This window comes from Lissotriton helveticus, chromosome 12, assembly GCF_964261635.1.
Source record: "Lissotriton helveticus chromosome 12, aLisHel1.1, whole genome shotgun sequence".
NCBI classification, from domain to species: domain Eukaryota; kingdom Metazoa; phylum Chordata; class Amphibia; order Caudata; family Salamandridae; genus Lissotriton; species Lissotriton helveticus.
Genome location: NC_136073.1, coordinates 792659879 through 792767986, shown reverse-complemented (window position 1 = coordinate 792767986; position 108108 = coordinate 792659879). Strand labels below are relative to the sequence as shown.

The window sequence follows — 108108 nt, the reverse complement described above, 5'->3', positions numbered from 1 at the left end:
TGTGCAACAAAGTAGGTCACATGTTCAGTGTTCAACTGGAACCTGACTGAAGACGCCCAAATGGGTCCAAAACCGGTTTTGGATTGCTTGTGTTCAGGTTCAGAGAGGACTTGGCTTGGCTAGTTCCCACTTTAGAAGGATCAAGACTGATTTGCATATGGCTGGGTCTAATCTGAGGTGGCAAGATGGGCAAAGAACCAACAGACAGCTCTGCGGCCCTTTAGTAATGATCAGTGACTGGCAATAATTCAAGCAGTCCATACATTCCCTTTTTGTGGTCTTTGTAAAAAAAATAAAAAAAAGCAGCATTGACCCCGTGGCTCCTCTTGCCCATACAACCATCACTAGAACTTTAAGCATAGAGTGAAGGATGGATGAGTCTAAAGGGAAAGGGGGCAGAACCAAACAAAAATTGGAAAAAAAAGAGAAAACTAAAGGAAAAATACAAGTAGCATATCTCTTGGTGGAAAAGAAGAGATTAGCATTACTATATTGGAAACAGGCATTAGCTTCTTTTCCACTTCATTCAATAGGTCTATACTGATCCGTTAACAGGATAAACTTAGTCTGGGATCTAGAAAAGAGTTGATGTTCCAGCTCGGAGTTCTTTCAGGTTCTAAAGATGCCTGGTACAGAAAACAATTAATGTATACCAAATCTACCAAAGAAACCACTGTCACAAAATGTTTTATATAAAGCCTCTCATATATTGTTTACTCAACCCTGGGCGATATCCTTGAGATGAGGGAGTCTCTCCATGTCGTTTGCATTTCCTCTAAAGTTACCTGCAAGCAGAATTCCAATCTTTCAACAATGCAGTGATTACTTCAGAGGTGCATTTCTTTCATGTGTTGTGTCACACCAGCTTTCATCCTTAATATATGATACAAATTCTCAAGCATCCATATAATTTCCCGTGAATTAAATTCTGGTCATGATCGGATATTTGACACATCGTACAGTGATATATAGGTTTTTAAGACCTGCTTGATATTCTGAAGGTGTCTCAGTTCCACTACTTTGGTTGTCCACCTGGATTGTCCTTGCCAGCTGGTTGGTTGGTGGCCTTCTTGACATCATTTTGTTCGAAGTAGAAGAACCTCTGATATTGCATCAGAGAACCACGCTCATTGTAATTGGTGTTGTCTATGGCAGATTTAAAGTTTTCTGATGGCCACACGATAACATTTCAGCACCAGATTATCTACAATCAAAGTAGCGCACTGGTGGTAAAGTACAAATGGATTGAGTAAAACACTGCCCTCAGGTACCGGGAAATAGGCAGGCTTTAATAGCAATAGGTCAGGGCCTCCTGAAATATTAAGAGAGAATGGAAACCAATATTGTGTAGTGTGTATCCAGAATCCTGGGTACAAGTGGTAAAGCACTATTTAAATACTGAGCCTGCAGAATAAAAATTAGATTAAAAGGGGATGGAAGGGAAATATTGTCAACCTTTTACTTGAAGTTACATTCACCTAGAAGATGTAGAAGTAAAAACTGGTAGCACTCCACGCTTATAATAGAAGGAGAAATCCGAGATTGGTTGTGAGAGGAGAATTATACTTTTATTCTTCTATTCATTTATATCAAATACCAAGGAATGAATTATGTGCATTATAGCCAGATTAAATAACAAGTGCTGCTATTACCAAGTGCCATGGTACTCCATATACTAGCGGGCTGTGGATCTCAGAAGATACCAGCATTCAAGTCACTGAACCCAACCGGTCTATGCCACAACACACCTCAACAGAAACAAGCAGGATACTCTAGAATACCACAATATGTACCCATCATCACTTGCACTAATCCCTAATATTACAAATTGCCAGTTTTCCATATCTTCACTTCCTTCATTTTGGCAGTTTCCCTACTACCCAAAAGTGACCCCCAAGCTCGATCACTGCCAATAAAGTTTTTACTTCACGCCTGCTGCAGTGAATAAGCCAAGTCCCAGTGGCTGTGGTTAGGCGGTGAAGCAAGAACTTAGAAGGAGCAAGGCAGCTACCACCAATTGTTTTTAATTTCCTTTTATAGAGGATGGGCCGCAGCCAAGTTTGGCAGAGGGCAATGGCCCAGCTTGAGAATCATCTTTAACTGAGGCACACAGAACAGGTGCTATTCACAGCCCCCCTCAAATCCACCCTTTGCAGCTTCAAGCACCCACTATCCCAGATTCTTGTCATCATCTCAAGGCTATAAAGAACCTTACTGGTGGGTGAACTTATTTGGCCGCTGTGAAATGAGCTTGCTCTTAGTCTAAAGTAAGCACCTTGCCTTCAGAGAGTTTGTCAATACTTTATTCTTCTATATGTAATCAGAAAAAGGAGTATGCCACATATTTGAGTGGCTGTGCACTAGAGAAGTGAATCAATCAATGATCAGCTAAAGTATTGGCACTGACAGGATTCAGGAAGAGGGTCTTAGTTTGGAGGATAATTTGATTAGTAAAAATATACACATCCTTTGTATCTAGAAGAGATAACGTGTGGATGTAGATGGAGTTCTCAAAGGGATAGACTGGCGCAGCAACGCACATGCACACTGACAAAAACAAGCATCCACATTTGTGCAGCACTGAAAGTGAGGTGTTAGCGATAACCCCCAATTCAGTGTTCGCATCCTTCACTTCTATGAATGCTTTGAATAGAATAAGATATGTTTGCAATTATATTATTCAAAGTAGAAAGTCCACCCACAAACAACCAATAAAATCAAACAGTGCAGAAGAATGCACCTGCTAAGTAACCAGCCAAATAAACTTTCACATGGAGCATTTAGGTGAATTGCCAGCAAGCCTATTCTTTAAGACTCCTACGAAACATTGATTCTGATGCACTATTCAATATTTATACAAGAACTCTATAATTTAAGTAGAATTTCTATCAGCCCTTTAAGATGCCTCTTGTTTGCATTGTGGTCTGTAGTTATAAATTTATCGACCCATTTGAGCTTTTTAGGTCGAGCGACCTATCTCAATGCGCATGCGCATTGAGAGCGGGAGCTCGATCTATTGCGGCTTAAACAGAGCTTACCGAGATCAGGCGATTCCCAGGCGATTTCTTCCAGTGCACGTGAAAGCGCGTGCACAATGCCACCAGCCGCTTGCCTCGCATTACCACATCAAAGGCAAGGCGGCCTCGTCTCAGGCCCCTGCTGCTTCACACCCTCATGCCGCTCTCCCCGCTCCGCCCCCTCCCCTGCCCGCCGTGTCCACTTCACTTTGACGGCCGCAGGCCGTCTCTCGTGTTTCTGCTTGTTATTTAATAGTTAGTGTCCGAGGACACCCCCGCAGCCCTAGTAATAGCCTCCGTGTGCGTTGCTGTTGACTGAAAAAGCGAGGCACACTGATGAGACCGAACTTTTTTTGTATTAGGGTGTGTTTTCTTTTTTTTCCGTTTGATTTCTACCTTTCATGTTTTAATTTGCTCCCGCCCCTCCCGTTGTCCTATTCCCTTTCCTCCCACCCCCCTCCACTTTGTCCACGTTCTCTTAGTTACCATCGCAGTCCCTCGGTACTTTTGCTGCTTCTTTCTTCCCTCCCGTCATCACCCGTACCTGCGCAGCCGTAACTGCCTGGTTTGTATTGGGAATAACTCAAGTGTACGCTCGAAGTGGCACACTTGTATGTGCATTCTTGTAGTATGTTTTCAGTCTCTGTGTTTACATCATGTTTGAAATTGTTATTTAAAGGTCTCTCTCTGTTTCCACACTGTCACCTCCAGGTTCATCCCAATAAACCCTTAAGTCAGTGGCATAGCAAAGGTGCCATGGACTCCACACAAAAAAGACAAATGATCATAGCTCCCTCGATTCGTGTTTGTCAAAATCAGCCACCCCCCCCCCCACACGCGCGCGCGCATCCGTGGGCCTTGGTGTCCTCCCCACTGCTGCACTAATGATGGCTGTGCCCCTTCTTAATGGAAACCACAGAAAGTAAGGGAGAATGATGTGTGCTGGGTCAGCACTGATCTTGTGATGGTGAAATTTACCACAGTGCTCACGATTCATTCATTTACATAATGTCACTCACACCACGTGACGCCACACGAGTCCGAAGCTATATGATAATTTGCTTTGAACTGAATATCATTTCTTGTCCTGTGACGTCGTGAAATGCAATTTTTACAAAAAGGCAAAACATTGTTAATTCCGGTGATTTAATCTGATTGTTAATTAGTGGTTTTGAAATGTGAAATATTCTACCTGCTTTTAGCCAGGGAATGTTGGCAAGCATGCCAGCCTGCAGAACAGTCTCCGTGCTGGGACTGTACGTACCCCTTTGTACCACTATATCCCGCTGGCATTGGCCATGCTGATCATGTTCTCAGTTGCAACATAGCACCACTTGCTGTTTTTTCCCGCCCTTTATCGATATTGTATTTGCTGTCACTTTATTTCTCACTAGAGCATTGTACTCGAATTCCATTGTAGATGTTTCTTTTCTTTTAATTTTGTAAAACTATAGAAGCTTTACCCCTGTAAATACTGACCTCGCTATCTACCCCACATTAATACACATGAACGTGCTTTACACTCAGATCTTCTCTCAAACACCCTGCTTCCTGTGTGTGACCTCTAGGGGGCAGTGTGGACTTGTGATGGAACGAATGTCTTTCAAATGTGCCCTGACTTCGCCCTTAAGTTATGCTGCATTTACAAACACCATACGCAGGCTGTCTGTGCAAGGGGGAGGCTGCTCGGGGACCTGGGGATCCCAGAGATAAACTTATTACTACGAAACCACCACAGAGCCTCGGCTGGAGCCTGCGGCAGACTGGCCTGGCTCCCGTCAAAGCTCTGGGGCAAGGGTGTGTCTTGCAGAGCGAACTAGGGCCTGCTGGCCCCCTCTCTGGGACGCCCGTCTCGTCCCTCTTCCCGGGTTTGCTGCGTTTGTTCACCAGCCGCCATTCTGTCCTTCCCCTTCCATATTTTTTTACATTCATTCATTCAGTAAAATAGCTCAGCGAGTTAACCGCTTTGCGAGAGGCCCTTGTACCTCCTGCAGTTACTTCGGGTTCAGATCTGACAAGACAGGCTCTGGCCTTCATCCATCTGAGCACTACACTAATCTGCTTTATTGTCTTCTCTTTCTTCTTTCCTCGTCACTTATTCTTGCTTGTTTAACCTCTCTGCCCACAAACGCAATGCAGGACCTATCTACATTCAATAGAAACAACTATTCTTTTTTTTATATCGTTACCACATATCGTGAAACCTTTCACTTTGTGCATTAATCATGTGGCCCACAAAAGCAGCAGCTAACTACACTCTATAGAAAAAAAAAATTGCTTTTATTACCGCTACTGTACATCGTGAGTACTTTCACCTTGGTTTTTTTGTGTTTGGGTCTTAAAAGTAAATGAAACACAAAGTGTGCTTTGGGGTGCAGGCATGCCGAGAGTGCCACTTCCATGCTGTTCCCTTACAATGGGCCAATTAACAAGTGTTAGAAGTAAACAAACCAGCGGAGCCAGGAGAGCACAAACTAGACATTACTCCTCCTTTAATCCTGCATCCTTTCGGCGGGGCGCGTGCCACGCTCTCTCTCTCTGTTGCCACACGCATGACACTTAGTAGGCAGACCACCCTTTCCTCCCTAGGCTCACTCGAGTTGCAGGCAGCCCACCCCCTCCCTGTCCATATGGTCACTCGACTTTACTTTTAGCTTCGCGCGCGTTCTCACTGGCTCCTCTCTGACCACGTATTCCGCATTTTACATTTACTTACATGCCCCATAATTTACAAATAGCCTTTCTTATGTTTTGATATGCAAGCATTTCTCATGTGCTTTACATTTGTTTACTTACAATACGTTTAAAAAAAAAATTAATTGACGCAACAAGAATAGTTTCTACTTGTTTATGTAAACATGCTGACATTCACAGTCACCTTTTACAAATCTCTTTCACAACAAACATCACTCTGGAGCAACACTCATGGCAAAAAGTACAATAAACAAGCATTGGCATAGCCAATAGGTCTCGCCTTTGGGGCCTTATAAAATTGTTTAGTTATCCAGCACACTATCCTTGGTGCAACAACATCAACTGTTGCATGTTGCATTTTTATTGAGGTCCCAAAGGCGAGACCTATTGGCTATGCCAATGCTTGTTAAGTATATCGGTAATCTCCTGTTTATTCAAATGTGTTTCCTGGATCGCAATGATCTGCGCGGGTCAGTCTCGTAAGTATTGTAAGATTCTATTTCTTCTAGCCCTAACACGCAGACCATTTACGTTCCAGGATAAGAATTTAATGTCTGACATTAATTTTAAAGCTCTTTAACACCGTTTCCCTGCCCTCAACTCTAATATTTTTTTGGGGAGACCACCTATCATTAGCTTTATCTCTTTCTGTTTTAGCCAAGCAGTCACTTTGAGACACAATTGGATCCATATTATTCGTTATTATAGAATTCTGTTTATGAGGACTTTTATATTTTGCCTTTCCCTCCCCCCCTCCCTCCCTCCCCTAGAAACCCCCCCCCCCCCAACTTGCTCTGACCACAGTGCTAGTATTCGTGGCATCGCCATCATTTTTAAAAAATCAGCAAAGGCCCAGATCATGGGTTGGAAAACAGATGCTAGCAGTAGATGGCTGATATTCAATGCTCAATTATACTCAAAGGATGTTACCATCATCAGTTATTATGGGCCTAACCAGGATGGCCCTTCTTATTTAAATATTCTGCAAAATCAGCTGGTTTCTTGCTCTGACCCCATAATATGGGTCGGAGACTTTAATCTTGTCTTAGATCCGTAATTAGACCAATCTGCAACCTCTAGGGCCGTAGTACACAGCAATATGAGGGATACACTGCTTAGATGTATGTCGAATCTTGGTTTAATTGATCTATGGAGACAAAGAGCTGGGAACGCCATGGGAGTCTCATACCACAATTATAAATACAGACATAAATCACGTATTGATTATGCCCTATTTAGTCTTTCAATTAAGGATCAGGTTAAAAGCATAACATATCTGCCTCTACATTTGTCAGATCATTCTGCTATTTTCTTCTCGATAAAAGTAGAGCAGAAATCTACTCACCTATCTTGGTCTTTTGACCGAACAATTCTATTGGAGGACGAGGAGAAAGATTATTTGCTGCAGGAAACTGTCTCCTTTTTAGAGCAAAACTTAGGTTCTGCCTCTCTGGTCATCGTATGGGAGGCTTGGAAGGCCTTCATCAGGGGTTGTATTACAGGTAGGGCCTCATTCAGGAGAAAGAAATATGAAGAAGCAATTCGACATATAGAGCAAGAATTGACCCATCTAGAATCATCAGACCAGCTCTCTTCTGATAATCAAGAGGAGAAATTAGAACTAAAGGCCAAGCTAGACACACTATTGCAGGAAAGGATAAATAAAAGATGGCAGGCAAGCAAACTTGCCCACTTCGAATATGGTGAATCTGCTGGAAAATTGCTGGCTTGGAAAATTAAAGCTGATCAGTCCAGAAACTTTATTAAGGAAGTGAGGGTCGCTGGGGAAGCCAATAGTAGGTCAACAGATACAGCCATTGGGGAAGCCTTTAATGAGTTCTTCCAGAATATCTACACAGAGGAACTTAATGTTAATTTAAATGAAAGGAACGAATGGTTGAATAATATAACTCTCCCAGAGTTACTGTCCCTTATCCCCCCTTCTCTTTAATTTATATGTAGAACCGTTTGCACAGTCTATTAGGGAGGATACTAACATTCCACATTTTACTTTTTCGGGCTGGGAATAGAAGATCGGTCTTAATGCCGACGATATAATCATATACACAAGTGATCCCGCGTTGGCATTCCCAATTATTATAAAGAAAGCGGAGGATTTTGGAAAATTTTCGGGATATGAAATTAACGCAGGGAAAACCGAAATTATGGTTTGGAATATTCATAATCTCCAGCTTCCGGTAAAATCTTCACTGAGGTACCTGGGAATTACAATTACTAAAGATCTAGAACACCTGGCTCAAAACAATTTAGCCCGTATTTCCCGAGAATCCCAAACCTTGATGAAAGCTTGGTCCTTCCTCCCGCTCACCATCTATGGGAGAACTAGCTTGATAAAAATGAGTATCCTCCCAAAATGTACTTTTATTTTTAACTCCATCCCGTTAGTCGTTGATACCAAACAGCTTGTAAAATGTCAGCAAAATATTAATTCATTTGTCTGGGGGTATAAATCCAGCAGATTGGCCTGGAAAAAATTGAGAAGGAGAAGAGAAAAAGGGGGGCTCGCATTGCCAGATTTGGAATACTATGCCTGGGCATTTCATCTGACCCACTCAAGGATGTTACTTAAGATCCCTTGGGAAAATGCAAATGGCCTTATGTACAAGGCAATGCTAATGGGTTCGGACCTTCCAGTGAATGGCTTTCTTTTTAAGTTCGGACACCAGAAGTTCTTTAAAAAAATTAGATTAAAGTCACTATCGGGTACTTTAAAAGAATGGTCTCAAATAAAATCTAAGGCCGGGATAGGATACCTGTCTAAATATGCCCCGTTTGGGACTTACCGGGATTAACATCACAAGAAGCCAACACAGTTAAAAGAGTCTTGCTAGATGCAGGTTTCACACAGTGGAGCGATCTCCTGGTGGAAGGATCAATCATTGATTGGGATATTTTTACGCTCAAGGTAACATCACCACTCTCTTGGTTAGTATACTTGCAATTAAGCAGCTGGCTTCGGGTTCAAACTAAGAAGAAAGCAATGATGGGAGAGGAGAGTTCGTTAGAAAATATCCTAGTTGAAAGACCTGCCGGGAAAAAGGAAGTAGCACTCTTTTACTGGCACATCATAGAGGATGGAGAGAGGGATCTCAACCTCCCAGAAAAACTCTGGGCTGCGGAGGGACAACCACATATGGCGGACATATGGGAGGAATCTTTTACCCTTCTCTATAAAATCATCAAGCCAGCATGGCTGAGGCGCAACCATTTTTTCACACTTCACAGAGCGTATTATTCTCCCAAACGCCTGTCGAAATTCCAACCCGGGAAGTGTTGTTGCAAATGTTCTTTTCCATCAGCCTCAGATCTGCACATGTTCTGTGAGTGCCCGAACATTGTCACCTTCTGGAACGAAGTCAGAACAACACTCGAATCTATTCTCGGTTTATCTATCCCGTGCTCGTGGCTTTTAATCATTTTTGGAATAAACGACAATATCAAGGGATTAGAGAGAGAATTTTTGTTTTACGCCATTTTACTGGCAAGAAGAGAAATCTGCAAAAACTGGGTCAACATAAACCCCCCAACACATGCAGAGTGGCTGTCTTCATTGTGTGCAACATCAATGCAGGATCTATCCAGAACATGTAGTCCTCGATCTCTGAGATTTTGGGACCTCTTGATCAATTGGAGAAGGGATAGTTAGCCGACCCGGGTTTTTTTTTTTCCCGGGTCCGATGATATGGCCTAAAATCTCTCTGTCCAAAGGGAGGCACCGTACAGCCATTGGACAACTGGCCGAACTGGTCCGAAGGGAGAATGTTCGTCCAAGCTCTGCTGGCGACATTGGGACTGACTCTCTGAGTACCTGGAGCCTATTATTGGGCTTCTTGGTGCTATAGGGGGGTCTGGCCTCATGTCTGTGCGGATAGGAGCACAGTTGGATCGACTCAATGGCTAATGAGGACACAAAAAAACAAAAAACTAAATAAAATTAAAAAAAAAAAAAAAAAAATTTAAAAAAAGATGCCTCTTGTTTACAACAATTAAGAGAATGTTAGTATTTGACATGAAGAAATTGGCAATTATGAAAATGTCAAGGGAGCGACAGAATGATGAATGCAAAGACGGGTATGGAACTCGGCACGGTTACACACTTGAGCACCTTGTATCACATGTTTGGATATTAATTTATATGGTGCGAATGTTAACATTTGCTGCTCTTCACATTTTATTTTTCATTTTTTTGGGACAGGAGAGTAGTTGGAATATTGAGGTACACAAAAGAAGGGAATCGGTCAAAGAAATTGTGCAATGCAGGAGGAGTGAAAATCCTGAAAAGAAAAGTACACAAGGAAAGACACACGGGCTCTCAGGCTGGCAAAGATTTGCTAATAAAACATATCAACTTTATATCATGTTGCAGAACTAGCATTGAGCTATTTTAAAGATGTGTGTCCATTTGACACACCAATATTCATTTTAAACTGAGGATTGTGTTTTCAGAGGATGTTAAGAAATTTGGCTATGCAGCTATGAACTGATTCTTTAAGGTTCCATTCAACAGTGTCACAAACCTGGGTTCTGAAATTCATAGGAAAAATATACCAGGCTTCCCCACCAATAAGGTTGTATTTGTTTTTATGGATTTAGCCGCCATATGTTCCGAAAATTCATATCGCTCTAGCGACAGCAAGATCAAATGCCATTTACAAGTATTCTGCATTTCATCTCCATTCTGAGAGTGAAACACAAATATCGAATATGTCATAGATGCTAACCATACTGAAATTCCTCTATCCAATAACCTTAAGTCAGGTAGTAAACTTGTACTTTATTTTTTTTAAATACAGACTCATACACACGTTAATAAGCAAGAGGCGCATTAGAATCAGGATTCCCTTCCTGATGCCCAACACTTATAAATAACATATTACTCCTGCCAAATATGTATATATGGTGCATATCATCATTTTCTTTAATGTGTATTTATTATAAACAAAAGACTTTAACAAGAAATGTCACAACCAGTGATGTGGTAGTAAATCCAAGAACCAATGATGTGCATTTCTATTTGTGCCTAAGTGCCTGAGTGAAGCATACGGAAAGGAAAAGTCAGTCTGGAGAGTTGTGTAAATGGCTGTGCTCGATTCATTACAGCCTCAAACAGCAACTGCACATATGGCCCGATTATGACTTTGGCAGTGTGGGAGCGGGCTGCCACGCCATTGCCCCGCTCCCACACTGCCAAACTCGTCCACACACCGCCCGTCAGATTACGAGTACATTCGTGGTCTGACAGGCGGTGCTTTGGCCGTCCCAGGCGGTGAGGCTTAGAAAGGCACCGCAATGGGAACGCCTAAGAAACTGGGGTGCATGCACACAGGGGGGCACAATATGTGCTCCCCCTGCATGCACCCCATGACCCTGAGGCAACACGGGGCTGTGAAGGGCCACTTAGTTTCTTCACTGCCACAATTTCATGCAGGGCTTGCAGCCATGACAACTGTGGCGGTGAGGAAACTCGTAATATGCTGGCCTCAAACTGCTGCAAGATTGCCAGGGATCGCGGATCACTGGCGATAGCAGCAGTCCCATGGCCGTCTGTTCGCCCAACTCATAGTAGGGCGCTCGGACCGCCAGTGTGGCGGTAGCCGCACAGCCTCCGTGGGTTTGGCGATCCTTCGGACTGCCAAACTCATAATCAGGCCCCAAGTCTTTTTCCAGTAGGATGAGGACAATTAAAATCTATTGAAGCAGTCAGTATTTATAAAGTAGGCGGACACGTGGAGCTTTAGAGAGAAAGAGAGTAAACTAAGAATGTGTGGAGAAACCATGCCTCAGCAGCGAATTATTACAATATTTATATATTTCTGCTTCTTCGCCATATACATTACAATTTACCAAAAGCAACACACGTTTTCCAAGGTGCAGTGTGAGGGAAGTTCCAAGATTGACCCATTTAAGACTGCAGAGAAATAATATTTTCCTTGAATTGAGGGAAGTTCTATGAATCTTAAATTACTAGAACTGGTGAAGAATATTTTTCTCCAATCAAGCCACAATTAAGGAGACGCCACTTCACTAAGGCTGAATAAAAAGAATGGTTTCAGTTTAAGAATAATTTATTGCTTTTACTACAGTTTATACAGAAGAGTTTATCAGAAGTAAAAGTTATGGTTGTTTGACTTCAGATTAATGCAAAATTATTCAATCATTGCATTTACAAAATGTCACTTTGGCAACAAGTGAATGTGCCTGAATAGGCACTTCACCTTTCATATTAACAATGCTGAAACACAGTAATGAAAGGTAGCTACAGAGCGGTCCATATTTCAGGCTCCTCTGTTAAATATTAACAAAGCTTTTTTTATGAAAGGTGCTGTTTTGAGGGAGCATAATGTAGTGCTGAAGGACAAGTTGATTTTACATTACAAAACACAGAATAATTACCTACTGAAATATTAGCAAGTATTTCATTTCCTATTATATTTACCAATCATCATTAATTAGGAAGGTGTCATAGCCCAAAAGTATCATGAAGACATTCTGCGCATCTAAGCCTGTACTTCATTAATAACATTTCGTCTGATATTTGTACTATAGTAATACAAGTGTAAATGTGTGTTAATTAGGATGCAAATAACAGGTTTCATTGGGTCACATTTATTTCCACTGGCAAGGCATGCATACATGAAAATGAAGGTGACCCAATACAAATGCTGCTGGAGGAACTGGTCTAATAAATGTATATTTATCAATGTATTACTACAGGGTAAAGGTCAAATGGGATGCCATTACCACAATACAAAATAACTCGAGAAATGAGTGTTTGCTTCACCACATATTCATATGATACAATCTCTTTGCCGAGGAAACCAAACGACAGATATATGTCTAATTCAATGTAAATTTGACACTGCACAGATTTTACTTCCAATGTGCTTCCACTGTTCCCTGTGCCTCCATGGTTGATACTATATACATTGAAATAACATTACTTTATAAATATGTTTTAAACACAGGAATTACCATCTGCAATACTGTTTGTTGCTGTACCTTTAAGAAATAGAAGAGATGAGGCGAGGGAAAGGAAATGAATCAGGCCTTTTTTAATGTTATAAAATGTATGAAGAAGAAATATTTTTACAACAGCAATCTAGAAAATAGATCCATAAGCAACGTAACAAAAATATCCGTGACTCGCACTGCCTATTAACAACAACTCAATACAGTTTTCAAGAGTTTCCATGACCTACTGCAATGCGGGTAATCAGTTATGCATGGTTCTTATTTATTGAAGAAATAATAGCAAAATTAAATACATTTACAATTGTTCGCAAGTGCCACCATTGGTGTTTGATGAATTTATCCAAACCACGGTCTTACAAGTAAGTCTCCCCCAAAGAATATATCTTTACACTGTGATCAGCCAAATGCATTCATATATTTCAAAACCTTCCATTAAAACAATTCGTGATATTGAAAGTCATTAACAAAAACTCAATTCTGCAAGAATTTCCCAAAAACGTAGAAAATAATATTATATATATATATATATATATATATATATACTCACGAAGGTTTCCCAGTTAGATGTTCTCCAGGACAACAGATGACTCGCACTCCAGGGTCCGTGTTTAACAATGTATGTTTATTGGAGACGCGTTTCGACCAGATGGTCTTTTTCACTAGCCCTAATATATATATATGAATCTGACAAAGTCTTGCTCTAACAGATTTTTTTTAATGCATCCCTAACAAAAATCAAGATATTTTTATATAAAACGCTAGAGAACAAAATGCAGGTCACAGCTAAAAGGTGGTCATTCTTTATAGCCGCTTAACTTAATTTTAAATGCAACAATTTAATATAAAGAGCCAAAGTCGATTAAATTAGTCAAATTTGTCCATTGTTGATAGATTCATTTTACCTTTACCATTAAGTGCTTTAAAACGCTAATAAATTAAAAACTATATATCAAGAAAGCAGTGCATTAAGTGCAAACAACCCACACATATAATCAATAGTAACGAAAACGTAATTTCTGTTGGAAAAAACAACAAAAAAACTAAAGAATGAAAGACCAGTAACACTTTCTGTACCTGGAGGGTGGATCCCAATAAACTATATTAGCACCATGTGTTTCACAAGCAGCCATTAACAGTACAAGTACAAGACATGCCTGTGGAGACCTGAATGAACGCTACCCAAATCTATGACAGAAAATTCAGTCACACTTTTGGTAAAGTAAATTAAGTTATACGTATTTCCTATTTCTGAAGACTTTGTTCCTGGTTGATTAATAAAATACAGCAGAAATGTTCAGGAAGGTGAGTGAAGCATGTCCTGGTACACCTACACCGTATGTCAGAGCTTTATCAACGTATTGTTGTACCAAAGGGCACCTGCAAAACATGGAGCCACCACCTCGTGTCCGAAACTTCAGAGCTGTCAGTTAGTCCAAAGTATACCAGTTTCGGAAACGGATAGGGGAGCATAGTAAGTGACCACTGTGTTAAAAATATTTTACTTAACAGGTTAAATATGGGCGGGGAAAGTCTGCTTAGGTGCTTTTGCCAATTCTGAAGTTTGTTTTTAAAAACTTTGCCGATTTTTTTATTTTATTTCTGCCAACATATTTTTATGAATGAAAGAAAACTTTTATCCCATGAATAATATCTTTGCAGAAACTTTTTCTAAAAATGTTATACTGGAAATTCAAGTGGCAGTTGATGTTTGATGTTGATAACGTTTGTAGCATTGGAAAATCGGAAAGCTTGTCAGCTGGAAAAATTGTAATACATGTATTTCTAACTGTTAGGAGAGTGCTTCAGTTACAGTCACTCCGATCCATTGGTGTACTATTACTCAGAAAATTGTATCAGCAAACTTACTTTTAAACACCCCCAGTTTGAGAACTTGGGCTGTATAACCAAATTGAATCTGGATTTTAGGAACTGCAGGAAGTGCAGAATTTTATAGTAGTGTCACAAAATGATTGGCTGGACCTGCAAAGCAGCGACGGTTACAGCGTGTAGGAGGGTGAGCTATGTGACTCTCCAGGCCGCAGCTGCGTCTACGGAAAAGTTAGCAAAGTTGGATTAAATGTATTAGATGACTTTAGGGCCATGAGCTTGAACATGAGGCACAACTCTGACACAGACAAAGGACCTTTTTTAGTGTTACATGGAGAGGGACCTAAAACACCAATGAAGACACTAGCTGGAGCAGCTCTATGGAAGAGTCCAAGGAAAAACAGATCTGTCTTCACAACTGAAGATTTTAATGTGAAATACCGAAATTTGGGGTTGATTGATTCTCTGATATACCAATCTATTCAGTTATAATGTTCTGCATTTCAGAAGAATGCAATATAAGCAGCTGAACAAGGACAGAGCTTGTCTCCTAACCATGAAGAAAAGAAACACCTTAGAAGTTCATCTGGTCTTGTATATGGATGAAAACATTTATTTTCACCAGATGCTTTTATAAATTGAAATTTGTGAAAAGTTGTTCTCTGCATGTGACCTAAATGTCAGGGTTTCTGATGACTAAAGGAAAGTACACCATGGTCGTGAAAGCAGATAAGAGAGTGCTCAACTAGTAACTCTAGCCGTTCTTGTATTGACAAACCTTTATGAATCATTGGGATTGGCTACAAACATGTAAGCCATACCAATTCATTGGGACCACTTTGATTCATTATTTTGGAAGGAGGCCAGCTCAATCATTCTGAAAAGTTTAGCCACAAAAACCACAGAAATGGCAGTCCAGATGTTATTCTAGAGGTTCTCAAAATCTGACAGAGGCCGTTGAATGAGCATGGAAATGGCATAAGATGTGATAGGTCATTTAAACTCATGGTGTTACTCAATGCTAAACTACTCGGGTGTGTTGCTTGTATCGTGTAAGCAAAGCTGCTGCATGTGGAGGAGTGTCTAATGGCGAGACTGTTCGCTGAGCCCTTGGATCGCTAGTCACGATAATGCAACTAGTGTCTCTCTGGTCTAAAGGCCTAAACTGTCCTTACGTTTGAAGACTAAAGGCTCGAAGGCACTTGGTCTTCGTTTATAGAGTAGAGGCTGATTTTATTTTCGTTTTGCATAATCGACAGTCTCCTGCCAGGACTACATGGAGAGCTGCAATAGCCCTTTGGAACGAACATCTTTCATAAAGAAGAACCAATAAATAGAAATCAGTGCATTTGTCTATTGTAGAAGTAACCAATAGCTTGTAGGAGAGACATGTGGATTTGTTGCCCGCTGTATGCTGGAGCTGTGGGATGCCTGACTCAACTTTACGCTTTACCCATGACCAGCAAGGTGGCAACCGATGTACACCATTGCCATTGACCTCATATAGGACTTTGGCCACAGATTCATCTTTGGGGTGTCTGGGAGTGAAAACTGATTAAAAACTAACACTAAATTGGCCACTTTCCAGTGACGCACACCAACATATTGTTCTGGATCTGCTAACGACACCAAGCAGGACCTAAAGAAGAGGAATAGCGGCAAAGATAATCTGCTACACTCCGACGAGAAGTCAAAAGACCACAGAATGGTCAGAATAAGGCCAGGGTGCACAAGACCTGGAAATGGATGAATCATGCCGAGGGTAAAGGCAATTTATAATAAAAAATACTCTTTGTTACATACATATTTACAACAGCCCCAGGGACTTGGAGGTACTGTTAATCTGAAACAAAAGCTTCAGTCTGTATTAAAGGAGAAGTGCTTTTTTATGTCGCGTGAGCACCATTATTCATAGGAAATCAATTTTTAAGGGAAATAAATATTCTTGTATAGCAATGTTGAAAGAAAACATTTGCATTTAAAATGCTAATTCTTGTCATTTACAGCTAGAACAGCTGAATCGCTATGTGAGCGTTCAATTTACCACCACCAAATGATTAGACAATGTGCTTTAGTAAAACAAAATGTAACCACAAGTCATCAATTCCCTTCAAGTACTTCCAGGTAAAGCATTGTCTTTAGTGCGGGCACCTTCACTGTATTTTTGTCTCTCAATGCCTCATTGATAAGTGCATTACTTCAGACAACATCGTCCACACTGGTTAGGTCTGTCAGCTGCAGAAGAAGAAAAAAAAACACAGGAGAAGCATATATTAGAAATAATCCTAAAATAAAAATTGTTAATAGTCATCCATCAAAAATTCCAAATGATCAGGAGGATTCGCTGACGTCTTATTTCATGTGAATTACTTCAAGAAAACGATGACAAAAGCCAAACTCCTATAAAGCAAAGGAAGCATCTACAACATAGTTTCCAACTCGAGATGCTAAAGGCACCCATGTTTAATACCACCGCTGTACTCGATCACGGGCAATTCATTCCACAGGAATGATGTCCCAGAAAGAGAATATTTGAAACTCCACTTGCAAATACGGAAGAAAATGTATGTGTCTAACAATTATAATAGACTACAAACATTTATATAAACGTTTAATATAAAAGCAAATTATTAAATATATTTTCCTTTAAATATTTCGATAGAAACAAAAGTGGCCCAAAACCTTGGAAAACAAAATCTTTTGTTCCTCCAGTTATAGTTATAAAGGAAATATGAAATCATCTACATTAGTTTTACAAATCGTAAATCAGAAATCACAACTTCAAACTTGTGAGATCGGTGTATCATTTTTAAAATGAACACTGAATGGAAATCCTTGAAGATACAGTTGACCTTGGTAGCAAGTTGTTCTTAGCTTTATACAAGTCGCAAATTGAAGAGTAGAAAACAATTGTGCATATTGGTGTGGGTCAAATAATGACTATATATGTGATCCAATGTCCATTTTTATTACTCAGTTGTATGAAGTATGGTGAGTGGCCCATTTTTAATATACAGGGCTATTATAGAGGGACAGTGGCCCAAGTATATTTTTGTGTTTAAAATGTTAATTCTTCAAACACATATTGTAGCCAAATACCATGGTTTTTTGTTCATCTTTGTGAAGGAAACCTGTGAATTTAATTGAACGTAGGTGCTAATATAGCAGCAAGGAGCATTTTTTATCTTCTTTAGATGGTAATAGAGATGGTCGCAACGTTGGAGGTCAGGGCTGATGAAGAAGCAGCTAAGGAGTTCAACGCCACCTTATTTACGGCAATTCAGACACGAGTCAAACAAGTCACAAGGCTTAGATGACATAGCCAAGTGCTGGTATACTGCAATGCATGAGAGGAGGTTTATAGTGTGATGTATTCCTATAGGTTCTGTATCGATCCCCCTATTCCTGACCCTATTCTGGTTAACAAGTTAACTAGCAGCCATCCCATGAGGCAGAAAACCCCCATGAAAACCCCCATGAAGTTGGAGGCGCGCAGAGCGGAACGAGCTTGGCGACGCACCTACTGCCCCCTTCTCAAAGCCAAGTATTGCCTTGTACTCAAGGAATATAAACAAGACATATTAACGGCTAAGGCTGAGTACTTCTCCGGTAAGATCTTGACAGCTGCAAATCAATCGAAGGAAATATTCGCCACGGTGCACGAGCTCGCTGCCTCAGACAGGGTGATCTCCAAAATTCCCCCGTCCCAATCCCTATGCAATTCCCTCAATTCCTTTTTTATAGAGAAGGTGGCTCTCATCAAGGCGAATATCCCTCCCTCACTTCCTATCCTGTCCACTGTGGACCCGCATGCCGCCGCCTCACTTCTTACCCAATTCCCCCTTCTGACACGGGACACCCTTCTCCCCTTACTGGCTCGGGTCAAATCGGGCTCACCGCATGACATCGGACCGGCATTCGCCCTTAAAGAGATCTTTTCCAGTTGTTACTCCCCCCCCCTCACTTTAATCAATAACTCCCTCACTTCTGGCATTGTCCCAACTGCCCATAAATCTGCAGTTATTATCCCTATTTTAAAAAAGCTAGGCGCTGATCCTTCCCTACCTGCCAATTATCGCCCCATCTCCTTGCTCCCTTATCTGGCGAAGGTCTCAGAGGCTCATGTCACCTGCACTCTGAGTTCCTTTGTGGAGTCTACAGGCCGCCTCTCCTCCCGTCAGGCAGGCTTCCGCCCACTTCACTCAACCGAGAAGGTGGTAGTGTCAGTGATGGACAAACTGAGGGAGGGCACTGACATCTGCACCCCCCAGGCCTTGGTCCTCTTAGATCTGTCCGCCGCGTTCGACACGGTGGATCACGACATTCTTCTGAACCGTGTCGAGGCGGCGGGCATCAGGGGCACGGCCCATGCCTGGCTCCGTTCCTTTCTAACGGACAGGGAGCAGGCAGTCCACCTGGCAGATTTTGCCGCCCCCCCTCGCAGAGTGACATGCGGCGTTCCCCAGGGTTCCTCTTTGTCCCCCTTGTTATTTAATTTATACATCTCACCCCTCATTTTTGCTTTACAGCAGATGGAGGTCTCGGTGTTCAATTACGCCGATGACCTCCAACTTATTTTTAACCTTTCTCACTCCCCTTCTTCGGCCTGGAACTTTCAGAGGGTGATGCTCTTCATCCAAAACTGGATGAACTGCAACCACCTCAAGTTAAACCCCGACAAAACAGAGTTGGTTTTGACTGGGGGTGGTTGCAGCCCATGGTCCCCTTCTTTCTGGCCCGACTCTCTTGGTTCCCCTCCCTCCCCGGTCTCCAAGGTCAAAACCCTCGGCATCTTTATCAACTCCCAGCTTTCGCTTCACACCCAGGTTCACTCGGTGGTGTCCTCCTGCTTCTTCTCCCTTCGCACTATCCGTAAGGTTTCCCGTTTTTTTTCCGTTCCTGCCCTTAAGCTCATCCTCATGGCCATGGTGCTATCGCGCCTTGACTATGGGAATGTGGTCTACAATGGCGCCCCAGACTATCTGATCCACCGACTTCAGCAGATTCAGAATCAGGCTGCTCGCCTGATTTATGGACTCCCTAAATTTCACCACACCACTCCCCTGTTGCAATCATTGCATTGGTTACCGGTGAAGGAGAGGGCCCTCTTCAAGCTGGGCTGCATGACTTACCAGGCCAGATCTGGGACAGCCCCTGCCTTCCTCTGTGAGATTATATCTACTTACCTCCCGGCCAGAGAGCTCCGTTCCTCCAACCAAGCTCTACTGACAGTTCCTCGCTTTAGGAAGCGGAGGTCTGGGGGGACGAGATTTGCGGTCCTAGCCCCCTCTTTTTGGAATTCCCTACCTTTTGCCCTCAGAGTTTCCACTTCCTACGTGGAATTCCGTAAACTCCTCAAAACTTTCCTGTTTCCCAGACCCCCAGCAGTCTAGCACCCGCATTCGTCCCCTCCAGCTTACCGCTACTTAGCGCCAGGAAACCGCCCCGGTAACAGAGCGCTTTAGAAAACCATTAAAATTCAAAATTCAAATGCAGGAACCGTTATCTGATAAAGCCACACTACGGCAGAGGAACGTGTTATCTGATTAGGTCATAACGCTTGCCATCTAATTAGACAAGCGATATTCCTCCAGCCCCTGATAAGGCATACGGAGTTCTCAAAACAAATCAAACCTATGACAGACCTGGGAAAAACCCTGCGGCCATTGTTTTGATTTCACCGAGAACTTCAGCAAAAGAATGTGCTAACGAACTGGTCGTATGACATCCTTATTGACGTATCTATGTCCATCCTTACGTCAATCTCGGCACCTTAAAGGTATAAATATTACCGATATTGCCCTATGCAAACACACGCGGTGGTGACGAGATCGGAGCAGCCAGACTTGCCGAAGCCCAGAGCAGAGCAGACCCCGCTGGCGCAGCCCCGCCTTCCTGACGCGCTGAGAACGAGAAGCTGCCCATTTCTCCTGCCGAGAAATCCAGCTCCGGCGCTTCCGGGTAGCCCTCGCAGGCAGCCTGGAATATCGAGACCAGAGACGAGAGATACCATCCCTCATCCATCCTAGATTCCAGGTACAGAACTGAATAACCCCTTGCAGAGAATTCTTTAGTCAGTCACTTGGCAAAAACAAACTTAACTTAAACTGTAACTTTCTATTCCCGCCCACGTATTAGGCTTAGGTCAGGTACACGGGGAAGGCGTAGTTAGAAACACCAGTTGAGTACGATTAGTCAAATGTATACGTGTATGCAATATATCTTATTCATTTTAAACCTTCATATGGCTTAGAAGCCATATCAATGTTTTTACAGTATTATTTTATACTTCTGCTTTTAATGTATGCACTTTACTTAACCATAAGTATTGCAATAATATCGATCCATTTCTCTTGTACGAGAAAAGAGACTGATCAATAAATAACATCTTTTATTGAACACGCCCGTCTCTTCCTTTTCTCTACAAACTGGTGAGACCAAGAATGCACGTACTGACGGAGTAAAATAAATTGCCTTTTGTTCACACGACTCTCGAGATACACTCTTGATTAGGGGAGAGCAAAGTTGTCATGTTCTATGGTTGTCAGAAACTAAATCCCTTCTTGTCTATCCAGGGAGGTTCAACTCCTCCTTGCCTATTCGAGAAAGTTTCTAGTGAACTCTGAGCTAGCTGGCAAACCCAAAACTTTAAGTCTAATATCGCCAGTAGTAGACCTAGTTAACGTCTGGTCTAGGCCTATACTATTGAAGGTATTATTCCAATGCGCAGAGCCTATTGGGATAATAGGAACTACACTACATGGCGCCCAACGTGTTTGGAAGGGCGATAAAACTAACGTAAGACATTTAGAGTAACTCAGTCGTGCTTTTTCACTCAGACCCCTTTCTCCCATAATACTCCAAAGACGTCTGGAGTGGGTAAAAGGTAATATCCGCCACACCTGGCAGGAGGAAACTCCTATGTATGGTACTTGGTTTAGTCAACGTTGAAGGATACACCGTTCCAAAATATTGTGCATCTAATCGTTGTTTCCATAAGAAACCTGATCTGCAAACAAACAAAATAAGCTTCCTGTCGGTAAAATGGTAGACAGTGATGATGAAAGAGAGGCAGTTAGATTAGCAGCTGAAATAGTAGCAGCTGATACTGCTATACAAGAAGCAGACCAGGATATAATACTCATCCCGGTCATCAAAAGGAAATCTATAACCTTAAAACTTATAGAAAATGGACTGACACCTAGAGGTGGTACAGTCATATTCGTAATTGAGGCACACGAATATCGGCAGACAGAGGTATACTATTCATGGATACATTTTCCAGCAGCAAATGCTGTAACAAAGTACTTCCACTATTACAAAATAGAGGAACCTCCTAAAATGTACACTCCTTTCGAGGAGGTGGAAGTACCACTTAAATTTCAAGAGCATTTGCTCTTATTTAATGGCGCCCTAAAACATAATAATCACATCACCAGGCTCGGTCCTTTAGGTAGACCAGGAGCAACGTGGCCGGTCCTAGCCGGATACACACCACATCCAGAGTTCGAAAGAATGCCTGCAGCAGATCTTTTAGTACAACTAAAACAACTAATAAAAAATACACACTTGCTAGAAAGTGGGCAGTAGCTCTAGCTCCTGCTTTATATAAAAATCACGTAGGATGGGATGAGGACTCTCCTCACAAAATCCAGTTAAAATCACAACCTACTGCACAGAGGCAGTACCCAATTAAGCAAGAAGCTAAAAAACAGGTAAAAGAAATCCTAGATCAGCTAGAATACCAGGGGGTGATTGAAACTTGCACCTCACAAATGAACAACCCTTTGTTTCCGGTCTCCAAACCAGACAATTCATATCGTCTAGTTTTGGATTACAGACACCTTAACTCATGTTGCAAAACTTTTGCAGTGCAAAACTCGCATAGTGCTGCACTAATGAATAACATAGTGCGCAAAAAATACAAAACAACATTAGACATCTCTAATGGATTCTTTTGTCAAAATATAGCACCAGAGAGCAGATATTTGTCTGCGTTCTCAATAAATGGCACTCAAAAACAATTCTGTCGGTTAGCCCAGGGGTACAAGAACAGCCCAGGGGTATTCTCAGCGAGAGTAACAGAATTACTACAAACATATGATGACGAAGCATTATCGTATGTCGACGACATATACTTAACAGATGATGACTTGGAGACTCACTTGAAGAGAGTGAACACCATAATACTTGGGTTCGCAGCAGAGGGTTACAAATTCAACTTTAAAAAATCCAGAATTGCCCATCTGACAGTCCTGTTCCTAGGATATGAATTATCAAGTGAAGGCAAAAGCCTGGCTGACAATTTTCTAGAAAAATGTGCCGTACTCCAAGCACCTAGAACACAAAAAAACCTACAGTCAATTCTAGGCTTCCTAAATTTTGGAAGAACATACATTGCAAATTACACAGAAAGGGTCAAACCCCTTTATGATCTAATAAAACCTGATTTTAAAAGAACCAATTGGACTCAAATACACACAGAAATTTTGAGATCCTTACAAACAGACATGTTAATTAAAACAAAATTAGAAACACGTGATAACACACGCAATCTTGTGATTCGAGTCATCCCAGGAAGATGCGGATCCACATACCTGACCTCTAATGAGGGAGAAAAGGTACCAATTGCATTCAAATCACACTTGTACACAGAAGCTGAAAAGAAATTCAGCATTAAAGAAAACATTGTTCATGCAGTTCAAACAGCAATAGCTAGAGAAAAAGATCAAGCAGACGGTAGACGTATCACAGTCAGAACAGCAGAATCAGCCTTTGAGGCATTAACAACACCATGTAATTTACCAACAACAACATTGAATCCGGAATGGATACAATGGGTGAATTCCATTACAATGGACAAAGTAAACTACTACTATGATCCAGAACTAGAGGAACTAAAAAATCTAGACTATGAAAGAACATTCTCTCTGCCAATCGACATTCTGCCCTTACGACAATACGCTTGTGTAATCTATACAGACGGACATGCTCAACCCTCCGTTTGGGGAGAACAAGCATACAAGCCCACATGTGAGATTACAAAAGAAGTGTGGCGCGGAGGTAAACTAAGACCTCTATTTACAAAAACACACTCAGTAGAAACTAATTCAGAACAACAGACTGAAATAATAGCATTGAAAATGGCGCTAGATAATGCGGATCGCGAATTCCCGACACTTATAGTGTCCGATTCATATTACTGCGTCAAATCATATAACAACGATTTGCAGACATGGATTCAAAACGGTTACAAAGATGACACAGGTGCAACAATAAAGCAAAAACTGCTTTGGGAACAAATAGCTCTTTTACAAAAAGAACTACCAAAGACTCACGTGACACACTCACTGAGTCATCAGCGTGATGGCGTTCACGTTGCAGGGAATTCATTGGCTGAGACAGCCACAGCGGTAGCAACTAAATCGGCTTCCGTAGCTAGGAAAAAGCGTACAGCGAAGTATATTGACGGTGAAACAGTGCTGGCAGTGAAAACGTCATCAAAAGGCGACTGCTCAGCGCTACCGATCAACTATCCACTCAATTATACATACATAATCGATGCAAACTCCGTCCCTTTTGCTCGAATCCCTGGAGTGGGGGATAGAGTGATTCCAAACATGGACAGGAGAAACTTGTTAATTGCAGACGTGCATATGGGTGAGGGTCTTAGACACCTCAAACTAAAAGATTCTCTGGAAGAATTACAATCAAGGTACTGGTGGCCAGGCATGAGCCTGCATCACACCATGTTTGTAAAAAACTGCCCAAACTGCAACAGAAATCGCAGTGGGGAGAGAAACGGTGTAATACCGTGTCGTTTCACCCCAGAAAAAAATCAACAGTAAAAAGCAAGGCTTGCGATTAACATATACAGGCTAGTTCCCACTTATAATGTAGATCACCAGCACTCGGCTGACGTCTGGACTGTTATACAAAGATTTGCGAGTCTAAATGGCATATACGCTAAGAGCATGCTACGTTTGATCATTGTTTTCACTCTAGCCCTCCAGCCTGATGGGAAACATGGCCAAATGAGCATAGCACAGCGGGAATCTTCTCACTTCCTTCCTGAGGGATACGGGATGGTGTAAAGAAAAAACCAAGGCATAAAGCTATCTATAACAGAAAGGATATTAGGTTCGGGAGCTGGGTGGGTCAAACATCTAATAAGTGTCCAACGTAGTCTAAATAACTTGCCAAGAAATTCTCTGAAGGGATTCAGTCCGTACGAATTATTATTTGGAACTAGGATGTTAATCTCTGACCTTGACAGTCAGACTTCAGTGGTAAAGGAAAAAAGCTTTGATATCAAAGACCGTTTGGCTATTTTGCAGGACTTGAATGAAACAAGAAAAGACCTGAGCAACATAAAGTTGAAACAACAGCCAACAACCACTGAAGAACCACCACCTGTCCCAGCAAGACCTGTCTGGATTCCAAAAGTCGGGGATCTAGTCAGAGAAAAGATCGCGGTAAAGAAGGAATTTGGGCCTTCTTACAGAAGAGCTGTTCCTGTCTTGTCTGTCAACGGGACAAGATCAGTTGTACTACCGCCGCTTGCTGGTAAAAAGGAGAACCGAGTTGTATCCATCGACCTGGTAAAACCACAATCATGTGGCCGATAACAAATAGTAGGCCAAGTGGACTCCCAATAAGTAGCAGAACACCAAGGTTTGCTACCAGTACAGAGGTCCTAACAAAGAGGCTAATCACATTCGAAACGCCTAGAGAAGAACAACAAGGACTATGCAACAATGCAATGGAACTTAGACCTCTGAAAACCCAAATAAAAACATTTAGCAGAGACACACCAATCTACAATGAAGTACCAAATGATAATGCAAGGAACATTAATCCTGAAGCAATTGGAACAATTGACAGAACTGCATCCGGCTACTTCATAAACTTCGATGATTCCTCTGAAGGCTTCAGTGAATCAAAGACACAGCCATCATCAAAAACCTTTAAAGATAAAGCTAAAGAACTTTTGAAACAACTGAAAGAAACATATCTAATTTCTCCATGGATCGAATTTTGGGTGGGTTTTGGTGCATTTATCCTCATACTTTGGCTCATCATGGTACTTACTTTGGGACGCTTCATTGAGGGAAAATATGCTAAAATGGACACAGCAAGTCAGAAAATCAACTTGATCCTCAAACCACACACATCTTCACACGTCGAGAAAAGAGAACTTTCTTCAGTCAACTTCACAGCGAATCCTATACCGGGTGGGGTAGCATGGGACAACACAGACTACGAAATCTATGGTCCGGTTGAAATCCTGAAATATCCACACCAAATTAAGATCTCATTGAGTGACTTTGTAAAACCAAGCTCATTTGCTGATGATTGGGACTTTGAAAGTATAAACAATATGATGTCTGACTTAGTGATGTCTGCTAAATTTACCAAACATGATTATTTGCAGGGTTCTACAAATTATGATAGTATGTATTGCTACAACCACTATGGTAACCATTTTTTACATAAATCTGCACAACCTAGAAATGTTTTAAATTATAATCAATGGGAACATTGTGCAACCCCTCCAAAAGGAAGCTCAAGAACCGTTTACGACAAATATTCATACTTTTCAGGTTTTAACATAAGTAATGCTGAAACATTTTATTTCAAATTGTCAAATAAGACCGGGACAAAGACCATGATAACATACATGAAATTGATATATTCAGACTCATTCTTTGAACAAATGAATACTTTTGGTTTTGATTATTGGGACAAAAATGTTGAATTGAAAAGTGTTTGGGGCACAAAAGAATGGCAAGTACAGGGTATAGAATCTTTGTTTAGAGCCTGCATGATCCCAGAACAAATTATATTTTTAAATGACACTGTTCAACAAACTACCTGTCTTGGCTTAGCCAAAATCAAAGACTTAAATAAACCGTCTATTCCAAAACCAACAATGAACAGCAATAGCTCTACAGATGAAGAGATAGACGTAAATTATGTATTAAACCAAAACAGAACACATCCAGATTGGAAACAGTGGTTGATCTGGCCCACAGATACTAATAACTGTCAAGACAGATTCCTGAACAAAACACAGGGGTTCAAAATGACCAGGCCAGACCCTAGATATTCCCAAAGACAACACCCAGGAATAATAACCACCTACAGTGTGGGCAAATTATGCCTTCAATGGCTACAAACTTCCACACTGGCAGAAATTAAGCAACACCTAACTTTACTTACTGATGGTGCTGACTTGCGTGATTTCACTATGGGACCACGCAAACAGCGTCAAAAGCGTTTCATAGCAGCCTCTGTATATGCAGCATACAACGAGGCCTGGAAGGTTACTCAAATTGAGACAGCAGAAAGGATACAGGAAATTGACCGTATTAATTTGGAAAAATCACTTTCTGTAGTGGACAATGGGTTACTGACTCTGTCCTCCAGAATTTTTTCTTTGGACAGCATTGTGTCTTCAGCAATCGACATAATATCGCAAGACTTACTGTTGTTACAACACGGTCAGTCCCAACTGCGTTCTATTGTACAGCTTGGCTGGACGTTACAAAATCTGCGTTCAGGCTATGTGCCTTGGCGTTTAATCAACACAACGTCACTATTCAATATCTTTAACCTTACTGATAAACAAATCAGTATGGCACAAAAGGGTGCTGATTATACAATCCTGAGCATTGAGAAACTCGAAAGATTACCAGTGACAATGTCAGAACGACCTGTCAGTGAATGGATAATACATGGGATAATTAATATTCCAATATCAACCTTCAGGTTTCAATACTGCCAAAAATATATACAGGCTGGCATGTACGAAAAATTGGGAAAAGGGTACATTAAAACAACATGGAACTTGCCCTATTCGCATGCATTTGTCAGTAATAAAGGACAGAAAGTGTTTCTTAGTGGCAATAATTGTGCAATTATTATTGAATCAGAGGAGAGAGTGAGGACTAGGTAAGCTAGTCCGGATCCCCCACTTTTATATGTCAAAATCAAAGAGGACTAGCTAAGTTACAAAGGAATGGACTCAATGGAGTACGTGTGTCAAGGAAACCAGTAGGTTTTTCAGAAAGCCCTCACCCACCAACCTAGTTGTTGGCCTGCTTCATCATCGGGCCCACCACAGTGGCACCTAGCGTGCCCCGGGTGTGCTTCGACGCCAGATTACTGCGGAGCTGGTATACTTGCTGAGTGTGCAGTGTAGTGAGTGTGAAGGTGAAAATTAAAAAACCATACAGATGGTCCCAGTACCCGAGGGTAAAACAATATTTTAATTTACTGGGCCTCTGTTGGTGTATTAAAAGGCAGACGGACGCGTTGGAGTATGGATTATGACCTCCAGTGTCCTGTGTGGTCTACATCAGTGGTTCCCAAACTTTTGACTCCTGAGGACCCCCATTGAGTCACCACTGGAAGCCGGGGACCCCCAAGCAATTTGCATGAGTTAAATTTCAAATATTAAATCAGTAATTCGAAAAAAAGTACTTAGGGGCAGATTTACAATAAGTGACGCATCCATGCATATCAACAGGGATGCGCCACTTATTGTGCGCCATGCCTCTGCCACCATTGATGTGCCGCATTTACAATGCTGAACCTCATGGGGCAAAAAAGCACAGATGGATGACGCATCTGTGCCGAAAATGTGGCGCATTGCTGGAGTTGCGACGCAAACGCGACACAGCTCCAGCAATGCTCTGGGGGGACGAATCTTGTTAATGCTGCGTCAATCCTTACGCCTGCTTCAAGCAGGCGCAGGGTATTGACGCAGCATGGGCCCCAAAGTGACTGAGTGAAATCTTGTAGATTTCACACAGCCACTTTTAGGAGGCGTTCCTGCGCCGGAACGCCTCCTTCTGGCGCAGGGCTTTACAACGTGGCGCATCTCCCAGATGCGTCACGTTGTAAATACCCTGCACCATGGCGCATTTTTTGCGCGCCGCTGCATCACGAAAGTAGCATCAGGATAATGAATAACTGGGGAAAAAACAAAAGTTACTAACTGGTACCATGCAGTTTGCAAGCCGCTCTTTGATGACAGTTTATAGGTCCCTCTGCTACATTACGATTGTCACTTATGAAGTGCACAGTAACAAAAGAATCTGTGACAAAAACAGTCACCACAAACCTATGCACATAAAATGCTGCTTTTTAAAATGCATGTTACACGTTCAGTGCAGTAGGCACATTAACCCTCTGTGCTACTAAGTCAAAGCTGCCACTAAACAAAACTCTCCTCGCTCCAGCAGGTACATTAATCACTGGCTTTAGCTCGACACTTTTATTGCTGCTGGAAAGCTTCTAATTATACAAGAAACGTTTCTGTGCTTTTAAAACTGTTGCTTGCGGACCCCCTGGGAATGTGTCACGGACCCCTGGGGGTCCGCGGACCACAGTTTGGGAAACACTGGTCTACATGTTTCAGCCTGGCCTTTCTTAATTTAAAACAGGCTTTCCTCAGGACCAAGTGAGTATGTGTAAAAAGTGAATTAAATAAATAAACTAAATTATAGTGAGTGTGTTTATTTACTATGTGTAGCACTCCCTAAGGTGCTATATGGGTGAGAGGGGGATCCCTCTCGCTTTGCTACATATAACATAAAGGGGGACACAGACAGACGTACAAGGTAGAGTCACATTAGCATTATATTGCAAGTTTAGCCGTCATTCAACCGTCTTATAAGGTGAGTGAACGAACTATGTATGGCTAAAGTGTGGTCTTGTCTGTGACAAGACTCATGTGGTTTTTATCTAGAAGCCGGTTGTTGTGGTGAGCTAGAAAACGGAAAATACCAATGTGAGGTTCAGGTAAGTAAAAGAGCATTATCCTCACACAGTATTTTTCTGTACAAAGCCTCCTTGGGTCGCCTGGCAGAGAAAAAGACCCTAAAAGAAGGTTGTAACAGCTTTTAAAATCATCCGACCTGTAAGGGAAGACCTCAACACCTTACCCCAGTAGTAGCTGTAGTGCGCTGTCTCGTTACTCACGAAATTGTCGGCCTGGTTCCTCCTTGGACCTGTCGTCCTTCTGCGGCGCCCGGTTGTGAAAGGAGGGCCTGGCCAGTCATGTTTATAAAGCCTCCGTTATTGCTTGCACCTGTGTAAGTGTAGAAACAAAGGGAGGGGTGCAATTGCGCGAAGCGCCATGTCATTGTAGCTGTGCGCATGCGCGAAGGAGTAGTGGCCCTCGCCGGGCGCATGCGCATTAGTATATTGCTCTCCGCGCATGCGCGAGGGAGCAATGAGAGCGCCCGTCTACCGCGCATGCGCGGGGGAGCAAAGGGAGCGCCCGCTGGTCCGGCCAATGCGCTAGGGGGCTTGAAATTGCACGTTTTTATTGCACGTGTAGAGTGAACAAGCTTAAGGATGCTTGTGGGTTATGAAAAGTTAAAAGATTACAGTTTGAAGGGGCACTACTGATAGGTAATGGTTAAGTATTAGATTACAATGGTAGCACACTCAGATGCACAGTGGTATACGTTTGTTGAGAAGGGAGAAGACAAAGGGACATATTGTTTAGGCTAATTCTTAGTTCAGTTTGTTAATGAATTCCAGGGTATGGAATCATTCAGCCCCCCAGTATGTGTGGACAATCTGTATATCCAACGTTGTTCCTTTTGGAGGAGGTGCCTGTCGTTGTTTTCTGTTATGTCAAACTGTTCAATGACAGTCCAAGTAAAATCATTGGGGTGTGGTGTTGGGACAAGAAATGATCTGTCAATTTACTTATGTTTTTGCCACATCGGATGGTGCTCCGGTGTTCCGTCATTCTGGTTCGTACCTTGCGGGTAGTCATCCCAACATATCGTAGGCCACATCTGCATGTTATTAGATACACCAGGTTGTCCAACAGACACCATCATACATAAAAGACACAAAACATCTCCTCAACGTGATCAAAGAAACTAATTTCAACCCAGAAACTCAACTCCTTGTCGGATTAGACATTGAGAGTTTATACACCAGCTTGCCACAGGACGCCACATTGGAAGTACTGCACGAAGTCCTTATGGGTACCACTTGGAACCATCACACTCCCCGTAGTTTCATCATGGAATGCGCAACTCTTGCGCTAAAGGACAACTACTTTGAATATGAGGGCAAACTGTACCTACAGACTAATGGGACAAGCATGGGGAGCGTTTTCGCTCCCAGCATAGCCGGTCTTTATGTAGCCCACTTTGAAAAAACCTACATACAAACCATCACCAACCCCTACACAGCAAACATCAAAATATGGCGTCGCTACATCGACGATATCCTGATCATCTGGGAAGGGAGTCAAGAAACCTTGGATAATTTCCTCTTGTGGATCAACAGCTGTGACGACTACCTGAGATTTACAAGCACCAGCAGTGCCTCGGAATTAGCCTTCCTAGATCTCAATATAAAAGCAGACCAGAATGGCTTAACGACCACAACTTTTTTCAAACCAACATCAAGAAACTCCCTCCTGAGGTTTGATAGCTTCCACCCCAGACCTCTAAGGGAAAACCTCCCTTATGGTCAATTCTTGCGACTCAGACGCAATTGCAGCCGGATCCAGGATTTCAAACAACAATCAACCACCCTAATCCACAAACTGGAAGACAGGGGATATCCCACCAGGATTTTGAATACCACCTGCAAAAGGGCACGGAATCAAAATAGGGAGGCCCTACTCGAGGCAACAACAAGACCACCTGAGGAACCCACCCTGACCGTGTTACCACGTACAACACTGTATCAAACCAGGTCTCCAACATAATCAACAGGAATTGGAGGATCATAAACTCAGGCAGCAGAAATTGGGAAAAACCGAGGTTTGCCTACAAAAGAGCAAAAAATCTAAAAGACTCCCTAGTCCACACTAGGCCCCGACCCAACAATGCCCCGAGAGACAACACCGTTCTCAACGCATGGGGCTTACCAAAACTTACAGGACACCAGCCGTGCAATAACTGCAGTGTATGCCACTTAACATCTCCATCCAAAACCCTGGACCTGGAACCAGGAAAAACATGGACACAACGTCAATTCACCAATTGCAATTCTTCCAACCTGGTGTATCTAATAACATGCAGATGTGGCCTACGATATGTTGGGATGACTACCCGCAAGGTACGAACCAGAATGACGGAACACCGGAGCACCATCCGATGTGGCAAAAACATAAGTAAATTGACAGATCATTTCTTGTCCCAACACCACACCCCCAATGATTTTACTTGGACTGTCATTGAACAGTTTGACATAACAGAAAACAACGACAGGCACCTCCTCCAAAAGGAACAACGTTGGATATACAGATTGTCCACACATACTGGGGGGCTGAATGATTCCATACCCTGGAATTCATTAACAAACTGAACTAAGAATTAGCCTAAACAATATGTCCCTTTGTCTTCTCCCTTCTCAACAAACGTATACCACTGTGCATCTGAGTGTGCTACCATTGTAATCTAATACTTAACCATTACCTATCAGTAGTGCCCCTTCAAACTGTAATCTTTTAACTTTTCATAACCCACAAGCATCCTTAAGCTTGTTCACTCTACACGTGCAATAAAAACGTGCAATTTCAAGCCCCCTAGCGCATTGGCCGGACCAGCGGGCGCTCCCTTTGCTCCCCCGCGCATGCGCGGTAGACGGGCGCTCTCATTGCTCCCTCGCGCATGCGCGGAGAGCAATATACTAATGCGCATGCGCCCGGCGAGGGCCACTACTCCTTCGCGCATGCGCACAGCTACAATGACATGGCGCTTCGCGCAATTGCACCCCTCCCTTTGTTTCTACACTTACACAGGTGCAAGCAATAACGGAGGCTTTATAAACATGACCGGCCAGGCCCTCCTTTCACAACCGGGCGCCGCAGAAGGACGACAGGTCCAAGGAGGAACCAGGCCGACAATTTCGTGAGTAACGAGACAGCGCACTACAGCTACTACTGGGGTAAGGTGTTGAGGTCTTCCCTTACAGGTCGGATGATTTTAAAAGCTGTTACAACCTTCTTTTAGGGTCTTTTTCTCTGCCAGGCGACCCAAGGAGGCTTTGTACAGAAAAATACTGTGTGAGGATAATGCTCTTTTACTTACCTGAACCTCACATTGGTATTTTCCGTTTTCTAGCTCACCACAACAACCGGCTTCTAGATAAAAACCACATGAGTCTTGTCACAGACAAGACCACACTTTAGCCATACATAGTTCGTTCACTCACCTTATAAGACGGTTGAATGACGGCTAAACTTGCAATATAATGCTAATGTGACTCTACCTTGTACGTCTGTCTGTGTCCCCCTTTATGTTATATGTAGCAAAGCGAGAGGGATCCCCCTCTCACCCATATAGCACCTTAGGGAGTGCTACACATAGTAAATAAACACACTCACTATAATTTAGTTTATTTATTTAATTCACTTTTTACACATACTCACTTGGTCCTGAGGAAAGCCTGTTTTAAATTAAGAAAGGCCAGGCTGAAACATGTAGACCACACAGGACACTGGAGGTCATAATCCATACTCCAACGCGTCCGTCTGCCTTTTAATACACCAACAGAGGCCCAGTAAATTAAAATATTGTTTTACCCTCGGGTACTGGGACCATCTGTATGGTTTTTTAATTTTCACCTTCACACTCACTACACTGCACACTCAGCAAGTATACCAGCTCCGCAGTAATCTGGCGTCGAAGCACACCCGGGGCACGATAGGTGCCACTGTGGTGGGCCCGATGATGAAGCAGGCCAACAACTAGGTTGGTGGGTGAGGGCTTTCTGAAAAACCTACTGGTTTCCTTGACACACGTACTCCATTGAGTCCTTTCCAATAATTGTGCAATGTCACTAAGCGGTACACTTCTGTGTAACGGAATTAGTTTGCATGGAGCCTGTGAAGGGAACTCAAATAACCTTTCATGTCACCAGCTAGGCACACCTGCTACAGAGATAGAACCATTCTTTCAAAGACTCTATAATGGGAGTTGCATTCTAATTGTGGACCGCAGATGCTGTAGTCTTATGCCCGGGACTCCTTATCTCGTAACTACGACTGCGAAGGTCAAGTGCTGTGGACGCTTATTGTTCCCCAGCTCCTTTCCAGACAGGGAGGCAAGGGCATGGCCCAACTTGAAAATTACTTCTATTCGAATAGATACTTTAAGCAGAATGAAAACAGTGCTTCTTCAGACGCCGACAAGGCTCACGTCATCAAAAGAAACGTATGATCTCCAAGTCCCAAGGACGACTGCAGAGATACATTCATTGTTATCAACTAATTCCCCCATACATTTCGCAGAAATCCTGAATGAAATCTTAAATATTTCTGATACCAGTGGAGTCTCAAAGGTATTTAAGACAGTATTTTCGATGGCATTAACACCATTCAAAGCCATACTGGGTATTTTTCCAGATTTCGTCCATTCGATTTTTGGCGGACTTCCCCTCATTTTAGGACTGATTGCAGGAATCCTATTCCTAGTCCTTATATTTCGTTATGGCAAACCATGTCACAGACAGAACACCTGCGACAAGGGAAGAAACAATCCTAGCCATTGGATACCGGGACCGGATATCAAAAATCCTGGGACTATCCCGGCTTAGAGACCTGAACATGACTTGGTTTCTATCATTTCGACCAATGTGGCAACGATGTGTTTTACCTGTATTAAGGTGCCTGCTATGCGGAGAAGAATGCGTGTTAGACACCTGTCTATCGCTACAATCGGATGCGCCAATGGATGCAGAAACATTGTTGAGTCCAACAAAGGCTCATGCTTTGTGCTGCCCTCAAAGGCTACCAATCCTGATGACGGCATTCGTGGAAGCTTCACCACTACGATTAAGGGGTAGTGAAGTTCAAGATGAAAGCAGCAACGATCAGGTACGACCTTCTGTCAGCAATCCAAATCAATATGTCAATGGAGACAATCATGCGCACGAATGCATGGTTACATCTATTTCCGAGTTAGTGGAACTCTCCCAGGAAGCTGTTGACAACTTTTTCGAGAGTCTAAATGATATGATGTTCTCACCAGAGCAGAAATAGAGACTTTTGAGCAAGCTCGTACACGGCGTTCCCTGAATTTGGCCTTCAACTAGAAAAGCAAAATACCATGAACAATTTTCCCTCCAGTTCACGGACAGCAATTTTTTTCAGCAGCCCCAAAATATTTTTGCATATTTTTCGGGACACTATCTTCTGCTTAAAGTAAGAACTATTCTTAGAGAACTAAAATTTCTAATTTTAGATAGCTTATAGACATTAGCTGCCCGCTGGTATGTTCATAAATATTTTATTCTGTGATGAAATGGTCTCGAACCTTTTTTTCTGTATTAAGAGCCATTTCATGTGTAAATTCTCATATACATATTAGTTATAATGTATAGATATGCGTGATTACTTTAGCATTATTCTACAGCTTGAGTGCATACAATACATGTGACTGTTTTTTTCCGTATATTTGATAGTTTCAAAATGCATTTATGTATTTTGGGGTGGTAAGGTATACACAATACTCTATAGTATGTTTTACTATGCATAGATTAGTAAATATGTCCATAGTTAGCGTGGAGTGGGTGTGATGTATTCCTATAGGTTCTGTATCGATCCCCCTATTCCTGACCCTATTCTGGTTAACAAGTTATCTAGCAGCCATCCCATGAGGCAGAAAACCCCCATGATGCAGGAACCGTTATCTGATAAAGCCACACTACGGCACAGGAACGTGTTATCTGATTAGGTCATAAGGCTTGCCATCTAATTAGACAAGCGATATTCCTCCAGCCCCTGATAAGGCATACGGAGTTCTCAAAACAAATCAAACCTATGACAGACCTGGGAAAAACCCTGCGGCCATTGTTTTGATTTCACCGAGAACTTCAGCAAAAGAATGTGCTAACGACCTGGTCGTATGACATCCTTATTGACGTATCTATGTCCATCCTTACGTCAATCTCGGCACCTTAAAGGTATAAATATTACCGATATTGCCCTATGCAAACACACGCGGTGGTGACGAGATCGGAGCAGCCAGACTTGCCGAAGCCCAGAGCAGAGCAGACCCCGCTGGCGCAGCCCCGCCTTCCTGACGCGCTGAGAACGAGAAGCTGCCCATTTCTCCTGCCGAGAAATCCAGCTCCGGCGCTTCCGGGTAGCCCTCGCAGGCAGCCTGGAATATCGAGACCAGAGACGAGAGATACCATCCCTCATCCATCCTAGATTCCAGGTACAGAACTGAATAACCCCTTGCAGAGAATTCTTTAGTCAGTCACTTGGCAAAAACAAACTTAACTTAAACTGTAACTTTCTATTCCCGCCCACGTATTAGGCTTAGGCCAGGTACACGGGGTAGGCGTAGTTAGAAACACCAGTTGAGTACGATTAGTCAATTGTATACGTGTATGTAATATATCTTATTCATTTTAAACCTTCATATGGCTTAGAAACCATATCAATGTTTTTACAGTATTATTTTATACTTCTGCTTTTAATGTATGCACTTTACTTAACCATAAGTATTGCAATAATATCAATCCATTTCTCTTGTACGAGAAAAGAGACTGATCAATAAATAACATCTTTTATTGAACACGCCCGTCTCTTCCTTTTCTCTACAAACTGGTGAGACTAAGAATGCACGTACTGACTGAGTAAAATAAATTGCCTTTTGTTCACACGACTCTCGAGATACACTCTTGATTAGGGGAGAGCAAAGTTGTCATGTTCTATGGTTGTCAGAAACTAAATCCCTTCTTGTCTATCCAGGGAGGTTCAACTCCTCCTTGCCTATTCGAGAAAGTTTCTAGTGAACTCTGAGCTAGCTGGCAAACCCAAAACTTTAAGTCTAATAACGACAGTAGTAGACCTAGTTAACGTCTGGTCTAGGCCTATACTATTGAAGGTATTATTCCAATGCGCAGAGCCTATTGGGATAATAGGAACTACACTACAATAGAAGTATTATATATTCAAATATATGTTTGGAGAATGCTGAAAAGCTAGGAATGTTACAGGTTTAGTGGGAAGGGTGTTCCAAAACTGAACATTCCCTGAACACCCCACGTTTATGACAAGAGGTACAGAAACAATAACCAGTGCTAAAGGAATCTGTGATTTTTGCAAATGCCCACTTAACCTTCAACCTCAGTTGAACTTTGCATTCTTAATTTAGCAGGCAGATCATAGAAGTCATGAGCACAACAGCATGTTCAGTCTATGTTCCCAACATATGTTAATACTGGTGCATTCATTTCTTTTACATACCTGGAAATCTGCATTAACAAATTAGGCAAGTAAAATTGGTAACACCAATAAACAAATGTGACTATCTGCTGTAACCTGCCTGGGGGTGCCGAGCTATTAGCCCACGGAGTTTTCCCGCTTACCTGCTTTGGCTTTGGCGCATTTTGGTTTCCTCCCCGCCGCCGCTCGAGTTTCCCTCGCGGCCGCTGGGTGAAGGGAACTACACTTCCCAGCCTGCATTCTGACCCGGAACACCTTCCCTGGGGTCACCGCGCCCGGAGGCGCTTGAAATTCCCGCCGTCCTCCGCGTCGCGGGACGCGAGCGGGACGCCCGGACGAAGCCCGGGCAAAGGGCGGGCCCTCTACGGCCCTCATCGGCCAGAAGAGGCTGGGCTGGGCCATAGACCCTGGCACATGGTTTATGTAAGTAACAGTCTCTGTTGTGTGCCCACCTTGTGAACACTTCTTATCATTGAATGGCCGCTGCGGCTATAAGTCCCGCATTAGTGGGGTTGGACAAAAATACTAACAACCGAACACTGGATGATTACTTCTTTAAACCAGCTACAGATGGCAATAAGGAGCTTTTGTTAGCGGAGAGGAGGGCAGACCGCCGTCGTTCCATCGATCGAATAAAAAACAGAACATTTTCTGAGCCTATAATGTCTGTTTCTCTAGACGACGACCTGATTAGCTTCCCAGTAGATAACACCTTACTGGCTTGTAGCGTACCCTTGCTCCTTCAAGAATGTTTAGCTCCGGAATTGTCACCTTCCCATTCTCAAGAAATTACCCCTACAGTGTCCACTGATCATATTAACATTACTAAGATCCTAATATCCCCCACAATAAGGCCTGGTAAAGTTGTACGAGGTAAAAGTCCGAGGCCAGTGACTGTTAAAACGCATGGGCCACCTCCACCTAAAAGAAGAAGAAAAACTCTATCAATCAACAAGCCCAAAATAAGTCACACTGAGTTTGGTAAAAAGAAGAACATTGTTATACTACCTTCAATGGGATCTCTTGATGCAAACCAAACTATAACAGTCAGCCCCACTTCACCGTTACCTCTACCCCAAGCTCCTACAGATCCTGATACCATCCCTATCCAGATGGAGGAGGACTTGCAACCCGCTACTCCAAAGTCGCTTCTGGATAATATTGAGTTGATCATACGTAGTTACATGCTTGCTCTGTCAGACAGATTTAGGGGGATGGAGGCACGTCTAGGTAAAATTGAGGGGGATTTGACTGTGTTAGGAAATTTTGTTCGTTTACAAGGTCAGTCCAAAGTACAGCTCCAACAAGTCACTACATTAACCAAACCCCTCTTAAATAACGCTGTGGGTCCAACACCGTCTAAACCCAGTTCAAGTATTAGTCAGGTTGCTGCAGCAACTTTAGCCACTCCTAATCCTATAAATGTGGCACCGAAAGCACCTGGCGGTAATAGCTGTAAAACCCGTTTAACAACAGCTTCAACTGACATACAGGGTAAACCTATTATCTCTTTACCAACTAGTCCTGCAAATATTCCATCTAGGGAACCCAATACTTTCCTGGGAAGATCCCCTAGACTAGAAGGGAGGGAGAATAACTGGGGAAGAGGGGGCCTGTCTAGGGCACCACCGACAGAACTCCCCCCAGAAGCATTACCGTTTGTGGTTATACTCACCGGGGTTCCAGAACTGCCCACTGGGAAAAGAGAGGGATACTCACAGTTAAACAACAAGATAATGCATTGGCTCTCTCTTTATAGACCCAAACCCATTGCGATTAACGGTGAGATAGTGCATGTCCGGCGCCTGTCCTGGTTGGGGGGAAGAGCGAAGGACATTGGTGGTGATGTTGTGGTAATAAACTTTAGAGACAGGAGAGCCGTACAACACATCCTGAATTGGCCTTACGGAAATGAAAAGAACTGTATAGTACCACGCCCCCTGACATATTTTTATCCCAGATCCGTTGTTTTCCCTCCACAACACCATAACAACAATACCTTTTTCTCTTCTCAGTTCCCTAACATCGAGGCTCTAAATCCCGTATATATGTACCAACCGGCTTTACCATCAGCCACACACGGGTGGAATACCATACCTTTTAATCATAAAACTGGTCTCAATGGGAACATGTCAAACCTGTTACCATTTACGCCCCTAGAGCTTTCCAATAGGTTTATGGCTTTTAGCAGCCTAGAGGACTGCGACTGATGGTTAAAGAATGCAGAAGCAACGGGGGGTGGGGCAAGTGCTTCATGTAACTTAAGGTCATCTGAGAAGCAAGGGGGTTGCTGCCATGGAAAAAATTCATACAGTATGGCTGTTAAAAACAGTAGTCCCAATAAAGCACTACCCACAGTGCTCTCAAGGGAAAATGAGGTGCCTCTTACACCCCCATCAGTTACAAGGCTAGCTACTAGTGATACATCTGAGCTTTGGGAGACACAAGTAGAGCGTACTGTGGGCCTGGCGGCGGCTGGTGTAATGTCGCCTACTTTAATTACCTCACAATCAATTAGAGAGACTGTTATTAGTCCTGCCCTTAATGACAGTACAAAATTAATTTCCTGGAACATTGCGGGATTGGCAAATAAGTTACGAGACCCAGTTTGGCTATCATTTATAAGAAAATTTAGTATCGTGTGTCTCCAAGAGACCTGGATAGAGGAAACTAATGTGCATATGGAGGGCTTCTTAAGCTTTATTACCCCAGCGGTTGCCTCGACTAGGGGTAGAGCCAAAGGTGGCTTGGCCATCTTTATTAGCCAAGATCTGAATTGTAACACAAGCAACTACCATAGTGTAAATCTGAATTTACAGAAGATTGATCTAAAAAATGGGAAGATTGTGGTAACACTGGTTAATTTTTATAATGCCAATAGTAATAATGAAACCTGCAATATTGCCTGTTTAAATGATATTTTGAGCAAAAATGTTTACAATGTTTCACGTCACTTGTTGATAGCAGGTGATTTTAACGTTCAACCATGTGGTAACCCAGCTAGCACGCCAATGGGGTCTTTAGGGTGTCATAATGAGGGAGGCTTTCACTTCTCCCATGGCAGGGGTGGTGAGTACCTAAATGATCTAACGAACGAGCACAACTTGATTGTAGCAATGTCGTTGGCTCCTGATACTAAAATCTTTGACACCCCAACCTTTAAAGGGCATGGGCAGGGTTCCTTTATTGATCATATATTAATTTCTTCGGATGTTGTTCAATGGGTCTTGTATTTTTCTATTCTCGCTAGCATATACAGTGATCATAATCCCCTTGTTATAGACTTGGGCGGTCCATTTTTTGCTAAATGTCAGTCACGCGTCGATCCTGGCACGTTAAGGTGTGTAAATGGCAGGCGTCGCATTAAATGGTCAATGGTAAATCAAGACACCTTGTACACTAATATAACCAGCGCATGTGAAGCGGAGCTGTCTGTTTGTCTTTCATCTGACTCAAGCCCCTCGAACATTGTGTGTAGATTCGAGGGGTTGGTCGCTAAAATTGGCTCCATGCTCACAGCGCCAACAAAGGGACATAGTGTGAATAACTCTAAATGGTTTGATCATAATTGCTCAAAGGCAAGCAGGGATCTGAAACTTGCATTAAAAACCAAACCAAGAGATCTTGAACTGATCAAAAATCTTCGTATGGCTTATAGGAAAGCAATAGCCACTAGAAAAAAGGAAATCAAGGCAAATGTTATTGAATCCCTCCTAGATCCATCCGTGTTGGGGAATAGCAGTAAGTTTTGGCAAATAATTAACAAACCTTTGTTTGAAAACCCTAATGACACAGCTATTGGAACAAACATCCCAGAGGGGGAATGGGTGTCCCATTACAGTACAATTTTTAAGAGCAATGAGCAACGAGAAGTCTTTGACTTTTTAACTCCAGCTGTGATTCCTTTGTGTTTCACAGTACAAGAGACTGTTAGGGGAATACAGGGTCTTACCTCCAACAAGGCCCCGGGTCCGGATGGACTGCCGCCGGACCTGTTTAAGTCTAATATCCCGCTTTGGGCCCCGGTTCTCACGGCTGTAATCAATGCAGCGGTGACAACTGGTTGCCCAAGAACTTGGGGTCTTTCGACTATAGTTCCCATTTTTAAGTAGGGCGATCACAGTAGCCCGTTATGTTACAGGCCAATTTCTTTATTGAATTCAGTAGTTAAAGTGGTAGGGGGTGTAATTCTCAACAGGTTATCTTTTTGGGCTAAAGAAAACAAAATCCTCTCACCCATACAATATGGGTTTAGACCAGATCACTCGACTATTACGCAGTGTCTGAACCTATACCTTATTCTAAGCAAGTATACATTGGCGAGACAAGGTACCGTTTATATGGCCTTTATGGACCTGTCGTCCGCTTTTGATTGCGTAGACAGAAGCCTATTATGGGCCACTCTGCTGAGAATGGGCGTAGAGAGGAACCTCGTTAATTTTCTCGCCGATCTGCATACAGACACAAGGGCGAATGTCCGTTACTCTCAAGACCTTAATGTAACGGATGAATTTAAAATAAAACGGGGTGTCCGACAAGGTTGTATCTTGGCCCCTTTTTTATTTAACCTGTATATTAATGAATTGGAGGAATTTCTTTTACTTGTAGAAGCAGACTACCCCTTAGTTGAGCGCAGAGGGGTACCTGTACTACTCTACGCTGACGATGCTGTTCTTATTTCCAGAACAGCAATTGGTCTTCAGAAATTACTAAACTCCTTCCACAAATTTATGGAGTCACGGGGTTTAAGTATAAACAACTCCAAGTCCTTCGTTATGAAGGCAGGCAAGGGCATTCTGAAACCTGGCAATTTCAGTATAAATGGGGCAAAAATTCCATCAACCAACTCATTCTCTTACCTCGGGGTTTTGATAGACCATAAGTTATCATGGGGCCCAGCAGTCTCCAAAAAGAAGGGAGAAACTACAAGGGTAAACGCGGCCATCCTTGGCTTCGTAAAAAAAATCGGCAATTGCCCGTTGGCCGCATCGCTTAAACTGTACCAGGCAAAAAGCGTTGCTGTTGCCTGTTATGGGAGCGAGCTTTGGGGCTATCGCAAGGCTAAAGATCTAGAGGTTACAGAAAATAATTTCCTAAAAAAGATCTTAAGACTACCTAGGGGTATTGGGAATTACTCAGTACATGAGGAGTTGGGGGTCCCTTATCTAGGTGACAGATTAGCAGTAAGCCCAATCTTATGTTGGCTGAAATGTTGGTTAAACAATGAAATCCCATTAACACATGCCCTACTGAAAGAAGCTTTACAGTTAGATGGGAGATTTAAGGTACCGTGGATTAAGTATATAAAGGACAGTTTAACGGCAATTGGCCGACATGATCTGTTTTATGCCCCAAACACAATTAGAAAATCTGATGTGAACCTGGTCAAGAATGCCTTAGTTTTGTTAAGATGTACTGACAGAGAAGAGGTTGAGATACAGAAGGTCAGTATTAGGAAACATCTATTGTTAAAAACATGCTTGCAAATAGAACCTTACCTGACATGGCCTATGTCTAGCTATGATCGGTTTCTGTTAATAAGGTTCCGTTTTGACCTCTATCACCTCCTTTTGGCATTCCCAAGTGGCGCCCAGCGGGGCGAAGTGTTGCCAGCTTGTGGCTGCGACGGAAAGTCTCCTCAAGATCTGGCACACTTCCTTTTTATTTGCCCTTATTACTCCACTCCACGGAAATTATACCTTAAACCGTGCCTTAAAAAAATGAGTTTTACACAAATTAAACCCGCACTTTATTACTTACAACTACTGAATATTGACTGTACCTTGTTTATTTGTAATTTTTAAAAAAAAGCCATCTGCTTTAGGAAAAGCATGGATGGCTAACCATGCTGAAAAATTTGTGCTGGTGCTTTTTAAGTCTACAGATATTTATATTTTTAACCATATATTGCCCATGCTTTTATTGCCTGATATTGTACTGTTCACTGTGTCTTTTTTTGCCTCTGAAAATGAATTGTATGTAATCGTTTTTAACTGTGTATTTTTGATGTTTTAAAATGAACTTTTATGATTGTAAAATCTACAATCGAATAAAGATTTTGATGATGATGACTAGTAAATCAATTATAACTCAGAGTAATATCCAAGCGTAAATAAATTAAGACGAAATCTTTGTTCTGTGAAACTGCTAGCATTAACCTATTATTTAAATCCCCTGCTCTGTCATATGCAACTTGCATTCAAAACATCAAAAACATTTCCTGAAACTCTATTCATTAACTCAAGGCCAAAAGCGACAGGTACCGCTCATCTTGTTCCCTTAGATTTGGGCAGCATTTATAAACTATCGACTTTCAGACAATCCACAACTTCTTCTCAAATTCAAAAGCCTCAATGATAACTTCATCTAAATTTTTACCTGTCGGGTTATCATTGAAGATTGGTTTCGAGTGGAGCAGGCGGACATTATGGAGGAAAAGCAAATGATCTGTTCTTTGCAACCATCACCTGCTACAGTCCCCTCAACAACTGCCTCCAGCCATGCCTTTCTTCAACTCAGACTTAAACATCAATTTAGATATCAAAACATGAAGTCATTTGAACTGACATTTTGTCGTGTCTTCACAAGTGGATGCAGCGTCTAGCAGGGTTTTAGAACAGCAGATGCTGCTTAGAAAAAAAGGTTTTCCTACATGGACAATGTAATCTAGGATGCAGACTTGACACACACGTGAACTCCACTGGGCTACACCAATGGCCTTTAAGTCAAACTACCGCGGTATAAATGATCAATGTTAAAATGTGCAGATGCTTGTCCCAAACAAGTACCAATGAGAACAAAAGATCACAATTCCCCATCTACGACTAAATTTCACTTGATGCCGGTGCAAGCCAGAGTTAAACTGGAAACAACTTTTCAGTGTTAAATCACAAGTATACTCCTGCTTTCCCACCAAAGCCTGCAAATAGTTATTACTAATTCACCCTTTCTTTCAAAGAGTTCACTATGCTCAACAACCTTGACACACTTATTACCTGCTCCTCTAAATTGAAGCCACGATTAACAGTTGCCAAATAAATTTCAATTGCAAAGCAAATAGTTTTTTTCCCTCCTGCAGCAACATCAATTCTTAGTACTGAGATAATTAGTGAATCCTCACAAATTTCCCTTAGTGAACTTCAGCATTTAAAACCTGTGAACACGGACTGGTGGAAAAACATGCAGTATATTTGGATACACCTATAAATTTAGTGTGGAAAGCACCGAATTACCCGTGTACTTCCTTACAACACGAGATAAATATTGCACCATGCGATGGAATACTTACCCGCAGTACCGGGTGCAATATTTACCTGATGTGGCAAATAACTGGTGATTGGACTGTGAGTAAACTGTGAGTAAATGCTGGATGGGTGATTCTGCATGCTTTAAAGGAACCCAAAGGAATCTTGTTTTTGACAGAAGAACAAAGAATTAAGACATCCTCTGGTGGAGTTATTAATCTCTGCTAATACAGCTCAGTTTGATAGTCATCTGCGGCCAAATCGTGTGTTTGATCAACTCCTCTTGCTGTACCGGACTGTTGCATTAGTTGAGCTCTGGTGCCCGACGGGATCAAGTACAGATTACCCACTTAAAGTGTCTAGACAAGGCCATCCCTCACTTACAACAGGATTGGCAATGGCCTCACCTTCTCATTTCCTTTGGTCTTAAATCACCTTTTATAAGAGGGTTTCATCCGAATCAGCCCAGATTTTATCCCATTCAATAAGAATAACCATGTAGTGTTTATCCAATCGGTGTTGTTAAAGACAATGCTACTCATATCTTAAGTGGAAATGTACCTTCTATGCAGTTTGTAAATGGATATATTTGGCTTTGTATCAAGAAACCACCAGGTACACTTGGAAGGGTTCACCTTGATAAGTATTATGGTAAAGACCCTTCTTAAAGAGTCTTTTCAGGGGGTAAAACTGAATCTCAGAAAAAAACAGGTTTATTGCATATTTTAAAATCAAGTGAAATTGAACATAGGTACAGTTTCTAAAGCATCTCACCATGTAGGTAGAGTTATTTTGTTTTCGTTTCCATTCTGGCATGAAGCATTTCTTGGATGTTTCCAGTAAATCAGAGTTTAGAAAACTCCACTTTGTGTTTGTTTTACAGCACATTACGACCCAAAAGGCTATGGCGAGACTTGAGAGAACTGCAAAGGAAATCAGATAAAATGCATTTTGATCAATAAATAATTGTTTAGCCATGAACTAATCATTAAAAATAACAATTCAGTTTCAAGAAACCAAGTACCATGTGCATAAATATAGGTTACATAAAAGTAAATACATTGTAAACCTACAGTAAACTACAATAAAAGCAATTAACATTACATTTCAGTCAGGATTCACGTAAGGTAATCCAACGTAATGGGATGCAAGTTGAATAGCAACTCTAGGGCTGCAAGTACAAATATTAAGCTTGTAACCAAAAAAAAGTCAGGACCGTCAGGAGGTTAACTAATCTCCAAATTTTACCGAAACTGTAGTCTATGTCTGAAGCTTTCTGGTCCAGCCCCTACACATCCTATATTGCTCTTCCTTGTATTTGCGGAACAGTAAATACCATTAAGTGCAAATGAACACCATGAAATATCAATACAATGCAATCACAATAAAATCACTCTTGCAAGATGTTCAATAGCAAAGTTGACGTATGCAAGGGGTGTTGCAGATCTAACCATACATGTTCTACACTGCAATAGCCCTCAATACTCTTGACTTCCTTCGCAAATACTTAGAGTAAAGGCACTTGGGTTGGAAGTAAAAATACTAATGCATCTCTGCAATATCCGATTCCATCCACTGCGACAACAGATTACATCAAACTTTGCCTTCATTCTCCGCCCCATCTGCTGAAAAGAACTGACTGAAGCATTTCCTCTTGACTCATCACATTTTACTGTGGGACTGTTTGTTCTGCTGGTCTAGTAACCATGTAGTGATTTCAGTTACTCTGCAATGGTTACAACTGGCATGGATGGCATCTAAACACAATTTAAATGCATCATGAAAGACATTTCAGATCGCTACAAGTACTGAGCCCATTCGCTAGCCAATAGAATGGATCAAGCTGTGGGTTAGTTAAGAAATAGAGATAAAAATGTTTTTATAGCTGGTAGACAATATTAAGATAATAAGAATAACAACTGTAGGATTAGATTTTTTTTTTGTAGTTCACAAATTGCAGATAAGTTTTTTTTTATTGGATGCTGAAAAGACATTTTATAAATTAGGAAAGACTGTTCTTATTTTAAAAGCTTTTCGTTTTCCTTGCGAGATTATTAGGTTATTCTGCAAACTCTATGAAGGTCCGAGGACTGGACTAATTGCTAACTGTATAGATGTGAGCTCTTGCAAAGTCAATCAGGGAAGTAGGCGAGTTTAAAAAAATGGCCAAACGTTTTATACAGCAATGCTCATCGAACAGTCTTTAATACTGTAACTTTGGAGTATATCAATACCTTTGTTGGAACAGTGAAAAGATAAAATGACCAGAGTGAAATAATGTGAACAGATATATGCATTAGGAACTTGATAATTGAATCAATGAAATAATTAGTTTGCAACATATTAACACAAATGGTGTTTATATTCACCATATGGGTTCACTTAAAATAAGTCTATTCACTTAACACGTTGCATTTGTTTATCAGGAGTATATTAACCGAACCCACTTTTGCTCTGGCAGTGGAGAATATTACGGAATAACATGCTTTATTTTCCATCATATCGCCACATGCATTCGACTCCTGCACTGCTCATTATCAACTGCAGCTTGAAAGTAAACCTTTCCAACTAAAGTACCCTTGTTACTCCTCATGCTTCCAGAATCTGGTCTCAACGTAAATTAATAATGCGGATGAAAACTTGGTGCCATGCAAATGCTGCTATTCAGGACTTGCCCATTAAGGGGATCTAAACAAAAGTGCCTGCCGCCACCACACACAGCTCTACAGGATACTGTGGACAAATCATAAGTGATCCCCTAAATTAAGGTGGGAAGGTCAGAAAGATGAGCTGTTGGAGACTGACTGCCTTGAGGTACACTGCACTGGAGACCATCAGCAGAGTATTATACTGCTCAACAACCAGACATCATAACCACCAGATGCCAATGGGCATGCATGGAGATTAGACTAAAGCCTTCGTACCATGATAAATTATGGTTGGGTCTATTAATTCTTGTAATTTCATAGAGTAAAGAGATTTAGGGATTTTGCAGGCTAACTTGAATATGATTTTGCCTTAAACAGAAAGCCATTTAAGCATGCTCAGTACAGAAGTGATGAGTTTATGAAGTATGGTACCAGAGACCAGCCTACCTGCAGAATGAAGAGCAGCCTTCAGCAAGTGTAGTTTTGGAACACACATTTCCATAGTCTAGATTTTCTGATACAACTAAAAACACTTGTAAAATCATGATGAATAAATAATTTGATGTACAGGGTCTAACCAATAACTATCATATTTCAGTGCTGGATAATCTGATTGAAAGCCAGAAATGACCATGAATATGTGCTTCACCTGTAGGTGACCCTGCAAATGTTGGCCTCAGGGTTAGGAGGCACAGCTCTCCATCACAATCTCAAACTCCTTGGAGCTGAATTGTGGGCCATGCTAACACCAGCCTGATTTGATGATGGTGCTTGGTCCTGGCTGCTAAGATGCCACGGTAACATTAGACTACACATATAGGGCCAGATGTACGACTCACCAATTTGCGACTCGAAAATTGAGTTGCATTTGCGACTCACAAATTGAGATGTATAACAGTGTCTCAGACACTGTTAGCGATTTCTAAAGGGGTCACAATTTGCGACCCCATTAGGAATGGCCAGCACTTCCAGGGGTGGTGGCCTGCTGGGGTCAGCAGACCACCATGTCTGTGATTGCTTTTAAATAAAGCAGTCCTTTTTTTTTTATACATCGAAAAATGTAACTTTTCATTTTTTTAAGGGCAGGTAGTGGTCCCCAAGACCACTGCCTGATCTTAAAAATATGCTCATATACTCACAAAGGGTTCCCGTTTGCGAGTGGTTTACCACCTACTTGAAGTAGGTGGTAACCTGAAAGTGTATTGCGGCCGCAAATGCGGTTGCAAAACAATTTTACATGGCATGGTGACTCACTATTAGGAAGGGCTGCCCTTCCTAATAACAGGAGTTGCAAATATTATGCGAGTCAGTGACTCGCAAAATATCATTTGTACAGGACATTGCCCTTTTTTGCGGTCCCAAACTGGGGCATCTCGATCGCAAAAAAGGGTTGTACATCTTGCCCATAGAGCCATTAGCATTAGGAATCTGGTAGCAATCATCATTTTGTCTGGCAACATATAAGATAGTCTGATGATATGATGCCACCTACGTGCAGTTCTACATACATTTGGGAAGCTGTCTGGGTGCACCATTATGACATACAATCATAACATTACAGCACAGAAAGAATAATTACTTTCTTCAAATAATTAACACATCTTACGCCTTAAGGAATAACGATTTCCAAACATTTTTAGAGTTTGGTGCAAATCAATAAGAATACATTTAAGAAGGAGAATGTAAATGTGCTTCTCCAAATGTTCTAGATCTGCTCTAATAAAAGAGTAATAAGATGACCGTTTGGCCTACAATCAATTTTTTATGAAGCTATTCTAATTTACGTCGACAAACAAGTCCTCACTGATTTACAAGTCATGTTTTCAGTGTTTGGAAACCGCAATTAGCTGGTCATGCAAGACAATCTCTTTTGAAGGACGGTTTGGCCTCCCAGAACTTGAGCAGTATCACTAGACTCTCAGATGAAAGCTTGTTGGACATGAATGCTCTATGCTACCTACAGTGGAAAGTATGCGGTAATTAAAGCCACCCATAAGTTGACAAGAATTTGTCACAATATTGCTTCCCGACTAGGCAGTCCATATTCCTCGAGTTGCCCTACAGCCTCCTCCATTTTTCAAAGATAATTATTTCAGACTTGAAAGAATAACTTCTCCCAGATATTTGACATTATAGACCAGTTATACTTGCTGCTCAGCCAGTGTGAGTGTGGTGTGGAATGTTGGTATGAGGTGATGCAGTGGAATGTTAGATGGGTGAGAGAGTCAATTGGTGTATGGGTAGAGCAGCAGGAACTCTGCTCCTGGTGAGGCTCCCTGTACTTCTACTCTTGATCTTACAATCTTAATAAATACTACCTAAGCTACCCTGGAGTTATATCATCTTCTCAGTAGAGCAAGACCCTAATCCCAGCTTTATTTTAAAATTGGTCACCCTAATGGAGGAATCGCTGGCAAAGGCCTGCAGCTACGCCTGTGACCTCCAATGCCTGTATCTGCCAGGCCCATGGGGAGGAAAGCTGGCAACTGATGAAACAACTGCCCTGGGCACTACAGTGACGCTGGTAAGGATGAAGAAGCTGCCACTAGACATGGCACCTTTGGTTTGTGAACGACCCCACTGTCACTATGAAATACTGTCTAAAGTCGAAGGACCTGAACATTCCGACTTGAATTGAAAATGAGTTGTATTGTGGTTCTTTTTGTTAAATACAAATGCTTGATCCTTTTTACTGTAGGAATATATATACAAAATGACTAGTAAACAAAGACATTTAAAAGCAAAATATATCAGCCTACCTGGTACAGCAATTGCCCAGTACAAGGTATTATCACCACCAACAGTAACTAAACTTCCTACAAGAAAAAAAAAGAAATGTGTATCAGAAAAAGATGCATTTTAATTCTGGCCTAGAACCAGCTTTAGTTGTTACACCAGCCTCTTGCAATGAATGAAAAGCAAATTAAAAAAATGCATGTATATATGCATACATCAAAGGGATTTTCGTTAACCCTCTTTATCCACTGGTTTGTCAAGTTCAAGTTCAAGAAAAGCTTTATTCGATTGTTAAAAAGCAATCATAAAAGTACACAAATATAACATACAAAGACAATTTCATAAGAAACACTATATTAAAAACATTACGAGTAATTACATAAAAAAATTACGGAATGACAATCATAAAATCATAAGATTGTAACCATCGTTACTGTGCAAAGTGAGCATTCAAGTGACCATAAGTTTCCTTTGATAAAGCACTTTTTTCAAAAAGGCTAAGATTCTTAGAACACTGTTTTCATTGACTAGCAGCTGTAAAGACAGTAATGCCAGGCGACATTGACATAATCCAGATCTCTTTAAAATGGGAACTAAAAACATCCGCCTTTCAATACAATAAAATGTACAGAATAAAATGACATGGATCGTAGTTTGGGGGGGGGGGGGAGGGAGTGGAATCACAGGGGCAGGGCCGGAGATCGTTTGTCAACCAACACCTACTTGTGGTTTGTGCCCACCTCAACGTGAAGCATAGAGAGATTAGTCAGTCCAATTCGCCACTTTCTCTTTTGCCTGTTATTAGTTCTATTTTTATTGTTCACATGTGCGCTGGAGTGCCACGGTTGGTGGGTCTAATCATTGCCACTGCTTTTTTACTTTACTCATTTATCCTTAGGTTTGCTGTTTTAGTGATAATTTTGTATTTAAACTAGGTCTTCAGTCTACTGTAATTCAAAGCCAAGTATAATACCTATGAGCCAATGAAATGCATATTTTCCTGTGATGTGCATCACAACTAAAAAATACGATGTCTATACCTATTCCAAGTACAGCTGCCTGCTAGGAAGCACCCAAATAGTTATAATAAAGTTATATGCAAGAGTTATTTTTTTTAATGTAAAGTTTTTTAAGTGGTGTTTGGTTTTCTTCGTTTTATTTTGTGGCATACGCTTCCTGTAAAAATATTTGAAAAGTGTAGCCATTACACCAATTTTCGTAGGCCAGACCTTCTGTCTTTGCCACCGCTAATAACAAATACGTTAACCACTAGAATAGTTATTATAACAGTCCCTGGATGCCATATCCCCAAAAAAAAAAAAAGGAAAAAAATGAATTTGTTACTCGTATAAATCTAGTACTCACTGATAGATTACTTCAAATGAAATGTTTTAGTAGAAATCTCCAAGTGACCAACAGTCCTAAGGTTTCTTCTGAAATTAAGAAAATGCCATTTTTAATTATTCTGCACGATTGTTTAAAGTGAGCGTGAAGAGTCGAACATGTGGAAAACCTGCAAATTTTCGTCATTCGAATGCCATGTCTCCAGAAAGCCAACACTACCAATGAACTACTGAATAAGCAGGACTTTCTTCTGAATAAAGCCTACTGTACTTATATGGATCTAATGAGATAACGCATATCTGTTTGGCACTTAATACACTTTTCTCCTTCCACTTGATGTATTCCAGCCACAAAGAAACACAGAGACCTTCTCAAAGCGTTTCCCCTTTCAAGGTAAACTTAAGGAAAGTTTCTTCACCACATATCTTCGGAAACATTTGAAAAGAGCACGCCATGCTAGATCCTCTCATTTACCTAGAAATCCGAGAGAATATAAAGAGGAAACGGTGAGCAAGGAACTAAACTTGTATTTGCATTCTTCAATATCAAGCCGAACCTCTCCCACCCGAATTCTCCAGATTAAGGGTATTATTTGTATGAATTATTATTAAGAAGTACATGTCAATATATAAAAGGTGCGCCATAAAAAATGAGAAATAAAGAAATCAAATTATGGCCCCCCAATAAATTATTATGAAATGTTAACTTCTCAGATTTCTAAACACAAAAATCATAATACAGATATCAAAAGATACAATAACTGAGAGACTAGATTAAGGGTATTAGAAAATGGGTCTCAGGTTAGAAAATTTTAGCAGTATACTTTAGCTTCAAATTTTGGTCGAGTCTAGAAATGTTTTTATTGTACAATAAAAAATTTCTCTAGCATCTGCAAAGAGAAGAGCCTCTCAAGGCGAGATAGGCAGATGCGTGGGTGAGTTTTTGCTCAGCACTATCAAATCTGAAATCAGGATGCAAACCGCTCACTCTTGTAAATGTTACAGGGCGGCATGCCTGGGTTTAAGACCGGTCCAATCATCCATAACCATCAAGCAGTCAATACGATTTCTTGGAATGCATTCCTCGTCTCTGATGTAATCAGTCCTTTGGTTGGAATAAAATCATTGTATGAGCAATGTTTAGATTCAAAGCCGGACAAAGCAGACTAAAATAGTTTAAAATACCGGGAGTTGTAAACTGTATCAGATTTAGCCATTTTGAACTTTGTCTTGAACTGCAGATGGGCTCAATACATACACCGTACATAGTATTTTTTGCCAATAAATGTTATGTTAATGGGCATTTGTTGAGCGCACTGTCACCATGAGTTTCCTGGCGCTGATAGAGAACTGAGACTGTACAAGAGGGGTTTTACTGGGAGTGTGAGAAAAGCAAAGTTTTTAAAGATTTCCTAAATGATAAGAGGGAGTGTGAGGTCTTGAGTGGGAGTGGAAAAGAATTCCATAATTTGGGAGCTAGATGAGAGAAGCTACGGCCGCCTAATTTGATAAGTTTAAACCGGGGAGTGACTAGAAGCTGAAGGTGAGTGGACCTCAGAGTACGGGAAGGGCAGTAGGGGGTAACCAAGGACTTCAAAAAACCAGGAGAGGGGCCAGTCAAGGCTTTGAAGACCAGGCAGCCAACCTTAAAGGCTATTCTTTCACTGACTGGAAGCCAATGTAGTTGATGTAATAAAGGTTTGGCCGACTGCCATCTGGGGATTTTAAATGCCAGTCTGGCAGCCTGGTTTTGAACGATCTGTAGCCTAGACAACAGGGATTTGGAGAGGCCAAGATACAAGGAATTGGAAAAATCCAGGCGGGACATCACCAATGCTATTAGAACTTGTAGCAAAGCTTTAGGTGTCAAGAGGTGGGCCGCTTTCCGTATCCTGTGTAGCTGGAACATGCAGGAAGATGTTACGGCGCTCACCTGGGCCTTGAGAGTGAGCTCAGAGTCGATAATGACACCGAGGCTCTTTACACAGCCAGCAGGAGACGGACCAAGCTCAGATGGCCAATACTGGGGACCCCAGTGGGAAGCGCTTCTCCCAGGGAGGAGGAGCTCAGTTTTCCCAGGATTGAGCTTTAATTGATTTTGGTTCATCCAATGCTGGATGTGTATCATGACCGCCTTAAAGTTGGTGACGGCATCAGGGGAGGAGAGGGGAAAAATAATTTGTACGTCGTCAGCGTAATTGAATACGGTGACGTCCCAGCTACCCAAGGAGTGAATAAGAGGCTGAAGATACAAATTAAAAAGGAGGGGGGGCAGAGAAGAGCCCTGGGGAACCCCACAGGGTGATGGTGCACTGGTGGCACTGAAGGGACCCAAACTAACTGCTTGGGATCTACCCTCTAAGAAGGACTTAACCCAGGACAGGGCGAGCCTGCCGACTCCGGCGGCCTCGACACGGTGGAGTAAGATGTTATGATCCACCGTGTCGAATGCCGCCGACAAATCCAATAGGACCAATGCCTGAGGGCGTCCTCTGTCAGCATTACATCTGAGGTCGTCCAACACGGCGAGGATCACAGAGGTTACAAACAACTTAGCTTGAGTTATTGGAACCTTTCAAGACTTGCATCAAATGAACAGTCCTACCAGTGACTCTCCTATGCATGGCTTACTTTAGATTGTGAGGAAAGCACACATTAAAGCTTCCTCAAGGGGTTGCCTAGACATGTCCTGTCTACACTGCATTTAAATTTTAATAATACAAATTGTAGTGTTTTGCAACAAATTAATAAACAAACTGATACACCGTGCAATCAGAGTAGATAGAGTATTTCATCAGGACAGTCAATATAACACTATAATATCTATCAATGATCCATATGCCAAATTATTTCCACCATCTTCCCCATATTTGACTAGGCTTCTGCGGGCATCCTCTGGCCTTGTAAATGTGTTACCACATTTTAGCGTAATCATTCATAGGCCTCTACCAGGCTGCCACGGAACAACAATGTCCTTTTTTAGAGATCAAGGTTCTCAGATCACCAGTTTGTGATCACCCATCTTTGCCCTTGGTCACTAAGAATCCTCAGATGGCGAGGGAAGGGGCAATGGATCTACAATGTATTAGACGGGGGAAGTCTTGCAGACCAGTATGGTACTATAAAAATTCCAATGGCCTGTGGGGGAAAAAAATACTCCATGTCATCACATCTGAAACATTTGTGGGCAGAAAGTTGCCCAGTTTTCCACAAGGCTCAAGGGATAAAGTAGGAGGCATGTAAGCATTTAATTTGGATAAAGACTCACCGCGAGGAGATAGCCAGCTCTCTGTGGACCATCCTTGTATCAAATTCAAAAAGCTTTATTTCGATATACACTTGTAGTATCATAAAAGCATACATTTGTTGAAAAGCATACATGGCTAAAAACAGATATAAGTCACAAAATGCCGGTGCGTTTCCATTTTAGAAGGAACAAACATTTTAGAGAAAACAGGGGTATTATCAAAAAGTGACAAGTACATTTTTATGAAAACAAGGTTAGATTTACGAATAATATGATCTTTAAAATATTATACATTTAAAAAATTTCTAAAGTTCATATATACATTTGATACTTTACATCGAGTTCCTAAACTTTACCAAAAGTTTCAAAAATTTGGCTAGAGTGTGGGCCACTTCCATTGTTTCCAGCCGTTGTAGTCTAAGAAGAGCATTTCTACAAGACCGGAAGCCCCACTCCTTGAGAATTGGTTTAAGTAGGATCTTTCTTGGAACCTGATAAAACTTACAGAATAAAATACAATGCAAATTGGATTGAGGGGCGAGATCATCACAGGGGCAGGGCGACATTTCTCTCGACCAGTCATTACAGACTGGGAAAGTAATTAAACGATAAAAAGATCCCAATCTAAACCTTGCAAGAAGAATTCTGGTATAACAGTTAGTGTCACTGGCAAGGTACAATTGCAGGCCCTGTTCCGTTGTAATTTGTTGGTAGGCTAACTCTGATTTTTTACGTTTTTCAGTGGACCATCTTTTATTCGCTAGGTGGTCCATAGCCAATTTACGTAGCACTTTCCTTGGCATTATTTCCATACTAGATGGATTCTTAAAAAACTCAGGGTGGCCAATCTCGGTCAACATATTTTCCACAAAAGACAGCCATTTAATTTGCTTTACACCATCACGGTGTAGGCATCCGATATTATATTACGATTAAAGACTGTCTCTGGGGTTAGCCACAACTTATGCCATAACAAGATGGGCTCTGTCATTATTATATCGGAGATATAGGGGAGAACCAGTTCAATGTGTACAAAATAACTAGCTGTCGATTTGGGGACCCCCAGGAGGTATCTGAGAAAGCAATTTTCGGTTTGTTGAATTGAAATTGAGGTATCAATCCCCCAGATACCAGAACCGTAGGTGGCCGTAGCTACACATTTCGCCTTGTATATTACAATCAACTCCTTAACGGGTCTACCCCCAATTTTAGCCGCAAAATTCTGCAAAGCTCCGATCGCCCTAGAGAACGCTAACCTTCTGGCTTTAATTGCTGTATGCCAGGAACACTTCCTGTAAAAAGAGATCCCAAGATAGGGAAATTGATCTATAGTCTCTATCTTTCTACCCTCTATAAAAATGGGACAAGGTATTTTCTTTGTTCCTTGTCGGCCAGACATGGAAAAGGTTTTTGATATATTAACCTTAAGTCCCTTTTCCCTCATAAAAAGTGTAAACTTTGAGACAGCCCTTTGTAGGCCCAGCCTGGTTTGGGACATAATAGCGGCGTCGTCCGCATACAAAAGGATGGGGACAGGGTGGCCCTGGGCTAAGGGGTAATCATTTTGGGAGCTCTTAAGGTGGTCGCCAATCGCGTTTATGTAGAGGGAGAAGAGTAGGGGGGCTAAAATGCACCCCTGTCTCACCCCCCTCTTGATGGAAAATCTTGACGAACACTCCCCTCGTTGTCCAAAGCGCACCCTTGCCCCTGCATCCCTGTAGATTTCCTTGATGAAATTAAGGATTGAAAGGTCCAAACCCAGGTCCTCTAGTGTGGACCATAACTGATTGTGATCAACACAATCAAAAGCTGAGCTCAAATCAATAAAAGTAATAAAAAGGTTCCCTTTCTTAGCTTCGGTGTACTTAGAAATTAAAAAATATAAATTTAGACTCTGCTCAACCGTACCCATGCCAGGGCGAAATCCATACTGCAAAATCGATAGGATATTGGCATCCTCAATCCATTGTTGCACACGCTTTAAGATGATACGGCCAGCTACCTTCATTAGGGCATCGAGGAGGGAAATTGGACGATAGCAAGATGGATCATGTCTGTGCCCCTTTTTAAATATAGGGACTACTATCGCTTCAGACCACGTTGCTATAAGTCCATGGGTGTTAGCACCATTCCGCACGATGGTTAATAAAGGGGCCCAGAGATCGATTTCAGCTTTAAAAACGTCAATTGGTATCGCGTCCGGGCCCGGTGCCTTGCCTGATGGACTTTCTCTAATGGCCAGAGTGACCTCCTCGCAAGTGAAAACAATATCCCACGGGAGGGTTCCCGGACAGGATCCAATGTTATTACAGGATGAAGTAAGAGCCGGGAGAGATAGCTGAGAGGGGACTGAGTTACCATTCAAATTTTGAAAATGGGCCACCCAGGTATCCCCATTTATTGCTATATCGATCATCTCGGGTTTTTTTCCCCCGGACAAAGGGGGCATTTACGGCCTTCCAAAAGGCAGTTGGATCTCTGTTTTCAGAAGAAAAAATTAAAGCTTGCCAAGCCTCGTGTTTCAGGGTTTTCTCCCTAATCTTAATCGCACAGCGGTACTGGTGTCTGACCTGGCGGATCTCACCTGGGGATCTAGGCGTGGCATGTAGGGCCTTTTTTAGGGATTTTAGAGCAGATGTACAGTTCTTATCAAACCACCCTTTGGGTTTATGAGGTCCTGTTTTGAACTGGCGGGAGAGTAGAAGTTTTAACGACTCTTGTATCTTTAGAAAGGAATCCAAGATTTTTAAAGGAGGTTCTGAGGGAGATAAACAAGTGTCAATCTCTTCCTTTCTTGCAGTAAATAAATTGTCGAGGAGCACCGCGGGATCAACCTTATCCCATTTGAGGGTGTAACCGTTGGTACGCCCAAGGGAAATAGGTTGCTGATAGATGATAGAATTTTCCCTAAGTGCCTGCTTAGGTGAGGAATTATTAATATTAAATGCTATTGCATAATGGTCGCCATAAATATCATCCAACGTTTTCCATGATGAGAGTAAATAAGCATGTGTTTTAGAAAAAAGCGTGAAATCTATCACGGTATTAGAACCTCTCCCATGAAAAGTTGGATGAAAAGGTATGGGTGGTGAGCATAAATCGTTTATGTAAGACAAGTTAAAATAAAAGAAAAAATTATTTAAGATATCCCCTGTTTTGGAGTGGGTAAAATGGTTCGGAGTGTCATCCAGAGGGGACCCAAGACCACAAATTCCCTTCGGGCCATACTGGCAAATATTACAATTGAAATCACCCAGCCAAGCGAGGACACACTCCCTGCCTATAGATTCTTTTAGTGTGACAATTGTGTGACTTAGTTCATTTAAAATTCGTTTCAAATTTTCTGAGGCCACATTATTATAAAAATTCACTAGGATCAGATTAAGTGAGTTACCCCATCCAATCACAACAACCTGGTAAAATTCCGTAGGAATGTATTTCAACACAGTAAGTCCACTAGAGATACTAACATAGACGCATAAACCACCCCTGTTTCTTCCCTGATTACTTACTAGAGCTGGTGAATGGAAGGTCTGAAACCCAAGAAGATGGACAGGATTTAATGCCCATGTTTCCTGGAAACATAGGATGGTATAACTATTCACTAAATCCAACCATGATTGGAAACCAATTTTAGTTGCAAGGCCTGCCACATTCCAATTAAGAACCAAGTTGGGGAAAGAAACAGGTATGTGTGTGGGATACTTGGACACAACCCCTTTTTTCCCCCCATAGACAGTAGAACATGATTTAGGAGATAATACAGTGTCATGGTTCCCAGCATCCCCCACTAAGTTAATTTCTAATTGGTTAGCAGACGGGGTAGGAAATTTTCCAGGAAAAAGCTCAACAGATGTGATTGTGCTAGCAGAACTATTATGTGATAAGTTACACCCTGCAGAGCAATCATTTTTCTCTTCATAGTGAGATGAATTTAACACGATATTTCCCATTTTAGTAGAATTCGAGAGCTCAGGGCCAACCCCTAAGCTCACATTCAGATCTAATTGTGAAGGACAGTAATCCCCCGTCGTGACTTGTAGGGGCTCAGGTGGTCTACTAGTGGGAATAGGAGTAACAATAAAGAGTTCCTTTGATGTTTTACAATTGCTCGCGTACTCATGAGTGCTTCCTACTTGGAGAGCGGATGAAACGAGTCATTCATTTTCATCTAAACCAGAGAGGGGATCAAATAGATTGTATAGTGGACTATTCCAATACGCATTTGGATTTATGGGGTGATAACTGTTACCAGGAGGAAGGAAGAACCTATTTGGACGTTGGGGTGGGAAAAAAGGGGGAAAACTGTTTGTTTGCTTTCTTGAGACAGTAGGGTGAGAGTTACGATAGGGAAATTGCGGAGGATCATAACGACCCAGTGTTGGTGGATAATTGAGAGGCGTCATCAGAGCTTCAGGATAAAAATAGCTCAGGTTACGAATGATACACGTCCCTCACTTCTCCCTGGAAACCAATCACTGATGTGCGTTATAACTCTGTGATCCCTAAAGTTAACTATCACCACATCCCCCTCAATATCTTTAGGTCGAGGACCCACCCAGTTACACCGTCTTACAGATATTATATCTCCATTTAAATGTGGTGGGAGAGGTCTGTTATTTCGTAGCCAATAAATAATTTTGTTTTTAAGACTAATATAGGATTCTGAGATTCCTTCTGGCACAGCCGGAACTCCAGTCAGAATAATGACGTAGTTGGATGCTTCTGGAGGTAAATCTACGTAATTTCTGCTACTTGATTTTACTATGTTCGTTTTGGGTACCTTGGTTAAAGGAAAATTTTTAGTGGAAGGGAGTTTCGGGGGACCTAATTTAGCCTTCTCTCTATATAGATCTTGAGGGGCCACCGGTCTAGGAGGATTAGTGTGAGGAGTCGCTGGTTTAGGTATGGGGTTGTCCACTTGGGGCCTAATTGTTCTCTGTAATGGATGTTTAATTATTGGCCCATTTACCTGAGGTTTGGTTTGTTTTGGGGCTTCATTTAAATTAGAAGCTGCCAATATACAATCCATTTTTTCCCCCAGCCTTTTGACTCTCTCTGTAAGCGGCAACAAAAGAGATTTTAGAAGGCATGCCATAGCCTCCATTATCCCTTTTAGAGACAAGGCTTCTGGAAGCGAACTTGTTGTTGCTGTGAGCCCTGTTGGTGCGTCCTTCACTAATTCCTTAGCTGCCTTTTTCGTTAATTCCACAGATGGTAAAGATATATTTAAGCATTTACCCCCTTTTCTATCCCCTCCCTTCTTCCTCCTTTTTTTGGGTGGTGAACGTTGAGCTCCCCGATGCCTCTTGGTTTGTGTCTTTTCTTTTGGTACGCTAACTGCTATCGGCGAATGTATCTCCGAGACTACTACCGCCTCTACTGGTGATTTAGATAAAGGAAATGAGACATTTATATTAGACTGTAAAGCTACGTCTAACTCTATTGGGGAGTTTAAGTCTATTAAGGAGTTAGATATAGAAGGTGGCTCATTCGTAGTAATATCATTATTTATCTCAATGATAGGTATTGGTGGGGATCTATCTTGGAAAATTAAGGGGATACTTTCAGTGCTAAATAGCTCTGCGTCTGCATTTACTAACGTGTTGTTATTTGGTTGTGAAGTGGCTACGTCCTTCTGGGCCAGGGATGAGGACTTGTGTTTGAGAAGTTCGATGGAAAAACGACGCTCAGCACGTCTCTCAGCCAGTGCAATATCTCTATCTATTTCTCGAGTAGCCCTGGCAAAATACTTATCTAGGGGTCCAAGTATAGAAACCCCTACAGTAGAGGGTAAGGAATTCGGTACACATGTTGACATCCCCGAACCTCAGATCAATATCAGTTTGTGAATTAAACAAATGTGGTCAATTAAATTAACAATAAGTAATGAGCCCCGAAACTGTGATAGACAGATGACAGAGTCAAGCAGGGAGCAGCTTACTGTCACGAAGTCCAGAGTTCAGGATAAGGTCCAGTACGAGATGTTAGAGGGCAGGCCCAGCCCAGCCTTCTGCAGCCCCTGACGGCCACAGACGGCCTGCCCTTTGCCCGGGCTTTGCCCGGCACCAGCCCGCGCGCGTCCCGCGTCGCGGGATAAGTAGACTAAATTTAAACTTCCCAAGCAAGGGGGGGGGGGCGTAGCCGCTGCGGGAAGAGGCTGCAGGTGTGTCCAGTCCTTGCCTCGCAGTCCCGCAGCGGTGTGGGTGGGCCGAGATTGCAGGAGTCCGCCAAAAATGCCCCAGCAGGGATTTAAATCAGCCCAAAGGTCCCGGTCCGGTCACGGTCAGCAACAAGCAGGCTATGAGTGGCACCCGTGGAGCGGGTGCAGCGAAAAGTTAAAGGAGAGCCAGGCAAGAGGGCGTAGCCGCTGCGGGAAGACGCTACAGGTGTGTCCAGTACTTGCCTCGCAGTCCCGCAGCGGTGTGAGTGGGATCAGCGGCACACCCGTGGAGCGGGGGCCGCGATTGCAGGAGTCCGCCAAAAATGCCCCAGCAGGGATTTAAATCAGCCCAAAGGTCCCGGTCCGGTCACGGTCAGCAACAAGCAGGCTATGAGTGGCACCCGCAGAGCGGGTGCCGCGAAAAGTTATAGGAGAGCCAGGCAAGAGGGCGTAGCCGCTGTGGGAAGAGGCTGCAGGTGTGTCCAGTCCTTGCCTCGCAGTCCCGCAGCGGTGTGGGTGGGATCAGCGGCACACCCGTGGAGCGGGGGCCGCGATTGCAGGAGTCCGCCAAAAATGCCCCAGCAGGGATTTAAATCAGCCCAAAGGTCCCGGTCCGGTCAGCAACAAGCAGGCTATGAGTGGCCATCCTTTTATCTCTCCAGTCGCTTTTGTCTGGTGGACCCCTGTACTTTTCTGAGCGTTCTTTCAGAGTCTGAAACAGATTGTGGGCATTTATGATTGGGGACCTGTATGTAAAGGAGAGCGCCCCAGATTCTCACTGTTCTACTGCAATCTTAGCTCCCAAAGGACAGCATCAAGAGGTGGCTGATTAAGAAGGGGTGGTACATTTATTTTAAAAGTGTTTAATGCGGAAGGCAAGATCAATTTCCCAAGCCTTATGAAGCTGGCCATAAAAATGATTTCTCCTATCTGGGCACACTACCTCGAGCGTCACTCATGCTCCTCCTTCTTAGAGAGGATGTAGCTTTACGACAACAGGGTCTACCTCGAAGTTGGGGAACCGGGTTCGAGCCTCGGCAAGAACCCTCAACATCCTGTGATTCTGAGCAAATCACTCAATCTCCCCGTGCCTAACAAAAATGAATGTGTCCATAAGTAACACTACTGGTGCTCATGTAAAACGCTCTGATATCAGATGTCTCAGGGCTAGTTCGTGCTATATAAAACTTTTTTTTTTCTTTTTTTAAAGAGACGCCCAAGCCATACAATTACAAAGATTGTACAAACAGTACCCAGGTGAAACATAAGGATCCCATTTTTGCTTAATTGTGGGAAGGATGGCACTCCCTAACTGTACTAATAGAGTACAGACTTTATAAGGAAGTGAATGATCAAAAAGGTGGTGGGTGGAACGGGTGTGTCTGTGTGTATATATGTATGTATGTATATGACAATCTGATGTCTTCAAGTAGTACTGAAGAGATTGAGAGGAAATGAGCTGGTGCTAAAACAAAGGCTACAAACCACAATTACTGTTTGGTGCGATAAGAAAAGGTGATGTAGTGAATAGGTTGGGGACAGAATCAGGCCCTGTGATGGAGCAGGCCACGTAGGTTGAAAGTCATGCAAGGAGGTGGGGATTGGTGCCGAGCTACTGTACTGTGTGTGCTCAAACGTGCCTTGTGCTTTGTTCTCTGCTGCTTGAGGATAATTTTAGATTATCTAGCTCCTCTATATTTCAGCAGCTAAGAGGTAAAACGCTTTCCAGCAGAACAATCTTGGTAGACTTTGGTTGCACATTAACGTGGTTCTAAAATTAGCCGGTACCCAGACTTCTCGATTCTTGATTTGAAAGAGTTGTGTTTGGCTGATGTTGCAACATGGGTTTCCAAATCAGAAGGGCTCCTCCACATAGCCATAGAAATGATATGGACATAAAAAGTTTTCACATAAATAGGGAGGAGCGGCGAAAGGAGCCAGTCACTGCGGGATATGCTGTCTTTCAGGAAAGTTAACGGAGGTATTCATGGATATTACATGACCTTGCAACAGTCTAATTCATACAATTTATGTTACATTTGTTAACACTAATTATTTTTAAAATTACCAAAGTTTGTGTGTGTGTGTTGATTCTGGTGGTTCAGGGCAGTACACTTATCGCCCTGCCAAAGTAAGGGCCTCTATAGAAGAGACCAGAACTGTCCCAAGGAAATCTACCTGGGTGCAATCCATCCAAAAGAAAGAGGTGAATTGCTGACAGGTGGCAAAAGGGTTGAGCAGAGCCTGGCTGCAGACCATGCCCTCTGCCCTGAAACAGGTAAGCTGGACTGAAGGTTTAGTCTGTTCACCGACTATTGAACTCTTGCAGTTCCGACCGCTTTTTCCAAATGCTAGGCCTTGTTTTTGTGGGAGTTTGCGGAGTTTCCAAAGCTTACAATATAAACTACTTGACTTCATATGTATATGGGCTATCTTTATAGATGTCCATCTCATATGTCTGCATTTCATATTCACGTAGGTGGATATGTTGAACGTGCCCACATCCATCAACTTGCCATCAGTTAACCCATTTATATCATTTAATTAGCCTTATGCAGCAAGTCCAAACCTATTGCTTTAATAGGAAGCATGCTCTTGAATCTTCAGCGTTGAAGCAGAGTCTGTGTAAAATGTATTGCATATTCTTTGCCCTCGGAACTTCCTTTTAGTCTTCAGAAGTTCATGTGGGTTCCTAAGTCGCTTGCAATGGTTTCTGTAGATGCTGAGCTGCACCTCATGACTGATACCACTGGATGTCACTGTTGTCACACAAATGGATGTATCCTGCATTTGTTTTCGGGCAAAACACAAAAGACTTTCAGGCAGAGATGTACATAAAAATACAATTTCCCTAAAACAAGAGCTACTTACCACAGTTCCTGCAGAGCTTGCTCTCTAAAAGATTAACTTAACAAGCATTTGCAATGCAATAGGTCTCGCATTAGGAAAGTTTGAGCTATTGGTATTGTAAATGACCAATATTTTATTTATGTGTTGGTTTTGAAAATAGCGAAATTAATAGCTTTGTCATTTACAATGCCAATAGTTTTAACTTTCGCAAACGTGACACCTATAGCATTTGTAATGCAATATGTGTTGTATTTACATGACTTAGATGTATTAATATTACAAATAACAATGGCTTTTTTTTAAAATAATTAATACTTAAATAAAAGTTATTGTAATTTAAAAATGACAATAGCTTAAACTTTTGTAAATAACTTTTGGGAAGATTATGTTCATTGTATTTTATTGTGATGAAAATCCAAGAACAGCAGTGAAATATTAACATCTTTTTGTGACATTTGTAATAAAGCTTGAAACATTGAGAGAACATATTAGTACCAGTTGTTGAATGGTTGCACAGAGTGATGATGTGGCGTTCAGTGGTGCGGAGTGGTGCTGTGGCGTAGAGTGGTGCTGTGGCGTAGAGTGGTGCTGTGGCGTAGAGTGGTGCTGTGGCGTAGAGTGGTGCTGTGGCGTAGAGTGGTGCGTAGAGTGGTGCATAGAGTGGTGCATAGAGTGGTGCATAGAGTGGTGCATAGAGTGGTGCGTGCTGAGGCGCTGAGTGGTGCGTAGAGTGGTGCGTAGAGTGGTGCGTAGAGTGGTGCGTAGAGGGGTGCGTAGAGGGGTGCGTAGAGGGGTGCGTAGAGGGGTGCGTAGAGGGGTGCGTAGAGGGGTGCGTAGAGGGGTGCGTAGAGGGGTGCGTAGAGGGGTGCTGTGGCGTAGAGGGGTGCTGTGGCGTAGAGGGGTGCTGTGGCGTAGAGGGGTGCTGAGTGGTGCTGGTGCGTAGAGTGGTGCGTAGAGTGGTGCTGAGTGGTGCTGAGTGGTGCTGAGTGGTGCTGAGTGGTGCGTAGAGGGGTGCGTAGAGGGGTGCGTAGAGGGGTGCGTAGAGGGGTGCGTAGAGGGGTGCGTAGAGGGGTGCTGTGGCGTAGAGGGGTGCTGTGGCGTAGAGGGGTGCTGTGGCGTAGAGGGGTGCTGTGGCGTAGAGGGGTGCTGTGGCGTAGAGGGGTGCTGTGGCGTAGAGGGGTGCTGTGGCGTAGAGGGGTGCTGTGGCATAGAGGGGTGCTGTGGCATAGAGGGGTGCTGTGGCGTAGAGGGGTGCTGTGGCGTAGATTGCGGCGTTGTTGTCTAGTCGTTTCTTGAATGCAGTTTTCTTGGTGGTGTGGATCAGTTGGTGGTGTTTTCGGGTGGCGTGTTTGAGGGTGGTCAGGTTGTCTGTTGTTGGGTCTCTGCGCCAGGCTTTCTCTAGGGCTCGGCAGTTCTTCTTAGAGCTCTTGAGTTCGTCGGTGAACCAGGATGCTTTCTTGTTGCTGGATCGGACGGGGGGTTTCAGTGGGGCGAGGTCGTCTGCGCAGTTGCTGATCCACCTTGTGATTCTGTTGGCGGCTTGGTTGGGGTTCGTTGAGCTGGCGGGAGGGTTTTGGCTCAGGGATGTGGCGAGCTGGTCGGTGGTGATCTTGTTCCAGTTTCTGCAGGGACCTGATGCGGGTGGTGGTGGAGCGTGGTCCTTCTGAAGCTGAAGTGGACGCAGCAGTGGTCTGTCCAGTGGAGTCCGGTGGCGTGGCTGAAGGAGATGTCTTTGCTGGAGGAGAAGACGGGGTCAAGTGTGTGGCCGGCGTAGTGGGTGGGGGTGGTCACCAGTTGCGTGAGTCCGAGGGTGGCGAGGTTGTCCAGCAGGGTGATGGTGTTGCGGTCGTTGTTGTTCTCCAGGTGAAGGTTGATGTCCCCTAGGAGGATGTAGTCAGAGGAGGGGAGGGCGTGCGGGCTGATGAAGTCGGCGATGTCTTCGCTGAATTGTGTGCGTGGTCCCGGGGGTCTGTAGATGAGGGTGCCTCTGAGGGTGGTCTTGGGGTCGGTGTGTATCTGGAAGTGCAGGTGTTCGGCGGTTGTGAGGGTGTCGGAGTTGGTCGTGATGCGGATGGTGTTCTTGTGGACGATGGCGATGCGTTGAGGGATGCTGTGGCGTTGAGGGATGCTGTGGCGTTGAGGGATGCTGTGGCGTTGAGGGATGCTGTGGCGTTGAGGGGTGCTGTGGTGTTGAGGGATGTTGTGGTGTTGAGTGGTGCTGAGTGGTACTGTGGCATTGAGTGGTGCTGTGGCATTGAGTGGTGCTGAGTGATGCTGTGGCATTGAGTGGTGCTGTGGCGTTGAGTGGTGCTGAGTGATGCTGTGGCATTGAGTGGTGCGGTGGCGTTGAGTGATGCGGTGGCGTTCAGTGGTGCTGAGTAATGCTGTAGTGTTGAGTAATGCTGTGGCGTTAAGTAATGCTGTGGCGTTAAGTAATGCTGTGGCGTTGTAAAATAAAAATGTCACCAGAATACTACGAGGACGCCTGCCAGGCACTGACTTATCAGTGTTGGAGAACAGATTCATTAGGTTCTAATAAAATTAACTCTGAGCCCACGGTATCCGGCGATGCATGACCAATAAAACCAAACATTATGTAGGTTTACACCCTCTGCTTGCTGTACTGCTTCTGTGAACCCCGAGCACACATACAAAATAGCTATGCAGAGTGCTGCTCGGATAACAGTAACTTCTTTAATTGGCAAACTTAATTTTTAGTCAGTGACAACCAAAGTGGCAGACCACGGGAGGGTCACAAAAGAGAATACAAGAAGATGCGCAAACTGCGAATCCTGACTCACCCCTTTCACTAAATGCCTGTTGATGTTATGTAGGTTGTTTTTTAAGAGCATAAAATGCATAGCAACGCTGACAGCTGTGGCTGACTTTGAATCCAGAGTATTTACTTTAATGTATCATAGGAAAAGCATTGACAAAGTCAAATGTTGCCGAAGACTGAAGAAAGGGGACCGATTACATGATTGTCCGGTGCAGCGGGCGTCAGAAGTAAGGGGGCATCACATTTAACGTGTTCAATCAACTGTGCCTTAACACCAGCTAAGCCAGAGCTAGCAGAAGCGGACTGAAGCCCTGGGGGTTGGGCAGAGGATACATTTGCTGCATAAACAGCAGCTGTCGCACCAGCCAGCCCACACCAGCAGGAGCCTGTTCAACAGCGGTGAAAAAAACAAGTCGGATGGGGGTGGGGGGGCAGGGGAGTGAGCGAGTGGGAGGGAACGAGCATATGGGGTGTGAGTGAGCCCAAGCGCGCGCTGGCAAAGCGTCGCGCTTCAAGAGAAGGTGGTGTGCGAGGTTTACTTTCAAGTCGGAATATGTTCGAGCTATATAATAGCTCGACCTAAAAAGACACACACCAAGCCCAAGTAAAATCATTAACAGTCCCCACAAACAGGCTAATGATTCTCCGAACGTGGCAGGGAGTGGATGAGCCTACAGAACGACGAGACACTAGGAGACCTACCCGCCCCCAACAGCTCGGAAAGACAAGTAGACTGTAAAAGACCTCCCTGTCTGCATTGTCCCCATTAGGAGAGAGACAAAGGAACGGCAGCAATTAACATAACAGACACACTAATGTGCGCCCGGCATCCCTGGACGAGATAGGTTCGACTTATCAAAATAACAAAGATGTTTCTTAGGTAAAGTTTTGTTGTTTACCTACCAAAAGTTCCCCACGAGCTGCAAGACTTGCAAGCAAAGAAGCAAGCTCGCACGCACAAAGCCAATGTGTAGTCCTTGTCTGTGGAGTATGTGAATTTCAAATAAGGAGTAATTAATGCAGACGTGCTCCGCAAAAGTAATACAGGTTGTGGCTTATGATGTGACTCGTATTAGAGTTCCTTGTTGTTCACATGGGTTTAATTTCTGATATTTAGGTTTCCCCAATTTTCACTGCTTGAGTTTGCTTACGAGAAAGTGTCACTGATAGTCCTTGAAATGTCACCGATAATTACACTGAAATTAAGATGTCACATATAGGAATCCGACACCTTGGCAGCTATGTAGCTGAACCATAACACATGGCACAGAGCTAGGGAGCGAGCGAGCAGGAAGTGTGATGATGGCATGCGCATGACACGTGTATATATATATCTAAAAGGTATCCCAAAATGGGTACATATTTTTTTGTGTTTTTAGTGGTTAACGCTGCTGTACGTGTGCGAGGAACAAGGGTGTGTGTTAATGAGCCGCGTGCCATACACGCGTGCACATGTCCTGAGTTTTGCTAACGGAGTTATACGAGTGCACAGCTGCTGTTGTTTGTACGTGTGCACGTATTTGGGGCAGGGGCGAGAAGTTGAGCAGCATTGGAGTAGCAGTTTAAACGGTAAGTCCTTGGTAAAACATTATGAGTAAGTGCGTGGCGTGCAGAGGTTTGGGGCTTGCGTTAATGCGCAGTGGAGTTTTTAGTTTTGGCGGTTGGATAAGCGGTGTTGTTGAGTGTTTATAGGGAAGTGGCGTCGGTTAGGGTGGCGGCTTGGAGTGTGTAAGTGAGGTTACAGTTTGTACTTGTGAACGTCGCTACTTTGAACAAAGTCGCTAGCTTTGGCAGTAGATCGCAAATGTGAGCTAAAAATGAGAAGGAACGGCGAGTTTGCTTTATTGTTTTAACACTTACGGCATGAGACAGCTTGATAATGGCTGTGCCGGGGACTGAGAGCAAGGAGAAGATAGGTATTGAAAGTAGAATGGGTTTTAGAGAGTAGGAGGGAGGGAGGGAGGAAGCAAGCAGAAGGTGCGTTATGGTAAAGCGGTATTTTGTGGTAATGCTGGTAAAATGATGCGGCAACAATAAAAACAAGTTTAAAAAGGCATGTGTATGGAGATACAAACCGGCAGAAGGGGCCGCAATATTATAAAACAAGCGAATGGTTGTGCCGTAACTGCTACAGCTGCCGAATAACGGACCTGGGGAATTGGGTTTGATTCTCGGCGCAGGTAGTGCCTTTTTCAATAAAATGTAAAATACATGACTACAGGTGCAGGAACGGAAAAAAAAATATCCAGCACGAGCAGCTGGAAACTGCGCCGTCGGGTCTTTCAGAAGGAACTGTGAACACGGAGGGGGAGTGGCGAGGAGCGACGACAACAACAAAAACAAAATTAAATTACTTAGCGGAAAGCCAGTAAAAGTTTCAATAAACAAAAAATAACCACACAAATAGTGTGCTGATCGAGCATCTTCCAGAAAGCACTGGTTATTATTAGTAATGATTCTGCCAGGAACCTAAAGCTGGAAGTAAAGATAACACACACGAGCAGAGGCAGAGCAGATGGTCCTGTTTATGACCTGCAGATCGCCGCGCTTCAAGAGCCTGGTGGGGGGGCGGGGGATCGAGCGAGTGGGAGGGAACGAGCATATGGGGATGGGGTGTGAGGCCAAGCGCGCGCCTGGCCAAGCGTCACGCTTCAGTAGACAACATGCATTGGGAGGAGTCTAAGTCGAGACCTAAAAAAAGGGTAGCCTCCTGAACTTTAGAGGGCTGTGGGATTTTGTCAGCTAAACACTAAATTAACAGATACTTAATGGTTACCAGATTTATCCATTTTATTTATTTCATATGAAGCATTTCTATAGCCCACCAAGACTATGAGATTTTCATGTTCTTTACATAAAAACGTGAAGTAGTAGGGCACTGGGGTGATAGGGCTCAACATTTATCAATATAATTTAGTGTGAAATAAGGATTACAAAGGGTAAGCTATTTAGGGACAGCATCTTTCAGAGCAGTCATTGAGATATTGGGATTTTTCTATGGGACGATAGAATAATTAAAGTTGCAAATGTTAATCAAGGAATTGTTTGAAAAGATGGGTCCTAAGATACTTCTTGTAAATAGTGAGTAAGGTTAATTTTCAAAAGCCAAGTGTTGGAGAGTTCCATGCTCAGGTCGCAGAAGGATTTGTAGTGTAGTTCCTATCATCCCAATAGGCTCTGCGCATTGGAATAATACCTACAGCAGTAAAGGCCTAGACCAGACGTTAACTAGGTCTACTACTGTCGATACTAGACTTAAAGTTTTGGGTTTGCCAGCTTAGCTCAGAGTTCACTAGAAACTTTCTCGAATGTTCAAGGAGGACTTAACTTCCCTGATTAGACAAGAAGGGATTTAGTTTCTGACAACCATAGAACATGACAACTTTGCTCTCCCCTAATCAAGAGTATATCTCGAGAGTCGTGTGAACAAAAGGCAATTTATTTTACTCAGTCAGTACGTGCATTCTTAGTCTCATCAGAATGTAGAGAAAAGGAAGAGACGGGCGTGTTCAATAAAAAGGTGGTATTTATTGATCAGTCTCTTTTCTCATACAAGAGAAATGGATCGATATTATTGCAATACTTATAGTTAAGTAAAGTGCATACATTAAAAGCAATAGTATAAAATAATACTGTAAAAACATTGATATGGTTTCTAAGCCATAGGATGTTTTAAAATGAATAAAATATATTACATACACATATACATTTGACTAAACGTACTCAACTGGTGTTTCTAGATACGCCTACCCCGTGTACCTGACCTAAGCCTAATACGTGGGCGGGAATAGAACGTTACAGTTTAAGTTAAGTTTGTTTTTGCCAAGTGAATAACTAAAGAATTCTCTGTGAGGGGTTATTCAGTTCTATACCTGGAAGTGAGGATGAATGAGGAATGGTATCTCTCTCTCTGGTCTCGATATTCCAGGCTGCCTGCGAGGGCTACCCAGAAGCGCCGGTGCTGGATTTCTCGGCAGGAGAAAGCACCGCGTCTCTCAGCGCGTCAGGAAGGCGGGGTCTGCTCTGCTCTTCGCTTCGGCAAGTATGGCTGCTCCGTCTCGTCACCACGCGTGTGTTTGCATAGGGCAAGATCGGTAATATTTATACCTTTAAGGTGCCGAGATTGACGTAAGGATGGACATAGATACGTCAATAAGGATGTCATACGACTTGCTCGTTAGCACATTCTTTTACTGAAGTTCTCGGTGAAATCAAAACAATGGCCGCAGGGTTTTGCCCAGGTTGTCATAGGTTTGATTTGTTATGAGAACTCCGTATGCCTTATCAGGGGCTGGAGGAATATCGCTTGTCTAATTAGATCGCAAGCGTTATGACCTAATCAGATAACACGTTCCTGTGCCGTAGTGTGACTGCGTCAGATAACGGTATCTGCATCAGGGGAATTTTCTGCCTCATGGGCTGATTACTAGTTAACTTGTTAGTTTGCTAACCAGAATAGGGTCAGGAATAGGGGGATCGATTCAGAACCTATAGGAATACATCACACCCACTCCACGCTAACTATGGTCATATTTACTAATCTATGCATAGTATAACATAGTACAACATACTATAGAGTATAGTGTATACCTTACCACCCCAAAATACATAAATGCATTTTGAAATTTTCAAATATACGGAAAAATTGCAGTCATATGTATTGTATGCACTCAAGCTATGGAATAATGCTAAAGTAATCACGCATTTGTATACATTATTGCTTATTTGGTATATGAGAAATTACACATGAAATGGCTCTTAATACAGAAAAAAGTTCGAGACCATTCCATCACACAATAAAATATTTGAACATACCAGCGGGCAGCTAATGTCTATAAGCTATCTAAAATATAGAAATTTTAGTTCTTTAAGAATAGTTCTTACTTTAAGCAGAAGATAAGTGTCCCGAAAATTTGTAAAAATATTTGGGGCTGCTGGAAAAATTGCTGTCCGTGAACTGGAGGTAAAATTGTTCATGTGACTTTATTTTTAAAGTTGAAGGCCGAAATCAGGGAACGCCGTGTGCGAGCTTGCTCAAAAGTCTCTATTTCTGTTCTGGAGAGAACATCATATCATTTAGGCTTTCGAAAAAACTGTCAACAGCTTCCTGGGAAAGTTCCACTAACTCGGAAATAGGTGTAACCATGCATTCGTGCGCATGATTGTCTCCATTGACATATTGATTTGGATTGCTGACAGAAGGTCGTACCTGATCGATGCTGCTTTCATCTTGAACTTCACTACCCATCAATCGTAGTGGTGAAGCTTCCACGAATGCCGTCATCAGGATTGGTAGCCTTTGAGGGCAGCACAAAGCATGAACCTTGATCGGGCTCAACAATGTTTCTGCATCCATTGGCGCAACCGATTGTAGCGTCAGACAGGTGTCTAACACGCATTCTTCTCCGCATAGCAGACACCTTAATACAGGTAAAACACATCTTTGCCACATTGGTCGAAATGATAGAAACCAAGTCATGTTCAGGTCTCTAAGCCGGGAGAGTCCCAGGATTTTTGATATCCAGACCCGGTATCCAATGGCTAGGATTGTTTCTTCCCTTGTCGCAAGAGTTTTGTCTGTGACATGGGTTGCCATAACGAAAAATAAGGACTAAGAATAGGATTCCTGCAATTAGTCCCAAGATCAGGGGAAGTCCGCCAAAAATCGAATGGACGAAATCTGGAAAAATACCCAGTATGGCTTTGAATGGTGTTAATGCCATCGAAAATATTGTCTTAAATACCTTTGAGACCCCATTGGTATCAGAAATATTTAAGATTTCATTTAGAATTTCCGCGAAATGTATGGGGGAATTAGTTGATAACAATGAATGTATCTCTGCAGTCGTCCTTGCGACTTGTAGATCATACGTTTCTTTTGATGACGAGAGCCTGGTAGGCGTCTGAAGAAGCACTGTTTTCATTCTGCTTAAAGTATCTATTCGAATAGAAGTAATTTTCAAATTGGGCCATGCCCTTGCCTCCCTGTCTGGGAAGGAGCTGGGGAACAATGAGCGTCCACAGCACTTGACCTTCGCAGTCGTAGTTACGAGATAAGGAGTCCCGGGCATAAGACTACAACATCTGCGGTCTACAATTAGAATGTAACTTCCATTATAGAGTCTTTGAAAGAATGGTTCTATTTCTGTTGCAGGTGCGCCTTGCTGGTGACATGAAAGGTTGTATGAATTCCCTTCACAGGCTCCATGCAAACTAATTCCGTTACACAGAAGCGTGCCACTTAGTGACATCGCACAATTGCTGCCACTAAGAAACACTTTCTGTCCTTTATTACTGACACATGCATGTGAATAGGGCAGGTTCCATGTTGTTTTAAGGTACCCCTTTCCCAATTTCTCGTACATGCCAGCCTGTATATATTTTTGGCAGTATTGAAACCTGAAGGTTGAGATTGGAATATTTATTATCCCATGTATTATCCATTCACTGACAGGTCGTTCTGACATTGTCATTGGTAATCTTTCGAGTTTCTCAATGCTCAGGATTGTATAATCAGCACCCTTTTGTGCCATACTGATTTGTCTATCAGTAAGGTTAAAGATTTGGAATAGTGACGTTGTGTTGATTAAACGCCAAGGCACATAGCCTGAACGTGGATTTTGTAACGTCCAGCCAAGCTGTACAATAGAACGCAATTGGGACTGACCGTGTTGTAATAACAGTAAGTCCTGCGATAATATGTCGATTGCTGAAGACACAATGCTGTCCAAAGAAAAAATTCTGGAGGACAGAGTCATTAACCCATTGTCCACTACAGAAAGTGATTTTTCCAAATTAATACGGTCAATTTCCCGTATTCTCTCTGCTGTTTCAATTTGAGTAACCTTCCAGGCCTCATTGTATGCTGCATATACAGAGGCTGCTATGAAACGCTTTTGACGCTGTTTGCGTGGTCCCATAATGAAATCACGCAAGTCAGCACCATCAGTAAGTAAAGTTAGGTGTTGCTTAATTTCTGCCAGTGTGGAAGTTTGTAGCCATTGAAGGCATAATTTGCCCACACTGTTATCCCTGGGTGATGTCTTTGGGGATATCTAGGGTCTGGCCTGGTCATTTTGAACCCCTGTGTTTTGTTCAGGAATCTGTCTTGACAGTTATTAGTATCTGTGGGCCAGATCAACCACTGTTTCCAATCAGGATGTGTTCTGTTTTGGTTTAATATATGGTTTACGTCTATCTCTTCATCTGTATCAGAGCTATTGCTAAACATTGTTGGCTTTGGAATAGACGGTTTATTTAAATCTTTGATTTTGGCTAGGCCAAGACAGGTGGTTTGTTGAACAGTGTCATTTAAAAATATCATTTGTTCTGGGATCATGCAGTCTCTAAACAAAGCTTCTATACCCTGTACTTGCCAATCTTTTGTACCCCAAACACTTTTCAATTCAACATTTTTGTCCCAATAATCAAATCCAAAAGTATTCATTTGTTCAAAAAAGGAATCTGAATATATCAATTTTGTGTTTGTTATCATGGTCTTGGTCCCTGTTTTGTTTGACAATTTGAAATAAAATGTTTCAGCATTACTTGTGTTAAAACCTGAAAAATATGAATATTTGTCGTATACGGTTCTTGAGCTCCCTTTTGGAGGTGTGGCACAATGTTCCCATTGATTATAATTTAAAACATTTCTAGGTTGTGCAGATTTATGTAGAAAATGGTTACCATAGTGGTTATAACAGTACATACTATCATAATTTGTAGAACCCTGCAAATAATCATGTTTGGTAAATTTAGCAGACATTACTAAGTCAGACATCATATTATTAATGCTTTCGAAGTCCCAATCATCAGCAAATGAGTTTGGTTTTACAAAGTCACTCAAGGAGATCTTAATTTGGTGTGGATATTTCAGGATCTCGACCGGACCATAAATTTCATAGTCAGTGTTGTCCCAGGCTACCCCACCAGGTATTGGATTGGCTGTGAAGTTGACTGAAGAAAGTTCTCTTTTCTCGACGTGTGAAGATGTGTGTGGTTTGAGGATCAAGTTGATTTTCTGACTTGCTGTGTCCATTTTAGCATATTTTCCCTCAATGAAGCGTCCCAAAGTAAGTACCATGATGAGCCAAAGTATGAGGATAAATGCACCAAAACCCACCCAAAATTCAATCCATGGAGAAATCAGATATGTTTCTTTTAGTTGTTTCAAAAGTTCTTTAGCTTTATCTTTAAGGGTTTTTGATGATGGCTGTGTCTTTGATTTGTTGAAGCCTTCAGAGGAATCATCGAAGTTTATGAAGTAGCCGGATGCTGTTCTGTCAATTGTTCCAATTGCTTCAGGATTTCTGTTTTTTGCATGTTCACTTGGTACTTCATTATAGATTGGTGTGTCTCTGCTAAATGTTTTTATTTGGGTTTTCAGAGGTCTTAGTTCTATTGCATTGTTGCATAGTCCTTGTTGTTCTTCTGTAGGCGTTTCGAATGTGATTAGCCTCTTTGTTAGAACCTCTGTACTGGTAGCAAACCTTGGTGTTCTGCTACTTATTGGGAGTCCACTTGGCCTACTGTTTGTTATCGGCCACATGATTGTGGTTTTACCAGGTCGATGGATACAACTCGGTTCTCCTTTTTACCAGCAAGTGGCGGTAGTACAACTGATCTTGTCCCGTTGACAGACAAGACAGGAACTGCTTTTCTGTAAGAAGGCCCAAATTCCTTCTTTACCGCGATCTTCTCCCTGACTAGATCCCCGACTTTTGGAATCCAGACAGGTCTTGCTGGGACAGGTGGTGGTTCTTCAGTGGTTGTTGGCTGTTGTTTCAACTTTATGTTGCTCAGGTCTTTTCTTGTTTTGTTTAAGTCCTGCAAAATAGCCAAACGGTCTTTGATATCAAAGCTTTTTTCTTTCACCACTGAAGTCTGACTATCAATGTCAGAGATCATCCTCCTAGTTCCAAATAATAATTCGTACGCACTGACTCCCTTCAGAGAATTTCTTGGCAAGTTATTTAGACTACGTTGGACACTTATTAGATGTTTGACCCACCCAGCTCCCGAACCTAATATCCTTTCCGTTATAGATTGCTTTATGCCTTGGTTTTTTCTTTGCACCATCCCGTACGCTCAGGAAGGAAGTGAGAAGATTCCCGCTGGGCTATGCTCATTTGGTCATATTTCCCCTCAGGCTGGAGGGCTAGAGTGAAAACAATGGTCAAACGTAGCATGCTCTTAGCGTATATGCCATTTAGACTCGCAAATCTTTGTATAACAGTCCAGACGTCAGCCGAGTGCTGAGGATCTACATTATAAGTGGAAACTAGCCTGTATATGTTAATCGCAACCCTTCCTTTTTACTCTTGATTTTTTCTGGAGCAAAACGGCGAGGTATTAAACTGTTTCTCTCCCCACTGCGATCTCTGTTGCAGTTTGGGCAGTTTTTTACAAACATGGTGTGACGCAGGCTCATGCCTGGCCACCAGTACCGTGATTGTAATTCTTCCAGAGAATCTTTTAGTTTGAGGTGTCTGAGACCCTCGCCCATATGTGCGTCTGCGATTAACAAGTTTCTCCTGTCCATGTTTGGAATCACTCTATCCCCCACTCCAGGGATTCGAGCAAAAGGGACGGAGTTTGCATCGATTATGTAGGTATAATTGAGTGGATAGTTGATCGGTAACGCTGAGCAGTCGCCTTTTGATGACGTTTTCACCGCCAGCACTGTTTCACCGTCAATGTATTTTAATGTACGCTTTTTTCAACTACGGGAGCCGATTTAGTGGCTGCCGCGCTGGCTGTTTCAGCCAATGAATTCCCTGCAACGTGAACGCCATCACGCTGATGACTCAGTGAGTGTGTCACGTGAGTCTTTGGTAGCTCTTTCTGTAAAAGAGCTATTTGTTCCCAGAGCAATTTTTGCTTTATTGGTGCATCTGTGTCATCTTTGTAACCGTTTTGAATCCATTTCTGCAAATCCTTGTTATATGATTTGACGCAGTAATATGAATCTGACACTATAAGTGTCGGGAATTCGCGATCCGCATTATCTAGCGCCATTTTCAATGCTATTATTTCAGTCTGTTGTTCTGAATTAGTTTCTACTGAGTGTGTTTTTGTTAATAGAGGTTTTAGTTTACCTCCGCGCCACACTTCTTTTGTAATCTCACATGTGGGGTTGTATGCTTGTTCTCCCCAAACGGAGGGTTGAGCATGTCCGTCTGTATAAATTACACAGGCGTAATGTCGTAAAGGCAGAATGTCGGTTGGCAGAGGATATGTTTTTTCATATTCTAAATTTTCCATTTCTTCTAGTTCTGGATCATAGTAGTAGTATACTTTGTCCGTTGTGATTGAATTCACCCATTGTATCCATTCCGGATTCAATGTTGTTGTCGGTAAATTACATGGTGTTGTTAATGCCTCAAAGGCTGATTCTGCTGTTCTGACTGTGATATGTCTACCGTCAGCTTGATCTTTTTCTCTAGCTATTGCTGTTTGAACTGCATGAACAATTTTTTCTTTGTTGCTGAATTTCTGTTCAGCTTCTGTGTACAAGTGTGATTTGAATGCAATTGGTACCTTTTCTCCCTCATTAGAGGTCAGGTATGTGAATCCGCATCTCCCTGGGATGACTCGAATCACAAGATTGCGTGTGTTATCACGTGTTTCTAATTTTGTTTTAATTAGCATGTCTGTTTGTAAGGAACTCAAAATTTCTGTGTGTATTTGAGTCCAATTGGATCTTTTAAAATCTGGTTTTATCAGATCATAAAGGGGTTTGACCCTTTCTGCGTAATTTGCAATGTATGTTCTTCCGAAATTTAGGAAGCCTAGAATCGACTGTAAGTTTTTTAGTGTTCTAGGTGCTTGGAGTACGGCACATTTCTCTAGGAAATTGTCAGCCAGGCTTTTGCCTTCACTTGATATTTCATATCCTAAGAACAGGACTGTCAGATGGGCAATTCTGGATTTTTTAAAGTTGAATTTGTAACCCTCTGCTGCGAACCCAAGTATTATGGTGTTCACTCTTTTCAAGTGAGTCTCCAAGTCATCATCTGTTAAGTAAATGTCATCGACATAAGATAATGCTTCATCATCATATAGTTGTAGTAATTCTGTTACTCTTGCTGAGAATACCCCCGGGCTGTTCTTGTACCCCTGGGCTAACCGACAGAATTGTTTTTGAGTGCCATTTATTGAGAACGCAGTTAAATATCTGCTCTCTGGTGCTATGTTTTGACAAAAGAATCCATTAGAGATGTCTAAGGTTGTTTTGTATTTTTTGCGCACTATGTTATTCATTAGTGCAGCACTATGTGAGTTTTGCACTGCAAAAGTTTTGCAACATGTGTTAAGGTGTCGGTAATCCAAAACTAGACGATATGAATGGTCTGGCTTGGAGACCGGAAACAAAGGGTTTTTCATTTGTGAGGTGCAAGTTTCAATCACCCCCTGGTATTCTAGCTGATCTAGTATTTCATTTACCTGTTTTTTAGCTTCTTGCTTAATTGGGTACTGTCTTTGTGCAGTAGGTTGTGATTTTAACTGGATTTTGTGAGGAGGAGAGTCCTCATCCCATCCCACGTGATTTTTATATAAAGCAGGAGCTAGAGCCACTGCCCATTTTCTGGCAAGTGTGTATTTTTTATGAATTGGAATTTGATTTGAGAAGGCAGGCATAATTATTTCTTCGCCATGAGGGCACTCCATGACAAACTCTGGTGGCCAGTCTTTTTCAGCTAGAAGGATGTCATAGCCCTTGGAGAGATTATCCCAAAATAGTCCCCTTATTTTTCTAGTCTTATCCCCCTCTATACGCAATGTTATTTCGTATATTTTGTGAGGTTTGCTAACTCTGGTGTCCGCAGTTTCCACTTGAAGATATTCATTCGTGTCCACTGTCTCCAGATGATTCATAAGGACTTTGCGAGCTATGCTCACTTCTGCTGCACTGTCTAGCATTGTCTGAGCCCATTCTCCGTTTTTCAGTTGTGTCCTCAGAATTCTCGGCATTGTTAACTATTTTAATGCTGGCTACATTCTTTTTTGGAAATTGTAATTTCTTTTTTAGCTGAGCAGGTTCCTTGTCTTTGGACTTGGCGTGCTCTTCTCTTTGTTCTGATCGTCCTCTTCTTTCTGATTTCTGCGAGGAAGTCTGAAAAGATTGAGAGGGACGTGTATCAATGTCTTGATATCTATCAGGCTTTTTTATATTATCCCTATTTCTAAGGTTATATCTTTTCCCAGAGGGGTCACTTTGGGGTGACCTTTGTCTCTGGTTTGGAGATTTTTCTCTTCGCCTAGGAGACCTTCCCCTGGACTGGAATTTCTTTTCTTTAGGATTGGATTGTTTGTTTCCATCCCAGTTCTTTTTTGGTGATGTTGAATTATTATTAAAAAATATTTTTTCAGGACTTTCAATCAGTTGTGGTTTTACTGGTATTCCACCTAAACTATCTCTACCTAGTTCCTCATAGGATTTTTCTATGATTCTGGCAATTTCAGCTGGTTGGTCTGCTGTATCTGTCTCTTTTAACCTCTGGCGGATCGCCACGTTTGCTGCTTCACCCTTTATGTTGGCTAATAATATAGCCGAGACCTGCTTGAAGTCTTTCAGTAATTTCATACCAAGAGTTAAAGCGGGTTCAGGACCATATTCATCTTGAATTTGTTTTAGCACATCTGGTATTACCGAAATCGATGGAACACCGTGCGTTTTTGTGTAGATGGAAGCAAAGACTGTACCCCAAGTGTCACAGTCCTCAATGTGTGGTGCGATTCCCATTGGGAGACAGATAGTCAGAATCCTGTGCTTTTCTAGCGGGGTGGTGTCTGGAAACACCGCCTCTATTTGGGTGATTTTCTGGGCCAACCAGAATGGTATTTGTTCCCGTTTAGCTGGTACTTTACCTAGGCAGGACTGGATGTTCTGTGGTGTAATTTTATTTGTGTTCCCCTGGTGAGGGGTCAGCTGTGGAAGTTTAATCGCTGGCTGAATTGTTGAAGTCCGCATCACATATTGGACTAATTGTCTGTGTATTTTTATTAGTTGTTTTAGCTGTGTTAACAGCTCTGCTGCAGACATCCCTTCGATGTCTGGATGTGGTGTGTATCCGGCTAGGACCGGCCACGTTGCTCCTGGTCTACCTAAAGGACCGAGCCTGGTGATGTGATTGTTATGTTTTAGGGCGCCATTAAATAAGAGCAAATGCTCTTGAAATTTAAGTGGTACTTCCACCTCCTCGAAAGGAGTGTACATTTCAGGAGGTTCCTCTATTTTGTAATAGTGGAAGTACTTTGTTACAGCATTTGCTGCTGGAAAATGTATCCATGAATAGTATACCTCTGTCTGCCGATATTCGTGTGCCTCAATTACGAATATGACTGTGCCACCTCTAGGTGTCAGTCCATTTTCTATAAGTTTTAGAGTTATAGATCTCCTTTTGATGACCGGGATGAGTATTATATCCTCGTCTGCTGCCTGCATGGTAGCATCAGCTGCTGCGAGTTCAGTTGCTAATCTAACTGCCTCTCTTTCATCCTCATTGTCTGACATTTTACTGTTCAAAAGGTTATTTTGTTTGTTTGCAGATCAGGTTTCTTATGGAAACAAAGATTAGATGCACAATATTTTGGAACTGTGTATCCTTCAACGTTGACTATACCAAGAACCATACATAGGAGTTCCCTCCTGCGAGGTCTGGCGGATATAACCTTTCACCCACTCCAGACGTCTTTGGAGTATTTGGGAAAAGGGGTCTGAGTGAGAAAGCACGACTGAGTTACTCTAAATGTCTTACGTTAGTTTTATCGCCCTTTCCAAACGCGTTGGGCGCCATGTAGTGTAGTTCCTATCATCCCAATAGGCTCTGCGCATTGGAATAATACCTACAGCAGTAAAGGCCTAGACCAGACGTTAACTAGGTCTACTACTGTCGATACTAGACTTAAAGTTTTGGGTTTGCCAGCTTAGCTCAGAGTTCACTAGAAACTTTCTCGAATGTTCAAGGAGGACTTAACTTCCCTGATTAGACAAGAAGGGATTTAGTTTCTGACAACCATAGAACATGACAACTTTGCTCTCCCCTAATCAAGAGTATATCTCGAGAGTCGTGTGAACAAAAGGCAATTTATTTTACTCAGTCAGTACGTGCATTCTTAGTCTCATCAGAATGTAGAGAAAAGGAAGAGACGGGCGTGTTCAATAAAAAGGTGGTATTTATTGATCAGTCTCTTTTCTCATACAAGAGAAATGGATCGATATTATTGCAATACTTAAGTAAAGTGCATACATTAAAAGCAATAGTATAAAATAATACTGTAAAAACATTGATATGGTTTCTAAGCCATAAGATGTTTTAAAATGAATAAAATATATTACATACACATATACATTTGACTAAACGTACTCAACTGGTGTTTCTAGATACGCCTACCCCGTGTACCTGACCTAAGCCTAATACGTGGGCGGGAATAGAACGTTACAGTTTAAGTTAAGTTTGTTTTTGCCAAGTGAATAACTAAAGAATTCTCTGTGAGGGGTAATTCAGTTCTGTACCTGGAAGTTAGGATGAATGAGGAATGGTATCTCTCTCTCTGGTCTCGATATTCCAGGCTGCCTGCGAGGGCTACCCAGAAGCGCCGGTGCTGGATTTCTCGGCAGGAGAAAGCAGCGCGTCTCTCAGCGCGTCAGGAAGGCGGGGCTGCGCCAGCGGGGTCTGCTCTGCTCTTCGCTTCGGCAAGTATGGCTGCTCCGTCTCGTCACCACGCGTGTGTTTGCATAGGGCAAGATCGGTAATATTTATACCTTTAAGGTGCCGAGATTGACGTAAGGATGGACATAGATACGTCAATAAGGATGTCATACGACTTGCTCGTTAGCACATTCTTTTACTGAAGTTCTCGGTGAAATCAAAACAATGGCCGCAGGGTTTTGCCCAGGTTGTCATAGGTTTGATTTGTTATGAGAACTCCGTATGCCTTATCAGGGGCTGGAGGAATATCGCTTGTCTAATTAGATCGCAAGCGTTATGACCTAATCAGATAACACGTTCCTGTGCCGTAGTGTGACTGCGTCAGATAACGGTATCTGCATCATGGGGATTTTCTGCCTCATGGGCTGATTACTAGTTAACTTGTTAGTTTGCTAACCAGAATAGGGTCAGGAATAGGGGGATCGATTCAGAACCTATAGGAATACATCACAGATTGGTTGCCCGCTAAGGTGGTTTTATACACAGGGATTTTCAGGTGGGTGTCTGTTTCTTGGGTCTCTTGATTCAACATGGATAGTCAAATGATTAGCTTGATAAAGCTGCCTGTGATTATGGGTGGCCTTGTGAAGTATATAACTTAACTTCAAATTAATTCTGGTTTGGATAGGAAGCCAGTGAAGGTCTCCGAACATGTGGGTGGTAAAGTGATAGCATTTTTACCACAAAAAGGCAGAGCGCCTAGAATTATCTTATGTTATATGTGTAGCGATCACAGAAGCTCCTCAGAATCCGGACGATGCACAAAGCGGTCCACCTCTTGACATCTTCAACTCTGAAGAACAAACACAGAGTATTGAGGCGATCAAGCAAGGGAAAGGAAAATAGGGTAGGAACAGCTGGGAACGGGATACCTGTAACCAGGTTAACCCAATCTCCATGTTCCTTTTCAAACCCGAAGAGATACTTCTCTCTCACTGAAAAAGACAACTCCATCTTCTATCATTCCCAGAAGCCAGAAAGAATAAAACAAAACAAAATAATCCAAAGGGTTACTGGTTTCAATCCTTAGATTATTGCACCAATCCAGGCTACACCGCACTGGCTTCCCAAACTATAAGGTGATCCACAATGTCAGACGGATAGTTCCATTGTAGCAGTGAACAGGAGAACAATACAGTGCACAGACGTTGCGAGTACAAAACAGCAAGATGTCTTGACAAAGTCAAAGTAATATAACCTCCTTGATTACATAGAAAAAACGAGGATACTAAATACTTCTTTAGTATATAAATAGCAAAAAAAGAAATAAAGTACTGGGGCTGGAACATGAACTTCCTTCCTTGCTCCGTTAATAATTGCGTTCCCAACCTGAGATGCCTCCAAATGCCACTCGGTCCCGAGTAGCGTGGTTGAAGGAGAAGCTAAAAACCGCTCACCTTGCCGAACAAACCACGACCCTCAGAAGGCTATAATCCACTAACCGTATGCACACAGATGGCTGTCTGCCGCAGAACGAAAGCCTGATAGGTCTGGAAGCCAAGACAGCCTAGAGAATCCCTGCTGTCCACGAAGAGCCAAGTCAGCAGGAATTACCAAAGTTACAATGTATCCACAAAAGACGAGACTCGTGCACCCGCACAGCCCAGCGCCCGTCTTCGTGAAACAAGAATTATGCACGCCGCTCGGCATGCGTTATCCGCTAATATACACCCAGATATTCCTCTTCCGTATTGGGCATTCTGGCATTTGTAATCCTACCTCCTCCTTCCGATAACACATGGCAAGGTAGGCACATCCGGTTCTAAACCCTAACAATATGTTATGCATGTCCTAAGGCCTCCTTTCATAAAAGAATTGGTTTTCCAAATGTTGGTTGGTAGGGAGCATTTTGGAAACGGAAGTAACCTGGGCGACAGGATTCAAATAGAATATTGGCTGGGTCGATGTGTCTCGGTCCCGAGTAGCGTGGTCAAAGGAGAGGCTAAAAACCGCTCACCTTGCCGAACAAACCACGACCCTCAGGAGGCTAGAATCCACTAACCGTATGCACACAGATGGCAGTCTGCCGCAGAACGAAAGCCTGATAGGTCCGAATGCCAAAGAAAGAATGTTAAAAGAAGCACAACTAAGGTAGATAACAATACATACCACCACAATGCCTCTCATCGCTTCTGTCCTCACAGTCCGGGTGTCCATCACATATCCAGGATTGGGGTATGCAGTGCGTAGATGAACAATGGAAGTCAGAGTCCGAACAATTACTGGGAGCAACTGTGGCAGGGTGGCATTTTTCTTCACTTTCAGCAAGATGGCGGCCGTGCTCTCGGCCGAGTGAGTTGGCGTTCTGCTCTCCTGCGCTGCAGTCGACCCCTGAGATGACTGCTCTGTTCGGGCTCTGCAATTTTGCCTAAAAACCTTGCCATCGATACAGTAGTGGGAAAAGTGCCTCTGCCTATGGCGCTTACTTTTCGCCTTGCTTCTGCCAGACCTACAATCCCTTGGAAACTTTGGCTGTTCCGGCGGGCTGCTCATTGCTCAAGCCGCTGCTCACCTGAGTTGGTGTTTCACGCTTCTGAGCTTAGCGGCTGTTCATCTGGTTGCTATCTTTCATCGTCGGCTTTGAAAATCAGGATGCCGCCGAAAACACTCTCCAAAGCGGCGGCTGCCGCTCTCAACTCCCGCGGCTCAGCCCGTGGTCAGCAGGAGGCGGACTTGAAAGGCTCCGCGGCTGGGACTCAGAAGACGCGCCTCGCGGGTGCCGACAAGGGTGCTGACAAGCCTTCACCTGTGATCTCTCCGGTAACCGCCGCCACTCCTCCGATTACTGCTAAGGGTCAGAAGCTACCTGCGATGTTTGACAGGCTTGGAGTTAAGGGAAAAGCCTCCGTTATAAACGCCGGTACCCCTGATATATCGCTGGATACAGTGCAAGCTCAAGACTCAAAGACTTCTGGAGATTCTGTCGGGAAGGAGGGGGTGAGTCTCTCTTCAACAATACCTATCATGGCACTTTCCGAGTCTGGAAGCCCCCCCCCCCTCACATTGACCCTTTTGAATTACCTGCATTAACTAACGACAGCAGTCTGTTAAAAGAGACAGTCTTGACTCCAGGTCCTATTCCAGACCCCTCGGTCGCACTACCCTTTCCTTCCCAGTGTATGCTGGGTAATGAAGTCCAGTTTTCTAATAGCTCCATATCTGCCTCTGTTTCTTTGGAGTTGCTTACAGAGCGTTCTCATGACACCAGGGGATCTGTGCTTAGTGAGTCTACTGATAACTTTTATTCTGTCTCTGATCACTCTTTATCCGGGGAGGATGACGCTGACCATTCAGAGCTTCAGTGGTCCGATTATGACAGTGACTCAGCTGATTGGCGCCTTAGTGAGGCTTCAAAAGATCTGAAACATTGATACTGTTCGCAAAGCCCCTGGTACTAAGGCACCATCTATATTTACTCAGCAAAATTTGCAGAAGGATTCATCTATGAAACAGTCTCAATTAAATATCCGAGATGCATCTGGAGGTACTAGTGAGGCTGTGCCAGGTATCTCCGAAGAGGTCTCATTGGTAACGATGTATCAAACCATAATGATGCATAGGGAAGCTACTAGACAAGAAAATATGCGTATACAGGGGGCCTGTCGCAAAATGCAGAATTCTCTTCGGCATGCCATCAAAACCTGCACTGAGACCACTACTAGGATTACTGAAGCTGAAGAACGAATTTCAGCTCTCGAAGATGCTGCAGCCACTCAGAAAGACCTGGTAACAGAGGTCAAAGAACAACGTAAGGACATCTTATGGAAACTCTCAGATCTCGAAAATCGGGCGAGAAGAAACAACCTGCGGGTTTTGGGGAGACGACCCCCGGCAATTTATAGTGGAGCTTTTTTCCTTTCCGATGCCTTCCCAGAGGTCACTCAATGGGATTGGAATCTCAAAATACAAAGAGCGCATCGTTTTCCACTTAACAAAAAAAAGCTATCCTTTGCTGCTGCCAATAATCCCTACCCCCATGCTATCTTGGTATGCTTTAACAATTTTCTTGCCCGTGAACGCATATTTGATCTCGCTAGACCTAATAAGATGCGATCTGCGAAGGACTGCCATTTTTTCGTTCGTCCAGATCTCTGTTCAGAAACGGTTACACGTCGTTGGCATCTTCGGCAACAGATTCCTTTATTCCAGGCTAAGGGAGCCCAGGCATTTTTGCTTTTTCCGGAAAAATTAAAAGTTATTTTCAAGGGTCAGACAAAGTTTTTTCTGTCGGAGATACCTGCAAAGGATTTTCTGGATTCAATATAGCCTGAGTTAGGCAATGTATTTTTTTTTTCTTAAATGCAGGACAGTAGTTATCTTTCTCCATGTTCTCTTCTTTTTTTTTGGAGATGACCTCTAGGCTATATCTTTTCTCTTTTTTCTCTAGTTGATTTTTCAGGATCATCTCTTATTTTCTTGGAAAAGGGGGAGACTGTGGCCTCAGCAGAGTGTGGGGATACGCTTACTCAACCATCATAAGGACCATGGTCCTGATGCTCAGTATGGGGGGTGAGGGTTGTGGGGGCTCATTGGGTGGGGGGGGGGAGGCTTTAGCAAGGGTGGGTGAGCTCTTTGGGGTGGGTTGGTGGGTGGTGTGGTGGTGGTGGTGGTGGTGGTGGACGGAGGCGACCAGATTTAAGCTTATTGACAGCTGTTTTTGTCTCTTAAATGTACACAATTTGATGTCAACTTTATTATCTTTTCTAAAAAACCAGTTGGTTTGCAATTATGTGTGCCATAAAATGTTTTACAGTTCTCTAGGGCTATCTGTCTTTAATTCAACCTTATGGCTGTTCCTAGATTGAAATGTGTAACCTGGAATATTTGTGGATTGAATGACCCTAAAAAAAGTAGGATCTTTCATAAAATGCTGCAGGTGATGCAGGTGGATTTAATTTGCCTGCAGGAAACTCATGTCCCTTGGGGTAACCGGGCTTATCTTAAATTTTTGGGTTATGATTTAGTGGCTTGCACCCGACAAACCTCTACAATTAGGGGTGTTGCTATTTTGTTAAAAACTGGTGTTGGATGTGTTAAAAGGGTAAAGCAAGACAACTTCGGTAGGTGATTAATAGCAGAGTTACTGATTAATGGTCGTCTGATCTCTGTTTGTTCGATATACGCTTCTAATTTTGATGATACGCAGGCCTTGAGGAATCTAAATTTAGAGTTAGCCACATGGCCTCATCCAATGTTTTTTTGTGGTGATTTTAATATTAATATTCCTGGTCACTAAGATATAACAAAACACAGCGTATATGTCGGACGAAAGCCCCAAGTTTATAAGGCGCTTCAGATTCTCTTAATCGAACATGGTTTGATCGATCTTTGGCATTACCACCATCCAAAACAAGACGGCTATACTTTTTATTCAATCCCCCATAATAAAATGGTCCGTATCGACTTTGTTTTTGTCTCGCTTCAAACTGTAGGATCGGTAAAGATTGAAATTAATCCAAGGACTATATCTGACCATAATCCCATTATCTTTAGGTGTCCTTGGGATCGTCCTATCAATCAAATTAGACCATGGACCTTTGACAGGAAACTCTTACTGGATAAATTGTATCGGGAACAACTCACTCTTTGGACTTCAGAGTTTTTTTAAAATAAATAGTAGCACTGCCTCGGCCGGCATTGTCTGGGACACATTCAAAGCCGCATTGCACGGCGAAACTAAGAGATTTGCCTCCTAGCGTTGGAAAACAGAACAGCAAATTGTTAAAAGTAGACTTGCAGCCCTTCAGCAAGCTGAACGTGATCTAAGTCTCAATATTCGTACGGGCGAAGATTTAGCAGCAAGTCTGAAATTGGTTGCTATTGCAAAGTCTAATTTACTAGAGCCTTTTTATAAAGATATAGCAACCAAATATTTCCAATTTCGGGCCTCAATGTATGAGCTGGGTGAAAATTCTGGCAAGGTCTTGGCAAAACGGTTACAACAAAGGGCTGTAGCCAGTCAGATTATCAGGGTCAAAGACAAGTTTGGTATTATTCAAGATACAACTAGTGGTGTTGTAAATACTTTTCTTGATTTTTATTCAACTTTATATACAGAGGACACAAATATAACCTTACAACAACAAACTAGTCTGCATCAATGTTTCCAATTTATGGATACCCAGAAGGTCACAGATGACCAGAATCAAATTTTGGCCGAGCCTATTAGCTGGGAGGAAGTTGTAACCGCTATGAAATCTCTCTCTAATGGTAAAGCTGCATGGCCGGATCTTATTCATTTGGAATTCTATAAAACTTTTTCACACTTATTTAAGCAGCAAATGTTAGAAGTCTTCCGTCCTGCCCAGACTGGGTCTGTCCCTGACTCCTGGCGACAATTGTTCTTTTTAAAAAGAAAGGTAAGGACGAATTAAACCCTGCATCATATCGTCCGATAGCGCTAATTAACACAGATAGCAACATTTATTCAAGGATATTGGCTTTTCGTTTAACCCAAACAATTCTCCCTTTGGTTTCTATCCGCCAGCACGGGTTTATTCCCGGCCGGGACACGACGGACCATATTAGGCGTGTGGTAGCCCTGTTAGACTGGGCAAAGGTTACAAACTCCGCCCTCGGGGTGATCCTGTCGGACGCCGAGAAGGCGTTCGACAGGGTCTCCTGGGGGTATCTATGGGGTGTTCTACGCTGGAAGGGCTACACACCAGAGTTTATCCAAGCTTTACGAGCCCTCTATATATCCCCAACTGCTAAAATCCGTATTTCTGGCAATGAATCACATTATTTTTCCATTAGCAGGGGCACCAGACAAGGATGCCCCTGCTCTCCCCTTCTTTTTGCTCTCTTTATCGATCACTTTTTAAGTTTGATAGAGAAATCTCAGACTATCACCCCTATCACTGTTCATGGAATTGAATATAAGGCATTGGCATACGCTGATGATATTATAATATTAACCGACAATGTTGCCCAATCCTTTCCTGCATTGGAGACTCTCGCAGCTCAATTCGGCCTAATTTCAGGCTAAAAGCTAAATATCGCAAAGACGCAGATTTTACAATCTACGGCTATGCCAATCTCTCACCTTCCTATAACCACGGAGGCAACATATCTCGGTATCCAGATTTCGCCTGATGTGGATCAGACCCTTGACCTGAATTATTCTTCCACTGTTGAGTCACTTCATAATAAGTTAGAACGGTTGGATCATCTACATCTCTCGTTATTTGGTCGATCCAATATTCTTAAAATGTTTGTCCTCCCTAAATTTTTATATCTTTTCAGATCTATTCCACTGTTAATCCATAGTTCAATTCTAATAAAAGCAGAAAGGATATGTCAAAGATTTCTATGGTCATATCGTAAACCAAGGAGGGCGGCTAAGTGGATCGTGGGGGATGGACAGTTCCGAATTTAATGTATTATTATTGGGCAGCTATGATTCAACACTTCACCTTTCCTTTATTAGGTGATGCTGCCGAGCTTCCGGTACATCTGTCACCATCAATATATTCAATATCATTGGGAGACACTACAAAAGGTGTATTAACTCGTATCCTTGAACCGAGTTATTTTAAAAAAACTAAATTCAAGGTATTGTGGGCATTATTCTCCGTATGGCAAAAAATTTGTCGCCATTTTTATATCCCTAAGCTTAATTATTACACCCCACTAAATGCTTCTGGATTACTTCCAGCGATATTTCAAGAGGGGGTGGCAATCACTTGGACATCTCTAGGGGTGAAGGCGATAGGCGATTTAGCTGATCTTGGTCAAATGGCATCTTTTGTTTTTTTGAAAGAGAAATTTAATTTGCAGTCTAATCATTTTTTTAAATACCTGCAATTGAGAAGTTTTCTTGACAAAAAGTTTCCTCAAAATCCAAAAATGTTTCAAAATATTAGTATAGTTGAATCTATAAGGAAGAAACCAAAAATTGGTAGTTTATATCAGTCTTTTCTATCTCAACTCCCTGATGATCTAGATGACCAGAATAATAAGTGGGCCCTTAAATTTGGAGTACCCTTTATTGATTTAAAATTTCCATTGGTTTTAGCTAGGTCTGTCTTGGTTTCAGGTACTCTTCGCTCGCAAAGCTATATGGCTATGTTTAATCTTTATTATACGCCTGCAAAACTTGTTAGATGGGGAGGGGTCTTAGGGGGGGTAAGGGGTCGTACTGTGCAAGATGTAAATCTCCGTCTGCAGACTCTGTTCATATGTTCTACAATTGTCCGGAGTTATCTGTCTTCATCAATCAAATTCAAACTTTTCTCATTCAGATAACTCAAACTTCTGTCAAAATTTCAGCGGAAATGGTAATCACTGGCTACGAATATTCTACGGCCCCTGAAAGAACAAAGCACTTGCAAGCTTTTTTGTTTATTGCTATGGCTATGGTCAGACTTTGTATCACATCACTTTGGATAAATCCTGAACCCCCCACCTTTTGTCACTGGAAGGCCAGGATGTTGGCATGGTTCAAACTAGAGACTTCTGTTCAGGCTTTTAGAGGAAAGAAAAGATGTTTAACTGCCTCTAAGAACTGGGCACCATTTGAAAAATGGTTGGCAAATTAATGATGTTTCTCAATCTTTATTGTATAATTTTTTTTATGTATAAAGTATCTATGTTATGTTTGTCTGGTTTAACCTGTCTCCCACCACCATGGGACAAATGGGGAAAAAATCAATAAATAAATAAAAAATAAAAAACTAAGGCCTCCTATCATAAAAGAATTGGTTTTCCAAATGTTGGTTGGCAGGGAGCATTTTGGAAACGGAAGTAACCTGGGCGATAGGATTCAAATAGAATATTGGCTGGGTCGATGTGTCTCGGTCCCGAGTAGCGTGGTCGAAGGAGAGGCTAAAAACCGCTCACCTTGCCGAACAAACCACGACCCTCAGAAGGCTAGAATCCACTAACCGTTTGCACACAGATGGCCGTCTGCCGCTGAATGAAAGGCTGATAGGTCCGAATGCCAAAGAAAGAATGTTAAAAGAAGCACAACTAAGGTAGATAACAATACATACCACCACAATGCCTCTCATCGCTTCTGTCCTCACAGTCCGGGTGTCCATCACATATCCAGGATTGGGGTATGCAATGCGTAGATGAACAATGGAAGTCAGAGTCCGAACAATTACTGGGAGCAACTGTGGCAGGGTGGCATTTTTCTTCACTTTCGTCTGATCCATCCGGACAGTCAGTTTGTCCATCGCAGACAGAGCTGCTTGGCAGGCAAACGTTAGCCGAGCTGCAGAAAAATTCTTGCGACTCACAAGTGGGGCGCTGGCAGCTGGCTTCATCGCTAAGGTCCCCACAGTCATCATTGCCATCACAAACTAATCCTTTAGGAACACATTGAGAATTGCTGCAGTTGAAATCCGCAGAAGTACAAGTGATGTACCCTGAAAGACAGAAATATTAAGTATTTACTTGTAGAACTTCAATTACAAACATCACATTGCATCAATCATGTATGCAGAATTCGTTAACCTTACAAAATTCAGAATTTAAAGAGACTTTTTAGCAAATATACTGAAGAAAATGGTAACTAAAGCCAGATCATGCTTAGCCAAGTTGCTGTATAGAAGGTAGAAACTGAAAATATAGCACAAATGGTTCTTAAAACTTTAAATGCACTTAAGGGCCAGGAACCATTAAGGAATAGTTTCATGGGTCTACAATATCCGATTAAAAATGCTTAACATACACAGATGTCAACAACATCATTCAAGTAGGATTCTGTAGGATCCCAAAGCGAATACAAAGGGAATGGATCACCAAAACCCAAACGATCACTCGACAAATCCAATATACGGCTTTGCTATATGTCAAGTCTTTATGAGAACAGTTGTCTGGTGCTCCCAAAATATCTTGTGCTTTCTAAACAGTTTATGTTTTGGGAACTGTGAGCAAGCCCCGACTTCTAGGATCTGTTAGCCATTTTTAATAAGCTTTAAATTTTTGATTAGTAACACTTTAAGTGGCACAACCTTCAGCTGTCATCTTTGAACAACCAATCACAGTCGTAAAATGGAGAGATCCTATGGATTGAACGCACAGCGGAGAAGCAGCAAAGTCTTTGATGCCACCTTTACTGTGAAGATCCAATAAACACTTCACTGTTTACAAACAAAAACACTATCACGAGCAAGAGATATACCTCATCTAAAATTCTACTAACCACACACTCTGAAAATAAATTCCAGGAACCAATGCAAATCGGAGTGCTTTGTGACCTGGTAGTGGGAGGGAGTTGGAAGCAGTCTATGTCATGGTACAAATGATGATCAAAGATCTTCAAGAAATCTTGCCTGATTTAATCATATCCATGAGACTTTATGCACTGATGACTAGTCTCAGGATATCACAGAACCATTAAATGCACTAGGAAGGGAGCAGTAATCTGCGCTTGCAGTCTCTCAATCCAGTTAATCTTTGCCGTAAATTGTGTGTAAACGGATGTTGAAAAAAATAGTAAACGAGGATTCAGTAATTGGATTTAGAGAGTAAACAACTAAGCTTTGCAGGTAATGTTGCCAACTTTTTTAGCTCAAAAAAGCCTGCCATTTTGGTCATGTTTGGAGAATATCTATGTGCCTGAGCGGTTTGCTATGAGCTGCTTACTTAAATACAATTTTCAATAAATTCCTAACATCTTTGACATGGCACTCTGTATCGGTTTGTATTGATAATCGCTTAGGAAGCGTATGGACTTCCAGTATTTTCTTTTGAAGCGATTTCTTCCAGTATTTGCTATTTTTGGTTTATGTTTTAATCCCTTGCATGCGTCGGACGGTCCCCGGCCGTCCAACGTCACGGTGGGCGTGTGCGTCGGACAGCCGGGAGCCGTCGGATCTGCGCACGCGTGGAATTTTTCCGCACTGCGGGGAAATTCCGGCCGCACCCAAGGGGTTAAAGACAAAGAAATACTAGCTTTAGCTGCTTTTCTCAATACTTTTACCGACCCGAATATAAAAAAACATAAAATAATGCCTAGGTGCAGCCTTATTTGCAGGCAACTGGAGTTGGAACATTAAAAAAATGTTTCGGTTTAATCAGGATTTAGTATCAATGAAGTAAATCCGTTCACATTAAAATATGTGCTCAGCATTCCATATAGAATTGTAAGCGTTGGGCTGGACAAAAGCATGCTTTGTGGCGTTTAGCTACAGAAGCACATTTTTTCCATATCATTAATGTTAGACCCGACATCCTTGGTGTGGTTTTCCCCAAACTTTTGCCTTCCAGTCTCCTTTTTTTGCTGATTTCCTTTTTGCTGGCTTTAGGGCTCTGCACACCTTATCACTGCTAACTATGCAAAAGTGCTTGTGCACTCTCCTTTAAGCAAGGTAAATTTGGCTTACCCCCAATTGACATATTTTAATTACCTAGTCCCTAGTAAATTAGTACTATATGTACCCAGGGCCTATAAATTAAATGCTACTGGTGGGCCTGCAGCACTAATTGTGCCACGCACATAAGAAGTGTTTTCTTAAACATTTCTCTGGCCTGCTATCACAGCCTGTGTGTGCAGTTTTAAACTGCCAATTCGACCAGGCAAAACAAACCTTTTGCCAGAACTAAACCTTCCCTTTTAATATATATAATTCACCCTTAGGGTAGGGTGTAGTGTATTTAAAAAGTTAACCATGTTTATTTTTGTTTTGTTAACATTCACATGTCATGGTAGTGAAACCCTCTTACATTTGTTTTTCACTAAGGCAAAGCCTACATCTCCCATTGGATAACACTGGATTACCTTATTACATGTAATAAGTGATCGCTTTCAATTGGGAGCAGGTAGGAATGTGAAGTTTGGTATCTGCAAAAATGCAATCTAAAACCCTCTTTAATGGTAAAGTCTGATATCAAATCAGAATTCTAAAAATGCCACTTTTATGTAGTTGGCATTTTCTTGTCCAAATCATTTGGTGCCTGTATCCTGGGTCACATGGCTAGGCATAGCGTGCAGATGACCTTTGAGTATTGCACCCATACAGTGAGACAAAGGGGGAATAGGTGTTGACAGGATAGGCAATCTCTGACTTGATAGGGGGACAGTTCTGTCACGGATGTATGACATTACAACGCATGCTTTTACATAGCATGCCTTTACAACACGGTTTTTACAACGCAAACCTTTACAACGCATAGCGCTTTGGGGTGCTGGATAGTGAATAGTTTAATTTACTATTCCAACTCCAGTCCCCGTGGACACTAGGGAAGGTGTTGGACAGTAAATTAAACTTATTCCCTATCCTAGAGCGCCCCCAGCGCAATGCGTTGTAATGGTTTGCGTTGTAAAAGTTGCGTCATAAAGGCACTGCGTGGTAAAAGTTGCGTTGTAAAGGATGTTTCCCTTCTGTCACCAACCACATTTTCACAGGAGAAAGGCTCTGCCTTAGCACACTCACAAAAAGATTAATAGTAGTATTTTATGACCCCCAAGACATGATGGGGCCTTGGCAGATAGGCAGGAAATTCCAAGCATCTGTAGAGGTGGAAACCTCCAAAACCTGCTCCTACCTCAAAGTGGGCACCAGGTATAAATAATTCACCATAAGATCCAACTATTCAGTCCACTGGACCCATGGAAGACTCAGGACTGTTGTGTTGCTCTGCAAGAAGACCTGCTACTCTGCTGCCTAAGAAAGAAGGACTGGGCCTGCATCCTGAACCCAGGACCCCTAGAGTGACTCCAAGAGGTAGTTGGCTGGCCTCCTGATCAGATCCTCAGCAACAGAAAAGGCTCCAATCATCTTGAACACAGCACCTGGACTTTATCTGCTGTGATTCTTGTCCCCCAAGTGGTGCCACCCCTGTTCTGGACCCTTGGACGAGGGCTTGAAAGCGCTCTGCTAGCCCAGTTACAGTCCTAGTAGCCCTGCCACTGTGTGACTCAATTGCGCCAAAGCTCCTTGGAACAGCCACTGCTTGACGCATCTCGCCAGTGCGTGGCGCAATTAGATGCAAGTCTTCGTATCGCAGCCCCACAGCTATTCGGAACCGCCACTGTACGATACATCTCGGCGCATCTGTTCGCACTGCAGCCCCATGGAACCGCTGCTGCACGTTGATGCCCCGCAGTCCATCGGAACCACCGCTACACAACGCATCTTCTACACGGGACCTTGCTACCCGAATATAATGTACTTGGTTCAGCAGGTATAACTTTGTCCCTGTAACCAGCCGACGCTTTATCGCGGTCAGCCTGAACTTGTTACTTTGTCCCAGTACAGCAGGACCAGATAACCACAGGTAGCACGTTGTGCTTTTAGGGCACTATTTTCAACTAAATCTTTAAAATTACATATCTCCAGTTCTACTGATTGGATTTTGTCAATTTAGTCATAAACAATTTATGACATTTTACTCTATTTCTCTAAATTTGTGTAGGTTTTTTCTTGTGGTGCATTTACGCTTTATTACTTTTTGAGGTGCTGCATAAATACTTTACACATTGATGCTAGGATAAGCCGGACTGCTTTGTGCCAAGCTACCAGCGAGTTAAGCACAGGTTAATGCGGGGTGTGCTTGCGACTTCACCCTGACAGGACTTGTGTTTACCACTTGAGAAGGGCTTCACCTCCTCAAGCAGTAATCCACTTCCTACAATTAGCCAGTTAATTTAATCATACTATTGGTGCATGACGTTGAAGATGTTGGTGTCCTCAAAGTAGCCACTTTAAGGTCAGGCACTACTGTAATTCTTTTAAGTAAAGAGAACTTCAGCATCTGATTCATGGACGGGTGCAGTGGTCATTCAGTTCAATTAAAAAGTGTACTTTCTGCAGTGTACACTTTTTGGAGGGGTAAATCATGCTACTCTGATGATAGCATCTAGCAACTTGCAGCCTCCTGACAGATGAAGCAGCAACTATTCGGGTCAGTCTTTTCCACAGAGAGTGTTTTATGAGGACAAGTCTGAAATCTCTGCTTCTGTTCCTGATGCAGGGTTGGCACAAGGACATCCTAAGCATGTGAGATAAAAAGAGCAAAAATCCGAAATACAGGGCCACACACACCCACACAGCTAGCCAACCCACAATTGTATCTATCCATCCTGCAACAACCATGCATCCACCCACCTGCCACCATCATCATCATCGATCCGCCTGCCAACACTGTGGTTTCATCTATCTATCCTCGCACACTAATCCACCAACCCCCATAAATCCATCCATCTACACCACATATTAATTCACCCACCCACACCAGTCCTTCATCCACGTATGCACCAACACACATGCATCGATCTACCAGCCACACTACAGACCTTAGGCGGATTGCACAATAAGGATTCATCCAGCAGAAGGGCTGAATCCAATGTTTTTACGGCAATGTGTTCACTGCCCTCCAGGAGCTCTCAAATTTCCTGTCAGTGCTCATTCCTGAATATACGTGACCACCGACATAGTTTCTCCTTCTAGATCCCAAACCTAAAGCAAGGTACAAATGCACTAGGTCCCCTTAAGTGCTCACTTGCATAACTGGAATATGGAATCAGAGTCCAATGGCAAGATATTTAGTCTATTTCAAATGTAAGGCAGTGTTCTTCCAAGCTAAGGCTTTGAATTACGCCAAGTGCCAGTTTCTTTAAGCACCAATTTCTTTCATTTAGACCTTATTTTGGGAACTGTAGTGTGCATTTTGTATTCTGCACTTTTCACAGCTTAACTAAAACACTGCACTGAGTACCTTACTGTTGTTTATTTCTTGTATGTGCCTAGTAGAAGGCCCCTTTGTCACTGAAGGCACTCTGTGGACGAGAGTTTTTAGGACGAGAAGTTTGTGGAGTCTTCTTACCAGCTTGATCTGTCTGGTGTGGTCATCGTTGTGTCATTAAATCCTGATTGGTACACACAAAATCTCAGTTGATCTACCTCGGCGACACCCAACACACCTCATAGTCAACACTGCAATAATCTATCTTTGAGTAAATTTACATTTTTTCCCCTGCAAACATCTATTCAGCCTATTAAGATGAACCAATGTACAAAAACAAATTTTAAAAAAAATTTAAAAATCAAAACGATACATTAACCACATATATATTGTTGTGAGAAATCTATCAATAGGAAGTATATTGCATGTCCCACTCATGTAAGTACAATCTCTTCAGAGGTAAAGTGTATGAAAAAATTCAATTTCTATTATGAACTCACTCATTGTTAATCTTATTGTGCCTCATTTTGTGTGGAAAGCACAGCAATCTAAGAAATAAAACAAGATATTAATTCATATTGCCTACACCGTACAGCTAAAAAATACAAAAAGAAAGAACCAGGAAAGATGTGTGCCCTAAAATGAGACACATATAGTACTCCAGTAACGAAATAAAACCAAAGTACAGTGCTGGTTTTGTTAACTTGAAGTTTGAAATTGAAGTTTGAAGTTTATTTATTTATGATTTTGGAACTCAAATGAGATCCACATAAAGAAACAAGACGCAAATACATTTTCAATACAATCACAAATAAAGTTTACAAGAAAGAATAAACATTTAAAACCCTCTAATATATTTCTAGAAAGCTTTTTAAAAAGTTAAACATTTTATAAACACAACATTTCATTAGGGGGATTATAGATGGAATCTAACAATGCAGGGGCTGAAAGAATACTTAATTGAAGACAAATTGGTCTCAGCCATTTACGCCTATAAGAGATTAAAGCTGGACATACAAAGAGCACATGGGTGATATCCTGAGTAGAAACATTACAAAGATTACACCTAGCTGAGGAGCCGTACCATCTGGACAATAATTTATTCAATGGAAGTAGATCCTGCCTTAATAAAAGTAGAAATCTGCGCACACCATGGGGGAGATTCCAGGTAACATATGGTTGCGCTTTCTTTATTAGGCAGGTATCAATGATCATGGAGACATCTTTCTTCATAATACGGGCTTCGCTATCCATCTTAAAACTTAATTCCCAAGATGCCAGCTTCAAGGTGGATTTGTTAACTTACCACAGTCCGATTCATCACCACCATCCAGACAGTCCTCATCTCCATCGCATTTCCATAACAGAGGGATGCAGTCTCCATTTCCACACACATGTTGCTTCGAACTACAAGATGCTTCAGGGAACCCTTTATGAAAAAACGTGTTTATTTAGTTAAAAAATGCAAACATTATTCTTCTCTTTCTGTTAGGCAACATAATATTTCACAGAAATAATCACTTGTGAAAATAAAATCTTTTTAGAGCTTTCCTTTTGGGGCATAGCACATTGGTGAAATTAGATTCACTATTTTTGAAAGCTGCAGGATGGAAGTCGCTTCTCTACTGTACTTGCTGCACAGTCCTTTCAGAGCCTGGTCATCACCTCTAAGCTCCCTTCCCCCTTACTTTTCAAAGATGCAATGTGCCTAAAGTCAATATATAGAGTCATTGTCTGCAGTTATACAAGCATTGGGAAAGCGAATATTTCTGGTGATGGCTACCAGCCCTTTTTTCTTTTTCCAATTTATTTTCTCATGTGTAGAAAACTGGGATTTTGTTGCATCTGTTCGATCAATCAATCAGGGTTCTTATAACGTGCGACTACTCACCTGTAAGGGTCTCAAGGTGGTGAGAGGGGGGTTGGGAGGTTGGTCTGCAGTTCAGTCAAAGAGCCAGGCCTTAAGGTCCTTCCTGCAATCCCCCACTTTTTGCCCCATTTTTGACTACTAAATGATGGTTTTCAACAGTGCACTGAGGCCTATTAACTAGACCTCAGGGCCAGTGCACTTTCCCATAAAACTAATTAAAGCCTAATTGTAATCCAATAGGCAAAGACTTTAGCACCCCAATAAGTCTCTAGTAAATGCTACCCCAGCTACCTAGGACATGGGAACTAAAGAGAGTCCTTAACGTCTGTAGCATGTCCTATGCAACTCCGAGGGACCAGCCCACAAATGACATGCAGACTGCAAATCCAGGCTGCATGAAATGGTGAAACCATTCTGAAAACATGACATGGCACACTCACCCTGTGGCATGCCAAAGTGCATTGCATGTACTATATGCAAGTCACACCTTACCGCAGGCTTTAGAACCCCAAGGTAAGGTGTGTTATAGTAAATGTGAGGACATATCGTCAGGAGCAGGTATGCCCCTGTAAAGTCTAGTTCTATTACTAGATATTGCAAGGGCTCAAGGAAGCCATCTTAAGACATGTGCTGGGCACTGGCCATCCCGAGTTACCCAGCTCAATGATGGCTTCACTGAAAATACCGATGTTTGATATCAAACACCTTGTCTTAATAAATCTGTACCGAAATCAGTACTAGATTAATTATGACATGTACCATAGATGTGCACCCTGAAACTTTACTAGTCTCATAGTGTGCTGGCTGACTGGACTCTTCCAGCCTGCCACCACAGACATGTTTCGGACCCCTCGCAGGTAACAGCCTGTGCTCTCAGAGGTCAGAACCAATGCCTGCTCCGGAGGAAGGTGTTCACACCTCCTCCAGCAGGATGGCTAGTGAGATTAGCATGTCAAGGCCAGAGGCTTCAAAGAATTTGCTGCCTTTAATAGGTGTCCCCAGCTACATCCAGCCCTGGAGAATGTCACCCCCTGTCCTTAGGCTCATTTGGCACCAAGAAAAGCAAGAAATTAGCTATGCAGTAGGCATGTTGCGCCACTGTTTTTGGTGGAATTGGGAACTCTGGGCAAGATTATGCTCACTCCCCACAGGAACTGGTCATATAAGGGTTGTAGTGACCTCAGAGGTAAGTAGACAATTGGCTTCTACCCTCAATACCTTTAAACCCCCCCTAAGGTTAGTATTTAGGTCCCCCTCCCCCCACCCGGATACCAGGAACAAGAATTTCTGCCTGAAGAAGGACAAAGAAGAGATGTGAGAATTGTGGAATAGTATCTATCATGGCTGCCCGACTGCTGCTCTCCCAACAATAACTGACACCAACTTGTACAGAAGCAGAACAGCCTCCCCAAACCAATGGAGGTCTATCCAGCATTTCCTCGGCCCACAGCACCTCCCTTGGAGTGGTGGAGTCACTCCCCTGCACCAGCAGGCACTGACTGCAGCTGCCAAGTACATTGTTCTGTCGAACCCAGGGCCCACTGAGGCAACAGCACGGCAGCAAGAGGTCCTCGTGCTCTAGGAGGTCAGATCAATCTCCTTGACAAGTTTTGAGTCGCCAGGAGCCTCCCTGCACTAATACCCGAGGTACCGGAGCCAGTTGCAAGCACCAAGGCTTGTTTATGTTCAGTCAGAACACCACCGCTGACAAAACCTACCTGCATGTCAAGGGACTCCGAGAGAGGCCAGCTCATCACAGAGTGGCCCTGCTGTGTTTCTTTTCCCACTTCTGCAGGAACATCAAGAACTGTGAGAGCCACTAACTCGCAACCTGCTGGACAAAACACCTCTGCACCCGAGCACCCCAGCCTGGGCTCACATAAACCAACACTGTCTCTGTGTTCCTGAGACCCTTAAGAGCTCAGCCACCCTTGGGTTCTGTCGGACTGGTCCCCTAGTCCCACCCTCGCAGCCTTTTTTCTTCCAAGTACTTTTCCAATTGGCTTTAACGGGTAACATTAAAGGCTTTTGTTGCGTAAAGCACCTCTGCACCCTGCCACCCCAGGGCAGGTAAACTTGAACTCTTGGTGCTTTCTTGGACTTTGGCCCCTACTTAACTTAAGTCCAGAAGAACAGTACTGTAAGTGTGTCTAAGCAGTGAATTTTACTCTTGTAGGATAATATCATGCATTCGAGGCTCATGCCGCAAATTTGTCTGCTGTCATTTTTCTGCTATTTTTACTGTACAAAATAATAACATCTAAAGTACTCACCCGATTCCAATGATCTTGGTGTCTAAAATGTTTCTAAATTGGTCTCGAGTGTCTGTCTCATTCATCGACTCTGTGTGTACAAAAAATGCCTAAACCTACGCTCCCATAAGCATAAACTGCTTGCCCACACTACCAGAAAAAAGAGCCTTTGGGATTCTTAATTTAAGCCCTCTACGGCAAGAAGGGTCATCGGCACTTTCTACATAGTGTATCTCATTTGGTACACTAAATATAAAGCCAGCTTCCAACATCAGGGTTATTGTAAAAACGACATTGTTGAGAATATATATATATATATAGCTTGCGAGCAGAAACACGTTGGGAAGTGAGCCTCTTTGCCAGTATATTTCCAGAAGAATAAACAACCTGAAATCACTAGAGCTGGAGTCGGTGTACTTCTGTTTTAAGGAGAACAAAGAAATGGTGATTGGTTGTTTACTCGGGGATCTTAGTTCCCGTGTCACGGAGTCGCCGTGTCAGAGGCTCTCGCAGCGAAGCAAATTGTGGTGAAAATAAAATAAATAAATAAATATATATATATATATATATATATATATATATATATATATATATTTATTTTTTTGCGTGCCATAGTAGTCCCAGGGACAGAACTTTTTTGTATGTGGCTGCAGTCCTCCTGAAAAGAAGAAATCACAACGAAGTGGCCAACAACTGAACTGGGCTGATCCACTTCTCCATGCTGTTATGGGCAGAAGAAATATGTGAAAGACACATCAACAGAGCAATGGGTAAAAGCGGGTAGGTGAAACACACTATAAATATGTGTGTGTGTGTGTGTGTATATCACTGAAAAAAACAAAGGTTAAAGTGACATTATAGTTAGGTGAAAATATCACTTAATAATACCATTTCAAACTCAATAAACCAATAAAATTCACCGGTCATATTTAACCCAAGGAACTGTAACTTGAGCACTTGCCTTGCACAGTGCTGTTGTCAATGGTGTAATTTCAAATGTAATCAGTACTGTTATCAATGATGTCATAGGACATATCATGAATTATGTAATATATACGGTTATAAGCAGTGCATGGTGAATATGCAAGCTATGCTCCTACTGTTAATTATAACTGGTAAATTGCAGTGATTTTTAGAGTTTAAAATGGAAACCAGCCTTTTCCCCTAAATAGAATGCCATGTCAAGCGTTGTTTTTTTTCGGTTAAGTTCTTGTTTTTTTTTTTAATGTAAAGTAAGATATTGCCATACCTAACCTACTGTCACTTTATTCTTTGCTTTTTTCTGTGACTTTCTAGTTTTTTTAAAACGTAAATTAAGATTTTATTACCATATCCAACTATGCCTACCTCCCCACAGAGCGCCAACCAATCCCTGTACCCACCTTATAAATGATTTTCTGTAACTCTGTGTCTTGTCAATGTAATTGTTTTTTTCAAATAAATGTATTTACTTCGCATAAAAATAAATAATTTGAACAAATGCCCTTCTCATGAATGGATTTCAACTAATCACTTATCAACATGTGCCATCAGAACATAGCTGCGGTCAGAAAATGTAATTATACTACAGCTAACCTTACATTCAATGTCAAATCATTCACTAGCTCTCTTCTTTGCCTTAAGTGCTTTTATAAACCAAAAAGGGGTGTAGACTAAGGTACAAGGCTGTAGTTGAGAACCAGTGATCCATCACTAAATTTGTTCAAGATAGGAGTTAATATGATACAAAGTTCACTCTTTTCCGACCAAATAAACTATATAACAGCACAATAGGCGAGAACCTGTTCTGCGTGGTGCTTCTGAAATGGCATGTAGGTAAGAGGTAATGGCGTTTTACCCTCCTTGCCACAGTGAAATTCTGCTGTAGGTGAGGATTTTTATTACACCACACCTGTCTGTAAATGCCTGGTATTTATAACAGACTATTATAACACACTTATCTGGGCTCTCATGAATTAAACCTCAGCATCTGCTTTAAAAGACCAGAACACAATTGAGTGAGTAGAAAGACAGAACGCAATACCTACCCTACAATAGAGTACGTTAATGCTTTCTCTTCTAAAGCAGTATTAATCCTTTAGAATTTAAGTATATCTTCCAGTAATGAACATTGTCATTTTCACAGCTCTCTGTAGGAGGAGGCATGGATTGGCAATGTTTTCTAAGAAAATCATACCTGCTGCTGACTTAATCGTATGCGTAAACTAGACACGTAAGATTCTTCTAGTTTAAATGATTTTTTAAATTTGATACGGCACAGACAACACAAAGTATACACCTTTAATTCTAAACAACAATCAAGTTCATGAAATGAGCAGAAACTGATTGGGGCAGCCAAAGCCAACAGTGAGGTTACTACAAGAATCAAATTGCCATTTGTGGTAGGGTTTAAGTGAATTTGGTGTAGTGTTTTACATGAGTAATGTTTAAGTTCCCACAATGTATTTGACATTGGGTGTATTTGGTGACATATAATAGAAAAACAGAGCATTAACTAACCTTTTCCCTTCAGGGTTTTGTGCACCCTAGTAAGAAATGGTATTCCTGTTTGGCTGAGGTATGCAGCCAGGCAGGGACCACCACTCTAGTCAGGGTAAGCTAGGTACATGCTAAAAGATAACCTGTGCTCACCCTCTGGTCGTTCGTTACACAGCCGTCAGGCTTATCTAAAGAGGCAATGTTCAAAGTATTTGTGCATAACACAAGCACAGTAACACAATGACTACACCACATAAAGACTCCACTCATGTTTATAAAACAGATTATTATATTATAAACATGTCAAGCCCTGCAGTCGCAGGATGCATCGATCTCCTCAGAGTGAAGACGGGTGCCGGTGTCTAGAGGCGCCGAGCGATGCGCCGGAATCTGCCACGCAGTTGAGGTGATGCATCGATCTCACCAAACTGCAGCCGTGGCGACATGATGTCCGATGCATCGATCTCTAAAGGTGAAGCCCTCATTCTGAGGTGATGCGCCGATTTTATCCAAGCAACTGGGTCAACGCGCCAGTTCTGCTACAAGCAGGGAGATGTGTCGATTTTGTAGCAAGACAGCTGTAGCACCCAATTCCAAGGACCAGAACTGGAGAGGCAGCTCAGGCAAGGGCAGGCCTCACAGAAGGCAGAGGTAAGAAGCACAAACAGAATTTCAGAAAGTATTTTGTGTCCCAGAGACTTAAATAAACAGGAGGCAAGCCAGCAAGCCCTTGGATATCACTTTGGATGGAAGGCAGAGTTCAGCTCTCCTTCAGTAGAGTCAGGGAGTAGTAGTAGTAGCAGCAAGAAGCAAGCAGCAGCCCTTCCAGAAAAGCAGACCAGTTGAGTCCTTTAAGTAACAGTTCTTCTCACAAAGGTCCAGTCCAAGCATACAGAGTTATAAGCACAGAGAAATATCCACTTTCTAAAAGTGGCATTTCTAAAATATTAATATGAAATCCAACTTCACCTTTAAGGAGGATTTATCATTACAATTCTAAACATACTGAACATTACAAAGCTACTCCTTTCTGGTCAGGATTTACCACTTAAAAGTATATAAGGGAATTCCCAATGATAGCCCACGAGAGGACTAGGTCTCCCAGTAGTGGACTAGGTCTCACAGTAGTGGAAAATGAAATAGGATGTTTGTCACTACCATGACATGTCAAACATAAAAGTACATGTCCTATCTTTTACTTACACACTTACACAGCACCCTGCCGATAGGGCTACCTACTACCTTAGGGTTTACCTATGTGAAATAAAAGGGGAGTTTAAGGCTTGGCAAATAGTTTTAAATGCCAAGTCAAAGTGGCAGTAAACTGCTCACTAAGGCCCCGCAGTGGTAGGCCTGAGACTTGGTTAAAGGGCTACTTATGTGGGTGGCACAAGCAGTGATGTAGGCTCACTAGTAGCATTTAATTTAAAGGTCCTGGGCACATGTAGTGCCATTTACTAGGGTATACGTAAATTAAATATGCCAATTGGGTATGAGCCATTACCACCATGTTTTAGGGAGAGAATACATGCACTATAGCACGGGTTAACAATGGTAAAGTGCCCAGAGTCCTAAACCGAACAAAAACGAGGTCAGAGAAAAATAGGAGGAGGAAGGCAAAAAGTTTGAGGGTCATTTCCAACAACCCCACTGATGGACTTTTTAAAAATGCTCTCGTACTTTTTAAATAGGTTTACCTCGTTCAAATAACTAACTATAAGCAGCCTCCTTTTTTTAATGATGCATACAAAGTTATTGTTGGAAGGCCCTTTTACCCAGCTCAAGATATGCAGAGGTAAATATATTTTTTTCACTTTTTTACAATATTTTCTTGTATTTGATATAAAATAAACACTAAAATGCCAAAGTGGAAAATGTTGTTGTGAATGTCCTGAATGGGGCCATTTCAAAACGGGTATAGTATTTGAAAGAAGGTTTGCTAAAAAAAAAAATGCACTTAAATATATTTTGTGCAGATCACTAAATTTATGGCAGAATCAGTGGTTGCACCTTTTTTCTCGCTAGGCATCTGCCAAAGAACATAGCAGAATATAGCAAAAGCTACGTAACTCCTGGGGCAGGTAGGGACAGGTAATAAGTCGTGCACAAAGGACTTTTTTGATTGAAATGTTAAGAATCTGAAATATCTTTTCAATCCCTCAAAGCCAAAATAACATCACTATGTGGGTAAATATAGCAGCATTTCCAGTACATCTAATGTGATAATGTTTCAGATACGTTTAAACCATAGGAGCATGGAGAAATTGTTACATATGTTCTACAATCCCTTGGATCTTTTAGTCAATGGCTGACCTTTCATTTGATCAGCTAGCCCCCCTCAAGCTTTTATGGCATTATAGATGGGTTATGAAGTTGGCATCACTCTCCACCAGAGGTCAAAGTGGGCGGGATCAGAGGGGCGGGACATGCCCATCATTTTTTATGTATGAAAATATGTTCCTCTACTTTAAGAAAAAAGATAACCGGGACAGTTGGTTAATTCCAATAGTTCAAATGCTTAAGCCAAGTGTCATTCAATGGGTCTCCTGAGCTGCGAAACCAAAGCCAGGCAGACAGCTAAACAAGCCATCTTGCCAGGATAACTGCTTGCCTGAAAGAAATGCAAATGTGCACAATGAGTTAATTTGCAAACTTAAAGAGTAATGTGCAAAAGTAGGGAGGATTGGGAGCCGGTACTGGCTTTAACTGATCGAATCACTCAAAGCTTTGCGATGACAAAGATTTATTATTTTTGAGTGGTAGTGGAAAGAGTATATAACTAAGCTGTAAAATGTATTCTTTTAATTGTAATCAAATAGCGCCTACTACCCCCGACGAGATGTTGAAGGGACAGTTCTGTAAACAAAATACATAATGTACAGTCTGGGTATTACTAAAATCTATATTTGAAAGCACCATTTTATCTTACACAATTTTGCGCACTTTGCAGCAGTCTATCTTATACTGTGTATAATGCTAGTTTAAAATAACGACTTGCATATTCACAGTGCTTTCTGTCGCAGGCTGTGACCTCATAGCACTAGTCACTATTCTCCAATGCACCAACCAAGATTTCATTCTGTGGCTCTCTGCTTACACACAGACCTCTGAAGTGCATCAACTAATATAGGTTTTATCATGCACTATTGAGCTTTTTCCACTGTGTAATCGCTTTTATTAAAATTTACTTTTCATGTTAGCTTGGCATTATTGTATATGTAGCTACTCAACAGGGAAAGACCAAAAAAAGTGGAGAAAATGTTTTTTAGCCACAGCTTTGACCTCACCCCCATTGCAAGCCGCAGCACAGTTCCCATACTTATTTGAATGCACCTCGACCACTGCTCTCCACACAGCATTTTAATTTCTCTGGTGTAAACCAAGTCTCCAAGCGAATCAAAATGTATCTTATTGGGCCTATGGAAACAGCAAACCGGTACTCTAAATAGTGAGCAGCTGCACTTCTATGGTTGCATTTAAAGTAACACATGCAATCCAGAGAAAGAAAGCACGTGGCAATATGCAGAATGAATTAGCTTGTTATAGCCAGCCTTAAACCCAAGGTCACGGGGAAGAAGCAGTACCTACCTTGCGCCAAACGCATCATCAAGAACAGCAGGAAACCGCGCTGCACTAGCCTGCACATGCTGCACGGCATACAGACAGTATGGAGTAATACAGCAGCAGGTACACAGCATGGACAGAGGCGAGAGTCATTGGCTCGGGAAGGACAAGCCTCCTTGGAAATAAACGAAAGACGGCTAGATAGGTCGCCGAAGAACACGCCCATTAGAAGCCAGAATGGGTTCGGCCATCTTGAAAGGGAGTTTTTATTTTTGATGGTAATAACAATTCTGGTATAAAATAAAACTATACGGCACCACCAATCAGTATATTACATAAAAAGGAATAATAATCAAATCTGGATGTAGTCCGAACATGACAACAGTTATATGTACATTTTAGAGACGGTTCATTTTGTTTATGGATATCTAATGTCAGATCAGTGCTTTCAACATTGTACTTCTGAGGCGTCCGGCGGCTGACCTGCTCCAGAGCACCATTCATATCTTTACTATCAATGACTTTCTGGTCCTGGACCAGTGTTCATCCAGAATTTTGACCTCCTTTAAAGAGATTACCTTAAAGCTATAATTCATGGTTTCATCAGCTTTAAAAATATAATGTATTTTTTTTCTGCGTTAGCTCACTTAGCGAAATTGTCACATTTAAAACAAGTCAATGTACAAAATCAAGTTGGCCGATTTTTTAATATCTCCCATTGCTCCATTAGTAACTATTGGCATATAGGCGCAAATACAATTTGGCAAACTATTTTTACTAAACTGCACTGGGGCACCCCTGGAACTGCCCCATGGGCGGTATTTATATAGGCCACTTTAAGCTCTCATATTTTTTTTCGTCCACTAACAATTACTCAGATGCTTTCAAGGTGACTTTCAAGAGGTAAGGCTATATCCCTAATGACTACAACCTGAGAGGGAAGGCTCACTGTTAGCGTTGTTACCTTCCCCAGAGAAAAATACAAGCCATTTGTTCACAACTTAAGTTTCTGCAAAGGTCCGGAGAAGATATTTAAACGAATGTCTATTTTCATTTTTAACTTTGGCTTTCTGTCTTTGTTTACTTCATCTGTCAGAGGTCAATAAACATTTAACCACTTCGGCGCTGATGACGAGCTCAGCTCGTCATGAGTTGCGCCGCTCGCACGCTGATGACGAGCTGAGCTCGTCATGTAACGCGTGTTTTTAAAAAACGCCGCGTACATGCGGTTAAAGTGCATTTTTCTTATAATTACTGTTTCAAGTAGGAACTAATAAGGGCAAATAAATACCAGCATTAAGTAATTTTCCTGATTTTTATACCTGCTGGATATTAAAATATTGGCCATGCTGGTAAAAAAAATAAAAAAGTCCCAGTGGCAACCCTACTCATTGAAACACAGCTGATCAAGAAAGTAGATAAGGTGGAATGTAGAAGTAGGTAGGCCACTGAAAGCTCAAGCTAGACGCCTGGCTCTGGCTCAGCTTGAGGCATCGGTTCATCATCCTGGATTCTGGGTGTGAGGAAATTGAGGGGGGGGGTTCTCCCTCTCCCTCTCTCCCTCTCCTCCCTCCCTCCCTCAACCTTTGACTGTAGAGTACTGGGTCCCTGCTGTCCAGGTTCCCAGTGCCTGTTCCTAAAGCTGTTCCACAATTGGAGCTTCAGGCTCCTGTAAGTCCCTAGTATATAGTACCTAGTGCGATGGGACCAAAGAGGGTCCCCCTCACCTAGGCCATGCTGACTGCCACTGCAGCATGCATGCCCTGGGGCAGACAAAATCAACAGGGTACACTGCCTGTGTGTTGTGCCAACTAGCACCACCTAAGATATAGGTAAGTCACCACTCTAGCAGGCCTTACAGCACAAGGGCAGGGTGCACTATCACAGGTGTGGGTCAATCTGCCTGAGCAGATATGCCCCTACAATATTTAAGTCTATTCTTAGATATTGTAAGTGCCAGGGAAGCCATAGAGAGAGATGAACTAGAAAATCAACAAGTCGAGTTCCACCGCTCCATGATGGCTTCTCTGAACGCATTGAGTGTTTGATACCAAATTACTCCTCTCAATAAACCCACACTGATGCCAGTGTGGGATTTATTGAAACATGCACTCAGAGATGCACCCTGAAACCCTACCAATCCTGGCGTGGTCACAGACTGGCTTTAGGCAGCCTGCCACCACCAGATAAGTTTATGGGCCCCTGGGTCGAGAGCCCCCGCTCTCTGAGACCAAAAACAAAGCAAATCCCCCGCTCTCTGGGACCAGAAACAAAGCAAATCCTTGGCAGAGGTATCACACCTTCTACCCCAGTATGGGCAGAGTGCATGAGAGGGAAGCTTCAAAGGACATCCGGATTTGTAATGCAACTCCCAGCCTCTTGCTAGCAGCAGATGGCAGCCCCCAGTTTAGACTTCCAACTTTGGGCAGGAAAAACTAGGAAGAATAGGTGTGCCCACCTCTGCCAACTCCTCCCCCAAGGTGTAGGAGGCAAGGTGAAGCACATCTTCCATCTCCCACCATCTTGAAGATGGGAGGACTCCTCTAATCAGGGCTAGGACTATGCCGCCTCCCACAGGAGGGTGGCATAATTGAGGGTGTGGACAACCCAGGGAAGATGCCCATTGGCCCTACCTGTCACTCCCTTACAAAAGTCCTTAAATTTAGTATTTAGGTGGCTCCCCTAGACCCTGAAACTAGTTCTTGCCGACCTAAGAAGCACAAAGAAGATGCTGTGCAGAGAATACTGCCGACGCCCACTGACTTGGCCCAAGCCCCACCAGCCTGTCTGCAGCTTCAAAGACCCTGTGAAATAACTTCCCCTGTCCTGCAGC

General features: G+C 42.4%; 1 protein-coding gene across 1 annotated transcript; it reads right to left on the bottom strand.

Annotated features, from left to right (window-relative positions):
- Positions 1–15118: 15118 nt before the first annotated feature.
- On the bottom strand, positions 15119–105442 carry CD320 (CD320 molecule). Its single transcript, XM_078671611.1, has 6 exons — positions 105300–105442; positions 96418–96540; positions 89471–89848; positions 49405–49461; positions 44772–44920; positions 15119–16766 (listed from the first exon to the last, which is right to left on the bottom strand). The coding sequence occupies exons 1-6, from the start codon at positions 105367–105369 to the stop codon at positions 16731–16733; spliced, it is 813 nt and encodes a 270-aa protein (XP_078527737.1). The 5' UTR covers positions 105370–105442; the 3' UTR covers positions 15119–16730.
- Positions 105443–108108: the final 2666 nt, after the last annotated feature.

Excerpts from the sequence above, each read along its gene's own strand:
- CD320 (XM_078671611.1), bottom strand. The coding sequence starts at position 105,369 with ATGCCGTGCAGCATGTGCAGGCTAGTGCAGCGCGGTTTCCTGCTGTTC. Across the intron at positions 44,921-49,404 it reads CTGGGCAATTGCTGTACCAG|TTCTCTCAAGTCTCGCCATA; the intron begins GTAGGCTGATAT and ends TTTCCTTTGCAG. Across the intron at positions 16,767-44,771 it reads AAAATAACTCTACCTACATG|CTGACAGACCTAACCAGTGT; the intron begins GTGAGATGCTTT and ends CTTCTTCTGCAG.